The sequence below is a fragment of the Agelaius tricolor genome, unplaced genomic scaffold (genome assembly GCF_023055355.1).
Source record: "Agelaius tricolor isolate 1412-34295 unplaced genomic scaffold, bAgeTri1.0.p SCAF_7, whole genome shotgun sequence".
Classification (NCBI taxonomy): domain Eukaryota; kingdom Metazoa; phylum Chordata; class Aves; order Passeriformes; family Icteridae; genus Agelaius; species Agelaius tricolor.
Window position 1 is genome coordinate 5132914 of NW_027269267.1, and position 124979 is coordinate 5257892.

The following is a 124979-nucleotide window of genomic DNA, read 5'->3' on the forward strand; positions in this document are numbered from 1 at the left end:
CAGTTGAAATTAATTCCAGTTTTGGTGTCAGCTTTGCAATAATCATTCCCTTTCTTTTTAACAACATGCTTGGGAAGTGCTGTTTCCATTGCACTGCAGTTTCTTCAGTCAGGGTGAAAGGGTTTGGAGCAGTGTCCTGTGATATCAAGGTTTGTATCCACAGAACAGAGTGGAGGCTGGCAGTCCATGTGGGTTTGCTGTTTTCTCCTGGATTTGACATTGCAGCAAAAATTCAGTTCTGATTCTGCTGGCGCTTTCTTGCAGCAATGGTGATGCAAATACTGATTGAGAAGCACACAGACTGCATCCAAAACCACATCTCAAGCAGCTCACCAGCACCTGATCAGATGATAAGATTAATTTTGGCTGATATTGGAAAGCTCTGACAATATTATCCATTATTCAGCCCACGCCATCCCCGGCGATCAATTCAAAAATTGACAACTTTCACCCTGGGAGTTTTACAAAGGGCAAGTGTCAAACAATCAGGCATTTTCCAGCCTAAAAATAGCTGAGACTGTTGCATTAAAATGGAAATCAGGAAACCACAGCAGCATTTCAGATATTTTGTCCTTTGTCTGGCTGGCATCAGTCCATCCACACACTGATGTCCCTAAGAGGGACAGAGGGTGTGGGATCTGTATTGCCCCATTAGCAGAGAAAAGGAGGGAAAGCAGGGCATAAAGAAGCTTCTCTTCCATTTAAATTCTGTAATCTCAGAACTTTCCAATCAAGTTACAAACTGTGGCTCATTTCAGAGCTATTTACTGCAGGAAAACACAGAAGTATTTGATTTTTATGAACTTTGTTCACAGCGACATGATAATACATTTGAATTCAGAGATTATTTTTCCTAACAGTTGAACATACTTGTCAAAAGTGCCAACCTTCTGCTTCCTGCTTGCTTTTGGATCCAAAGGAAGCTGCTGCTGCCTGTGCAACAGAGCACAGAACTCTTTGTGGACCTATATGAATGCTTTCAGGAAAAATGGTATTTTTGTAGTCTGGCTCTTGGAAGGTAAGTACTAAAATAACAGCGAGCAACCTGATCTATAGTTATTCAAGTCTTTGTCTGCAAAACTTTATTGTGACAGCATTCAGGGTTATCAATCTTAGCTTTTTTCCTCTGTGTAAAATCTGTAGCTGACAGCAAACACACATGCTGATCATCCATCTGCTTCTTGCACCCAAACCAGGCTGAATGTGCAACAGTTCGCGTCACGTGCAGTCGCCAGTCACAAAAAGAAACTGTGAAAGGTGCTCTGTGAAGGTCCAGAGCTCAGAGCAGGTGACCAGAAGAATGGGCTGGGTCCTTCTGCAGGGCTGGAGTGTGGTGTGGGTTTTCAGGAGCCCAGAGCAGGGCCACTCCCCTCAGGTCTGCAGTTCTTCTCTCTGGGGGAAAGAAAAACACACTTATGCATCTCTTGCAAAGGCTGGTGTTGGCACCCATTGAGCTCTGGAAGGGTTTTCCCACTGCATTCAGGTCTCCAAGGGGACTGAGGGGCTGCTGGAGCTGGTCCTGCCAGCAGGATCATAGAAACATGGAAACATTGAGCTCTGGAAGGGTTTTCCCACTGCACTCAGGTCTCCAAGGGGACTGAGTGACTGCTGGAGCTGGTCCTGCCAGCAGGATCATAGAAACATGGAAACATTGAGCTCTGGAAGGGTTTTCCCACTGCACTCAGGTCTCCAAGGGGACTGAGGGGCTGCTGGAGCTGGTCCTGCCAGCAGGATCATAGAAACATGGAAACATTGAGCTCTGGAAGGGTTTTCCCACTGCACTCAGGTCTCCAAGGGGACTGAAGGGCTGCTGGAGCTGGTCCTGCCAGCAGGATCACAGAAACATGGAATGGCTTGGGTGGGAAGAGACCTTAAAGATCATCTCATTCCAACCCCCCTGCCATGGGCAGGGCCACCTTCCACTATCCCAGGTTGCTCCAAGCTCCAGTGTCCAACCTGGCCTTGGACACTTCCAGGGATCCAGGGGCAGCCAGAGCTTCTCTGGGCACCCTGTGCCAGGCCTGCCCACCCTCACAGGGAAGAATTTATATCCTAACATCTAATTTAAGCCTACTCTCTGTTGGTTTGAAGCCATTGTCCCTTGTCCTGTCACTCCAGGCCCTTGTCAAAGTCTCTCTCCATCTTTCAGGCTCCCTCAGGCACTGGAAGGCTGCAATTAGGTCACCCCAAAGCTGCTCTGCTCCAGTTTGATCTGGGCTGTGCCCCAGTACAGCTCTGCCACGTACAACCCATTTCCTTGGCCCCACTTCTAAAGGCACACTAGTTCTAATTTCTTTAGGTTTGCTTCAAAGTCCATTAAAAAGTGTCCAAATTTCCATGCTGCACCTGAAAATCCTTTCTAAGGGGATAAACTTACATCTGAAGGATGTCCCTCTGAAAAATTCCAGGATTTTAGCACTTGGCTCAACAAAGATTTTGCTGCACTTTTTTTCTCCTTTGATTGCTTTATAACGGAGATCTGTAATTTCATGTGATATGAGCTCTTAATCTGAAGTGTTTGTATATGCAAATAAATCACAATGATATATTCAGGGGGAATAAAATCAAGTAATATTACAGGTCTTGAAGACTCAGAAATATTCTGTTTTCCTCTTTCCTTTGAGTGACAGATAGGCTTGTGATAGCACAAATCATCATGTGCAATACGAGTTGTGAAAACAGCGTGTGGCATCCAGCATTCAGAGGTGGGCTGAGCTGCAATTGCACACATCACCTTATTTGGGGCATTTGCTTGTCTGTGAATGTTTGATATTGGCAGTTTGGTTTGAGGAGGGAGTCTCACATACTTCACAAGCGAGGTGGCCACAGGGGCGGTTTCAGCGGGTGCCTGCATTGCTGGGTTGCTGCTGCTGGGATGGCACCATTGCTATCCCTGCATAATCCCCATGTACTCTCCCCAGGCTGGGTGTGGGAGCAGCAGCTCTGCCTGCCAGGGCAAGGCTGCAGCAGGAAGGGATGCACACTCTGTGGCTTTGCCACAAAGACAGGAAAATCACAATGAAAAGCCTGTGCACAGCTCTCTACCTGTCCAGAACCCTCCCAGGGAGCTGGAGGAGGGTTCTCCTGCCTTGCACTTGCCCTGTCTGTCACTGTCATATTCTCTGGAAAATTCCCCTTGCCCAGGATTTCTCTCCTGGGAAGCTGAGAAGCCTCAGAGAAAAAGGAAAACAATAATTATCTGATTTGCTTCTCCTGTGTTTTCCTGCTTTGGAACGTGGTTGGAGATTGTTTATCCAACATGTGAATTATTTTTACTTATTGACCAATTGTCACAGGCATCTTTTATGAAAAATCTTTTCTTTAGGATTTTTCCTCCTGAGAAGCTGAGGGGCCTCAGGAACAAAATGTAACCAATGGTTATCTGCTGCTGTGGAATGCAACAGGTGCATCTGGGATTGGTCTCATGTGGTTGTTTGTAATTAATGCCCAATCACAGCTCAGCTAGCTCGGACAGAGAGTCTGAGCCACAAGCCTTTGTTATCATTCCTTCCTATTCTATTCTTAGCAAGCCTTCTGATGAAATCCTTTCTTCTATTCTTTTAGTATAGTTTTAATGTAATATATATCATAAAATAATAAATCAGCCTTCTGAAACATGGAGTCAACATTCTTGTCTCTTCCCTCATCCTAAGACCCCTGTGAACACCGTCACAGCCAATCACAGCCAAGCTGTGTCAGACTCTGGAGGAGAGAGACACGAGTTTTTCATTAGTATCTTTTATCCTTCTGTTCGTATCCTTTCTGTATTCTTTGGTATAGTTTAGTATAGTATCCTTTAATATAATATAGTAACATAAAATAATAAATTAGCCTTCTAAGAGCATGGAGTCAGATTCATCATTTCCTCCCTTCATTGGGGGTCTCAGAAAATACCACACCTTGTCTAGTGTAGGGTATCTGAGCCATCCCCATGGGGATGCAACCCAGGGTGAGCTGCAGGTCCTTGCCTTCTTCAGGAGCACCTGTGAGCCTGGCAGGACAGCCTGGGATCTTTGGAATGGCTCTGGATGGCCCTGCCCGGGCAATGGAGCCCCAGCAGGAGCACAGTGCCTGTCTGTGCTCAGCTGCCTGAACCCAGCTCCTCTCTGCAGCGCTGGGGAGGTGCTGACACTGGGCCACCCTTGGGTCAGCTGAAGGTGGCTGCAGTGTCCCCTCACTTCCCTGGCTCTGCTCTCCTTCCAGCCAACACCGTGTTCCCTCTTCGGCCCACTCAGCTTCCACTCCCCGGGCTCCTCTGGAGCAGCCCCAGGGCTTCAAACCAAGTCACAAAATCACAGAATGGTGAGGATTGGAAGGGACCTCCAAGATCAGCTCATCCCAACCTCCCCTACCTCGGGCAGGGACATCTTCTGCTATCTCAGGCTGCTCCAGGCCTTATCCAGCCTGGCCTGGGACACTGCCAGGGATGGGGCATCCATTACCTCAGGGCCTCCCCACCCTCACAGTAAAGAATTTCTTTCTGTCTAACCTCAATTTCCCCTCTTTCTGTTCATACCCATCACTCCTTGTCCTGTCACTGCAGTTCCTGACAAAGAGTCCTTCTCCAGCTTCCCTGCAGCCCCTTCAGACCCTGGAAGGTGCTCTGAGGTCTCCACACAACCTCCTCTTCCTCAGGCTGAACAGCCCCAGCTTTCCCAGTCTGTCTTCTTTGTGGAGGTGCTCCAGTCCTCTTATCAATGTTGTGTCCCTTCTCTGGACTTGCTCCAACATTCCCATGCCCTTCCTATTTTGAGGCCACCAGAACTGTACATGATATATTCCCCAATGGTTTCCTGGTCCCCATCTCCTGACCCAGCCCTTCCACACCTCCCTGCTCCCTGTTCTGCTCCAGCCCCCCTCCCCTATGATTCCCACCCCTTGGATGTGCTGGCCTCTCCTCTCTACCCCTGTGGGGTGCCCCCAGCCCCTCACCAAACCCCAGCACCCTGCTCTGCCCCAGCCCCAGTCCCCAAATACCCCCTCCAATCTCAATGTCCATACAGCACAGCTCAGCTCTGACAAATATGGGCCAAACCCCGTGTGGCACAAAGTGACAAGCAGGGGTGACAAGCAGGGCAAGCCCAGACCTCCATCTGCTCGTGGATCCAGTCCAGGAAGGAGGTGGTTCTACTGTAGACCCCTGGCTTGTTCTTCTCTGCACAGCCCACTCCAAAGCTGGTGGTGCCCACCAGCTTCCAGACACTCATATCTTCACATGCTAAAGGACCCCCACTGTCTCCCTGAGGGAAAAAGAATTAAAACAAATGTCAGTGTCCCAGAAAAGGAGGGAATTGTGTGTTTGGGGAGGCAGGGGGAGAGACATAGTCCAGTAATTCAAAATCTCTTGTTCCTGCTTTGTTCTGGATCCTGGGAAAAGCACCTTACAGGAGGGCTTGGAGACTTTTGAGACATGAATGAGACCATATTTTTCTTTCCCTGGCTCCTGGCTATTGAACTGAGCTTAGCCCAAGGTTGCAACACCAAGCTCCCATTTGACCTCCTCCCCTGCCTGCTCCTGCCTGCTTCTCCAGCCCTTCCCAGGCACTTTGCTAGGCAGATTCAGCTCAATGAACTCACATCTAAGTAGTGAAAACTTCCCATTTCTTCTTTGCTGTCCTACAAGAATCAGAGCCAGCACAACAACTGGAAAAAAGGGAATTTGGAACAAGCATTCCCACTGGTGAGCAGGGCTCCTCCTGTCACGTGGAGCTGTGTGTTGAACACGCTGCCTTTGGGCAGCTCTCCTGGTTCCAAGTGCCTTTTTGGGGGGGTTATGTGCAAAAAAGAGATGAAATGCAGATTTAGGCACACACTGCCTTTGCTTTTTTTTTCTCCCAAGTGTGATTGGTATGGAGCAAATCTGGAAACATGAAGTTCACAGAATCATAGACAGGTTTGGGTTGGAAGGGACATTGAAGTATGTGTAGATCCAAGCCTCCTGCTTGGAACAGGGACATCTTCCACTAGGAATTCCTGCCCAGCCCGATCTGGCTGCTTTTCACCATGGTCTTTCTGCACCTTGCAGGTCTCTGGAGCTGCTCACAGTGCAGGGAAGTGCAATTCAGTGCAGAGCAGAGGTCACAGCCAAGGCAGAGAAAGGATGGCACCGTGCTGCAGCACATGCAGCAAAATATGTCTTAAGCAAATTTGGCTTCAGAAGTATCAGATAAAGCCCAGAGAAGAAGTATAAAAAGGAAATTGTAGCGTGTGAATGCACACGGTCAGTGATTGATAATTGTGGTGAGCAGAATAAATGGCACAAACCCAAATGTTTGCCCAAGAAAAGCCTGGGAGTGCCTTCTGATAACTTATCACTCATGTTTTTCCATTTCCAATGAGCACAGTTGCAGTTTGGAAACTTCCATACCTGGCAGGTGTCCACCCCTCCCTTTAGGAAACCAGCACAAAGCATTGAAGAAGTTATGATCCCACCGTAGACATCCCTGTGATTGCAAATTGCATTGGAAATCAGAGGAACTCCTGCATAATTCATGGTGTCAGATGTGTCACCTGTTAAAAAAAAAACAGAAAAAAAAACCAGTAAAAACCTTCCTGCCTTTGAAAATAATCTCCATTCATAAACAGAGAATGTTTTATATACAAAGAATTGGCAAGGAAGGATGAAAGTAACGTGGTTAAATGGAAAGACAAAAGTAAGGCAACTTGGTGTCTCATCATTTACAGAACACAGCAATTATCCATTCTGCAGAGATGGGGATTATCAGTGTATAAAATAACAATAAAATCTGGACATTGTGTGTTGCCACTTCAAACTAGACAATTAATGACACTAATAAACCAAAAAGCTTGTTGAACATTGTGTTCAATACTAGTGCCAAAACATGTTCCGAATTTATCGCCTGTTCTGTTAGTCAACAAATCATCTGCAAACATCTGATTTACTTTATAAATATTTATTTTATTTCATTCACAGCCTGAACAGATCCTTTCTACAAAGGGGAGTATTTGCACACTGCCTATTGTCAATTTAGGGCTGGTTTTTTTTTATGTGGCAAACCTTGCTTTCATTTTCTCCCCACCTTTGGCTGTTATCTGTGGGTCAGGTAATGTTCTGTTCCTGTTCTCTGAACAACAGGAACACGTTCAGTGACACGAATGAAGAGTGATAAAAAACAATTAATGGGTGACAATTCACCCATTTTCACGTGAAGGTGGTTCAGTTTATATTATTGATTAACATGACCCATGAGTCATGGTAAAAAAAAAAATCCCTTTTCTTTTTGATTTTGTTTTATCCAATTTCTACATCACCCAGCCTGCCTTAAAATACACATATCCTTTCTCAAAAAAAAAAAAAAAAAAAAAAGGATGGTTAATTCTTGCATTCATGCTGTGCTTCCTATACTTGGAGTTCTAAAGGGCACAGCCCTGTTTGACTGAGGCTGGGTACAACACTTGGGACATTTTATGTGTGTCATTTTCAACTGTTTCAGAGCATGCCCATCCATTCCTTGTGATAAGAGTTTGCACAGCACTTTTGCAGTACAGTTTGTGCATAAAACTTAGTAATATGTCTTCTTTCCCCCTCCAGATATTCCAGAAAATTTAGTGTTAAACAGTGCCCCAACCAAATCCTGTATTTACTGCATGTAAGATGTGTGCATGTAGTGAAATCATCAGCAGGCAATTTAAAATACCTCCTTCCACAGTTGCTCCCCATCCTGATACCCAGCACATTTTCCCTGCTGGGAAATGTTCACCAAAATTGGGCAGACAGATTGGTTCAATGTGACCTATTTATAAAAAAAAAAAAAAAAGGAAAAAAAAGAGAGAGAAGATAATCAAAATTTAGCAAAAAAAAAGTTTATATGTCTCAGAAAAACTTGAAGATTTGGCTTGCAATGAACTTGTGATGAACACCACCCACTCCCCACATAAATAGCCTGGCAGTTTTCTGAGGTTTTTTGTCTTGTGGGCAACACTGAGGGTTTGAGACAACACCCACGGTAGCCCCAGTGAGTTTTGGGTATGAAGTAACACAAGGAGGTCTCAGCAGGTCAATAAATTGAAGAATGAGCAAAAAGAAGGGCAGATCAGAGGCCCTGGGGCTGCTGGGGTGAGACAAGGAGCTGGTGTGCACATCCCTGAGAGGGCAGAAAAATTCTTGGATTCTTTGCTTCTCACCCATCAGCTCACAGAGTTTTGGTGCCTCTGTGCTCTGGGACATGGAATTTCATGGGGTAAAATCAGAGCTTGATGCTTGCAGGGACAAATGGGTGCTCAGGAAAGGGAGGGAAAATACAAAATATAACTGGGCAGCTCCCAGGGGTTCTGTTCTGCACAGTGCAGTGATCCCAGCTCAAGGCATCAAGCCCCCAGCATGGGACACAGTGGGATTGTGCTCAGGTGCAGAGACACTACTGTTCCTTACTATTCCTTCCTACTATTCCTTAAATATCCCTTAATATTTCTTATTCCCAAGTAATGAGCAAAAGAAATCAACAGAAATATGAGACAAAACAGAACAAAACCTAGATTAATTTTCATTAAAAGTGAAATTTTAAACCATTACAAGAGAATTGATTTAGAAAACGACTGCCTAGATGTGTCAAAGAGCACCAGCTCCCCTTTACAGCCAGCTCACAGTGATTAGGAGGTATTGGCAGGTATTTCAATTCATACAATATTATTACATATTATTTCAACTCATTGTATCAACTGCAGGTAGCATCCTATCAAGAAAATAAAAGTTTTCATTTAAATAAGTTTTCATTTAAATTTTCATTTAAATAATCATTATATTCAAATTGCCTTCTCTTCTCTTTGAAATTCAAGCTTGATTTTCAGCTTTGGACACTTCTGGATCCCCTGGCACTCATGGAAAGGACATGATAAAAATCTCTGTGACCTCCAAGCAGAATGAGGCAGGGTGTTTATTTTAGATAGGAAGAATATTTAGAAAGAATAAAGTTAATGTTTGCCTATTAATAAATGCCTGCAGTAAATCAATACCAGAGGGCACTGGGAACATTTTGCAGCACGTTGTTGCTGTCCTTGCCTGGATATGGAGCACAGAGGAGATGCTCACACTGAGGCTGAGGGGGTTCTGCTGGTCCTGTGTGGACAGGGATGTTTTAGCTGGGGAGGTGGGAAAGTCAAGTGGAAGCTCACAGAGATAAATTACCATTGAGAGCAAGAGGTGCTGCCAGTTTCATCAGGGCTATGTCATTCCCCATGGTCTTGGGTTTATAGTTCCGATGGTAAATGATTTTTTCCACTGAATGTGGGTGAGCCTTGGTGTCCTGCTGAGTCACAAAACCAACCTGGACACTCCATGAGCTCGGCAGGTACAGGCTGGAACAAAGAGGTAGAAGAGAGGGTCAGACCTCCAGGAAAACCCTCAGGTTTTTCTAATTGTCCCCTGAGCTTACACATACAACAGGCAAATAACTCCAGTCTGCTGTGCTGGCTTACCTCTCTATTAATAACGGCCATGTTTTGCATCTAATTTTTAAAAATGTAAAACTAATTTTAGTAAGACACTGGGTCACTGGCACATTATCAGGCAATTATATGGATCTTACTAGAAATATCTGAGAGTTTTCCATCAGCCCAGCTGTGTGTGCTCCCGTGAGACCCCACAGCTGCTGCCTGGCACACCTGCACTCAGCCAGGCCTCAGCAGCTTGTGGCAAGGTGTTTTCAAGGAGAAGCTTCCCCTCTGGAAGGTGTTTCTGCCCCAGTTCACGAGCTGGCACATCCTTCAGCCTCCAGCACATGAGCAGCTCCTCTCTTTTTGGCCTCACTCCCCTGGGAAAAGGCTCCAGGGATGGGGGTTGTGTTGCCAGCTCCCATCCCCATCACCCTTCAAACACTCCACAACCAACTGGGTTGGGGTGACAAAGTCAAGGACAAAGGTTCTAAAATGCTGAATTCCTAAGTAATTATTGTTATGGCAACACAGGGCTCTAAATAGGAACTAGGAGTGGGGTTTGTCTATCCTATCTCTTCTCTCTCCTGGGTATAAAAGCATCCTACAAGAACTTACTCAGAAGAAGGCATCCATGTTGTAGGTGCTTAAAAGTGGGCAGAAAAATCCCATTTTAGCTGTCTAAATGTCTTTGGTGAAAGTGGCCAAGAGTTTGTAGGAGCAAGAGGTGCCCCTGCACTATTAGCATCAAACAGGACTGCAAAACCAGACAGCTCATTATAAATATGTTTGTAATTACACAGGGTTTAAATAACTATTTAGCATCTATTTCCCACCTGAAGACCTCTTCAACTGCATAAAAAGGAGCAGTGAATAAGTGGCGAAGGGCACAAAACACAGCACAAAAGACTAATAAACACTGATTGATCCTGTCAACTTGAAAAGAATCCTGTAATTTATTTTGGAGCTCCACTGGATCAGAAAAGCCAAATACAAATTCTGTACATGCAATTTACAGAAATTGCAGGTTGGGATACCTAAAATCTAGCACTTAAATCTTGTTTTAAGATGTTTTCCCAGGGAGCTGGGAGTGGCCAGGACATCTGGAAACTGGGGTCCTGAGTTTAGATCACTTCTTGGGGAAGTTTTTTTCAATAAAGACTCAAGTAAAATGAGAGGAACAGCTTAAATGTTATGATGCCTTTTGGGGACTACCTTAAAACAGATAGCAGAAAAAATTAAGGGAATAAAAAATAGTTATATTTATTGAAGGGGCATTAGGTACACTTAGGGCAGACAAAGCCCCTCCAGGGGCTATACCCAAAATGGATGATGGGTCATGGGTTTTCACACTTTTATAAGTTTGGTCCATTTGCATATTGGGAGTGTGATAGATGAGTAATGCAATGGTTGACTCTCACAATTAAAAGGTAAATATCATGTATATATGTTCAGAGAAGTTTTATAGATTTATAGTTATGTTTTATGCCCCCTTGTGTTGTTATTATGGGGTGGCCTGGGTTTGGGACATTAGGGAGGGGCAGTTTGTTACTATGGCAGCACCTGACCTCCAATCAAGATTTAAGGAAGCAAACTCCAGCACTGGACAGCAAAGAAAGAGTTGATGGACAGAACTTTGGGAGGGGCTAAAGGGTTAAAAGGAAAAACCTCCCTTGTGTGGGTGAGCACAGGTGGGAAAGATCCTCTGCTCCCTGCCCCATATTATTTTTCTCTATTCAGTCTTCTGTTGTATTTTTGATAAGGTTTTAATAAACCTTTAAAAATTTTGGAAGCAAGTATCGTTTCTCACAGGGGTTAATCTTCCAATTACAGCTTCAGGTAATGAAGCCATTTACCCCAAGTTTGCTCTCCCCCACCTCACTTTTGTTTACATTTCTTGGTACTCAAGACAGTGAGGAGTCCTTGATTCCCAGGCCTAGAGAGGAATTCTGTTGTCTGACCAAAATGGGAAAGCAGCAGCTAACACATAATACTAAATACTTAATACTCTACTAATGGAGTTTAGAGCTACACACTGAAGAATTACAGGATTACAAACTCATGAAAACCATAAAAGCCAAAACCGCACGGCATCGGCCCCGGATGAGGCCGCGCGTCCTGCAGGTTATTTTGAAAATCAAGCCGAGTGTCCCCCAAGCAGGGGGTTTGGGCAGGGGGGTTTGGGCACTCACTCGTAGACGCAGTGGGCGGCTGTGAGGATCCAGAGGGGGGTGATGACCGAGCCCCCGCACAGGTGGTGGCCCTGGAACTGCAGGCTGACCTGCCACGGCCACTGCCGCGGTGACGACGCGTTGCCCCCAACGATGCGCGGCCCGTAGCTGGCCCGAGTGCCACACGCTGCCAGGGAGCAAGGGTTACAGTGCACAGAGGAAACACAGCCCTGGTTTGGGTCACATTCCCTCTCAGAACCACAGAATCACAGAATAATGAGGTTGGAAGAGACCTCTAAGATGAATTCAACCCATGCCCTAACGCCTCAACCAGACTATAGCACCCAGTGCCATGTGCAGTCTTTTTTTAAACACATCCAGAGATGGTGATTCTACCACCTCCCTGGGAAGAGCATTCCAGTACTTTATTATTCTTTTGGTGAAAAATTTTTTCCTGATATCCAACCTGTACCTTCCCTGACGTTGCTGGAGGCTGTGTCCTCTGGTTCTGTCAGTGCTGCCTGGTGGAAGAGACCAACCCCACCTGTCTGCAGCCTCCCTTCAGGAAGGTGTAGAGAGCAATAAGGTCACCTCTAAGCATTCTCTTCCCCAGGCTAAACAACCCCAGCTCCTTCAAACGTTCCTCACAGGGCTTGTGTTCCAAGCCCCTCACCAGCCTCGTTGCCTCCTCTGGATGTGCTCAAGCATCTCCACATCCTTCCCAAAGTGAGGGGCCCAGAACTGGGCACAGCACTCAAAGTGCAGCCTCACCAGTGCCCAGTGCAGGGGAAGGATGAGCTCCCTGCTCCTGCTGGCCACACAATTCCCAATGCAGGCCAGGATGCCATTGGCCTTCTTGGCCACCAAGGCTCACTGCCAGCTCATATTCAGCTGGCTGTCAACCAGCACCCCCAGGTCCCTTTCAGCCTGAACACTGTCCAGCCACACCGCCCCCAGCTTGTAATGTTGTAGGGGATTTTTGTGGCCAAAATGTAGAACTCGGCACTTAGACTTATTAAACTTCATCCCAGCCTTGCTGAGGGTGGGAGGTCTCTGCAGCTGGAGCATCCCCACTCCATACACTTGGCCACATCCCAAGATTTTTCTCCTCCTCCCTCCCATCCCTGCAGGTCACTCATGGTCTGGGGTTTGTGGGGTCCATGTCTCTCTCTTCCCTGCAGGTGCAGTGCTCAGCTGTGTCACTGTCATATTTTCTGAAAAATCCCTTTGCCAGTATTACTTCTCCTGGGAAGATGAGAAACCTCAGAGAAAAAACAATATTATCTCATTTGCTACTCCTGAATTTTGCTGCTTTGGAGTGTGGTCTGGAGATTGTTTACCACCTGGTCATTGTTTGATTGGTTTCATGTGAATTGTTTTTTACTTAATGACCAATCACCATCAGCTGTGTCAGACTCTGAGGAGTCAGTCATGAGTTTTTCATAATCATTCTTGTTAAGCCTTCTGTCTGTATTCGTTCTCTACTCTTTAGTATAGTTTTAGTATAATAACATAACATAACATTACATAACATAACATAATATAATATAATAGCCTTCTAAGAACATGGAGTCAGATTCTCAATTCCTTCTTTGTCCTGGAAACCCAGCAAACACCACACAGCTGAGCTGTAAAACCCCCCTGTTCTGCCCTTCTTCATCCTCAGGGTCCCACACAGGCATCTCCTCTCCCCTCATGGTGATTTTGCTGTTGTATTTTGATTTTTTGTATCCCAATTTGAGAACTAGGTGGCATGGAGAGGTGTGGGACGGGAATTCCATTAAGGCAGAATTTCCCTTTTCCTGCCAAGATGCTAAAGACTTGGAATTATGGTGTGAGTCCATGGACTCAACACACAGTCCTTAAATATACACTTCCTACTGGATTCTCACTGAAATGCTCCTGCTGTCTGATGCTCTCAATCTGCCCTCCCAGCCTATTTTCACTTTCTGAAATTCTTTCAAATTTTACATAAAAAATACAATTTTTTTTTTGGTGTGATAAGCTGATAGTATAATATGCCCTGAGTACACAGCTGCTCTCAACTCTTGCCATGCAGTGGATAAAGGAGAGTTTCTGCTTTTATTTTCACTTTTTCTCATTCTTACCCAAACACTTTAAGATGATCACATTGCCAGAAGTGCATTCCTCCCTGAGATGAGAAGACAATGCAGCATTAGTCCCAATTCACAAATCCCTTGGGTTTTTTCAATACTATATCATTTTCCCATGCACACAAATATAAGTAACTCATATATTGAAAGAGGTACAAAGGCATGAACTCATCCAATCTAATCAGGGCCTTTCACTGGAATTCTGAAGTTGGGAGCTTGGCCACCATCAGGACCACGTGCTGCCCTGCTGAGGAGGGGTTCACTCTTCCATCAGGGAAGATCTGAAGTCTCCTTGGATTCATTGCTCCCTTCTCACTGGAAGGTAACTAAAAAAACCCAGCATTTGTCAGAAGGAGTAAATGGACCATAAAGGGTTCATAAACCCACTGGGAAATGTATAAGGGTCTGCAAACTGAAACAAACTGCTTCATAATGGAAAAACAGAAGTGCCTGGTGCCTATCCATTTGTGAAAATGGCATCATGGGACCAACAGTCATCTCAAACAGCTAATTTGAAAGCCTTTGTTGATTTTAAATGAGTCCTGGATCAGACTCTTAGTTTATATTCCAGCAAGATGCTGCTGAACCTCAGTCCAGCGTGTGTAACAACACCAAACACTTACAAAGTACCTGAAAAACCAGCAACAATCCCAAAGTATCAGTAATTCCCCTTCTATTGATAAGTGCCTTCCTGAAGCAGCTGAGGCATACCTGAGGTTGGTGGCATTGTGCAGGGACGTCACTTGATCAGCTGAGAACCAGTGGCTGAGGGACACGAAATGTCTTTGGAACTGTTTTTCAACTGCATCCACGGGCAGATCACCTGAACTCACATAACTGCAAATAAACCATAAACACAGCTTCCCCAGACAGCATTGCAGCAACCTGCTTAAATAATTCACCAGTTCTGCTAATGAAAACCACAATAATCAGATCCTGGCATTTGACAAAAGTAATTATTTCCTCCCCCTATGCTCCTTACCACGTGCATGTATTTTTGACATAATCATGTGTGGAAGCCACATGTGCTGAGATGTATTTAACTGGCAGAGAAAACAGATTTTAATTGTAATATTGCAATGAAGCTTTTCATTGTGAGTGGCTGGCACATTTCCTAAGCCACTTATAAGCTCATTGTCTCCTTTTTCTTGAGTTATGTTTCGCAGCAGGGAGGATGAATAATTTTTAATTTTTCTTCTCTTCTTTGTTGAAAAATTGAGATATATTTTATCCTAAAGGCAACAAGAATTTATTCAAAGAAGCTTTATACTGCTAACTATGAAAGAAATCGTAAGAAATAACAGAGCATCATGCCAAATCACAACTTCAAATCTTTCTCAGTTTTGTGAAAGTTTGTGAAAGAAATGGTGCTTTTTCAGGAATGGGATCAAGCCAGCAAGAACTGCCTTGCCATGTTCTTCTCTAATTATGAGGTGGACCTTAAAACCTATCAGATGTCATGACATGAATTGTGTACACAATTTACCTATAGGGGAAGTAAAAGAAGTGGAAAATGCTCATATGTTCTTAGTGAGACAAAGTAGAAATTCTCCAGAGTAGAAATCCATTTTGATTTAGGTGGAAATGTACATCTTTGGGTTAAGTCTGTAGTTTGAAAACATAGCTATTTAGCCTGACTGCAAAAAGCCTAGGCTCAGAGAAACTGCTTCAGTGAAAGACAGAGATAAGGGGGGGGAGACAGAAAGTGATGAAGAGAGACAGAGACAGCTGTGAGAGCAAGTCAACCTGACCTAAGAATTCTTTCTGATAAAGAAGAACTGGCAGCAAATGTCACACGAAATTCGTAAAAATGAATATGTATGAACCTGTTGTGAAATTGTATGCATATGGATTTGAGAAGAGGATAAAAAGAGACCTGAAGTCCCCAGAAGTACACATGTCATTTTAGGGGAATGATTCCCACATGCGTCCAGCGCTGTAATAAACATACCAGCTTTCATAAAGTTGTAGAGCTTTGTTTATCTCCACAAAACATTAGTGCCTCTCTGCCAGGCCACTAGAGTGACAAATAGGATTTGGGCACCTGCATCACACAGGAAAGACTCAGCCAAGCCATTCTATTTAGCCATCATGCAGGATTTATAGCAGTAATAAAAGGTATTTGCCATCTACATCACCTCAAATCTCCTCAGCCGTGTGACTCACAAAGGTGGATTGTTAAGTCATTTTTAAGGCACAAACTAGCACAAGGCTTCATTAGGAAGGCTGAAAGACTCAGAGCTTGTTCAAAATGCCAGATGAAGCTGCTGGCACGTGGTGCCCCTACCTTGAGAAGCCCAGGTGCTTGCAGGTGCTGTTGCCATACTCTGCCCGCCAGTCGTCGGAGCAGACGGTGCGCCAGGAGCCCAGGGTGAACACCTGCAGCACTGCCCTCTTCCCACTCAGCCTGACTTTGGGATTCAGGACAAGAAAAGCCTCAGTGAGCTGTGGAGATGAACATCAGGCACACAACAGGCACACCACACCGCTGTGGTGTCTGTGTTTTCTGGCTCTGAGCCACTACTTATCTTTTCCATCATTTGGATTCTTTGACAGAATTTTTCTGTGCTTTGTTTTCTTTTGGGTTTTTTTGGTGTTTTTTTTTTTTTTTGCTTTTTTTAAATAAGGTACTCTGAGCTAGGACAGCTAGGGGAAGAAAATCTTTGCTGATGGGAATGCCAGCTCTAATCCAGGAGGTGGGGCTGCCTGGCCCTGCAGTGAACTTTTAGCAAGTCTTGGTGATTGCACTGAGCTGGAGCTGCAGGTGCTTTGCCCTGAGGATACCCATGGTCAGGGTAAGGGATGAAGGTGGTGAGCACCTCCTGTGTCAGAGAGGTGACACTTGTGCCCAGCTGTCCTGCACCTGGGAAAGGGCACATTTGTGAGGGAGAAGGGGGGCCATGCACGTGGTCACTGCTGAACAGGGCTTTCTCCCATGTGCCCATGATTCCAGTGGTATGGAATTGCAAAGGAAGACAGGAAAAGCAGAGGCTTTTCCTGGTTCCACTGATACCTCAAGCCTCCCTGGGGAAAACGCTCCAAATGATGAACACTTTGTTCAGGGTGAGCTGGGGCAAAAACCTTGTGGTTCTTGCCATTCCTACAGAGGGAAAGCTGTGCTGCCTCCTTGGCTGTAGGTACAGAAGCCAGGATTACAAGGGCACTGAGCTAAAACCCACTTATTCTGTTTATTAAAATTAGAGTCCTTTCCCTCCAGGGGCGTGAACACCACAGTCACCTTCCATAGCACAGGGAAGTCACTTCCATAGGACAGGGAAGTACCCTTTAAATATCCCTGTGATTCCCAAAACCACCACAGAGAGAAACTCAGAAATAAGTTATACACTTCACAGATGAAGCAACAAATTCTGCAGCACCAAATGCACAAAAGGCTGGTTTCTCCCATTCCCACATCCTTTAAGATAACACCAGGATTTTGCAGCCTTCAAAACTGACACAGCACAACGGTGTGCCAGTGAATTCAGTGTATTCTGTATTTACACACCATAAGGCAGTGGGGTTACACCTTGCAGGCAGAGGAAATGTGAGCAGTCAAAAAGCATCTGGGCTTCTGATGGAGAAAATTATCAAAAATGGCAGTAACAATACTCAGCAATCATCACGTTTATCTAAAAAGCAGTTTGGTTTTTCATAAACTGCAAATCAGTACCTCAGTACCTTCCTCTGAAGTGGTGATTTAGATATTCCATTGGTCTCTGTCTTTCTTGTCTCACCCAAACTCTTTACAACAAGCATTCCTTGATAACTTGCCAGTTCTACAGGAGGAGGTAGGAGGGATTTATAATCAAAATTAAATTACCACATCTGTACTCATCCTCCCCTTCTTTGCAGTTGAAGACACCATTGCACCTGGCTGATTTCTGGATACACTTAAAGGACGAGCGACAGCGAAACTTCCCAATGCAGTTGTACTGGACTAAAAGGAATAAAGAACACAGGGCAATGAAAACACGCTTGGATTTTAATTTAACACTTCTGCATTCCATTATCTGTCCAGATTTCAGTCTTGCTAAGGAAAGGCCAGCTCCTGTATCTCAGGTTCTCTAGCTGGTCAGAGTGACCCCGAGATGTGTTAGAAAGTCTCTTTTCCCAGCCTGGCAGTTGAAGGAGTCAGAGTTCTTCAGTTCTCAGTCTCAAGGTTGTTTATTGTTCCCTAGCTATAAAATTCTTTCTCCTGCCAAGGTCCATTCAGCAAGACATTCCAGGCACTCTGCCTGCCCCCAGGGCAGTGTTATCTTTTTATACTAAAAACTACATGTACAATATTTACAATTACTTCCCAATACCTCACCTATGTTAGACAGTGAGCTTCTACTCTAAACCAATCTGAAATTGCCAACATCACAGGAGAAGATGGAGGCCAAGAAGAAGAAGGAGAAAGGCTGGACATGCCCAGATCCCTCCATCTTGCCCCCTGAACCCCCATTCTAAAAACCTCAAAAAATCTATTTTTCACCGCATGATACATTCACTATCATTCTACTTAAACTCTCTTGACTTGTAATTCTTCATACAAGGTTGGTAATTGTTCTTTCCAAGGGCTAAATCAAAGGCACAGGGGTTTTGGGCTCTGTGCCAAGGTCTCTGAGCCCCCTGGGCAGCAGCTCGAGCCCTCCAGGGCAGCCAGAGGAATTTCCTTGGTTCCTGTGCCTGTACTCCAGGAACTTTTGAAATACAGCCTAGAGGCTGCTACCTGGGGCTGGTGAAACACATTTATTAGTAATGACTTGCAGGAGGAGTCAGCCTTGCTGTGTGTGCTGCCTCCTTCCCAGCTCCCTCTGCACAGTTTAAGTTTCATTTGAGGGTGAGTTCCTGCCTGGTGCCTCAGACCCTGAGCAGGAAATTAGGGAGACCCTTGGAAAACACATCCAGTGCTCACTCTGCCAGGGGGATGCCTCAACCTCCCACAAGCTGCTCCCTGCTCCAGGTGTGGAGACACAACAAGCCCTGCACCTGGGCAGGTCACGCTTCCCAGCCACAACTAAACTCATTCTGCATTTTCTTTTCCTTTGTAGAAGTTGTTTTCAATAGGGGAAAGTTCTTTAATTCTTTGGAAGCAAACTTAGAGAAGTGAATTACAGAACAAAAATATGGTGTGGGCTACCCACAGGAGCCTTTTTACCCCCAGTTTCTAAACTCAGCTCATTGCCTGAGGGGAGCTGGCAAAATTTTACTGGAGAAAGGTTTCCTGAAGCTGCAGGTTCTCCAGTGTTGTAAATATTACACCAATCTTCCCAGGAGTGCCAGACCTATTTTACCCCTACATGTAAATAAAATTTAAAGCCATCACCTCAACAAGATTTTTTACTTCCACAAACAAGCCAGAGTAGCAGTTTAATTCCATTCTCAGTAAAATGCTCATGAAAAATTAAGCATTTGAATGGCTAAGTGAGAACTTAATAAATAACTAATGGTACTCACCACCCAGGCCAATGGCAACTGCTAGGATTACTGCAAGGAATAAACCACAGATATATGGGAAGTATTTTAGGGAGACAAGAGCATGGCACATTGAAGGTGGTTCAATATCTCCTGGAAAAAAAAAAACCCAAAAAACAGTGAGAAAGTTTCTGTGAGGTTAAACCAGCTGAGCTGTCAATCAAAAAGATTTATCCAACATTAAACTAGATGTCATCACTAACTCCTGGATATGCTTCATGAGCTGACCTCACCTGAAGGGATTTAGATTTGCTCTTTCAGGGAATGAGAGGTTTCCAAGTGCTTTGGGGCTGCTGCTGCTCTCAGACATCCCTTGAGCATTTGCCTTGGGAGGGTCTGAGTTGTGCCCCTGCAGAGCACCTGGCCTGTCCTCAATGCAATCAGCAAGGTGAGCTCCAAACTCTCATTTTCATGGGCTACATCACACTGGGAGCTTTTCAAGCATATGAGCACCTCTGCTGAAAACTTGAGTCCTGGGGTAAAAATGAAAATCAGACCTGTTCTGTCCGTGCAATCAAACCTGTGTGCAGCTCATAAATAGAAGTTCAAGACAAGAAGGAGGAAATTCACTGGCCCTTTGGACTTGGAAGCAAGGTTAACTGAAAATTATTGAAAGCTAAATTTGGAAAAAAAAAAAAAAAAGCAGGATCCTCTACCTAGTCTCAAAAACTCTGAATGAAAAAGTGATTTGTTCAAAGTTTTGCTATAAATATTTTTCTCTATCTTTCTCAAGAAGAGAACTGAGTGATGGCTCAAGGCTGAGTCTTGAGTTTTCAAGTACAAAAAGCTGCATCTAAAGTTAAAATATACATTAGTAGTTATTGCAGAATACATTTCATGAGCTGGATGTGTTTACCAACCACTGACCTCCAGAGCTGACCTCTGCTTAGGGACATTGCCAGTCTGGAAGATAACAAGAGATTCTGCTGAAAATAATGAGTGATTCACTTGTCTCAAATGTATTCTGATGTACAAAGGGCAAACTGTGGGGAAATAGCAAACACAGCTGGGTCATGAGTGCATACAGGAACTGACAGAACCTTGTCTTTAATTTTAGTTCATACAGCTCTTCACTTCCCCATTCCTCAGGCTTTATAATTGAGATTGGCAGGTACAATAAGTCAAAGATAAGGAGTGTCTCCAAGGGTTTAGAGACTCTCTAGGTAAATCCCAGCTTCCTCAGACTCTCAGGAGCAGCTGAGTAACTGGTTTTGGCAATGGAGCTGGTGTATGCCAAAAATCTTAGACAGCTGTAGCAGCTAATGGACTAGAAAATTAAATAGCTCTATTTTCATTCTGGAAGCTCAGCCTGTCTCTGTTGGAACCCATGGTTATTTTGAAACCAATGGGAAACAGCAAACAGACATGCTAATCCTCCAGGGCTGCTGCATTCTATATTCAGGTTTTTTAATGGACCAATTTCCAGGCTGGCAAAATTTCAAACAAACCATTCAAAAATGTGTCTGGAAAGAGAGGGGAAACCATTGCTTCTGTGTGAACAATCTGGCTGTGAAAAATGCTTGTGTGTGCAAGTGGACACAAGATGTCATCACATCACTGAGCTGGCAAACCTCACTCACACCTGGGGGAGGGAGGTTGTGTTTCCTCCTCCTCGGTGCTCGCCCTGGGTGGGCAAGCACAGCTTGGCACACAGTGGCACATACTGGGATTGCAAAGGCCTGGATTGTCCCACAGTCCCAGAGGGCTCTGGATTGTCCCTACCAGATCCATCTGCACTCGGGTCCACTCTTGCTTGTGGTATGAAGAAGAATCTTTTGAAGGTAAACTGAATTTGCGGTACTGGCGGTTCATCTTCTGTAACGGAGATGATTTCAAGACTTCCAGTAGTGGGGTTTGTCTCTTGAACCTGGCTCAACAGGAGAGGAGAAAAAAAAAAGAAGGAAAAAAAAAATCATTATAATGTTGTCATAGAGTCACAGAATGGTTTGGGTTGTAAGGAGCTTAAAGTTCATCCATCCTCTGCCATGGGCAGGGACACCTTCCATTATCTCAGGCTGCTCCAAGCCCTGTCCAACCTGACCTTGGACACTTCCAGGGATGGGACACCCAGAAATTCTCTGGGCTCTCTGTTGCCAGGGCCTCACCACAGTCATAGTCATGAATTTCTTCCTAAATCTCATCTAAACCTTCTTGCAGCCCTCTTTGGGTACTGGAAGGGCACAACAAGGTCTGTCTGGAGCCTTCTCTTCTCCAGGATGAACAACACCAACTCTCTCAGCCTTTCCACATAGCAAAGGTGCTCCAGCCCTCTGTGCATCTCTCTGGCCTCCTCTGGATTCACTCCAGCAAGGTCCATGTCCTTCCTGTGTTGGGGACCTCAGAGCTGGGCACAATATGTCATTATTTACTTAATTTTCATGAGAGAAGTACTTACAATTAATTTACCAGCAAACGACTCAGGTTAATTTTTATTCAGATTTGTCTAAGCACCGGAGCTACTTTTAATAACTCACACTGGGGCTGTGAATCCATCCCCTGCTCTATAATTGCAACAGGAAACAAGAGAAAGCCTAAAATGCATAGGACACCAGCACAGCACCTGACAGGATGTTCATTCACAGAAATTTTACTCCAGTAAAATTTTGATGGCTTACTATACAGCGGAAAAAATAAAGTTAGCTACACTAGAATTTGGGGCAAATAGATTTGAAATGCTAATTTCTGACTCTGGTTCTGCACAATGGCAAAAAGAATCAGATTTTTGATCTCAGAGTGATGTGGAATAGGTCCAGTTTTGTTAAAGACAGTGGAGCTGGTAAGCTGTAAAAGCAGCATGCTTGCAGAGTCAGTCCCATAAAATGCTGACAGTAACACATTTTTGGCAAAGAATACATGTTCTATCTGTGACATATCTATAATGGAAAATATCCTGGAGTATTTTTTCACCTTTCAGCAATAAAGGTTTATTTCATTATTTCTTTAATTTCCTTTATATCTTTCATTTGGTAAAATTTCACCTACATTTAATTGAGCATAAATTAAACTTTGTAGAGAATCTGCCAGCATGATTGTTAAATATTAAAAGCAAAAAAGCCTTCTAGCTGGTGCATAATATGCCCATCAGGAAACAAAACAGCACTGTGAACCAAATTACATGCAAGCCAAACACTGACATTTCGCTTATCCAGAGGCTATCACATGCTCCCAAATCTTCACTCACCTCTTCCTGAGAAGTCATAGTTAAAAGCAAAACTGTTTTCCTTCTTCATTATCAAACTCAGTGTTTGCTGAGCCTCTGTGCTCGGGGAGGGTTTCCAGCCGGCCGCTGCGCGCGGCATCAGGGCCGCAGCCGTGTAACCCAACCTGGAGAGGGGTATCGGGTGGCCCTGGATGGCATGGCTACGGAAAGGGGCAGATAAAAATTCAGCACGCTGTTTAATTAGCTGACAAACGCCAGGCAACACTGTGGGATCTGCAAACCTTCCCATAAACCCTTAGCAAAGGAGCCCCATGAGCGCTCGCTCATCCTCTGCCAAAAGCGAGGGCGCTGAACACCAGGAGCTGGGGGTGGCAGGGAGCAGCAGCCCCAGGACTTCATCTCTTCATCTCTTCATCTCTTCATCTCTTCATTGTCAGAACTCAGGACATCCCCTCTGGCTGTCCTGGACTGCCAAGACCCCTGCCAGGGGCTCAGAGACCCCGGCACAGAGCCCAAGACCCCTGCGGGTTTGATTATGACCCATGGAGCAAATTACCAACCTTAGATGAAGATCTGCAAGCCATGACAGTTTAAGTAGAATGATAGTGAATTTATCACAGGGTGAAAAAGTAGATTTTTGGGGTTTTTAGAATGAGAGTTCAGGAGGCAAGATGGAGGGATCTGGGTGTGTCCAGCCTTTCTCCTTCTTCTTCTTGGCCTCCATCTTCTGCTGTGATGTTGGCACTTTTGGATTAGTTTAGAGTAGAAGCTCACTGTCTAACATAAGTGATAGGTATTGGAAAGCAATTGTAAATATTATAAATGTAGTTTTTAGTATAAAAAGATAACACCATCTTGGGGGCAGGCAGAGTGCCTGTGACTGTCCTGCTGAGTGGACCTCGGCTGGGCAGGAGAAAGAATTTTATAGATAAGATATAATAGACAACCTTGAGACCAAGAAATGAAGAGTTCTTCGAGCACCAGGCTGGGAAAAGAGACTTTCTAACAAATCTCGAGGTCACTCTGACCAGCTAAAGCCCTGAGACTTCATCTCTTCATCTCTGATCTCACAGACTCACCTTGCTCCTCCTTCACTGGGTTTAGCATTTGCCATGTGCCTGCAGAAGGTTTGTGAAAAAGCAGCATCTCATGTTGCTGAAGGATCAACTCAGTTGTACTCTGGAATTTAGAAAATGGAAATGTACGTTTGTGGTGCTGTTCACAGGGGTCCCAGGAAGAGGGAAGAGATGAGAATGTTGACTCCATGTTTTAGAAGGCTTGATTTATTATTTTATTATATATATTATATTAAAACTATACTAAAAGAATAGAAGAAAGGATTTCATCAGAAGGCTAGCTAAGATTAGAAAAGGAATGATAATAAAATCTTGTGACTGACCAGAGAGTCTGAGAGAGCTGAACTGTGATTGGCCATTAATTAAAAACAACCACATGAGACCAATTAAAGATGCATGTGTTGCATTCCACAGCAGCAGCTAATTTTTGTTTACATTTTGTTCCTGAGGCCTCTCAGCTTCTCAGGAGAAAAAATCTAAGGAAAGGATATTTCATAAAATATCATGGCTACATACACTCAGCTGCAAGGAATGCTCGAGAGTAGTAATAGTTTGGCTGGGTTGTTTTCACTTAGAAGAGAGATTCTTGATAGAGGGAAGGATGGAGGGAAGAAGGAGAAGGAAGGATGATGCAAAAAGCCACAGCAGTGTAAGTGAAACAATGAGAGGCCAGGGAGGACATGAAAATTTTCCATGATAAAATCCATGTCCCTGGAATCATGGCTGAGATGAGAGAAGCTCTTCAGTCCTATTTCTGTGCACGATGGAGACTGGCACTTCCAAAGGAGAGGACCCCACCTCATGTGTGGTATTTTCAGGGTCCCCTGTGGCAGGAAGGAAATGATGAATCTGACTTCATGTTCTTAGAAGGATGTTATATTATATTATATTATATTATATTATATTATATTATATTATATTATATTATATTATATTATACTATATTATACTATATTATATTATATTATATTATATTATATTATATTATATTATATTATATTATATTATATTATATTATATTATATTATATTATATTATATTATATTATATTATGCTATACTAAAACTATACTAAATAATAGAGACAGGATACTTACAGAAGGCTTAACAAGGTACTAATGAAAACTTGTGACTCTCCAGAACCCTGACACAGCTGGACAGTGATTGGTCATTAAGTAAAAACAATTCACATGTTGGATAAACAATCTGCAACCACATTTTAAAGCAACAAAACACAGGAGATGCAATGAGATAATTATTGTTTTAATTTTTCTCTGAAGCTTCTCAGCTTCCCAGGAGAAGAAATCCTGGGAAGGGTTTTTTCCAGAAAATATGACAGTGACAGGGACTTTTCCAGAAAATATGACAGTGATACTCATGATCCTGTTAACTTAAGCCATGACATCAGGAATCCTTCATCATCTCTTGTGTCACTCTTTCAGCAGCGTTCCCTGGAAATGGGGACACTCTCCCCACCAGGTTTCAGACAGTTCTGATCATTCTCCAAATGGCTGGAGAACCAGCTCGAGCTGGCCAGGTGTCCCAAGGGGAACTTCAGCCAAAGTGGGGAAAACATGAGGGCTCATTTCAGGTGACCAGCAGCTCAGGTGATCTGTTCAGTCCATGGGGTGAGGTGTCCTGTCCTCCAGAGGAACACTGATACCTGCAATGAGGACAGAAAAACTGTCACCCACCAATTCACTCACTCTGTCCATGCTGGAAGGGCTGGGGACCAGCCAGGGCAGCTCTGCAAAGGCTCCCACAGTGGGATTGGCACCACTGGAAAGGACAAATTCTTCTCCCTGCTTCCACCCTGAGCTACTCCAAGCTCAGCCTCAGGGTGTGATGTCTGGATAGGACATTGGGTTTAATCTTCCACGGTTTGGTTGCTCATTCCCTTTGGCTGAGAAGACCAAAGCAGGAACCACATATTATATGGGCAGGAGGACTTGAAAGCTGAGCCCAAAAGGAGAGTTTTGGCCTCCAGACTATCTTCCTACTCACTGCAGGACAGCCCCAGTTGTTCCCCCCATGGTGCAGTTGCAGCTCAGGTGGATTTTGTGGCTTTCAGGAGACAGTTTATAAGTGAAAAGCTTATAGATTCCACCTCAGCTCCTTCAGCAAGCCCACTCTGACTGTGGTGGTTACCTTTGGGCTCCTCATCTTGTTGTGCCAGGGCAGATAGGAAAATAGGATAGGAAAAGCTTTTGCTTTTTCAGCCACCCTACGACAAAAATTCAGAGGTGCAGATTCTATGAAAACAGGATGTCAGCTTGTGTCAGAAAAGATCACAAGGGGTGTAAGGTTGGTTTTTGGTTTTTTTTTCATTTATCTGCCTCCTTCTCTCTCTCTGTTTCATTTTCTGACTCCCTCCCTCTCTCCTTCACACCCTCCTCCCACCTGCCAGCGTGCCAGAGCACACGGAGAGGGAGGACAGGGAGGAGATGGCGGTGGCTGAGGCACAGCTGTACTCAAAGGTGTCCAACAAGCCCCGGGGCAGGGGCACCTCTGCCCTCCTGGAGCCTCTCCTGGCCAAAGGATTCCCGGCTCATCTCGCGTGAGTACTGTGCTCAGCTGCCCTGGCTCTGGCAGGTTTATCCAAGATATGAGGGGTTTGCCATAAAATCCCCATTTAGGCAGCCTGGTTTTCTTGCTCAGGAGATTGGGCTGCTCCTGGGGGTGATGTTCCCATGCAGGGATCTGACCTGTCTTGCTCTGAATTTTATAAGGAAATTCTCATATAGAGTATGATACATGATATATATTCTCATTTATATATTCTCATATATAGCGTGTATTGCCCACCCAGCAAAACCAATCTGCTCAATATCCAATAATTTAAAATACTGTGTAAATCTAAATCTATAGTATGATAAATATTCTCATATATATATATTCTCATATATAGTGTGTATTGCCCACACAGCAAAACCGATCTTCTCAATATCCAATATTTTAAAATATTGTGTAAATCTAAATCTATAGTATGATATATATTCTCTCATATATATATTCTCATATTATATAGTGTGTATTGCCCAAACAGCAAAACCAATCTGCTCAATATCCAATATTTTAAAACACTGTGTAAATCTAAAGTATTGTGTAAATCTAAATCTATAGTAGGAAATCTATTCTCCTGTATTCTCATATATAATGTGTACTGTCCACACAGCAAAACCGATCTGCTCAAAATCTAATATTTTAAAATACTGTGTAAATCTAAAATACTGTGTAAATCTAAATCTATAGTATGATATATATTCTCACATATATATTCTCATATATAATGTGTATTGCCCATGCAGCAAAACCAATCTGCTCAATATCCAATATTTTAAAATACTGTGTAAACCTAAGGCACAAACCTTTCCACATCCTGAGTTTTGAGAGGCTTCTCAATGAGTTGAGAAGTTGACCATAGTTTTTTCTTGGGATACATTCTCTTTCATTTTTTTTTCTGCTTATTACTCTTATTATAAGGGAATTAAACATGGGTGTAATCTCTAGCCAAAGGTTTTTTCAGGCCTGGCAAAAATCCCCTGCTGAACGGCGTCACTGGAAACTGTTTTTTCTCCTTAAGATGCCCCTAAGTCAATTTTTCTTCCTGTCTTGAATCAGGGTCTTGTTCCAAAAATTATGTCCTGCCTAGAAAATGCCATAGTAAAGAATGAGGCTCTATTCTTGGCAAGTCCAATGGATGGGAGAGTGACTGGTGGCAGGTAAACAAGTTAATGCAAAAGAAAAGTGCAGGTCATTCCTCCCCCAAACATCTCCCATGTTGGACAGGCATGTTTTGGGGAGGATTTTCCAATTTCTGGATGGCAAGTAGGGACATTTTTGTTCAAACTGTTCAAAAAATAAATCTTATTATTTAAATATCAAAGAACCAATCATAGAAATATTTTAGACAGAAGAGCAGTACCTCTCTACCTTTTGAATGAAAATTAAGTGAGTGGAAGAGGTTCCATCTGTAAGTGCTGTGTTGTTTTTTGGGAACAGCTGTGGTAGCAAACAGTATCAGACACGATGGGCACAGCTCTCAAGGGGACTGTGAGTCCCTTGTTCCCAGTGATGCACAATGGAATTTTAGCTGAAAATATGGCTCAAAATTTCTTTATTAATACGGTAACTTCGGTCAGGTCAAAGTAATGGCTACTTTTTGAATTTTTTTCTGTTTTATGTGATGCTTTTCCAATCCCCTTCAAAACACTTTCTGCTGTTACTGAGATGACTTTGTGCTTCCCAGTTCAAAATCAAGAAGCAACAGCAGAAATACAGTGCAAATTGGTGTAAGATAACAAAATCTCAAAAAGACATTTTAAAAAATTTTATTTCCTATTATTGATCTTAAGACCTTCAAAATTTTGGTTGTATTTTTAAAAAACCTTTTAACTGTCTCTGTTGTCCCTCAATTAAACCATGAATGAAAGCACTGAAAAGTTTCTTTTGAGATGTCCTGGCCTGAGAAATATGAGGTGGGGTGGAAGGATTACAAAATTTTCCATGTAGAACCAACAAGCCAAAGCAGCATTTCCCCAATAAACAAAACTCAAATATGTGAAGGTCAAGTCTAGCCTAAGATCAAAAAATTTCCACAAGAAACTGTGCCAGCAGTTTCTGTTTTAGGGAAGAGCCAGCTCATTCTCACTGTAGATGTATTTTTAATCTACTTTCATTACAGATTCTCAATGGTTTGTTCTTCTCTCTATCCGAGAGAAATTGGTACGTGCAGAACTTATTCTTTGCATTATTTTTCAGTTTTGACTTCTCATCTTGCAAGTGTAGGATTAGTCACACCCCTGGTGCTAAGGGCTCTATAAACCTTGCTGGAAATCATCCTACTGGAATTTCCTGCTGGAAATCACGTCCTCATATGTGATGAGACAAAAGGTGGGACGGGTACGGAGAGGAGCACGAGAGAACAATGAGATGGGACTGAGCAGGATGGCAGTTCATGGCCTCAGGTCTCACTTGTCTTATTACATTTAATTTTGAAGGCCTCATTGTAAAGAAAATCTGAAGCCAAGCTCGGTTGTAGCTTCAGAGCTGTTTGCACAGAGCTTGTGCCCAGGTGGGAGAGCAGCATGGCATGAAGTGGTGAAACACTCCCTTGGAGGTGCAGGGAGTGGTTCTGAACCCTGCCATCACTGATGCTGCCACCAGGCACAGGCTGGGAAATGGATTGGTAGAGAATTCTGACAGAAGGCTCACTCAGTGTGCATCTGCATGCAAACCTTGAGACAAGAGATGCTGACTTAGAAATGCCATGGAATAAAACAGATAATGTTGAGAGAGAAATGGAGCTAGAAACAAGTTTCAAAGGATGGCCTTGCAAATAAGACGGGATATTTTAGAGAAATAGAGCTATGCATTGGAGTAGGACCCACTGTCACAGACACAATTTATGAAAAATCCTTTTACTAGGATTTTTTCTACTGAGAAGCCTCAGAGGAAAAGAAAAACAATGATTATCTGCTGCTGTGGAATGCAACAGGTGCATCTTTGATTGGTCTCATGTGGTTGTTTTTAATTAATGGCCAATCACAGTCCAGCTGTCTCGGACTCTCTGCTCAGTCACAAGATTTTATTATCATTCCATTCCTTTCCTTGCTAGCCTTCTGATGAAATCCTTTCTTCTATTCTTTAGTATAGTTTTAATATATAATTTTCTTTAAATATAATATAAAATAATAAATCAAGCCTTCTGAAACATGGAGTCAACATTCTCATCTCTTCCCTTGTCCTGAAACCCCTGTGAACACCACCACAACCCACGAGGGGTAATATTAGATGATTGGCTTTGAGGCATTTACAGCATGGTGTGGCAAAAGCTGATAGGCCAAGAAACACTTGTGATGTATTGTAAGTAGGAAATAGTTGGCTTCTGATTGTGATGGTGTGAATTATAACATCTGTATTGTCTCACCCTTCACATGAGACTGAAAATGGAATAGAATTTTTTAAATCACCTCTCAGTTGCCCCATCTCTGGGTGAGAAAAAGGCTTAATCCAACAGCAGAGCAGAAAAGACTGTGTGAGGAGAGGGACAGAAGGAGGGCTCAGAGGAGAGGTAGAAGGTAAAGTTTGAGTGGAAAGGCTCGTGTTTGTCCTCATCCCTGTTGACCCCCACTGAAGAGCCAGCAGTGGCTGCATATAAATGTTATTAATAAGCCCAGGTGTGGTTTTTACACTGAAGAGAGGGCAGAAGACTGGGAGAGAACATAAGCCTGAGTCCTGCAGCTCAGAGCACACACTGCTGATGTGTGATGGTGTCATGGGGATGGATGAAGAACAAAAATGGGAGGAGACAACACAACTCAATGCCCTCAGGAGCCAGTGGCCAGAAAAGATGGCCTCAAAAGAGAAGGAAAGACATCAGCAGATCCCAAGAAATTCAGTTGTTTTCTTTCAGTGTCCTCTGTCTCTACTTCCCCTTCATGCTGCTTCTGAGAAGTTTGTTGGGGCATTTCAGGGGTGGAAATGGGGATCATGAATGCAGCTGCTGCTTGAGCACTGGAATCCTCCACCCGTTACCCAGTATTTAGGCACAAAGATTTGCTCATGTGAAACCTGAGGCTGGCTTTTTGAAAGCTCTAGTTAGAAAAGGAAACCAAATCCTACCCCAGAGAACGGAAGTTGCATTAACAGAGAGAAATGAGAGATTTTGTCCCTCATCTCTCATTTGCTGGCTTAGATCTGGCTCTCTGCTGGCTCTGGGGGGTCCTCAATCCAGATGTCAAACCCCAATGTAATTTTGCTTAGTTTTAATGTATGGGCTTGGGCCTGGCATCTTGAATCAGCCCCTTTTTGCTATGAACCAAGAGAGCCCTGTTCTTACAGTGCTTGGATGGGTGGTTCATCTAACCCCAAGGAAATCCATACAGTCAGTAAGGCTGCTAAGGAAACACCTCCAGAACACAAAGGAAGGCATCTCATGGGGAGCACAGGGTACCAATCTTCAAGGAATTAGAGACCTGCAGGGAGGAAAAAGCTGTTTGGAAGGCTTCAAGAACAATAACATTTGCTAGGAGAAACCTTCTTGCTAAAGGTCCTGCCTGTGCTGGAAAAGAGACTTGATGACCAAAGACACTGAATGCCTTTACTTCATAAAAGTTTTCTTTCAGGAATTCTGAGGAACCAATTTTGTGCTTTTTCTAGGCAAAAAGCTTTGGTTGCTACTGGACAAAAGACAGTAGAAGATGCAGTAAAATGGTAAGTACCTGTGATTTCTAAGGTGTGCCTTCACCTTTAAAGCTGCCTAAAAATCCTTGTTGACGTGCTCATCCTGTTGCTGAATTTGAAGTTAGGTGCCATAAAAAACAAACCTGAATTTGAGATTTTTTTTTTATTTCACTCAGAGAGAGAAATATTTATATTTGTACTTATTCTGGGACACAAGGTAACTTGCAGAAGGTCCAGGTAAATTAAAAACAAGCATCTACTGTTATCAATGGGTCAGTCCATAGGACCAGCTTGTCTGGTCAGAAAATCCTCCTCAGCTTTAAGCCTCCTGAGAGAAAGGAGCAAGGAAAGAGGGAAAATTTTTGTAAACCCCTGACTGCACTTAGAAACACGTGCAGAAACAACAGCTGAAGGGGAAAAGAAAGGCCCATCACAAATTAAGGTGAAAGGCTGATGGTCAGAGGGAGGTATTATTACAACTTAAATAACTTCTCAGTTTTGAATGCCACTAAGTTTTCTCCTCTCTACCAAGACTCTCACAGAGTGAGAGTGTCATTCATGTGCTGATAACTGATTTTTTTTGTTGCTGTTTTAATTCACCTTCACATTAAATACAGTCTTTCCTTGCACTTTCTTTTGTCTTTTTCCCCCCTTTTTTCCTTGGTTCAGTTTTTTTTTCTTTTTTCTTCTATTTTATTTTCTTTTGTAAAAAGCCAGAGGAGGCATTTGAGAATGGCATATTCTTTCCAAATAATTTTTTTCAGGGATGCTGCCACACTTCCCAACAGCCCTTCCCAATCCAACAGCTGCAAAATCAAACATACATCATGTGAAAGACATGGCGAACAACATGATCACATGGCATATAAATTTCTGACCTTTCCTTGTGTGTTTCTGATTTGTCTTGCTAGCTTTTCTTAGGGCTGAATAAAAAAGGTCATTCTGAGTGTTTTTTTTAATCTTCAGCTGGTTTTAATTTTGTCATTCTTCGACATGTTCCACCTATTGCCTTTTTCCTCCTCCAGCTCTCTGTTTCCAGTCATGAAAAAGGGGGGAAAAAACCCCAAACCCTAAAAAAGTTATTTTTAGTTTTCCTTATTTTCCTGAGATTCTCACAGACTTGTACCAAAGCTGTCTGCATCCTAGCATAACACTGTCCCTGCTGCACAGCTGGCTGACACTGACAGGAGTAAAGGCACATGAAAAAATGTAAAGTAGTCAAAAAAAAAGCAGAAAAAAATTTCTCAGTTATTTAGTGCTGCAGAGAGAAAATTGAGCTTTAACTTCAGCTTTTCATTTGAAATAAAATAAAACTGTATTTCCTTTTTGTGATCTCTGTTATAGAGTGTGGTAATGTTCCTCACTTGGGGTCACCAAATGTTGTGGTGTTCACAGGGGTTTCAGGATGAGGGAAGAGATGAGAATCTTGATTCCATGTTTTAGAAGGCTGATTTATTATTTTATGATATATATTATATTAAAAGAAAATTATATATTAAAACTATACTAAAAGAATAAAGAAAGGATTCATCAGAAGGCTAGCTAAGAATAGAAAGGAATGATAATAAAATCTTGTGACTGACCAGAGAATCCGAGACAGCTGGACTGTGATTGGCCATTAATGGAAAACAACCACATGAGACCAATCCCAGATGCACCTGTTGCATTCCACAGCAGCAGATAACCATTGTTTACATTTCATTTCTGAGGCCTCTCAGCTTCTCAGGAGAAAAAGATCCCATCAAAAGGATTTTTCATAAAATATGCCTGTGACAATAGAGGCCTTCAGCCCCAGGAAACCAGAGCAATGCACACACTCACTCTCAGCATTGTACTCTTGATTTCAGGCTGCATTCCCACTGCAATGACCCCTCCCTGGATGACCCAATCCCCCAGGAATATGCCCTGTACCTGTGCCCCCGGGGCCGCCTGCACAGCCGCCTGCAGGACTTCTGGAGGGAGAGCAAGCGCCAGTGCGGCAAGAACAGGGCCCACGAGGTCTTCCCACACATCACCCTCTGCGACTTCTTCACGGTGAGGCAAGGACAGTGCAGGGGTCGGGTTTCAGCTGGGTGATGTTTGGTGTAACTGGGCCACCTGCTGTTGTCTGACACCACAACTTGTTGGTGATCAAATGACGTGAGCCAGGTCCAGGCACGTTGCTTAATGTCTGAGTGGTGCTGAATATTTGAGTGATGCTGAATGTCTGAGTGATGATTAATGTCTTAGTGATGCTGAATGCCTGAGTGATGATTAATGTCTGAGTGATGATTAATGCCTGAGTGATGCTGAATGTTTGGGTCACAGTTAATGCTTGAGTTGGATGTTTCGGGGTAGCTGGCAGCTGGTACTGGAATCAGATTTATTTCATTTCCTGACCCTTTAATTTGCTTGGTGGCAGTCATCTTGCCTTTTCCATCTTTAAGAAAATCTCTGCCTGCTCAGCACAGCGTTTCAAAGAACATGGTTGTTTCCAGTGCCATTTTGGTAGATCCATCTAGAGCAGCCCTGTGCAGTCCAGCAGCTGTCAGGCTTCCATGTGTCCATTGCTGCATGGATTTAGGATGATAAACCTTCCCATCCAGGGCAGCAGGGACTGCCATCAGCCAGCTGTGCAGCAGGGACAGTGTTATCCTAGGATGCAGACAGCTTTGGTACAAGCCTGTGGGAATCTCAGGAAAAGATCTGCCTTCCCTAGAGAGCCCCATCACTGCTATGGTGGTGTGTCCCAAACTTTACTTTTTATTGAAGCTGAAGATTTTGTGAAATCTTTTGTGATGTCCAGCATTGGACTGGTCTGGAAAAACTCTGGAGCCTCCTGGGATCCAGTTTTAGCATGTTGACGGTGCAACACATGAACATCAGCTGTGTCTGGGATGTGCTGAAACAGGCTTGGGCTAGAGCAGCTGGACAAAAATTACTTTGTTCATCATGCTTTTATGTTAAACCATTGAGTGCTTCCTTCCCACCAAGGGTGGGTCATCACAACCATGCCAAAAAGTAGAGACAGTGAAAATAAGACTGTTGCAAAATACTGAGTGGTGCTCTTTGACCATTAAACACAATTCTACAGAACAAAAATCGTTCATAAATAATGAATGCCATGCACTTGGGAGGCATTAAGTTTAAAGGCCTGCCTGGAAGAGATGACTGCATTGCAACCCTCACCTTGCACATCTCAGTAAAGGACTATAGGGTAACAATAACACAAATTCCTACTTGGAATTGAAGAAGGAAATCATGATCCCTGGCTCATTTCAGACTGGTTCCTGCACACCTGACAGATGGTAAAATATTTTGGCCTTTTCCTACCCAAGTGAGATAAACCTTGGGTTGAAGGCTCCATCTCCTGTTATAGAACCAGGACATTGTGCTGATCCAGCTGCCAAATACTGCTGGGTTTAATGCCAGGGATTTCAGGCAAATTCCTAGGTATTTTGTGTTTCTCAGGAAGTTTATAGCCCCACAGTTTTCTGGCAGTGCTGTATGACAGAGGCTACAACACTGGCTGTGAGCTGGTGGGTGAAGCCTGCTCCTCCTCTGTTTTCTTTCAGTGTGAAGACCAGAAAGTGGAATTATTGTATGACGTCTTAAAGAAAGTGGGTGACAGCTTTTCCCAGATCTTTCCACCATCCATTTTCCTAACACTACATGCATCTCCCAGCTACCTTGGCTTCTTCATTGATGACAGCCAGGCAAATGTCCTCAAAGACTTTGCTGTGGCATTCTCAACAGAGGCTTCAGCCCTGGCAGGTAGGACCAACACCAGGGGGAAAATGGGAGGGTTGTAGCACAAATGTGTAGCCACAGTACTGAAAACATTCCCTGTGTCTCCAGGGGAGCTTAGATGATGTTTTCCTGCCAGCTAACAGCTTCTGCTGCTACAGATTTACAAGCAGAGTGGCCAGAGGAGGATGTTTTAATCTTTGAAGACACAGCACTTTTGCCTAGAAGCCGAAATAATTTTGTGTGCAACTTGGCAGGTGATTGATCAGGATATCTGAGATGGGCAGGGACATAACACATCCTAGATCTCCACCCTCATGGTGCTGTGGCCCAGCTTGAACTCAGAAGACGAAAGTTATTGGAGAAGACTTCAGCAAAATATTTAATGTGTTTTAGAATATACAAATGTTGTAAAGTTTGTAAATGGCCTGGCTCCATCCTTAGGAACAGGGCCCAATTCCTTTTCCAAGGGAAACTGCATCACCAGTGGAGACTGAAGGGGCACAGCCCCACCACAGCTTTGTCTGGGAGAAATGAGTTCAGTACACCTCAGGCTGGGAGAGAAATTCAAGCATGATCATTTCTTTTCCTCACAGATGAAGCCAGGAAGCAAATCCAGTCCAGATTTGTGAATGATTTTGGCATGATCAAAACCATGACGCCCTTCAAAACCATTATTCAGTAGATCTGCTCTACCACTAGTTGCTGTGATATTTCCTACATCATGCAGATTGTGTGGGATAAAACAAGAGGAGTTTTAAATGACCTTTCTTCCTATGTTGTGCTGTGATTGTTTCATCCCCAGACTGCCACGTGAAGCCCTCCTTGAAGCAGTTCCACCTCACCTTGGCTCACAGGTTTTATCCTCACCACCTGAAGACTTTGGAACAACTGGCCAAATGCATTAACCCAGGGGAGCCCTGCCAGTGGGTGGCTGCTCTCTATTCACGGGACATGCGTTTTGTGCATTACCAGGTACTGGAATCAGATTTATTGCATCTCCTGAGCTTTTCATTTTCTTATCTACAGTCTTCTTGCCCTTTTCATCCTTAAGAAAATCTCTGCTTGCTCAACACAGGGTTTCAAAGAGCATGGTTGTTTCCAGTGCCATTTTGGGCTGAAGAACTGCACTCCTGAATCAGTAGATAACACCTTTATTTTGGCAGATTGCTTGACCTGTATGTCTCAAAATATAAATCCAAACCCCAGGGAAGAAAACTAATCTTACCATGACATGAGAAAATAAGAGACAAGAAATTGTGATTCTTTAATATTTTCTAGGATTTGTCAGTTTACAGATTTGCAGCAAAATTCCCTTCAGCAAAATTAGTTTTCTTGATTGTTCAAGCCATGATGAAAACTGCAGCTGTGAGCAGGGGTCAGTTCTCATTGATGATTTTCTGCTTAGCAGACTCAGTTGAAACCAGTCAACATTCTTTCAGTTCTCATTTCCAAATTTAAATTACAGAATGTTCAAGAGCTTTTTGTCAGATCAGTAAATCGCTTTGTCACAAGTCTCATGTTGGATTTTAGTCACACTCAGGAGACATGCAAGCAATCACAAAAATAGGTCAGATCTATGTTTGCTTGCAAATGTCTGTACCAGTTAGAGGGGGAAAAAAGTATTTTTGTGAAAACCAAGTGCCTGTATTTAAACAGATTGTAAGTGTGGTAGTTCTTCCTTTTCTGTTGGAATCTGAAATGCAGGGAATTCTCTGAACTTTGGGCTTGGAAGCCAAAGTTTAGAATTAAACATAGGATTTTATCTGAGACCTTGGAAAAGGTTTCCAAACTTAGGTGCTAAGAGCCTGGCTAAGAATGTGGCTTTATGGTTTAAAGCAGAGACATGTTAAGTTAAGTAGAGGAAAGTTTAGCATTTTAGAGTGTAAGATATAGAAAAATAAAAGTAGTTACAGAGGAAAACAAGAGGTTTAGAATGCAGCACTGTAGGTTTTTGTGTCATAACATGGTTGGCTAAGAAAGCTTACACTGTAGCATGGGTCCATAAGATGAAATATTTAAGGATTGGGTCAAAACCATAAATATCCTTGTTGGCAGTGTTTTATTGGTCAAAAAATCCTTAAAAGGTCTTCTAACTAGGGGTCCTGTGACCTTCTGAACCATGCAGTAAAGATGTGAGCCAAACTCACCCTTCCTGCCTATGTAGAAGAAAAATAAATCACATCATCTAAAAATCTCAGAGGTCCCATCTCAGATTCTTTCCAAAACCCCTACACTTTTCCTCTGCCAAAGTGCCACAGCAGAGCAGGCTGCAGAGAGGGAAACAGAGCTGGTTCCAAAGTGCCACAGCAGAGCAGGCTGCAGAGAGGGAAACAGAGCTGGTTCCAAAGTGCCACAGCAGAGCAGGCTGCAGAGAGGGAAACAGAGCTGGTTCCAAAGTGCCACAGCAGAGCAGGCTGCAGAGAGGGAAACAGAGCTGGTTCCAAAGTGCCACAGCAGAGCAGGCTGCAGAGAGGGAAACAGAGCTGGTTCTATGTCCGGGACAGGCGAACAACCATCCCCTGAGCAGCTGCAGCCCGGGGCACACCCCCTGACCCTGCTGTGTGTCCCTGCAGAGGCTCAGGGCCCTCTTCCAGTACAAGCCCCAGAACATTGATGAGCTGATGATCAACGCTGGGGACTTGATCTACGTGGATCCCAGGCAGCAGAGCGAGGCCGGCGAGGGCTGGGTGATCGGCACCTCGCACCGCACCGGCTGCAGGGGCTTCCTGCCCGAGAACTACACCGAGAGAGCCCTCGAGTCAGACACCTGGGTCAAGCACAGGTAATGTGGGCTGGGCTTTGCCTTGGCAGCTCCTCCTTGCTGGGCGTCCTGAGGGTCTGGGTGGGATGCTGGGACATGTTCTGAGAGAAAAGAGACAGGACACAAAGCTGCAGGTTTGAGCACAGAGTTCGTAAGTTCAGCTGCTCCAGGGATGACCCCTGATCACTCTTGAAGAACATGAACACCCTAATGCATTTTGAAAGAGCACATTCTGCCAGGGTAGGCTCAGCCTTCAGCCTGGCTCTCTGATCTCTTCTTTTTTTTTCTCCTCATTTCAAGGGCTTGTAAAGTTAGCTTGAAATGAAACCACACAAAGGTTGCTCCACCACCTTGGCACCACCCTTATCTTGTTGATGTGCCCTGCATCAGAAGGCACCTGTCTGGCTTCCTGCACCTCATTCTGCAGCACAGCTGATGCTGCTTGCAGATTAGAGCTGATTTTTCTAAGCTGGGAAGTTTTGGTGTGCTTCTTGATATCTCAGAGAAAGGGAGGAGGCCACCAGGTAGTTATTTCCTGCTTGAAGGTCCCACTTTGGCAGGGTTACACCCAATATACACCATCAGTTCTTCATATTTTAACCTAATTTTTATGGGGCATATTCTAAATGAACAGCAAAGTGATGAGCTGGATTGCAAGTGTGCAAAAAATGTTGAATGGAACATGAATCCTGGCTTGCTGGTCCTGTAAACAACATCATGACTCAAAAGTCTCTTCTATTTGTGTGTGTGTGTGTTGCTTCTGCTTTTTCTACAGGGAATATGTTTTTGACACAGCTTCAAGATCCTTCACCAAAACAGAAAAGCAACCCAATGTAAAGCCAAATGGGGAAGCCCATAATCTCAGTATGTCAAGGAGTGTAACCAATGTTGTTTCTCTTCAGGTAATTGTTTTTTCCATTTCTCATCTTTGCCACATGCTTAGGCAAATATGCTACTAATTAATGGCATTTAGTAAATTCAGTAGTATCTTCCTTTTCTTCCCTCATATTTTCATGTTTTGTTGTACATTTATACATACTGTTTTATTTATTATATTGTATATTTATATATACATACAAACTCATATGGTATTGTATCATATCTCATAGGTTTTTTTTAATGTATATGATGTATATCACACTTGTCTTTCATAAACTTTCCCTGTTCCTGTCAGAGTAGCACAACACATGAATTCTCTGCTCAGGTTTCTCTGAGCACAGCCTCCTCAGTGGGCATGGAGACAAGTCTGACAGGTGAGACACAGGCACAACCTCCCCTGACTTCCACGTGGCTTCAGGCAGAGTAAATAAATCAGAATTAGGCTCACTGTTCACAGCTGCTCTTACATCTGGATTCTGTGGATGTCAGCTTGGAGGTTTCCATGGCCCCAGATAATATTGAAATGTTCATTTTTCTTCTTTATTTTTAGATATGTAGCTAGTGCAGATAACTGCACAGAACAGATAGCTGGAGTGGTTCACAGCACTGGTAGGATCACATTTTTCACTCAGGTCCAAAATCTACATGATCAATTTTTCCCATGTCCACTGATCTTCTGGGAGGAAGAGCAAAACGAATAAGGACTCTGATTTTTTCCTACAGCACATTTGCACCTGAGTTGCCTTTTTGGCTCTGTCAGAGATGCCAAAATGCATTTTCAGCACAGACATGCCTCAGAAACCCCTTTAGCTTGCTGTGCTGGGCAATAACCCTGGGCTGGTTTGTGCTAACATCAGAGGAACTGGGGGCACCTTGAGGGAGTTTCCATCCTGGGGCCTCTAGGACAACATCTATATGACTGTAAGAACTTTCTGAACAAGTCACACGTCCTTCCTCTGGCTCTTGGCCTCTCTTATCCAGGTCAGATCTGGGGCAGAGCCAAGGCTTGGCCTGAGAAATGTGTTTTGCAGAAGGGCACATCTCCAGTCTAGAGTTTCCATGGCCTCTGGGTTCCTCTCAAGGAGAAGGGGAAGACCACAAAACCTTGGGTTTATACTCTGACCTTGTGGCTGTTGATGGGTGATTCGTGGGAGAATTGCAAGTATTTAACAGAATGCATGAACATCAACCTCAAACAACTGCTTAAGAGTTCCCTTCTCTGTTGCTGAAGATGCAGAGCACTTAATTCAGTCCTGCAGCAGTAACACTGTTTTAAAGTTTTAAAACCTTTGACCTGTTTCTCCTTATCTTCTTCTCATTTGTATTTAATGTGCATTGTATACTAACCTCAAACTACTTCAAGTTTATTTGTAATTCCATGCAGACTGAGTAAAAAAGTGGCCTCGTAGGAGATCTGGGTTCACTGTTGATTTGGCCACACAAATGAAATTGTAGGAACAGTATTTTCACTAGGAAAAGAAGGAGAAGCTTGGTGTTAGTCCTGGTGTAGAAAAGGGCATTGCCAGTCAGATCTTAGCTAATTTTCTGCTTTTTGTTTATATCACCCATATGATATAAATTAAAATTATGATTCCTTCCCACACTGAGGTTGAAAGATCTGTTACCAGCACTGCTTTTCACTTGTGCTAACACAGAATTAAAACCTTCAGCCCATGAGGGTCAAGGATGTGACCTTTGACAGGACAAGAGCAAGAGACCTTAAGCCACACCAGGGGAGGTTCAGGCTGGATATCAGGAAGAATTTTTCCACTGAAAGGGTGGTCAAGCATTGAACAGACTTCCCAGGGAGGTGTCGAGTCACCAAACTTGGAAGTGTACAAGAAACATCTGGATGTGGCACTCAGTGCTGGTCAGTCAAAGGCTGGACTCAAAAATCCCGAAGGTCTTTTCCAGCCTTAATGATTTTATGATTCTCTTTCATTTGCCTTCAGTGAAGAACCAGTCAGGCTTATCACTGTCCTAAGGACAGGCATCTATTCTGCTGTCTCTTCTCCAGGAATCCAGGCTTTTCCTGCAGGTTGTAGATAACATCCTTATGAAATTCCCTCTTCCCAGAACGCTGCCCTGAGGAGAGGGGTGCTGGTGATGAGCCACGGGGAAAGAGTGGATCAGGTCTTTGGCAAGTCTTGGCTTCAGCAGTGCCTGACTGCAGATGGTGAGTAAGGGAACAGGAGGATCTTCAAAAGCCAGGACCAAACCCAATTAACCCCAGGAATGGGTAGAGGAGATTCAATCTTTGTGTAAATGATAACAGTGCAGGTCAGGCACAGTGCTGCTTCAACCTGCGCATAACCAGGTCACGGTGTCCTAAAATCCATCGTGTTTATGCTCCCTACATTCTGCAGATAAACAAAGCTCTTGTGCTGCTGATGGAAGTGTGTCTCTCTGTGCATGAACAAATCACAGGAGCACCCTCATCACCTCTCATTAGGTGGTTCTTGTCAGACCCCTCCACCTTTCTGGGCCTGGGTCAGAACTGTGGGCTCTTGATCAGAGTCACACTACATCACTAGTCTAACCTGGGCAATCTGTGGTGGAAATGAAATGCCAGCACTGACCTAAATAAAAATCTGAATTTCCTCTCTCTCTCAAAAAATAAAAATAAAAAGGTATGTTTTCAGGTGAAGAAAACTGACCCAAAACAGGGAAATGTGTGTCAGGAGGAGGAGGGGAACAAGAAGGTGGGTGTTCACAAGTGAGAGGCTTGTGCTGAAAGTCTGCCTTGCTATGCTGGAGACTTCCCATCTTTAAGGCATGGAATTCACACCAGATAAGGAGAGTGGTGTATATATATACCATATAGCTGTGTAATCAATAATCAATTGTTTTCATTTTGATTCAGTGGAAATGGGGTTTTTTCAGTGATTTTGGCATCTGTAAAAGAATACAGATAGGGAGTCAATTTTTGTTTGTCTTGAGTCCCACAGAGCCAAATTCTCCTGATTTCCTGTTCTTCCTCTCCTCCTCCCCATTTGCTCCTTCTCAGCTTGAGGAAGAGGGGGCCTGTTCTCTTAGGACAGATGATTTCCCAAGCCAGTGTTTTGATCTTAAAATAAGGTAATAGCACTGGCTGTTGTTCATCAGTGAGACACTGACTGTCTGTAAAACAAATACACCACAGCTGCTGCCTCCCTTGTGCCACAGCAAAACGTCCTGCCTTGTTTCAGGGAAATACTACAGAGCAGATCTGAACTTTCCCCCCTCCCTGCCGAGGCAGAAAGACAGCATGAAGCAGTTTGAATGTGATCCTCCTTTATCTTGCTGTGGTATTTTCCAGTCAAAGCTTATAGGTAAGCTGGATATTATCCTCCTGCAAATGTAAGGGTTTGGGAAGCAGGCTGTCATCATCTGCCAAAGCTCATGCTGGCCTTGTAACAGAAAAATTTCCTGCCAGCACTGAATTAAGGCCACAATTCTCTGTGGGCAACCACTGCAATATCTTCTTAAAAAGTAAAACAGAGAACACAGCTGATTACTTGTCTTTGAGATCCCCTCTGCTGGTTCCTGGAAGAAATCAGAACATGCCCTGTGCCCTGCTGCTTGTTTGCAAGGGATGAATGGGAGTGAAGGGGCTGGCCAGAGGGAGCAGCTCCATGGTCAGCAGAGTGTGGTCACCTTGCTGCAGGAGGATGGGTGCTGTGGGTTAGGCTGACTCAATTCACTCACCAGATTGTGCTCCCTGGGCAAGAGGCATGACTGTGACAGTGCTGGTCTCCTGCAATTGCTTGTCTCTGATGGTTCACATTTATGGACACAGCCACATGCCTAACTGCTGTTTGCAGATTTGGGGTGAACCTTCTGTAATTATCTTTCCAGCACTCATTTCAGAATTGATGTTTCCACCAGAATGAGCTTTCTAATGAGCTCAATCAGCAGATAGTGAGAAAAAAGTGAATGGAAAGGGACTGTCAATATATGCCACGTGGATGAAATTTTTAAAGTTCTGAGGGTTTTTTTGCAGAAAGTGTTTTGTAGTAATCTCTCATCTGTCACACTTTGCTGTTGCCATCCAGGGGAAGCTCTGCTGGACCAGGAGGTGACAGTCAGCTACGTGTACTCGTCCCCTGCCCTGCGCTGCGTGCAGACAGCTCAGCATGTACTGCAGGGTAAGGCAGCAAAACCTGCCAGGTGCCTCTGCCACACTGCAAACATCTTCACCAAACCTCTCTGAAGCCTCTGACATCAGCAATTAAGGGAGATGCTCAACTTTGTGGTTGTTTGTGGTTTTCTTTAAGCAGGCAACACGAGGTGGTTTTGACTGCTGGTAAGGCAGGCAGCAACAAACCTGCTGGTGTGTGTGTGTGTGTGCATTCTGTGGGATATATCTCAGTAACTCTGGGCTTTCCTGGTTAGAATGGACCTGCTGGTGTGTGTGTGTGTGTGCATTCTGTGGGATATATCAGAGGAACTCTGGGCTTTCCTGGTTAGAATGGACCTGCTGGTGTGTGTGTGTGTGCATTCTGTGGGATTTATCAGAGTAACTCTGGGCTTTCCTAGTTAGACTGCAATCTAATGTTATATAAAAGAGGTGTTTCATATCTGCTGGAATTCAACATAAGTAGCTGCTCATCCAATCACCACTGCCATGTCTTCCAGAAAATGTTTTGACCCAAATATCAGATGTTTCCAGAGCTCTGAAGGAACTGATTGTGAATCAGGGAAGACTGCTTCCATGCTTCCTTTTGCAAGCCAAACTATTTTAATCCTTCATATTGCAGAACATCTTTCCCTTCCTTTCCTCTCCCTCTCTTCTTTTTTCATCTCCCGTTCCTTTCAGCAAGTTCACACTTCATTGCCATGTTTACATCAGAATGCATTCACTGCCATGGAGTAACCTGTCTTGAGAATACTCAAAATATTTCTTTTGACAAGAGAATTCCATTTCTAATACTGGACAATTTGGACAGTTTACTGCCCCACTGATGGCAAATTTACTGAGGAACATTGGGCAAAATGCCAGATAAAAATGGTAAAAATATTTCCTGTCTGAAGTTTATTCAGATTGCAACATTGCAAAACTGAGTTTTTCCCCTCTAGCAGAGCATCACAAGAGAGCTTCAAAAATTATGATTATGATGATAATAATTTGCAGTCCCTTTATGTTAGTCATACAAGAATATAATGGTGGCTTCCTTTAATCAGCTGGTTACTAATAAGTAATTAATTTTCATTAATGAAAGTATAACAGCAAACAAAGCAGAATATATAGCCTGAATGTAGCACTTCGAGTGTACCTTTCTCCCAAGATCTATTTCTTGTTCTTGCAGGGCTTAAATTAAATCAAAAAGTCAGAATCAGGGTGGAACCAGGACTGTTTGAATGGACCAAGTGGGAAGCAAGCAGAGCAATCCCTAAATTCATGACTGTGGCAGAACTGGTGGAGGCATCTTACGACATAGACACCAGTTACAGGTAATTGTGTCTGGCTGATAAAGCTGTGGGGTTTTCCCTGAGATGTCTTGTCCTTTCATGTGTCACAAATCATTGCAAACACTGCAAAGATGGGGTGATTCTGATCTAATTCAGATCAAAATAGGATATAGAAATAAGATATGCTGTCACCAGCACATGGGTGCACTAGCACAAATGTCTTGTGCATGGGACCAGCCCTCCTCTGGTGTTGCCTTGACATTATGGGCATTAATGTCAGGTCTCAGTAGCTTTGCTTTTGTCTTTGGTTCATGTGAGAAACACTTTGGAAATGTGAAGAATAACCTGATTTTCAGTGACAAAGAAATGTGACATTATATAAGGTCAGTCAGCCCTTGGCTGAGGGTCTGCAGGGCAGCAGCAAGAGGTTTTGGGGACAGGCAAGATACGAGCATTTCACTTTAATTGATGTTTCTGGCATCATTTTAAGTTGCTCAAAGATTAATACTGTGCTCAGCAAGGACTTTTTGGAGCCCTCATAACTTGGCAGGGTGAGGGTCGATGCCGTTTCGGAGCTCTTGCAAACCACAGCCTGGCAGGAAATGATAAACCTCCAGTTCAGTCTAACTCCTCATCTTGTTCACAAACCAGGCTGCTCAGTGCTTGCAGTGCACAGCCAGATCCAGGAAATTACTCAGCTGTCTCTGGGATTTCCCACATATTCAAGAAACAGGGAAAGGAAGCATCTAATTTCTTAATACATTCCTTACAGCCAAGGATGTGTCTTTGTTTCAGACTGCATAAAGTCTCCAAAGTCCTTATTTTTTGGAGCACAGGTCTTTCTGGTGTGTTCTTCACTAACAGGCTGTATTCTCTAGGGTTATTTTTTGGTCCAAAATCACTTGCCTCAAAAGAAACAGTGCAAATGCACAGCAGTGGGAGGTTCAGAGGGGAATCTCTAAGGCAATGTTACCTACAGTGTTGAGGCCCCTCACAGCTCACTCAGGTCCAGGCAAAAACAGGGGGGATGAACTATAAAATTCCACATAGAATGCCAATTTCTTCCCATCACATGCAGGGCTAAAAAATCCTTGGGTGCCAGCTGTTACCAATGAGTGAGATCACTTAAAGGATCATCAGCAAAGGGTATCAGTAAAAAACAGATATAATATTAAGCGTCAGCACAACAAAATTCACTGGCAAGGGTCACCCTACTACTGAGCTCGTGGGACAGCAGGGTCTGGTTTTACCAATTCAAGCCCTGCAAAAGCTGTCCATCACCCAAGCCCCACCAGGCATCTGAGGCTGCCCTGATTCACAGCAGTGTCAAGGTCTGGCTCTTAGTTTTTTTGGGTGCTTGAAAAGCCTTGGTATATAAATGAAAGAATGCCTGGTCTCAGCAAAAGTGCTCAGATATTTTGGAGTGAGGCATTGTGATTTCTGTCCCTGGAAACACCTTTTTTTTAAACTCTAGCAGTGAAAGCCTTTACTATCCATTTGGCCAGCATTGCAGATAAGCCTTGTTCATTGTACATTTTTATTTACTTGGTTTATTGAAGAGATTAATGCTGAGGTACCGAATCTTGCAAGCATTCACATCATTGTTGTCTCTCCTGTTTGAACTCAGTCAGGATTAGAAGACCCAGGCAGCTCTGCAGCTCATGTCTGGGCAGTGCTTCTTGCTGGCAGAATTACTCAAAGTTTTCTTAGGCGCAAATCCTGCTTTAAATAATCTCCACTGTAAACTACAAGTTTTATTGAAGCCTGGTTTTCCCTGCGTCTGGTGCTTTATGAGCTATGAGACTTAGACATGAAATGGAATGGAAATTACTCAGAGAGAAGCTAATGCTTCAGACAAGCAGAGGTAACAGTGTGTAAGCCAAGGCAGTAGATAAATCTTTTCACTAAGTGCCTTTTTCTCTGGTGTAGTCATTCAATGCTGCTAAGAGTGCATTCATCTTGATTAACATATATTTGTGATTTTATTGTCAGGGGTAACTTCCCACTCTCCTCTCTGGTGCCATCAGAAAGTTATGAAGACTATGTCAGCAGGAGCTCTGCGGTTATCAAACACATCATCAGTGCCTGCCCCTGCAAAGGTAGGGGTCCCAGGTCTTTGAATATTCTGTCAGACCCTTGCAGTAAGAGGAACTGGCAGAGATTTGCCATCAGAAACACATTTAATGTGAGCTGTTGGCACTGCACAGAGCTTAAGGTAGACTCAGTGCTTGCCCTGGGCTACACTGAAGTAACATAAATGCAATTTATGGAATAGAAATGAAAAAAGTGAAATAAAATTGAGACAGAGTACTAAATTGTAAAAGTATATGCTTTTCTTTGTCTTTCTACACCAGGAGGTAGCTCAGCAAAAGATAACATGCTTTTCTGGAAAGCTTTTTTCTCTTTCCCTCACAAATGCCTTCTCTCAGTAGCTGGCATGCTCAACACACCCGATATTTTCTGCCCATCACAACACACTCTGCCACATTATCAAAGAGGTCTGCAAAGATGAACAGCCCTAAAGCCACCTCATCCCCTTCTGCTGGTGGAGAACGTGGCAGTGCTGCAGCTCTCTCACCATGGTTCTTTGCTTTTCCTGCTGTGCCAGGTGCCATCCTCATCGTGGGCCATGGCTCCTCCTTGGCATCTCTCACCCGGGCACTCACAGGGCTCCCCAGCAGAGACAGCAGAGACTTTGCCCAGATGGTGCAGAAGGTGAGAGGATTTTATTCCATCAGGAAGCCTTTGGGTTGTTTCATTTTGTTTTCATTGTGTTTTTAATAAGGAGAGTGCTCATGCAGCTAGACATGTGTAACAGCATGCCAGCAGCAGTGACATCAGCTCTCTCCTTCCAAAGGGAGTCACACACAGTTTTAGCAAAGCACTGGAGGTAAAGAGAAGGATTTTATTCTGGGGGCTTTGTATGTGACTGGCAGCTAAGTCTTTGGAGAAGATTTTCATCTGGAAAGTCAATGTCATGTAACACCTACAGACAAGAGGCACATTTGGAAACCTCTCCACTTGGAGCTGGTCTCCTTCCTTTCAAAGTGGGAAAAGGAGGCTTTGGGGTGACCTAATTGCAGCCTTCCAGTACCTGAAGGGAGCCTACAAGAAAGATGGAGAGAAACTTCTCAAGAGCCTGGAGTTACAGGACAAGGGGCAATGGCTTCAAACTGACAGAGAGTAGGTTTAGATGGGATGCTAGGAAGAAATTCTTTACTGTGGGGGGGAGGGTGAGGCACAGGAACAGCTTGCCTAGGTATGAATGTGGAGTGGTGACACAAGTTCAGCTTTCACCCCCGAGGCTTCCAGCCTGGTTTTAGTTCATTTCAGAAGTGACAGAATATCAGGGGCTGCTCTTTTCTGTGGCAAAGCCCCTCCTTCATGTCAAAGCAGTGACCCTGCTGGTAACTTCCTTCTCAGATCCCTGCCCTGGGCATGTGCTTCTGTGAAGAACAGAAAGAGGAGAACAAATGGCAGATGGTCAACCCACCAGTGAAGACATTAACTCATGGAGCAAATGCAGCATTTAACTGGAGAAATACTATCATGGAAGATTAAAAGGCCATCTCTGCCTTTGCAGTTGTCAAAAAGGAGCCAAAGGCAGATTATGGTTCATCACAGTCCAGTGATTCATCCAGAAGACACACAGAGGGTGGGAAATGCCCTCTCTGAGCTGTCAAAGCACAGAAAAACACTTCTGAGTTTGGTGCTCGGATTTTGTTTTTATTTTGGTGACTGAGAAGAATGAACTTGAGAGGTGGGGCTCAACTGAGAAATAAGACTTTTGATGGTGGTGAGAAAAGCACCTTTTAACCTTTCCTGAGCATAAAAATGTTTAATAAATATGGATATATAACTACCTGATTATCAACTCCACTCCACGAGGCACTGAAGTAAACAATGTTCTGTGTTTAAGACTGAACTACATCCAGCAATAATTCCCTTTTTTTTTCCTTCTTTAGTCACTTGGATATTATCAGACAACAGAAAAACTGGGACTGAAAAAAGACAACTCCTACCCAAAGAGGAGACCAGCTCTAGCCAAAGCCACTGTGTTTCCTGTTCACTCCATCAGTTCTGTGAGAGCAAATACCACACTGACTCTGAATTTACCTCTTCTGTGAAGGGAGTCCATTTTCTATCACATCAGCTCCTCATCCAGCAATTGTCAAGTGATGCTTATTGCAAAAGGGTCTAAAATATTTCTTTTTGAAGGGAAATGAACCCATTGCTTTACTGTTTCTGGGACAAGTTTTTGGTGACAAAACTGCGACATGAGCAGCTTTAACTCTGAACCCTTCCCAAGGTGGCACTTGCAGCACAAGAGCTTTGGTTTGTGCTGAATTTATTAATGGTGACCCACCTTCCCAGTGGGTCATCTGGAAGGTTTCTGCAGCTCTTCTCTAGGTGATGTGTTTAATTAACAGAAAGTAGCCCTGAAATTTTATGCACAAACAGGAACATGCCTTTCCACTGTCCATTTTTCTCCTGCTTTTCCTCTCTGCTTATCAGATAACTGCCTCCAGGAAAGTACAATGTTTCTTTCAATGAAAGGAAAAAATGAAAATGTTTCTCTCAGAGCATGGCTAAAAATGTTTTCACTTTCACTCCTCATTACCTGCTCCTATGTGACATCTCCCTGCATGCCATTAGCCATGGGGGCATGCAGAGGAGCCCATCCAACATTGCAGCTTTGGGGCTGAGAAGTGTCTGACAGGAACATTTATCTGTGGGTGCAGAGATTTTGTTATCTCAGCTGTGCAGCTGCAATGATTCATTCTGACTTTCCAGCTCTGGTGGAGTTGCTTGAGCTCTCAGTTTTCTGACAATGCTGCAATTTTACAGTGAAAGTCAAATGTCCCAGGGCCAAGACAGGAGCTCTTTAATGAGCAAGGGCACAGGACTCGAGCTCAGGAGATGGGTGGCTACAGCTGCAGTCCTAGAAAAAGATAAAAACACCAAATGTCACCACAACCTTTTCTTGATCAGGGGAAGCAGGATGCCACTGCAGTGGTGAGAGAACTGTGGCTTGGCTACTTCTCCACATCTCAGCCCAGCACACACTTGCTGTCAGCCAAGAGAGGCAGGTGTGGTGAGGGATGAGTTTGCTCTCAGCTCTGAAGGTGGTGGCCAGGCTCCTCTGTGGCCAGCAGAGAGGGCAGGGACTCACAGGTCTGGCTGAGAAAGGGATGTATTGTACAAGAAAATCAGCAAAGCCACTTAAAAGACTAGTCATTTTAAATGTATTAATGATATTAGATTTCATTACAAATTTCCTTCTACCTTTCTAGAGATAACAAGGGGTTTTTTTCCATAATGATGTTATACATTAATCCTAGATTGGACTGCAAACACCAGCTTGATTTAAGAATCTGTGTCTTCCTTTAAAATACCAAAATAAAATACCATGTGAGATCTCTCCCTTCACCCAATGGAATCACATGTATTGTCAGGGTGGGTCTGTTGTGAAAAATAACCTGTAAGAACATTATCATCCCATTTCTTTAACAGCATCATCTCCTTTCTTTAGGAACTTTTCTACGTTGCTGTCACTGTGTATAACATAACAGTGAAACTTCTTTTTGTTTCAGTCCTTCTGGTCTGCAGAAATAATGTTGCTGAAAGCCAGTTAATGGCACTCTGATCCTGTTATTATCCATCCAGCTCCTGTCCTTAATGAATCCTATCCTTAATGAGTGTGTGCAGCTCCCTAGAGGCAGGTGACAGGAGGGGAGAAGGATGTGGCTGGGGGAACTGTCTGTCTGTCTGTCTCTTACAGGGGATGGATTTCACTGCTCCACCCAATTTTGGCATCTAATCAGATGCCCACAGTGCATGGACAACACTATTGACAAGCTAAATATACTTAACAGGCAGATTCCTAAAGCACTCAAACCAGAATCCCACTGTGCTTTTCTTTTATTCTCTGTACAGATGCACTCCAATGACTTTTACTTCAGTGAAAGCAATGAATTAAACTTCAGAGCATATTTAAAAGAGGGTTTGGGAGCTTAAGTTTTCTTTTGTGATGAGGACAAATGCTTGGTCACAAAATACTGTACTTAAGTTATAGAGACTTCTCCATGCCTGCTGTTTGAGTCAATTGAACAGAGAGAACAGGCAACACCCTCAGGAACCCATTGAAACCATCTCAGTTTTAATCATGGAAGGGCAAGGACAAGCTCTTCTATTCACAAGGACCCTTCTTTTGGCTTTCCTGGGACCCCCTGAACACAGATTCAACCCTAAACACTTTTTAAAATCAGAGATGAAATGATGTCATTAACATACAAGGTTTCTTGGTTGTACAATCTGGTGCTTGGGAGAGAAAGAGAATTCCTAATGTGGTGTGCACACAGGATGAGACTAATCACAAAACACAGGTGAAATGAAGAAAATGTCCTTGGAATCTTCCAAGTTATTTTTGTGGTAAGCAAAATAAATGGGAAATTATTTTCCAGTTTCTTGGGTTTTTTTTTGTGATTTTTTGTTTGTTTGTTTGGGGTTTTTGGTTTTGTTTATTTGTTTGGTTTGGTTTTTTAATGCAATTTCTAAAATTAGTTGTTGCTTTACTCCATTGCAGTTTTCTTTCACTGATCCATTTTATTACAAAGTTATGTGCTTCAATAGATGCTTTTAGTACTGCCTTGAGAATCTGAATGTTTTCTTTGTATCCTAAAATGTGAGAACATAAATTCTTTTGATGAAGACCTGCAGTGAGGCTAATCTTTGGTGACCCCTTGTGGGACAACAGCCTCAGATTTATATGGCTAAATAAAGGCTGGTGTGATTGAGGGAGGAGGAGGAAGAGCAGCAATTTTTATTAACAATAATGCTTCTTCCATACCCTTTGAAAGGATATTAACATCAAAAATTGTATTATTTGGAACTACTTTTAGGCAGAGGAGCTGGGAAAGACACTTGAGACAAATTCTTCAGAAAAGTGAGATAAAACATGCTGTGAATGCTCTGATCCTGATTTTTCCAAAGCTTTTTCCCTTGTGCCAGCATTAATATTGGTGCAAGGAATATTCACAGTTCTGCTGAGTCAGAGGAGCAGATATTTCTATTCTTTGCACAATTTTAAATCCCAGGTCAGGAATAAAACAGTTGAGTGGATTTTTTTTACTTCTTTTTTATTTACTGGGGATCTCCAAAAGAAGCAAGTCCTGTTCTCAGGAGCAACCTGTAACACACTAGAGATTTGCAGATGTTCTCAGCTTTCCCTGATTGTATTCCAAGCAGGAGGCTTTTTATTTTTTTCAGAAATACCACTGGAGGTCACTCATGTACTAACAAACGATGCTGCAGAGGAAAAAAGTAATTTAAATTATCCAAGAATGAACTCAGCTTGACTTGAAGATGACTTTAAAATGGAAGCGAGTTTGGAATTATGTTGGGCAGGTACTCCTCACATTTACAGTAGACTATGAGAAAAGTAGCAAGTAAACTAATTATCCTGATTTTCTTATAAAAAGACTAAACCCCTCCCCACAACATTAGCAGGCCAAGTTAGCTTTGATCTAGCTACATTAATAATGGAAATGCAGCACAACTCTTCATCAAAAAAGCAAAAAATAGGAAAAGATAATTTATCTAAAAATGCTCACTGGGGTGAGGATTGGGGGACATTAATGTGACAAGAAATTGCAAAAAAATGTAAGATATGAGAAGAAAGATTGCATGGGGATTTTATCACTATGGTATTTCTGATAGCAGAAAAAAATGCAAGGAAGAAGTAATAACCTCTATTTCATGTGACTGGTTTCCCTATCTCCACTTTCTCTTAATCCGTTTTTGTCACTATCTTTCAAACTTCCAGATACATTTTTGTTGGAATTCTGAGTTGTAGGGAAATGGAAATTGTTAAAATGTTCTTCCTCTTTCTGCTAAAAATTTAATATTGATTTCTTGCTCTGAAGTGAAGAAGTAGGAAGTCCTGTTTCAGCAATATCAGTAGAATATCTCATCCCAAATGGGCCCAACCTCGTTGTTTCACTTCAGAAGCAGAAAAAAACTGCTACTGGCTGGTTACTCTCTACCTCAGGCTCCAGGCCCATTAATATCCATACCAAAATTGCCACAGTATGAGAAAGCCAATTAAAACCAGACAGGTATACAAAATAATTAAGGTATTGCTTACAAATTATTAAGGAAAAAAGTTTCAGAGCAGCTTTATTCACCTGCACAAAGAGAGAAAATCATCTGTCAGTGGAATTTAGTGCTTGTACAACACTTTGCACACCTCTGCCTTGTTCTGTACTTTTAATTTACTATTTATGTCTTTCCATTTGTTTCTGGAAGCTTCTAGGAGGACTCTGCAGCTGCTGTGTCCCACCAGTTGCTTTCTGATTGACAGGTTTTTGATTTCAAAAAGCTGCATAAAAAAAAAAAAAAACAAACCAAGCTTTTTTGATTTTTGATTTCAAAACGCTGCATTAGCTGCATGTTAAGTAATTACCTGCCTGCTGATAGGGACCACTGGGCTTTGGCTGCTCTGTAAGGATGCCTCTCCCACTGGGAGATGGGAGCAGAGCAAGCAGAGCTGTTGGTAATTTGTGTGGGTGCTGGGGAATGGCAGAAACTCTCCTCCAAGCTGTGGCAACTGTGCAACACCAAGGCTGATGAAGCACTGGGCCCGATCTCCAGTGCCCTGGAGCAATTTCCCTTGGCACCATGCTGGTGACAGCCTAGATGTGGCCACATGTCTCTTCACAGAGAGCAGCAGGCACAATTCCCAAGGACTTATCCTAGGAAACACAGCGAGAAACCTCAGGGAAGAAAACAATTCTTATCTCTACTTGCTGCTCCTGTTGTTTTGCACATGTGGAATGTGTTATGGAAATTGTTTACCTGAAGGGATTTGGTAATTGGATTCTGGTGATGGTTGTTTATATTAATTAACCAATCACTTGAAGCTGTGCCTGACTGTCTGGAGACAGGCACAGGTTTTTCTTTAATATAATATCTTTCAGTATCTCTTTAGTATAGGTATAGTATTAATGGAATATAGTATAATTTTAATAAAGCAATTGTTCAGCATCCTGAAGCAATGCCAATCATTCCCTGCATTGGGGGCTCCCTGCATTTGATACCCAGACAGGATTTGGGCAGGGGGATGTTGTGTCTGAGCCTCTCCCAGGGCTCTGGGCTCCTTCCCTGGGGGAGCTGTGTGGTGGTCCTGGTGCCATGTCCAAGGAATTGCAGGAAGAGGTGTGCAGACCACTCTCTTTGCAGAAGGGAAAATGGGATATCAGCTGGAATTCTACAGAGGTGAGAGCCTGAACCTGGGGTGGAGGGATGGCAGGAGCTGTGCTGGGTGGAGCAGTGGAGGAGGATAGCCTTGAGGGAAGTTGCTGAAGTTCACGATTTCTGACAGCAGCAGCAATGCTCCTTGTCCCTGCTCAGACCTAAGTGCACAGTATGTCAGTGTCAGGGCTGGTGTAAGCCTGCAGGACACTGCTGGGAGCTTTGGATGTACTGGAGGTGTGGGAATGTCCAGAGCTGCTGTTGGTGATGGCACCAGAGAGCCCCTGGGGAAGGACTGAAGGGCAAACAAATGAAGCAGAATCACAGACTTCACAAGCAGAATTTTAATTAAGCCCCCTAGCAGTCAGCAATTCAGTTTGCACATCTGACAGCTTTACAACACTGTCTGGAGAATTGCATCAAATTGCAGATATTTACATGGCAATTGCTCCGGTCAGGAGTTCAGGTTTTTGGGTTGTTTCAAAAAATCAGCGACCTTGTACAGAAAGCAGGAAATGGAAAGGTGCTCCTGCCCTGGAAGGTTCAACTGTTCCATGTAATCATATCCAGTAGATGGATGTTGGGTTCATATCAGCAGTTAACTTAAGAGCATCCTCAACAGAGATAGAAGAGGTTCTAATATTGTCTAAAATCATCTATTCCAGGAGTGGGTGGGAGGATGGCAGGAAGAGAAAGGAGAAAGGGAGGAAGTTGTGGTGTGCTCTGTAGTGCTGCCTCCCAGGATCACAGCAATAAGGGCAGCCACAGGACCATGTGCCCTCTCCATAGCTGAGCTGGGTCCATGTTTGGTTGTGAGAAAGAAAGCCCACATGGTTTCTCAGTTGGGATTTTTATCTGTTGTAAATCTGACATCCTGAGCTTTCAGAGTAATGGATGTTGCAGAGATGATGAAGAGAAAGTAAAGTATATAACATCTCTCATATGCCAATTCAGCATGGAATATTGCATCAAAATCGCTTTATCCAAAAGTGACATTTCTTTACCTGAAGTGACCATACTTCTGTTAAAGAATATTCTGCATAACCATTGTGGGAGGCTGCTCTTGGCCATCCAACCAGGACAATGACCCCGACAAATGATTCTTCAAGGAACCAAGGGACACCTCCAAACCAGCTGCCCTTGTCCCTGTGGGGGAACTCAGCTTTCCAGGTGCTCACTGGGAACACCACACAGCTGGGCCAAGCAGCCCCAGGAGGTTCCCCAGACACCTGGACAGCAACTCCTCGGTGCAGGGACTCGGGAGCAGCTGGCAGAGGTGCCCTCTGGGATTGGGTGCTCGTTCCCAGAGGGGCTCTCGAGGCTGCTGTGGGATTGTCTGGGCCACAGCGACCGCGCAGCCGCCGAGTTTCAGATCTCTGCTGCTCTGCCTGCGCCCGTCTGGCTCCGAGATGGGCCAGGCACAGCTGAGCCTGGCTGGAAAAGCAGCATCTTTTATCCATGTGGCCATGGCAAAGCTGCTGTCCCAAAAGGGATCCTTTCACCCCATGTGCAAGAAGCCAATCCCCACACAGAGCTCAGCTATTTCCTTTATTTACAGTTCTGCACAGAAGGAGGTGCTGGGTGGCAAATCCACAAAGGCAGTACAGTAACTATCAAAACTTTTTAGTATTTATACATTTTAGTGAAAAAAGGCATTAATGTTAATTGGCTACCAGTTATATGGCTCTCTTATTAAGTCGATATATTATTTTTTGTTAAAATTATTTTCATTTTTTTCTAGCATCATATATAAATATTTAGATGTTGCATTTATATTATATGGAACTCTAATGTTCTAGATCACTTATTACATTTTTGACATCTTACAATATTCAAAATATATTATTTCTCAATATTTATTATATATAGACATAACTATTAAATATTATACAATATTTATATTTGTATTTTATAATGGTATTTTGTTTCTGTATGTATTAAATACTGATGTAATCTTTTATCTTATTATTGAATAATACTCATTTACAATAGCTTAATAATTAATATTAGTACCTTGGCATTAATATCTCAGTATTGATACTTTTCTTCTACTGGTTTAAAGATTCCCTTGCTTTTTATGCTAACTAGTCTTTCTCTGTGCTCAGTCTGTCTCTTCTTTTTTCTTGCTGGGTTTCTCGGGTCACTGGGCCAGGAGTTGGTGGTCGCTGTGCCCCTGTGCCGGAAGTACCTTTTCCCCAGCTGGAGCTGATTTCAGCACAGTTGCTGAGTTGGGTTTATGAGTTTTGTCCTTATCTGGGAGGTAGTGCCAAATGTCCTTGTGGCTGTCACTCTGCATCCTTGGTGTCCCCTCTGAGCAGGAGCTCCTTCTCCCCGGGCTTTGTGCACCTGCCCTTGGCTCTGACATGGCTGGTGCCTCTCAAGCCCTAAGCCTCAGCCAGGCCATTCTCCGGACAAGGAGCTGATGTCCCTGAGCCCTGGACATCACAGGCAGCCCGTGTGACACCGGGCAGGCTCTGGGCCTGCGGGGCCGGGCCTGGCGCTGGCAGCGGGCACTGATTGTCCGGCTGTGCCCTCAGGCAGGGCCAGCGGAGCAGCGCCCGCAGCGCCCGCCTGAAGCGGGACGGGCGTTTCTTGGGGGGAGCCGGCTGCTCCCTGAGGGCCTGGGCTCCCGCCTGGGGAGCTGAGGGGTCTGGGGGGCTGCTGGGGCTGTGCAGGGCAGGGCCCTGGCTCTGTGCCCCTGCTGCCTTCACCTGCTCAGCCAAGGCAGGAGAAGCTGCTGCCTTGGCCGAGTCCTGGGGAGCAGCGTCGGGGTCCTGTAGGAACTGTGCATACTTGGGGTTGATCCAAATAGTGTGGATGGTGATCTCTTCTGCATCCTTCTGCAACTCCTCCATGTTTCTCCTATGTCCCCTTTGGGACAGCTCTGGGTCTTGTCTGACTTCCTCTTTGTACAGCTCTTGGTAAGTGGAGCCTTCCCATTGGGAAGACTCATGGTATTTCTCATATTCCCACTGGTAAAGATTTTGGGCACGTTCATTTTGCCATTGAGAAGGCTTCTTGTGTCCCTCATACTCCCATGGGAACAGTTTGTGGACTCTCACATCTCCCCACTGGGAATGCTTCTCGTATCTATCATATTCCCATCCATGGAGCTTTTGGACATTCTCATTTCTCCATTGGGAAGGCTCCTGGTATCTTTCATATTCTAACTGGTCCAGCACTTGGACATTCTCATTTCCCCATCGAGAAGGCTCCTGGTATCTCTCATATTCCAACTGGTCCAGCTCTTGGACACTCTCATTTCCCCATTGAGAAGGCTCCTTGTGTCCCTCATATTCCCAAGGGAACCGTTTGTGGACTCTCATGTCTTCCCAGTGGGAAGGTTCCTGGTATCTCTGATATTCCACCTGGTCCAGCTCTTGGAAACTCTCCTTTCCCCATCGGGAAGGCTCCTTGTGTCCCTCATATTCCCAAGGGAACAGTCCTTGGACCCTCACATCATCCCACTGGGGCAGGCCCTGGTATCTCTCATATTCCCACCTCTCTAGCTCCTGGCCCCTCTCCTTTCCCCACTGGGCCAGTTCCCAGCCCACATAGGGTTTCCTTTCTCTCTCCTTCCTGGCCAAATCCCACTCCACAGTCTGTGGCCCTGGCAGCTCTGAACCCCCTACTGCCCCCTGCCCCTGCTCCCTGAGGGCTTCCAGCCACCCATGGTGGCGGCTGGAGGGCCACCAGGTCCTCTGTGAGGCACGGCCCTGCCTCTCTGCCCAGGCTGTGGGGGAAGGAGGCGAGCGCCTTGCCACAGCCACTGGCCCGGCCCTGGCCCCCAGGCCTCTGCCTGCGGCCCCATGCCAGATCTCTCTGTCCCCTCTCCCCCCATGGCTGGCCTTCACCTGGGGTTTCATGCGCCGGCCCCGCTGTTCTGTGGCAGGAGGGGAGTTGGGGTTCACCTCCTTTGTGAGTGGCTCCATCGTGCTCTGCCACAGAGGCTCTCAGGGGAGCTGCTTCCTCCTGGCAGAGCGGCTCTGCTGGGACTGGGCACCCCAGGGCTCTGCACCCCTCACACACCCTCAGACACCCTCAGACTCCCCTCTGGCAGGGCGGGGTCTGCCGTGTCACAAGGGCCTCTGGGTGCCACCGTGTCCTGCATCGCCACAGGCCCTGGCACCACACACCTGTGTCACAAAGGGCCACACCCCACATCCCTTCCACAGCCGATGCCTCTGGAAGCAGCACGGAGAAGCCCCAGACTTAGCACTTGTAGCCCCTGATGTGCCCAGGCCCCTTTGAGGGGGACTTTCCTTAGGGACACTGGGCCAGGAGAGGCGTTCAGCGGCCTGCCAAAGACACCAGTGTCAAACTCAGAGTTTTGGTCAGTTTTCATACAACAAAAGGTTTCCTCTTTCTTTTTTTTTCTCCCTAAAAAAAGAAAGATCACAATCTTTGTGTCCAGGAGGCCGAGGCCTACTCACCTGGCTTGTGGCAGAATTGCAAAGCCCAGTGAATAAAATTGCAGTGCTGCCCCTCAATACTCAACAACTGCAGGAAGGCACCCCTTAAAGTGACCTTTGGGGTTCTGGTTCTTCAAATCCCTGTGGGAACAGCTACAGAGATCACCAGACCTTTCCTCCCCCTGCCCCGTGTCTTATCGAAGGGTGAATGAATGCAAGCGGCCCTTTTCTTCCTGCTGCCTCCTCTCCTGAGAATGTCAAAGTAACTGGAAGGAGGAGAAAGCCCATTCCATGTTTCATTGTGTCCACAGCCTGCAACATCAATTCAGAACTAAGGACTTTCTGAAAACGGTGCTACATGATTGTTGTTATCAGGAGGAGGTTTGTGATAAAGGGAGAAATTGCACAGTTATCCAAAGTTTCAGATTTCTTTATTTCTGTGTCATTCTTTTTCAGGAAGTTCCACTTTGGATTTCAGAGTGCCACCATCTCAGCTTAGTGCTATTTGTGTCTTTTCTCTCCTTTCTTTCTTTGCCAGCTATGCTTCTTTCATAGTGTCTGTCTTTACCTGTGGCAATCCACATGCTAAAACAACCCTTGATTAAGTTATAAAACCTTGTCACATGCAATGTCATTGTAAGATCTTGCTCCTCTTGGCTTTCAGCCCCTTCAGAGCTTTGCCTTAAAGGGCAGGAACATCTTTTCCTTGCTGGAAACTGGAATTCCAGGCCATTGCCGTGTGTGCCATGGACCACAGAGGGGAATTCCCGAGGCCCTCGGGGTGCTGGTTCTGCCCTGCTGCTCGAGGGAGCTGTGCAGGTGCAGGTGACAAGGTCCCAAAGCCACATGGGCTCCCAGAGCAGACAGCAAAGGCTTCTTGGCTGGACATTCTCAAGCACATTCCCAGCTCAAAGCAGAGGCAAGAAGAAGAGGGAAGCGAGGAGCTGACAGAATCCTGGAATGCTGGCAGCTGGAAGGGACCCTGAGCAGGTGTTATGAGCCCATGAGGGAGAGAGGCCTCTGCCCAAATGCAGGTGCAAAGGAGGCCATATGTGGGCAATATTGAACATGGAGTTTATTTACCAAGAAAGGGGAGGTAGACAGGTAGAAAGAAATAGCAAAAGGGTCTCACAGAGAAAGAGACAGTGAGAGACAGAGAGAAGACTATCAGCTGGAACCAAATGATCTTTAAGGCCCTCCCCTTCATTCTATGATTCTAGAAGATGTGGATTTTGATAATATTATTTGCTACTACAATTTCAACTTATTCACTATTACTAGTATTTCTTTTTCTTCATCTTAGTAATTCTTGTTCTTCTCATTGTTTTTCTTATTCTAATTGTTATTAATTAGTACTACGATTATTTTTTATTATTCTTAATCCTGTTCTTCTTATAACACTTATTCAACTTATCCTTATTCTTTTTGTTGTTCTTCTTCTTATTTTTTAATATTTCTTCCTCTTTATCATCGTCTTTACTACTACAATGATTTCTTCTTCTTTATTGTTTTATTCTTATTCTTCTTATTCAACTTTTCTTCTTATTCTTTTTCTTCTTATAATTATTATAATTTGCTACTAATATTTCTTAATCATCTTATTCCTCTTAATCTTATGCATACTCCTATTCTTATTTTCTTTGGGTTTTTTGTGGAGGGAGAGGAGTTTTGTGTGGTTTTGTTTTGTTTATGGGGGGATTTTTAGTGGGTTTTGGGTGGTTTTCTTGTTTTGTTTTGGTGGGTTTTTTTGTTTTTGTTTTTGGGGTTTTTTTGTTTTTGTTTTTGGGGTTTTTTTGTGGGTTTTCTTTTCTTACTACTACTATTTCTCAAATGAAACTTTCATTGTTTTTGCTCTCTGTCCCTGCCTCTGGCACCTGCTACTCAAAGGAGGGAGAAGCCCTGTGCTCAACCCAGGCCTCCGAGGGACAGGCACTGGGAGCCCGTCTGCTGCAAAAACTCCCAGCCTTTGCTCCCCATCTTCTTCTTCACTCAGCTCAAAGAAGCTCAGTTTGTGCCATGTCCTTCTCCCGCAGCAAGGGCTTGACCCCATTGCTGTGGATGCTCACACGTTCCCAGTTGTCCTGAGCAAGCTCTTTGTCACCATCATTGTCCCAGCTGGACTGCACAGAGGGTCTGCTACCATTGCCTTGGGAGAACTCCTGGCCAGTGGAGTCTTCCTCTTTGGAAAGCTCTTGGCCAACAGAGTTCTCCCAGTCAGACAGTTCTGAGGAGCTTCCAATTGCTCCTTGGGACAGCCCCTGCTCCTTGCATTCTTCCCCATGGAAAATTCTTGGTAGCTAAGGGCTTCTCCCTGCTCTGCTCCTGCTCTCCTCATCCCAGCTGGAGAGCTCTCCACAGCTACTGACATCTCCTTGGGAGAGCTCTCGCTCAAGAGACTCTTCCCAGTCAGAGATCTCTTGGCAGCTCCTAACATCTCCCCATTGGGAAAGCTCATGATCCATGTCAGATTCCCGCTCTTCCTCCACTCTGACAAAGGCTCCCTCCTCCTCAGTCCCTGACAGGGGCAGGGCTGAGCCACCCACTGCCCTCACCAAGTGCCCGCTCAGGGCCTGGTGTTCGGCCAGCTGGGCAAGGGGCTGGGGGGCTGGGAGCTGGGGTTTGCTTTGTCCTCTTCCATCTCTGTCCTGCTCTAGCACAGAGGCATCCCAGGAGCTGCTTCCTCCTGGGACAGGCCCTGGGGTTATTGCATGGTTTCTCCAATGACACAAACAGTAGATCCAGCCCTCTCTCAGCACGTTTGCAGGGATGGGAAGCTGAGCAGGGCAGGTGAATTGCTGCCTTGCCACCTCTTGTACCTCAGCAGTGATAGGAGCATGGTGCTCCTGCTTTGGCTTTAATCACCATGGCTTCCTCTTTGAGCAACAAAGTAAGAGTGTGTTTTCCAATAAGTTTGAGAATCTGATGAGGAGAAACTTGGTATCTTGGAGGATGGCAAGAACTGCTTACACTAAGGAATTAAGTTGAGGGTTGCTACGTAAATGGAGCAGGGTGATGGTAGCAAGATACCTATAATGAAGATAAAACAACTCAAAAGGGAGCCTGCTCAGTGTTTATGTGTAAAACTGGGAAAAGAAGGAACTAGGAACTGCATTAGATGCAGAACAGTGACATCCTTGGGAACACTGAAACACAGTGGGACAGCTCACATAACCAGAGGTCTCCAATGAATGAAGGGCTCATTAATAAAGACAGAAAGGTAAAATTTGGAGGAGAGTTTTTCTCCATGTGAAGAAGCTGCTTGAATGCATGAAACTATTCTGTATATGAACAACATTTTTACTAAGAGCTTGTGGATCACCGATGATCATTAGGATGATGTGGCACAGTGCCAGGAATGTGTTACAGAGCCACCCCCTCACCCTGATCAGTTCAGTATCTTTGAAACAGCTTAAGGAAGGCACATGGTAAAGAAGGATATTAGGACTGAGCTGCAACACACCAAAATCAAACCAAACCAAAACAAACAAATAGTATACAGAAAGCAGAAGGAAAACCAGCATAAAGAGGAAGAATTTAAAAACATTGCACCAGTGTGTTAGGATAAAAAATTCAATTGGAGCTCCAACTAGCAAGGGAAGATTTAAGGCAACAAGAAGAGTTTCTACAGATGCAAGGACAAGAGCAAAATCAACAAGGAAAACATAGGCCTGGAATTGTTCCATAGTGACAGGGAAAATGGAGAGAACTGGGAAGTCCAGTGCTGCCTTTGTCTTCATCAGCAAGACCCCCAAGTCTCTGCCCAGAGACAGGGTTCAAGAAAGACAGCAACCACCAGGAGGAGAAGAGTAAGTTGTGAGGACACAGCTTCATGGCTTCATGAATCCAGAATAATTCCACACTGGATTTGACACCTCATTACTGGCTACATAGAATAAAGGAAGTTGCTGTGAGAATCTGAGAGTATAAAAGGTCCAAAGATACACATTCCAGACAGAACACTGACAGAAATGTTTATTCAAAACACCTAGAAATGTTTATTCAAAACAACACAACCTTTTACAAATAAAAATACTGCAGGCTTACCAAATAAAATCATCTACTTTAAAATTTCATTTTTTTGGGTCTTTTCCTTTAGTTATACCCAATTCCTCTGATTCCTCTGGTTCATCCTCCAAAATCAGTAATTTCTGTGGAGTAGAAGGAAAGACAGGGCATAGAGATGCATTTTATTATAAAACACTGGAAAATAATCCCAGTAATCTAAAACATAACTAGAACTCTGCTGTCCACCTCAGTCCTCCTCACCCACTGCCTTTCAATGCCAGTAATTGAATTGAAATTGTTTACATTGTTTGTCAGCTGGCAGACAGACTCAGTACACCCACACTGACTGCCAGCCAGCCCATATGTAACTCTGAGCAGCCAAAAATGCCTCCTGGTTAGATGATATCATAAGGAATGCAAAACTAAAAAGAGGGAATTTCTGTGTGGAAATTTCTATCTGGAAAAAAGAAAAAATGGTAAAGAGGCAGGGAATACCAGACTGCAAAGTAAACAGATTTTGTTATATCTGCTCTTCATAGGATGCATATTTTCTTCAAATCATTCCCTCTTCCTATAACTTAATCTTGCTAAATCTAAAGACAAGGGGAACAACATGTTGCCTCATTAATTATGGATGGAGATCAATGCTGAAAAATGTTTAAAATCATCCAACTCCTTGATTCTGGAAATAAAGAGTTGGAGGGAACTTTGAATCTATTACTTTGCTGTGTTTTCAGGCATTGGCATCTGCCTCTGTGCCATATCTGCAGACACCTGGGCTCATTTGTTCTCAAAAACACCCTAGAAAAGCCACTGGGAAAACCAGAACTGCTTTGTTGTGGTGGGCCAGAAAATTTATTAGAATCAAGTTCAGTCCAAATGGTTATTTGAGTCCAGGGGTCTTTGAGACAAACCAGGCTCAATGCACTTTTGCCAAATCCAGAGCTATAATCTGCTGAGATTTTTGATGGATTTGACCCAAGCCCAGGGACCCTGTAAAATGTCAGTCCTACACACCAGGTCAGCCAGATGCCTGTTCTGCCCTGAAGCTGGAGAGCACCTTCAGAGCTGGTGCTCAGAAAATTAAAAGCAAATAAACTGAAAACTACAAAAACTGACCTAAATGTTTAGTGTATACCTCCAGGCATTTTCATATGGTTTAAGGTATTTTCTAATCCATAAAGACAGTGGTTGGCTTGGATTTATTGTAAAATGGACTGATTACAAATAGATACATTTAGCTGATATTTTTATATCAGATAGGCAAGCTTGTAAATTTTAGGAATAAATACAAAGGACACAATTGGTTGGAGGCATATAAGCTAAATATGAGTAAACATGGATGCATCCCTGTTGCTGCTTGTAACCGTGTATTTAAAACAGGCTTCTAAACTGCCTGGAAGAAAACCTGAGCACCTGGATTTCAGATCTCCTTGGTTTGTAGAAGAAACAAACCAACCAAAGACTATTCAAACCAGAATACATAACAACACCAAAAATTTGTTTCTTCATATTTGTTTTACCTGCTTTTGAACTACACTTGGGAGAATTAAGAATACACAGTTGTATTCATGAGAGAAAAGTGAAGTGCTCAAAACTCCTGAACTTCTCAGGATCTGACATAGTTTGTCTCATTTTTGTTAAAAAAACCCCCACAGTTTGGAAATTCAATCTCTTACAAATTCAACTCTGCAGGTGCTGTCAAGTGTATATGCACAGAAGTGTCACTTTTAATTTGTTCTGTTGCAGTATATGAATTTACTTCTCACAGTTTCTCATAGAGGACTGCCCTCCTTATTAAAGGCAGAGATTCCCATGGTCTCCCAATAGCAGCATGGCTTCAGCTGATTGACATCCACAATTTCAAACCCTGACTGTTAATTAAAGAATGTGCACATGTGCCCCATTTCTCACCTTGATCCTCCTGATCTTGATTAACTTCTTCCTCTCTCTTTTCCTCACCTTCCCCTCCTGCATCGCCTTCTGGGTGATCCTCACCCTCCTCAGCATCTGAAATATAAGAAATTAGAAATACCAAAGAAAACCAATTTTACAAATTTGCATTCAGCCTTTGTTTCCAAGAAATAGCTCCTAAGTCCTACTGAAGGCTGCAGTTGTTGTTCACATGAGAAATCCCACAAAATCTTCTCTGTTTATAATCAGGTTTGTATAATAAGCCATGATATAGTCAAGTAACTCACAGGCTTTCCAAGACAGTTGTATCTCATGCTATGTGAAATAAAACACATACATACATATTGTGCAGTTTGTGAATGGACTTGGAAGTTCCAAATATTCAATACATGGAAAATCACAGGAAAAACAAAACAAAACACAAAAATTCTCTCACATCACTTGATATTAAACCCCTAAAACAATGGTCACCATAGTCAAAACATGGAGTTTCCAGGTGTTTCCAGAACAAACCTAGAGCTGATGGAATTTCCTCCTCTTCAGCTTCTCCACCTTCAGCTTCCTTGGGGACTAGCAGCTCCTCATCATGGGGAGACCAGGGTGTTAATTTAGTAATTTCTGATACTTTCCATATTGGTTCAAGAGGTAATGGTGGTTCGTCCTCATCTTCCTCCTCTTTTTCCTAGAAGAGAATTCATGAAATCCAGGATTTCATCCTACAGACAGTAACTAAAATGATGGGTTAGTCTACTAAAACCTCCTTATGTGGCATCAAAATGGCAATAAAAGTATTTTACAGGTGGAGCAACTTCAGCAGCTGAAAATCTTGGACAAGAACTACCAAGTTCTTGAACCCTGATGAAAACAGTTGGCTGTTACTGATGATTGCTACCTGATGCTCTGTCTGGTAGATGCTGCACTGTCTCACACAGAAACAGAATGAAAAAACAGCTGTTTCTGCCTCAATCTTTGCCTAGGGAGAACATTTGAAAGGATCTAGGAAGGAGTAAGGTTGTGCACAGAGCTTATGGTTTTGAAATGTGAAAATATTTTTTAAATTTAAAAAAAATCATGTTTTTTCTACAAATATGAAGGAGTCAATAATTGAACCATTGTCTGCATTATTATTTCTTCTCCTTTTTTAATGGGCTTTGTTCTATAATTACTTCAACTAAAGCAAATGGGCAAAATTTAATGTTACTCTAGTGACAGCACTGTGACTTGCTTTAAAAACTCATCTAAGAATTCCCAACTGAACTAAGGAAACACACATTACTCTGGATACTCCCATGAATCTGACACTTAATTTGAGGATCTCTTGCTTTTAGCCAGAAAAAAGCAAAACAGCCTCCAAACTTTGCAAATATCTATCACAATTGATAGGATTTTGATGATTCTTATTTTATCCTTCAGAATGATTGCTGCATCACAGAGTTTTCAGAGTGTGCAACAGGAACTAATGTGTCAGACAACAGAGGTAGCAAACTCTAAGCTAAACTGTGGCAATTTTTTAAAAAATCAAACAGTTATATTAAAATCTATCTCCTACTTCTCTAGCTATTTTTGCACCATATCAAACAGATATGTTTCAAAGCATTCATGCATAAAGAAGGGAAAACAGACTTTGATCCCAACCACTTACTACAATTATTAGAAGCTGTGGATATTAAGCTCCTAACATGACCAGAACAGCAATAGTACATATTTCCCAAACATGACCCTGCTGGAAATTACCATTTGTCTGCATAGCACCAAGCAGTTCAGAAACACAAAAGATATTGCTCATGGTTTTCTGGTGTTGAGAAGAAAATGCAATAGAGGCTAAATGTGTATACAAAAATATCTATATTCCTCTGTGATTTGAAGCTTCAAATGTTTTGGAAATGTCCTGATTCTTTTTAAGCAGAAAGGATTCATGTCTGCAAGCAGTGCAAAATCACACCTTGTACTTTTCTAAGGTTACACAGTAGAAAACATTAAAAAAAAAGAAACCTCATTTAGCTCTTAAAATGCATGAGTTTCCACCCTTTTTGACTCAAAAGATCACATCACTATCTGTAAGGCATTTTATATATTCCTCAACAACAGATTTGATTTACTGAGTGCTCTTGCACTGTTTCTTTTACCTGCACTGGTTGTATGTATTCACCATGCTGCTCACATCCAATATCAAAGATGAATTTGCCACGACCTAAAGGCTGCATAAAAACACAAAAACATCAGGAGAACCGAACAGCTGATCCATTCTAAGCACAGAAATGTAAAATATCCTTTACTGCAAATTCCATGCAATAGTCAGTAACACTACAGTTGGAAAGCAATGTTGCAAAGAAACTTGGCATTGTGTTTATAGAATAATTCAGTTTCATGTGTTACACTAATGGTACAGGAAATACTACAAAAAATCAGAAGCCTAGCTTATTATTTTAGGTGGAAATAGGTCATATTAAGGCAATTCCATGCTAACTGTTCAGAATAGAAAGCACACTTACCTTTCCATTGAGAAACCTGCCCTTAAATCTGTGGTTTAGGTGGATAAGTTCAGCTGGTCCATTCTGGATTCCATTAACCCAACAACCAACATACTTAGATCCTGTCTCTTTATAGACATATGTGCCTTGCCCATGCCTAGGGAGAAAATAATAATTTTGTTTTATGCCAGTGAATATTGAGAATTTAGGCTGTTGTTATAATTAAGACACAAAAACTGTATTAATTAAGCAGCTGAAACTACTCAAGCTGGTCTAAATTGCCAAGGTCACCCCTGGACCTAATTTGCTGCAGTCAGACATGCTCTGAAAATAATGTTTGCATTTTAATGCCATTGGGTGACCTGAAGCATCCCTGTGAGAAGGAAACAAACCTCTTGTTGTTAGCCCATTCTCCAGTATAGGTGTCTCCATTTGCATACAGATATTCTCCATAGCCCTGTCTCTGGTCATGCACCCAGTCCCCTTCAAGGACAAAAGGATAAAAGCAGTGTGAGAGCTGGTTTATTTCACAGTAGCCAGTCTGTAACATTATCATACAAGTATTAGAGAAAGAAAAGAAAGCTAGGGCAGTGCTGGGATTCCTCACTATTCCTTACACCACTCCTTACTCTAAAGTAGAATCCCTTGCTCTTTTTTCATCAGTCTGTTCCTCTCCACAAGTATTTATGCTGCTGCCTGACATCCCTTTCCATTTTTCCATAATTACCTGCCTTCATTATCACTCTCTATTACCATTATGAACATATAAAAACACAGTCCTGTCTTTGAATTGGGAAATGTATTACAGTTGCATTAGATAATGTGACATTTCCACATGAATTTAAAGAGGAGCTACTTTAATTTGCCTCATTTTCTGAAGTTGTCCTGTCAGTACTGGAGCACATCTATTCAGAAGGATGCTGGATGGTTTCTATCTTAATTATTCTTCTAATCAAACCTAAAATAAATTAAAAAAAAAAAAACAAAACCAAAAACAACTCAGAGTATATGTTCCTGCAAGGCAAGATTGGACTGCTCTTTTTGCTCTCAGCTTTTCACCCTCACAATGTGAATGTCTTTTCTTTCCTAGCTTAGAAATTAGGAGGAAAATATTGTTCTTTGAAACTTAACTGATAGATTCTGATTGTTTCAGGTACTCTCCAGCAAGCAGGGGAACTCTAACTTTCATTACTTCTTCAAACTTCAGGTGTCCCAATTCCTAAATAAGGGCTTTATTAAGAAGCCTATTTTTTTTTTAATGTTAGACCTAACAAATGTCCTAACACAAATTCCCATAAATAAACCCCAAGCTTCTCAGAACTGTTAATAAAAAGGTAATGAGAGGAAAATATTTTGTAGAAATATATGTTGGAAAATATCCTGTATCTTCTTAAAACAAGACATTCTCCAGTTCACTCTCTCTTTTCATTTGTTGGGGGAGGAGGAGTGGGGGGGGGATGTGTCCTTTTGGCAACAGAAATCCTTCCAACTGCGTTCATTGCTTTACCTGCATATTTCGATCCATCTGGATAAAAAAAGACACCTTTGCCATGCTTTTTGTTCTGAAGGTAGTCCCCGGTGTAGAGAGCACCGTTTTTAAACCTGTAGGTCCCCTGAAACACATTTGGTACAGATGAAACAGCCATCAGTTCTCACCCTTGTTTCAATACAGAGCCCAAACAGCCCAACTGCAGAAGCAGAACCACAACCAGGCTCGGTGTCTTACATGTCCACTCCTCAAACCATGCTCGTATTGCCCTTCGTAGGTGTCACCATTGGGCAGCCGCGCCTTCCCGAACCCGTGCCGCTGCCCTTCGCCATCGCGATCGCCCTCGTACTCCTGCCAAACGGGAGGGAAAGGGTTCAAACCAAGGCTGGCCGGGCACAAACCAACTCATCAGAGGGACACAGGTGTTTGAGGAAAGCCGCTCCGGCTCGGCTCCAGACCCCGGCACCCCCAGGCTTCTTGGCAGGGAGCTGCAAAGGGCGGACGCGTTGTGCCAGACCCGTGTTAGAAGCCGGGAGGTGGCACAGCCGTGCCCGGGGCTGCCCTCGACAACGCTGCCCGGCCTGGCGGGCACTGAGCACGGCTGTTCCTTCCCTTTCCCTTCCCCCTTCCCTTCCCCGCTGCCCCCGGCCCCGCAGACCCCGATGTCTTTCCCGGCCTCGCCGGACTCGGCGTCCTCGGAGCCCAGGTCCGACATGGCCGCGGCGTCGCCGTCGCTGTGACAACCGAGCGAGCGCGGCCCTCAGCGGGGCCTGCCCGGACACCCCAGCCCCAGCCCCGGGAAATAAAAACGAACTCTGCAAGCTGCTTGTTGGAAAGGCAGCGTTCGTTGTGAAAATGCATGTATTTTACGACTGGCTTTTCGCAAATATTCAAATGAATATGATATGTGTTGTGTTAGAAAGTAATGCTGTATTAATTCTCTTAATTAGTGCGTTAAATATAGTTTTAGGTTATGAAAAATGTTAAAATAGAAACTATGCTATGTAGGATACTTTTCTTTAAAGAAAGGACTCTCAGCGAGATAGCAGCCACAGGACACCTAAATCTTACAGAGAAAAAGAATTTATTGCCCTCTTATCAGAAGAAACAAACTTCTTCCTGCCTCGAAGGCGCTGTTAGGATTCAGAGGAAGAAGCTGACACTCACCAGACAGAATCCTGTGTTTGAATGGAATTTATGCATCATGTTTGAGGTGTATGAATATGCAACAGGCTATTGCTTTTAAGGGTTAATCCTCTGTTAACGTGGGTCCTTTTTCGGGCTCGTGCTGCCCAGAAAAGGTACCCGGACATCTGTAACTCTTTGTCTTTATTGTCTCATATTGTCCTAATTCAATTTGTCCAAATTATTATTACTCGAATTGTATTACTATTTTTATAACCATTTTATTACTATTAAACTCTTAAAATGTTAAAAACAAGTGATTGGCATTTTTCACATTTGTGATTCGGTGTTGAAGGAACACGGGGATGGCTCCCCACAACATGAATGTCAGCCATCAAAATGCTTATCTATTTATACATTTCAGTGAAGAGATTAATTTAATTAGCTTACAATTCACATAGTTCTCTTCATTAATTAGTATTCTGTCTTCTATTTGTTATTGATTTCTCACTTCTCATGCTAATTAGTCTGCGTTTTTCAGTCTTTTTATTATCTTTTTCCCAGATAGGGCATTTCTGCTTTATGTAATGTGGTTTATAAACTCTGTTCGGTTGTCAACAATAAATTTCCCTCCCAGGCTCTGCTGACTTCCTTCTCCAGGTCTGAGAGCACAAATTATGTCAAGTCCTAAACTCTTAATTGGTTTTTCTAATACGTGGACATCACCCAGAGTTTGTCCATCAACTGTTAATTGTTTCACAGATTAAAGACCTTCTCAACATTTCCCCCCACCACTGCCCAGGCTCCTTTTAAAACAGTGCCAGACACTGTTCAGTTCCCAGCATCAGGATGAGGAGCAACAGCCATGAAATAAAACACAAGAAGTTCCACTTTGACATGAGGAAGAGTTTGTTTATGTTGAGGGTGGCAGAGCTCTGGAACGGCTGCCCAGGGAGGACACAGAGTTCCCTCTCTGGAGACATTGCAGAGGCACCTGGATGTGCTCCATGTCACTGCTCTGGGTGACCCTGCCTTGGCAGCAGTTGGACTGGGTGATCTCCAGAGGTCACTCCAACCCTCTGCCTCTTCCCCTCAGCTTTTCCCAGCCAGTGCCTTCTGTTTTTTGAAACTGGTGACATCTGGGATGTGACCCGAGACTCCCTCAGCCCCTCTGAGAGCTCCCAATAGTTCAGCTGGTCTGGCCTGAAAACAACATTTTAGATTTTAAACCAATTCCTCCACCTAGATTCTTTCATTTTAGGTCGTTTATTGATGTTCAGAAATACCAGTCCACTTTTTGTTTTCTCTCCTACAGGAGTCAGGCAAATCACCTCACCATCACTTTGCACAGTATTTTAATGGCCAAGCATTCACAAGAGGAGCCAGACAAGGACATGCTTGGTGAAAAGCAGTGAGCTATTCAGGCACTGGGCAGAGCAGGTGATGCTTCTGAGGTAGACAGGATTGGCAAGTGGCTGGAAAATGAGTGGAGGTCACCTTATGCCTTATCAAAGCTCCATCACCCAAACCAGAAGAAAAACAGGGTCATCACTATACAAAGATACACCATATTCAGGTGGGTTTCTTCCTTCCATAGGCAGGAATCTAAATAGAAGTATTTAAATAATGTATGAATAGTAATAAGGTGTCCCTTCTGTGGCAAGTCTCTTTTTGACTTCAGTTGGGTAAAGATGAAAAAGGAAGAGACTATTGCTAAATACCTCTGTGTTCACAGGAACCCTTCCAGCTTCTGAGTTAACATCAGTGACTCATTTGAGAGCACTTTGCCTTTGAAGCAGTTAAGAATGCTGAAATGAAATTTTGTTAGCTGGCAGAGCATGATACATTTATTGACTCCAAACTGTATGCTTATTTCTCTTTCCTGCACACTCCCAGCATTTGACTAGGGAAGCCCAATTTGCATAATGTACTGTTAATAAGCAATTGCAGAATATGCAAACTACTGCTCTGCTCATCTCCTGCAGAGCTGACATGAGTGCACATCTTGGTGATGCCTCTGTTTCTCCCTTGCACCTAAGACTGGCTTAAATTCTTTTAGCTATGATAAGGTAATGTCTCTAATTTTAAAAGTGCTCACTTGGTCTGTCATGGAAAATTAATTCTAAGCAGATACTGAGGCTCAGAGTGACAAGGGAATTAATGTTTGGAATGCATAGGGAGGTGCTGCCTGTTAAACTCGAGGACAAAAATAACCAGACGTGTCTTTTGCCCTGGAAGGTGATGTGGCTCAGGGAACAGCTGTGACACAAACAGGAAGCAGTGACAAGACATCAGTGACAAGACATCAGAGCCACTCCCCTGGATGACCACTAATAATGATCATTAACTGCTCTTGCTTATTGTTTCAGAACTCTGAAGAAGGAAGAGGGTCTGAAGCAGCTCAGTTTTCTTGAGAAGCAGCTAAGAACTCTTTCTTTATAGAAGTTAAACGACTCAGTACCTAGAAGTTGCAGATAGAATAAATGTCTTTGCAACAGGATCATTTTACTTAAATGAGGGAGGCATCATTTAAAGTTTTCTATACCTAGAAACTGCCTTGTGAGGACAGCTACAGCTTATACATAATTAATGACAAGAATTTATTTTGTAGTTTCTTGTCTTCCAGTTGCATTTGGATACACTTCAATGTCAGATTAAATTTAAGCTTCGGGTATGTCACTGTTGAAAGGAGGTCTGCTATCATCCTTATTTTCCTGTTCTTTTCCCTTTTCTGTCAAAGGACCAGTATTCCTAAGGTCCTGCTGATCTTCTATACAAATGTCATTTGTCCAAAGTCCCGAGAGGGTAATTTTTGCTGATCACCTGCTCTGCCCTTGCTGCTGGCTGAGCTGGCAGCTGCCAGCACTGCCAGTCATCCTGGCAGGGACAGCAGAAGCTGCCACAGCTGTGAGTGACCCTGAGGAAACTCCTGGTTTGACAGGAGCCCCACAGGGAGCCAGAGCTGCACTAAAACCAAAACCCATTGCTGCCAGAGGTGCTTAAAAACAGAGAAAGACATCAACAGAGGGAAGGAAAAGGCTGCTGGAATGAAGGTGTCAGAAGGTGCCTCCTGTGGGAGAGGACAGCCCTGGATGTCCTTTTATCCTGCCTTGCATGTCCTCACTTTGATTTTAAGCTCCTCTTTTGATTTTTCAGCTCTTCTGCAGAGAGAAATGGCCAAAAAGCACTTTTAAGGCCAGTTATGCTCCTGTTTCTCCTTGGAGTTTACTCTCTCTTAGGAGGGGGACACTTTTGCAGTTCAGGGATTTTGCAGGGAAAATGCTGCTGTTCCAGGCCTGTGAAACAACCTGAACACTTCCTTCCAGCACTGACCAAGCTATGGAAACACACAATGAACATCCAAAACCACAGGACTATTTGTTGACCTCTGTGATTCAATCAGTGTCCTGCCTCAAAGGGGTGATAAAAATCCAGCAGGGTGCACACAGAGCCTCTGATGTGGCAAAGGCAGGATGCTGCTTCATTCCTACTCAGTGCACTTGGGAATTCCTGCCCTCAGGAGCTCACTGGTCTCTGCCCCTGTCCCACCATGCATCCTCCCTGCAGGGGCAGTGCCTCCTGAGCCAGCTTTTCTCCACCCTGCCAGCAGTGGGGTCCAGGGAGCTGTCTTTCCACCTTCTGCCATCAAAATTACCAGGATGAGTGGAGATCATTTGCCTGACTCACAGGTTGGTTTCCTCACTCCTCACATTACTCAGCCATTCCTGACAGAGTTGGTGACTCTGGGAGGGCCAGTCCTTTGCACTGAAGTCAGTTTGAGTTTTGCTCTGGGCTCAATTAGAGATGCAGGTGATCCTTCATTGCTTTTGGTAGGGCAGACCTGAGCAGGATTATATCTTCTGACAAGACTTTAAAGAACAGAAATCTGCAAGGAAATATTTTTTTCCCCTCTTAGAAAACAGTAATTTCCATCTTTCTCTTTATAAAAGTGTTTATGGCGGGTAACAGATATTAGCAAAGCGTCAACAGGAGCTGTCAGGAAAATCTTAATGAAATGAGATCTGTTCCTCCTGACACTTAAATGTATAAATAAGATTGTATAAATGTATATATAAAAACTATATATACATAAATATATATAATATAATATAATATAATATGATATAATATAATATAATATAATATAAATATATAATAAATATATATAATATATTACAATATATATTATAATATATAATATTATATATAATAAATACATATTATATATTTTATATATTATATATATTTTATATATAATATATATTATATATTAATTTATAGATATATATTTATATATATTTATATATATAATATATAATAAATATATATAAATATATATTATATATATAAAAATGTGTATATAAATATATATAAATATAATATAATATACATAAATATATATATATATAAGTATATATATAAATAAATGTATAAATAAGATAAATAATATAAACAAGATTGTTTTCAACAGCCTTTTTGGAAGAGAAATGTGGGATTAGGGAACTGAAATAATATCCTAAGGGGAGTTCTTATTTGGGAATATACATTTCAGATCTTTTTAATATTCTGCAATATCATCAGGCACACTTTCAATATTTTCTGAGATAATGGGAACTAACAGTGGACAAAGTGGAACTGTCACCAAGTTCCATATACTGGGTTTTTTCATCCGATTGAGAATTAAGCAAGATTCTGAAATGTCAAAATCCTTTGCAAAATGGGAAGTTCTCTCCACACAACCCTTTTTAAGCTCTTTACAAGCAAAATGAAATTTGCTTACTCTGTGTGTATGCCAAATAAAGATAGCCTCTGTTTGTGCTCATAACTAAGTCAGAAGAACAAGCAAATGACCTTTCTAGCCACTCAGTTTACAAATGCCTCCTCCAAGTACAATTAACATTGCATATCCTGAAGGCAGGACGATTCAAAAACCTAAGTTTGTGTGAAAGCCATTCTTGAAATACAGATAATGCTTTTTTTGTCTCTTGGCTAAATATGACCTTTTATTTCCCTCCTGCAGATTATCCAAGGGAAAGTTCTGTTGTATTTATATCTTGCCTCCCATTTCTCTGACCTCACTGCTCAATTTGAAACACAGTCTGCATTCCATTCTTCAGACATCTGGGAAAATTGTCAGGTTTTTCCTTTTACCTAAAGGGTCTCCCTTTTCACTAAAGTGCAATGGGGACACACAGAGGTCCCTGTGGTTCCATTTAGGAAATTGTTGCTGATGTCTTTCCTCAAGACTTTGACAACAGTCAACATTACTAGTGATACCAAGAAAGCAGTTGGCATTCATGAGATAAAAAAAAATCTTATGGTCAGTATAAGAATAAAGCAGCACCAATATTACAATATTACAATTTTCTCTATTTTTCTGTGGAAGTGTTTTTAGTTGTTGGGTTTTTTTCATTAAATAAAACCCCAAGCCTAAGCTTCTTTATTCAGGCAGACCTTGTAATGCCATAAAGCTCAAGCAGCCCAATCTTTTTGTCTACACCCCCTGAAGTCCTAATCTGATAATTCAGAATTAATTCAATAGACAATAATGAAATGATTGAGGTAGATGGGACTAATTTGCTGTCTCCTCATTCCTGTCAGCTCAAATACCTTCAAACATCCTCTTCTTATTCATGACTTGCAAGACAATTGCTTTAGTGCAAGCTCTGCTCTGCTTTTTATTTTACTATGGTTCTGGTATTTGATTTCTGCCACAATATGTGCTCCCTCCTCATCTAACAACCCTTCAGTGACCAAGCCTGCAAGCAAGGAGAAAGGAAATCTGCAGAAACCTACCTGCTTAATTCACTCTGTTTACTCCTCAGCAATTGTTTCTGTAGCCATATCTTGCACTTCCACCCAGTTCTCCAGGAAATCTAAGAGTAGAAATAAGGGCAAAATAACAAGAAAAACGATCCCATTTCCTGCAGGAAGCAGAATTAAATTCTTCAAGATAAGTTCCTCAAAATAGATTTGTGCATTTTCGTGGACCATGGTCTACATGATGTTTCACAGATTCCATCTATAATAATACAGCTTGGTTGTGGTTTTGTTTTAAATTCTGCATTCTCAGAATATTCTTGCTCATTTTTCTGTGAGCAGGTGGCTGAAGGTGTGAGAGCTGCTCCAGGGAACCTCCATCCCTGCTCCAGGAGCCACTGATCCCAGGCCACATGCAGCAGCCCTGCCCCTTCAGCATATCCCAAAAAACCCTACAAAACCATTACAAAACTGCTGCTACAGCCACTTTTTAAACAGATCCTTCCTTAGACAGCATGAGATGGTGTAACCATCCCACTCTCCAGCCCTCTGGAAAGCCTTGGGCAGAGTCAGAGCAGGCAGAGTCCAAAAGACAACTCACAGGTTTCAAATCAATGCTGTTATTTCTAATTGTCTCCCCCAGGCTGACCAGTATCTATCTTTATGCAGGCATTTTTACACAGTTTTACTGCCCCTCCCTGCCTGTGTTCCACATGTTACAGGGGGTTTTCTTCATAAATCATCTTTAGAACTCAGGTACTGCCCTGTTCTGCTGGGGAAAAGCCTGTGCTGGCCCAGTGGTTGTGCCTGCTGATATCTTTTCCTACCAGTGATTCCCCCTGGATTTCTGGCAAGATACAAGCAATGAAAGTACCAGTGTGGAAATTCTGTGGTCATGTTAGTGTGGCACTGAGCCAGCACTAGAATTTCTCAGGCAGGACATAATGTGCTAATTCAGCTTGACAGCTTCCAGCCCCTCCAAGTGCCCATCTACTCCCAAACACACAGACACAGCCTTCAAAGCCTCTCTTTTTTTTGGCTCCTTTGGATATTTTTTTTTTGGTCTGCCAAAGCTCGATGGCAGGTTATATCTGGATTGCACCCAGTGCTGATGTCAATTGATTATACAATATTCCAGCTGCTCTGTTGGGAAAACAAAGCATGTAAAACTAATAAAGGCAACAAAAACCATGATTATATCAGTCCTCAGAATCCTGCTACTTGTCAGGAATAAAGTCTAAGTAAATATCAATTTTTACATAGTCAAATACCATTTAACAACCCATTATTATGTAAATTAGTTTTGAATTTTTTTATTCCCCTAAGACAAAGCGATCACTCTGTAGGCAAACAGATTAGTTTTTTCCAATTGTGCAATTATGAATCATAAAAGATATTTTTTATGCAATATACTGGAAAGAAAATAAGTATTTTAATCAGTTGAGGGATGCAATTGTTGGCATCCTGACCTCTGCTCAGCCAATATCACCTATTCAGTGAAGGAAAGATGGCACTGACACCCACTGACTTCAAAGTGTTTTGCTTTGTCTGGACTTGAGGAGCTAAGAGCACCACTTGTGAAAGTAAAACTTAACTGTCAGCTGGGAAATTGGATTGTCTCTTCTGAGAGAAGCACCATCTCAAGCACATGAAAGCATCTGCCAACTCACACACCTTCCCTTCTCTTTGCTTTTGCAGACAAGAACTCATCCTTTTCTATTTCCTCTGGCACAAACACTGCCAGGGCTTAAAAAGCCAAACCACTGCCACACTTTCCACCCAACACAACAATTTCCTGGCCCAAACCCTTCATTTGTGTTTCCTTCTGGAAAGCAACTTGCAAAGCGTGATTTCTGTTTGTTTTTTCTGCGAGGCTCTAGATTACACATGTTATTTTAAACCATGTGGGTGTGTTTGTTCTGTTTTTTTAACCATGTAGATTTCCTTTTATCTCTGCCCGACCTCTGGCACCTCTGTGAGGTTGTTGTGCAACCAGCAGCACCAGCTCCTGCTGCTGCCTCTCCCTGTATTCCCACTTATTTCATGGCTCCTGGCAATTGTAGCTGCTGGTGACCCAGGCTGGCATAGCAGAGAGAGCAGCTGTGCCAAGTGTGGCAGCCAGCAGGTTTCAGTGATGCCAGGGGAATGGATTACAGGAAACATTTATTTGTTTCCTGTAGATGCAGTTTCTACTTTAAGTCTGAAAAATATCAAGGTTTTCTGGGGCTGTTTGGCTCGTGCTTTTTGCAAGCTGCTTATAACAATAGTAAGATACTCAAACAAGGTTAAATTCTTTAAGGAATTAAAAAAGGGCCAAGGCAACAGCAATTTTTAAAAAATGAGGATTTCACATGATGATTAATAGTTTTTGTGATAATTTGGCATGGCTAACCATGTATACAGATGCACTGTGATGGGTCTGACCTTTTCTGCTGTAGGAAGACAAATCTTTTTTCTTGTGTCTTCTTTTCTTTTTCTTTTTCTTTTTTTTTTTTTTTTTTTGTGTCTGTGCACCAGTCTGAATAGACAGTGCCTGGGTTCCTTCTGGTGCAGAAATGCAGCAACATGATTCATGAAAATCATCTCCTCACAAGGTAAGATTGGTGATTATCAAGAGCAGTGCATTAACTTTCCAAGTAGGATATTTGTAGAATTTGGAGAAACTGTTTTTGTTTTTTTTAAAATCTCTGATTCACATGTTAAAAATCTCAGCAAGAAAGATGCAATCAATATTTGCCACCAACAAGCTTTAAAGCAGCAGATTTTACAGCACCCATGGGTGTTTGCAATGGTTCAGGTAACACTCTGAGACCCTGATTCTGCAAATGTGAAAATAAGGGTGAAGGGTTCCTTTCCTGCCTGGGAGAAGGGGAAGGAAAGGTGCCCTGGGATCATGGAGCAAAGCTGAGCACATGTCTAAGTGTTTGACATGTGGGGCCTAAGGAGCATCACACTGGGAGTCAGCTTCTTTTCTTGGTATTCCCAGCACAGGCAGTGCAAGATCAGAGGGAAAAGAGCACAACATCAGACACTTCAGTGAGGGCCTTAAGGGGGTCATTTGTCAGGGATGTGGTGCTGTACAAGGGTCAGACTTACACAGATAAATCTAAACCTGCATGAGGTAACTTTAGCAGCTATTCAGTCTTGGATGAAGGAAATAGCACAGGGTTTTTTGCTCTGGTGAGGTGGTCATGATGAAGAAATACACCTGCAGCAGGAAGTGTGTGTTTATATAAATAAATTGACCTTTGATATAGGGTTTCTGAAACACTGCAGGATCAGGAAGCCAGGAGACAACTAAAGTAAATGTATTCTTTCTTCTTTAATGAAGTCCTGCTGAATGTTTCCTTCAGCTTTCAGATGATCTGTGACTGTTTGGCACCAGGAATACCTTCATGTGTGTCTGACAGTGCTGCAGGGAAGCACCTGTGTAAGAACCCAGGACATCCCTCTGGCTGTCCTGAGCAGCCAAGACTCCTGCCAGGGGTCTCAGAGACCCTGGCACAGAGCCCAAGACCCCTGTGGTTTTGATTATGACCCGTGGAGCAAATGACCAACCTTAGATGAAGATCTGCAAGCCATGACAAATTATTTATCACAAGGTGAAAAAGTAGATTTTGGGCTTTTTTAGAATGGGGGTTCAGGGGGCAAGATGGAGGGATCTGGGCATGTCCAGCCTTTCTCCTTCTTCTTCTTGGCCTCCATCTTCTGCTGTGATGTTGGCCCTTTTAGATTGGTTTAGAGTAGAAGCTCACTGTCTAACATAGGTGATAGGTATTGGAAAGTAATTGTAAATAATGTACACATAGTTTTTAGTATAAAAAGATAACACTGCCCTGGGGGCAGGCAGAGTGCCTGGACTGTCTTGCTGAGTGGACCTTGGCAGGGCAGGAGAAAGAATTTTATAGCTAGGGAACAATAAACAACCTTGAGACTGAGAACTGAAGAGCCCTGACTCCTTCTTCAAGTGCTGGGCTGGGAAAAGAGACTTTCTAACATATCTCAGGGTCACTCTGAGCAGCGAGAGACCCCAAGACATCTGTGCACACTGCCCAGGCTGGGGGCTGCCTGCCTGGGGATCTCACTGGCAATGCTGGGCAGTGCAGAGGGCTCCAGCCACCACTCTGGAGCACCTGGAATGGAAAAGACTGCTGGGGTGACAGATGGGGACAGCAGGTACAAGGGAGCCTCTTTTCTCTCTCTGGCAGGACAGGGGTGAGCTGGGGCCCTGCCAGAGGCCAGAGGCAGCAGTTCACAATCACAGAATGGTCAGGCTGGAAGGGACCATAGTGAGCCACAGGTCCAACCTGCCTGGTGGACATGGCACAGGATTGTGTCCAGATGGTTCTGGAGTATCTCCAGGAAGGAGATAGATATTCAGATAACCTGCTATTCATCCACACCCTCTCTGGACAATCTGTCCCAGTGCTCAGTCACTGTTCAGGTGGAACTTCCTGGGCATCAGTTCCTGCCCATTCCTCTTGTCCTGTTGCTCAGCATCAAAAGAGCCAAGATCCATCCTCTTGACACACTTCTTTAGATATTTGTACACATTAATGAGGTCCCTTAGAGTTATCTCCTTAGAGGCTGAACAGCCCCAGCTCCCACAGCCTTTTCTCACCAAAGAGATGCTCCAGTCCCTTCATCTTCTTGGTTGAACATCCCCAGCTCCCACAACCTTTTTTCGTCACAGAGATGCTCCAGTCCCTTCATCTTCTTGGTTGAACATCCCCAGCTCCCACAACCTTTTTTCGTCACAGAGATGCTCCAGTCCTTTCATCTTCTTGGCTGAACATCCCCAGCTCCCACAGCCTTTCCTCAACACAGAGATGCTCCAGTCCCTTCATCTTCGAGGTCGAACATCCCCAGTTTCCACAGCCTTTCCTCACCACAGAGATGCTCCCGTCCCTTCATCTTCATAGCCTCCGCTAGAGCCGCTGCAGGAGCTCCACGCCTCTCTTGTCTTTCAGAGCCCAGACCTGGACACAGCACCCCAGAGGAGCCCCACCTGGTCTAAAGAGAGGGGCAGGATCACCTCCCTGACCTGCGGGCACGGCTCTTCCCACAGCCAAGGCTTCGCTCCGCAGGCTCCTCCTCCGCGGCGGGAGGGGCCGAGGCCGCCGGGTCCCGCCGCGCAGCTCCGGCGGCGGGCGGCGATCCGCAGCCGCGCCCGGCCCGCTCGGCTCGGCAGGCTGGCAGCCGGAGGAGAAGGCAGAAGGGAGGCGGAGGCAGCGGCGGTGCCGGGAGCAGCAGCCCGGGGTAGGCTGTGCGGGCGGCCGCGCACCTGCCGAGCCCGCGGCGGGGGCGGAGCGGGGGCGGCTCCTGGGCCGCGGGGCCGCTCGGGAGCGGCGGCCGGGCCGGGCCGGGCCGGGCTGAGCTGAGGAGCGGCGGCCGCGGGCTCGGGCGTTCTGTCACTCTGCCGGCGCTCCGCCGCCTTTTGTCTCTTTTTCTCCCCTTTTCTCCCCTGTTTATTTTTCCCCGGAGCCCCCATCCTGCTGGACAGGGAGGCGCTGCTCGGTTTCGGGGGTGGTACCGCAGGTCGGTGCCGCGGGGCTGCGGTGGGACCGGGACAGAGCCCGGCCCTGCCCTGCCCGTGGGTCCCGGGGGAAGGCGGTGCCTGTCCCTTCGCCTGCCCGGCTCCGCTGCCCTTGACCTTTGGGATAGCCGGAGCCGCCCTGATCGCTCTGCGGGTCCCTAAGCATCGCGAACCTTTTCCCCCCTGTATTAAATAGAAGGAACTTAGCTATTTAAGGCGCCGGAGTGATGGATTTGGCAGGTCCTGGCTCAGGTGCAGAGCTGCCGGGTATTAAGCGCAATTTGCATTTGATCCGCGTGTGTGCGAGGGCGTTGTGAGCCCTTAAGGTCACCCCGGGGAGGGTTTGGTAACCCGGGGTCTGCACAGACATTGACAGAATTCATCTCAGGACCTTCCCCCTGCCTGCCCAGCACAGCTGAGCCCGCCTGTGCCGTGTTTGCAGGGCTTGGAAAAAGCCGCTCCCCGCTGGCTGCTTTCCTGAAATAGGGAGGGAGGAATGCTTCAGCCACTGCAGCGAAGGAGCAATAGCAAGTTTGGAAGGTAAATATGGTTTCAAAGTAAATACGGGAATATGGCTTTGTGCGTTGTGGTACAGCAAGGAGGAAGTGGAGGGTTGGTTTCGCTGTCGGCAGAAATAGTTGGTGAAAATGAAAGAATGTAAAACAAGTTTGAGTTGATTTTCCCATTTGAATGGGACGTTGTCCTTGGCTGCATCAGTAAAACTGAAATGTATAAAATTGTATTCACGAACTACTGGTTGTGTGTTGTAGCTTATTAGTGTGATTTCTGAAACATAGCTTGGTTTTTAAAATCTGCTTAATCTCCAATAAAAGGTGAAATTTACAGCCTGCTATCACAAGTTTTATTGCCACAAATTTCTTTGCTTATGTGTGATGCCTTGAGAGCAGAGGCTAGACACTGTTAAAGGAATAAAGTAGGGATTTATTAAAAAGGCCTTCAAAGGATACACCTTGGGCAGTACAAGAACCTGGCTGGGGCTACACCCAAGATGCTCACAGCTTTTCACACTTCTGTAAGTTTTGGTCCATTTCCATATTGGGGTTAATTGTCAATTACAGCTTCAGGTTATGAAGTCCCATCCTCCCAGATTGTTCTCCTTAATTAACTGTTTATACTTTTTGGACCTGAAGCTGTAATGGTTCTTGGGCTGGAAAAGGATTTTTTTGTCTCAAAACACTTGCTAATACTTTATATGAAGTTCAGAGTTCTATACTAATGCGGTACAGAATCTGGAAAATATGAAAGTTAAAACTTAAGGCATCATCTGGAGGATATTTTTTATGTTTATTAAAATGCACATGAATGTCAGAGGAACTTAGAAATATGTGGAGACAGAAACAAGTTATTGAGATGTAAATAAGAACTCAGGTGTTCCAGCCTGCAGTACATAAAATGAAATCAACTCCTGTCAAATAGAATTAGGCTGCAGTTCTCACTGTGCTGCTGATAGTCCAGTCATCTTTGCTGGGAGTTACTGGGATCCTTGTGAGGGGATTTATCCTGAGGATACACTGCTGGGAGGTGGTGTGAGTACAGTCTGTGCAGCAGGTGCACAGATGTGCAGCCTGGCGTGACCACTGAGCACTGAAACCTTCTGTAAGATGTGTGAAGTCTTTTCCTGCTTGCACTAGAGCTGTTAAATAGTAACTTGCTGAACAATTGCTTTGCTATAATGATGATTGCCCTGTCCTATTATATTTTCAGAGAACTGTTTTAAGGAAGTGTTTGACCTCAGGTGTTTGTTCTTTGCTGGCTTCTCGAGTTTTTTTCCCCACTAGGTATTTCTGTCAGCTCAGTTGGTGTGGTTGGTGAAATAACTTTGGTGTTTGGAGAGGACTGTGAGAGAGGAGAAATGGGGTTTGGGATCACCCTGAAGTGAATCTGTTACTGCTGGAGGAAAACTTCACTCCTGCTGTGATCTACTTGTGCCAACTCTTTCTCTCCTTACCTTTTTTCTCCCACTTGGAGCTATCTGTGTTTCATTTCAACCAAACACAGACTACTGATGAGAAATAGTTGTTCTGAAATTGGAATTTTGAAATCTGACCTAACTAGCCAGCTGTGGCTGTAAGGGGCAATCCCACTTTTTAATCCTTGTATTTATGCCCCTGCTGCCTTGGATTTATTCTGTGTGACAGTTTTATGGCTATGGAATGAGTTAATATTCTCTATTGGCTCAGCTGCATTTCAGGGCAGGATTTCTGGGTGGATCAGGCACCTGAGCCATGGCTGTAGGACTACAAGGTCTGACACAGGGAGGGAGGCAGGGATCTTTAGCTGGAGTTGGGAGAGGGGAGGAAGGGGTAGGGTTGCACTTTAACCTCAGCAGCCTCAGAGAGGAGATAGGAAACTCGTGTTGGGCAGGAATGATTATGGGTTTGATTAATTGCACAATCTGATTCAGGGCCAGGGAGGGGGTGGAACATGCCAAACAAGATTAGCAAGTCAATTCACTTTTAGGATAGGAAGGTGGCAAGCTGAACCAGGACACTGTAGAAAAAATAGAGGTATGACAAGAATGTGTTAGCATCAAGGAGCAGAGCCTCGATCTTTTGGTGGGATACTCAGTTATGTAAAGAGGGGGTAGTGTTCCTCTCTTCCTGGGGAGAAAGCCTGGGTAGGTGCTGAAGCTTTCAGGTTGCCCGCTTGGACATGGCAGATCCTGTTGGTTGTCACTTAACCTGGCTGAGGACAAGCAGCTTTGATTTCTGTAGTGAGATGGGGCAGTGAAGATGAGAGGAGAGAGCCTCACACCTTCACCTGCCCTGTGGCAGCCCCTAAAATTCCCAGGTGAGCACCAGCTGTGGGTTTGGCAGTAGTGCTTTCATGCTTTCACTCACCTCCTGTTGTTTACCAGGAGAGCTCTCCCTGAATCCTACCAGCTTCCCATCAGGAGGATGGCAGTGGCTTGGGCTGGCATTAAAGAGGGCTTGTGGGGTCCTGGGGGGCTGCCAGGGGGGCTGTGGGGTCCTGGGGAGCTGTCAAAGGGGTTTTGGGGTCCTGGGGGGCTGCCAGGGGCGTTGTGGGGTCCTGGAGTGTCCCTGGATCCTGCTGGATTTGCGCGCGTGAGTTGCGGTCACACCTTTTGCCCACAGCTCCTTTGTCCACCTGACTCTGCAGCTGAACTGCAGCCAGTTCCTGTTGCAGCACCTGGAATAAAATCTGGGGGTTTTTATTGTCAAGGGGCTTCAGCCCATGTTGGAACAAACAGCAGGAACTTTGTGGGAGCTCAAACCAAACCACTGCAGTCTCACTGTTCTCTGTGTACTGGGGACACACATGGCCTGCCTTTTGCTGCTGTAGGGAGCTCAAGTGGTGAAAAATCTCGGTTTTTCCTTTTCCAAGGCTTTCTGATGACGTGGAACTTTGTGCAGTGCTGATACTGGGTCAGGGAAATGAAAGAGGGAGTGCTGCTCAAGCCTTGCTGGTAGCATTGTTTAGCAACACCCACTCTCAAGCTGGAGGAGTCTCTCATTCCAGGCTGGAAACACTACAGCCATTCTTGAGCAAATTGCAAGCTCATAAATGTTCCTGATGTGCTCAAACAGATCTTTGTGAGCTGAGGAGTTGCCTGTTCATAGCCATTCTGGGACAAAAGCTGAGTGTTCTGATATAAGCTGGCTTTGGATCAAGTTCTCAGTGCATCTTTCCTTTGTGTGTCCCCTGCTTTGTACCATGCCAAGCTCTCAAAATAAATTATAAATTAAAAAATCAGAGAAGGCTGAAATTTATATAGGCTTAAAATTCTCCACTGCGTTTTTAATGTGGAGTTTAGTGAACGTGAATTACTTACCTCTGAAATGGATAATTGCTGATTCAATATTATGATTAGAAAATATCCCAATAACTCAACCAGACTGTTTACTTACCAGCTTCTCTTATTTGAAGATCAGCAGTAGACAAAGGCAGAGTGAAGAATTTGCCACGTCGTGACTGAAGGTAGAAGGAAAAAAGAAAAACAAACCTGCAAGGAGATCAGCCCAGCAGCAGACATTCCACATTTGTGGATTCCACAGGCTTTGGGGGATCTTTGTCACACTTCCAGAAGAACAAAAGAACATACATCCATAATTGTGTCACCTGAAATCTGGTAGCAGCTGTGGTGTAGATGGCTCAGCTTCCTCCTGGGATCCGTTTCATCACTTCATTCTCACGAGATCAGTGGTAAGTCTGGAAGTGCTGGTGGTGATCCTTGCTGTGCACAGTGTGAGCTTGTGTCTGCTGCCTTGCTCAGAATTTTTGCTTTCTCATTGTTTAATACATCTAGGAAGAACAATACAGGCAGTTGTTTAATAAATAAATATTGCTGACCTATAAAAAGTGAGATACTTTGCTGGGAAACCCAGACAAACCCTTACTGGTCAAGTGTGCTAAAGAATAAAGCCTTTTGTCCTTTTCTGTGCAAGGTATGTGTTTGAAAGAATAAATTGCATTTTCAAGATCCTAGGTGGGAGGAGTGCTCAAGATGAGCATTCTTTTCTTAGCCAGAAGTGTCTTTTCTCCCCAATAATTTGAGGTGTGATACAGACTTGTGCAATTACAGTTTTAGTTCTTGCTACTGCAATATTAAAAAAAGTAGAAACTACCAAGGCCCCCCCAGCAATACCAAACAAAAATCAAATCCTCCTTGCATTAGGCAAACTAATCCTGGAAGTTTTATGGCATCAGTTCATGTGGTTCCTGAGATAGAATACTGAGTCAATTGTGTGTGAATAACAAAAAAAAACCCAACAAGTGAAAGAAAAAGCTCTTTCCATCTGAGCCATTTTATGACATTTTCACCAGTTGAGCAGCAGGAACAAAGTAATTTCAGTTTTATCCCTTGTGAGGATGTTTTCAGTCATGAGGGTTAATAACTCTGCTTGTGGGATGACTCTTTTTCCTGTGAATATACCAGAATTATAAAACAAGACCCTGGTTATGTAAAAGTTCATAAGGCAAAAAATTATTGAAAAGGGTTAATTAAAAATCAGGGACTGTGGTAGGCAGTGTGATAATCAGATGTTTGTGTGTATATATGTACTTACATTTACAGATGTTAATTTTAAGATCAAGGCTAGAAGGAGACAGGAGACACATTTTGGGTATTTTTAAAAGCACAAATCCACAAAATGCTCTCCTTAAACAACTGAAACTATAGATAGGGAATAGAATAGATCAGATTATTATCTTTGTTTAATGCTTGCAGTGACAGTGAAATTAAGATGCCCTTTTAATTCAGCTGAACTGTAGAGAAAGACCCAAGGATGCCAGTGAGGCACAAAGGAGAACTCCTTCCCAGTCCCAAAGCTGCTCAGTTCTGTTCATGTGCTCCAGTGTCAGTCCCATTGTCCATCTCTGCAAATGACTGATTTCTATTAGAGGAAGGCAAAATTAAATCCTAGAAGCAGTAAGAACAGAAGGAATTTCCAAACTGACAATTAAGAGAGCCATCACTTATGTCTTAGCAATGCCACCAAACTCAGGGGACAGGGAGGTGTGGAATCTGACTCTCAGTGTGTTGAGCTGATGTTTGATAATTTTGAGCTGATATTTAACAGCTCCCAAAGGAGGGTTGCACACCAGGCAGGTCAGCTCTGTGGGCTCAGGGCACTGCCACATTGTCCTGCCTGTCCCCATGTTCCTCCCAAGGCCACATCAGAGCAGATGGGAAGCAGCATAACTGGGAGGGTGCTTCTTCAGGCTGCTGGAGAGCTCAAAAGAGTTTTCTTCCACTATTCCAATATTATCAGTGACTTTTGTAATGGTTCTGTGGGACTTGGTGCTAAAAGAAAATCTAAATAAAATAATTTTCAATTTTTCTTTATTTTTTATCATAGGTATAGAGCTTTCATTTTCTCTCTCACCTTCCTGCTGTATGCCAGCTTCCATCTCTCAAGGAAACCTATCAGTATAGTGAAGGTAAGAGGTGTTGTCCTTGTTCAAACATCCTCTTGCTCCTGTCAGACAAGGATGTTGTCTTTTTCAGTATTTCCTGTTGTGAAGGGCAGGGTTAACCTTTAACTTGAAATGCCTTCAAGATGAGAGACTGATAAAGCTGGCCCACAGTGATATTTGCTTGATAAACTTTAGTGAGACCCCACCTAGAATATTGCATGTAAGTCTGGGTTTTGGGCTGGAAGCAGCTGTGCCTGCACTCAATTCATGTGAATGAATCCAATTAGAGATATTTGAGAGGTTTGCATTCTTATGGTGGAGAAAAGTTGCTCATAACTGATGAGTTGAACATTCCACTGGCATTTAGAAGTGCTCCCAGTACTGTTGAGCATCATGGTCATCATTTTCTGTACTCTTGTGGCTGTTCCCAGTGAAGCTGATGACACGAATTCTCTAATTCTGGGTTTGTTATTTTAATCTTCAGTGTTTATAACTTGCCAGACACAAACCAAATTCCCCAGTACTGCATTGCATAACACTGAGGAGTAACAGTGGGCAAAATACTTGATGTTACTGCAGAATTTCAGAGATTTTCACTGTCAGAAACACCAGTTTACTGGAGATTTTTTTTTCTAACCTTGTATTGGTGGCCTCCCCCAGCAATATACCAAGCAATTAATAAGGGCCAACAATTTTTCTGATTTTGGTAGATTTGACACAGGTACATATAAATCTAGAATTGTTAAATTTCTTGCTGTAGGAAAGTTATCAGTCCCCAATTTGCAAGTGAATTTTCCATTTTCAAAGGTCCTTTCTGTTTCAGGGAGAGCTGCATAAGCATTGTGCAAGTCAAGTTGAACTTGACTCCTACAAAGAATATGCAGCCCAGATCCAGCCTGTCAAAAAGCCATTTAATGCCTCTCAGTGTGGATGGGAACCATTTGGTAAGGCTTGGCTTTTTTAGTTTTGTGTCTTTCTTTCCTACTAATGAGCTGATATTCATAATTAGAATATTAATTATTATATATTCATATTTAGCTATTTCTTCACATGTGAGGGATTTGTATGGAAGGGGTGTTTTGTTTTCCATGTCCTCACTGATTCTCCACAGAAAGTGAACTTTCCTTGGGATTTTTTGCTACCTAAAGCCACTTTAAGTGATGTTATTTTACTTGTTATATCTAAGAGATGGTTTCAGTAGATCAATTTTCAGTCAGAAAATGGGTTTTGTCTTTAGCATGTCTGCTTAGGAAAAAAGGGTGAAGAATTAAATCAATCATAATTATTTTCTGCTTGTTTAATTCAAGCAATCTTTTAAGTGAAATTACTTGGTTCTTATCTAAATTGGAACTTTGCAGAGTCCTTATCTGCCTGAAGGAATACATTTCTCTCCATTTTAATGAAGAAAAAGGGGAGACTTCATTGCAGGAGAGACTTGACAACTTACTGGATCGTTTATGAACCTGGCCTTTCACTTGAATGGAAAAAAAATATTTGTCTACTGGATGATTAAATTTTTAATTTAATCGTATTTGGCTTTAAATGAGACTTTGAATCATTCCTTGACACTTTTATTGCTCTCAGAACCCTCAGTGAAACAGATGAGTCCATTCTGTCAATGTGCCAGTTCACCCCAGTCTGTGTAGCCATACATTCTAATTAGTCTTTAATTAGCAATTTAAAAAAAAGTCCTGCTCTCTTCAAAGTTAATTAAAGATCTGAGCTCTGGGGTTTCTGGGGGCAAAATCCAGTGTATTAACCCCTGCTGCAGAGTCTACTGGAAAAATTCAATCCCCCAGGTGGGATGCACTTAAAGCTGGGCAGTGTTTCTTGTCCCTTGACCAAGGGGGAATTGAGTTTGTTTGTCTGAAATATTGATTGACTTTTTTAAATGGAGACTTCTCAGCCCAAATGTCCTCTTTTTTTCCATGGACATTATTGCCAAGCTGCCCCTTTGGACTGGCACTCTAGACTTGTTCTTTCAGGTGTTTTTCTGGCAAAGCTGGGAGTTTTGTCAGAAAAACACTGGAGGAAGGAATTTGCTTTAATATCTGTGACTTTGTGCTCAAAGCCAATAGAAATGGTGGCAATTTATTGCAAATAAATGCACAAACTGCCTGGGTATGAGCTCAGCTCCCTTGAGAGTTGACTTGGTGTTTCCATCAGGATGGAGCCCCTTTGCTCCCTCTGTGCTGTCTGCAGTTCCCGTTTAGGTGTGATTATGGTTGTTTGCTCTACAGGGCAGAACTCTGGGGTTCTTTTAAGCAGAACTTCTCTGTGCTTTGTGAATAGCTGGAAAATGAAATACAAAAGGCTTGATCCATTTTTAAAAAGTAACTTAATACTTTCAATATTTAAATAACTTAATATTTTGAAAAATATTAAGCTGATTGTTTAAAAGCCTCTATGATGATGGATTTTTTTATTTTAGACATTTTGACTGTTAGGACCTCATGCTTTTGCAACTCATCTTACCACTTTTAATCAAGTCTGTTAAATTGGATTTTGGATTTTCTTTTGCCTAAGGCCTTTAAAGAAAAGGGCACCTTGCTAATAACTGATGTTTCTCCTATTCCAAAATGATGTTTTAAATAAGGTAGAGTTTAGCATGGGCTTGCCAATGTTTTCCTGATATATTAGAGGTAGAAGTGTATTTTTTTGTTAAATACAACATTGGTAAAATGTTTGCTGAAGTCTAAATGTGCCTGTTGGAAATTGAATGTCAGTGCACATTCACTGACATTTTTCTTGTTATATGTAAAAATGGTTAGGAAATAATTAGTACCTTTAAAGTGACAATTTGTTTTGAAAATTATTCTTAGATAAGAGCAACTACAAACAGCTACTGGGAGCTCTGGATTACTCATTTTTGTGTGCATATGCAGTTGGGATGTATTTGAGGTAAAACCCCACTCTCTTTACTGTTTATTTATTAGGTTATTTGACTTCTGTGATATTGTGCTTTCCTACTGCAGAGATTCTGATGGAGAGTGAGATATTGATTGCTGAAGGGAAAAAAGCCAGCATGATTCTGAGCCCCAGTGGTATCAATCTCTGATACACTGGAAGCTTTTCAGCTGCACCAATCTTGACTGAATATTTTCCAGGTTGAAGTCTAGCCTGTCTTTTTCTCATCTAGAATGTAAATCAATCAGTCAGTCAACCTCCAGCCATTCTCCAAATTGCACTGATTGGGTTTAAATTATTGTCCTGGCTTTCTTTGGTCAAAGAATGGGAGCAGACACCTCCTAAAATAATACCAAACCCATCCTAAAGTGTGCAGTCTTAGCTGCTGTTTGGAGATGCTTCTTTTTATTGACTAAAGCCAGAACTTCATGACTTGAATTGTTAGCAAGGGAGACAAGTCTCACTTTCAATGGCTGGAGACACATAATTGGGAAATGACTCTGTAAGTAAATGACTCTGAATATGCTCCAGATGAGTGTCTCCCTGAAAGATGCTTGTGCAGATGTCAGAATTTAGCAATTAATGAACTTTTGTTGGGGCTTTTTTCCCCCCGTCAAGTGCTAAAAATTGCTTTTTTGCTGCTATGAAGGCAAGCAGCAGTTACCAGTAGAGCTTCTCCTCAACCAGAATTTTAAACACCACAAAATATCCTTCATTTGTGAAGGCTTTTGGAGTGTGATCTCGTTCTTAATGATGGCTTTTCTCTCTATTTCCTCCCCAATTCCAAGTGGACTCATCGGAGAGCGGCTGCCCATCCGCTACTACCTGACAGGGGGGATGCTGGCCAGTGGACTCTTCACTGCAATGTTTGGATTGGGTTATTTCTATAATGTGCATAATCTCTGGTTTTACATCATGGCCCAGGTAGGCACAGTGTGAATTTAGACACTCAGAGTTCCTCCCATGGTGCTGTTCAGGGTAATACTGAGGTTTTTCACTTGCACACAGTGATGGTTGGGTGGGAGGATGTAAATGCTGGAATGTCTTGTTGATGACAGGCAGAAGTGATAGAGTGGGTACCCCCAGGCTTTATTTTTGAAAAATGGTGGGGTTTTTTATTTAGTTGAAAGCAATTTAATGTGTTTCACTCTGTGTCAAATCAGCAATCAGATCTTTGCAAGCTTAAATGCGGGTGAGTTTTGAAACAAGCGTGTTTACTTCTGTCAGTCTGCCAAGACCTGAGTGACACATCCTGGCTTTCTCTGCAGGAAAATTCCATTTACACTGCTAATGATGAGCAGTCTCCCACACTGGTGTGGCTGGGAACAGGCAGCTTATGTAACCAGGTTCACTGGGGGAGATTCTTCAGAGCTCTGATCAGGTGTCAAGAATTTTTACTATTGACCAAGATGGAATTTAGGTCAGGACCAGGCTAGGGCTGGTACTGGGGCCATTTTGGACAGGTCTGCACCTTGCACTGCTGCTTTCTGTGTTGTTGCAGTAACACTCTCACCTCTGGCACATCTGCATGGCAGTGAGCAAGGTGGCATGGGGAGATACTAACCTGGCACAGCACTTCTGTAACCTTGCCACAAATTAATCTGTGATTAACTAATAACCCCAGCCTGCTGGCATCAGGGGTTTTCCAGGACAGGAAATGCCACCTTTAGGGTTGAGCTGACTGTCTCTGCCCTGTGGGATGTGCTCAGTGAGCCCTGTAACTCCAGGGGGGTCTCACACCACCAGCCCCATTGGCTTTTGTTGGGTAGAGTGAGCTTGGTTTTGGTTGGGTAGACTGAGCTTGGTTTTGGTTGCATGTTCAAATGCTCATTGTACATGTGAGGTTTTGTATTGTGATGTTTGTGTTATGGTGCAATTGGAGACAGGGAGCTTTTTGTGATGCTTTTAATGTTCTGTGCAATGTGGAGACTAAAATAATTCTTACTTCACCCTGAATATATTTAATTAAATTCCTCCTCTCAGTTTATTTACAGATGTCTGTTAAGCATTTTAAAGTTATCCAGTCTCCCCTAAAGTTGTCTTTTTTTCTGCTTTATTTGATTGCAAACATGCTTTGCCATATGCTCAAGTTGAGATAAGTGATATGCTGCTGCTTGACTGTGGGGAATTCACTTCTCTTTTCAGCTCAGAGCAGTGTGATTTTTGGTAAATATGTGACTGAATTACAGTATTCTGTGATTTAAATCATAAACTAATTATAGGTATGGAGGTAGAAGGAAGAATCTCTGCAAAACTTTGTAACTTGTTTCTTCTTGGGGGGGAAGAAATGCTTTCAAAACCACCCACTAAATTTCTAAATGCAATGCATTTGTGTAGACTTCCTTTTCCCAATGCAGAACTTGGCAGGAATTGTGTAGGAACCTGGTTTATGGCAGGAAATGTTTATTTATTATTTTTTATGTACTTTCAGATAGCCAACGGGTTGGTGCAAACCACTGGCTGGCCAAGCGTCGTTACATGTATTGGCAACTGGTTTGGAAAAGGAAGGTAAATGATACAAAATCCACAGCTTTGCAAGTACAGATCAATGCATTCTGCCTGTGCTATTATAATATCTATTTAAATATCTTTCTTAGTCTTCTGTGGCCTTTTTTTTGGTGTTTTTTTTTTGTTGTTGTTTTTTTTAAAGAAACAAAGCGGTGAGAATTTTGAGAGGAGCCTCCTTTGTTATGCTATTTAATTTATATATGGGTTTGAAACTGTCTCCCTCATGTCAAAACAGTGTTCTGTGGTAGCTCTTCTTCAGATGAATTATTTCAGAATTGTATTAGAATAATTCTTGTAAATATAAACAGTCTAAAACTACTCTTAGTAAAGGCTGTTATTATGCCATTTTAATGTGAAATTTCCTGTGTTTTCCTCTGTGTTGCAAAACAGTTGTCAGGGCATAACTGTAAAAAATACCTTTGTGTAATGTATTTTTTTTTCTAACACACTTACATAAACTTGAAAATTTAATTTAGAAGACAAAATACATATGGCAACTGATTTAATCTTTCTTTTATCACCTTCTTTAAATCATCTGCTTGGTTTGTTTTTGTTTTTTTTTATATTAATCCTGCACAGTGATCACTCATGATGTTTATTTTGTCACACCATAGAGTAATTTTCCATAAATTTTGCAAGAGTTGCCTGCCAAACCCACTGGCTTTGATAATGGTTGATGCATGTAGCATATAATAATGCTACTGTGGTACCATCCTTTGTCTGTGTAGAGCATTGTTGTTAATCAGTTCCAGAGAAGGATGTACTGAAATTCAGTATTTCATTTTTATATAAACCACAGGATAGTTAAAAAGATAGTTAAAAAGATGGAGCCTCAAACTAATTTTCCATTAGGAAATGCAGAGAATGGTAACTGTCATATAATATTGAACAAGACTGGGGAGTCTGTGCAAAATAAATACATTTATTCAGGCTTTGCTTTGTGCAAAAGCAGCATCCTTTACTTTTAGGATGCCACACAGTGGGCTGGTGAGTAGGGCTCTGGTTTAAATGTCAGTGACCTGGTCCTTGTTTTCATTCTGCTCTAATTCCATGAAGCATGAGCAGAACTCTTAAATTTTGTCTTCAGGCCATGGAAAAGATTCTGTTTAATTTAGGCTGCTCCAGGTAAAATCCTGCTGAGGGCAAGGCAGTTTTCCCATGATATAAAAGGGAAAAAAAAAATCCTGTTTTCTTGATTTCAGTGGGATTTTGGTGCTTTGCCTTAGCTCAGATGGAGCTGATGTGCAGCAGCTCTAATCTGGGATTTCCAGCAGACAGGAACCTGATGTGTGCTTATCCAAGCTGGTGCAGGTGTCACCTTCTGCCAGAGCCCAGCAAGTCCAGAATGGGATCAGAAAATACTGAATTTGCTCCCCATATCCTCTACAGTTTGTTTTCTTCTGCATGATGTGTGTTTTTGTTTGTTTTGTTTGGTTTTTTTTTCTTTAGTGCAGGAGAGGTTTGATCATGGGAGTAGCATGTAGCATGAATAAATGATCAGTTAAAGAATCATAATCTATATTTCACTGACACCTCAGCTGCACAGCCATTTTGTTACACTTTTCTCTCTTGTAATGAATGTTTGTGTGTTTTGTTTGCTTTTTTCTAATGCAGGAGAGGTCTGATCATGGGAGTCTGGAATTCCCACACTTCAGTGGGGAATATCCTGGGATCCTTGATTGCTGCTTACTGGGTGTCCACGTGCTGGGGTCTCTCCTTTGTGGTGCCTGGGCTCATCGTGGCTCTCATGGGGGTTCTTTGTTTCCTGTTCCTCATTGAACGTGAGTGCTCCACTGGGACACAGCGTGGAGGGCTCAGCTGTGCCCCTGCTTAGACAGCTCCTTCCCAGGACCCTTGGTGGGGAAGAAGGCACCTGGTGGTCCTTCAAAGAGCTTATCCAGTCACAATCACTGAGGTTGGAAAAGCTCTCCAAGGTCATCCAGTCCAACTTTGACTGATGCCCACCCTGACCCCAGCCCAGAGCACCTCCAGGGATGGGGACTCCAAACCTGCCTGGGCAGCCCCTGCCAGTATTTAACAACCCTTTCAGTGAATATATTCCTGCTGCTGTCCAAGCTGAGCCTGCCCTGGCCCAGCCTGAGGCCGTTCCCTCTGCTCCTGTCCCTGTGCCCTGGGAACACAGCCTGACCCCCCTGGCTGTGCCCTGCTGGCAGGGAATTACAGACAATAATAAATACAGCAATAAAACACCCCCTGAGCCCCCTTTTCTCCAGGTGAGTCCCCTCAGCTGTTCCTCATCTGGTTTGTGCCCCAGACCCCTCCCCAGCTCCTCTGACAGAGTGACACTTGAGAGTTCAGCCCCCTGTCCTGTCACCAGCCCCCTGTGTTGGTAAATGCCTTCAGTGTCCCTTGGCTGAAGGTCCCACCTGGCTGCAGTGAATGTTCTGGCTGCCATTCAGCCCCCACCATCATCATCATCCTCTGTGCCATGAGTTACTGGAGGCAGCTGAGGGAGCAGCTTCTGACACTTCAAATTAGAAATGAGAGAGGAATGCCCCATCCTGTTCCTATGCAGGCATGTGAATGTTTGTTTTACTGTAACTGTCCTGTCTCAGGAGGTGAATTTTGGCAGATAAAACAAGAATTCTGTAACTAGCTGGACTGCCAGAGTAGCACTTTTTACCTCTACTGTCAGTTTATTGTCAGTAAATTAGACTATCTAAAAGTGTTTCAGGAGATTTCTTAGGCTTGTTTTCACTATTAGCTCTGTGTGGTATTTTATTTCAGATCCTAAAGATGTCAGTTGCTCCTGCACACCATCCAGTGTAAGTAAATGCATTTTCTTTTTTGCTTTCTGCCTCCTAATAGACACATTTATTAAGGTGGTTCTGTGAATCAGATTGTGTGTGTGGCCCTTTGTGCCAGGCTGCTGTAACTGATGCTGTGCTTGAGGCAATGATTGGTTTTCTGTGCTTCACTGATAAACCAGGAGTTTCTCTCAAAGTAAATGAATTTAAGAGGTGAATTAATTTGCTTTGGAACACTTGATCTTACAGTAAACCAAGTGAAAACTGTCCATCTCTTTTTTTGTCTTTTTCTTGAGTTTTCTTAATTTACTTCAATCTTCCTGAGCATTTTTGTAGGGTGTTTTGTTCAAGTATTTAGTATTAAAATAAATAAGTAATAAATATTATTTCTTTATTAAGGATTTTAGAATGTTGTATCAGAGGTGGAAAGATTTCCCTAGGAAGTCCCAAGCTACTGTGTGAGATGATTCCTTTTCTGCCTCATGAACCCAAGAAGAGGAAGGCAATCCAAATGGAATTGGAGAAAAGTAAAAAGCAAAGAAAGGCAACAAAAAGGGCATTAAGAAAACCAGCTGTGTGCAACTTCTCATGACAGAAATGTCATTCCTGGCCCAGTTTTGTTCAGGACTGTGCTCACAGGTCGATTTTGTTTCATGTTCCCTGAGACTCTGCTCTGTGTTTGTCTCTAGTGCAGCCAAAATCTGGAGCAGTTCTTGCTTCAGGCTCCGAGGAGCCCTTGGGCAATCAGTTCTGCCACATTTCCAGGTATTTTTCTGGAATAGTAGAGGGCATTGGCAGAGCAGGCCATGAGCTTTCCCATGTCTGAGGGCAATCAGGGCTGTTGGTGAAAGTCCCAAGGGAATCCCACATGGAAATTATCTGTACATGTGGAGTCATCTATGCCTTTTCTTTGCCAGTCTCACAGGGAAATTGTACAGGGTTGATTGCTCTTTTTTTACCCCCTAATGTTTTCAGATCAATGGAGTTTCACATTTTAAATGCTTTGAATAGGAACTGAAGGCAACTTTTCTAGTCTGTGTTCTTTCCTCTTTTCCAGTTATTTTTTTTATCTTCATATGAAGCACTTCTGATAAAGCTTCTGATTGCTTTTGATAGTCTGTGGAACTCCTTATTTTATTCCTGTGGGACAAGGTGGGCTCACACTATGCTCTGTATTTTTCCTTTTTTTCCTCTTTCATGTCTTAGAAGTAATTTCTGTAAATTGTGAGAGTATTTGAAGTGACTCTCATTGCCTGCTGTTAAAGAGTCCCATTTTCCTTAGATTTTATATAGTTCAGAGCATTGTTTTTATAGAATATCCTGTTAAGCTTTATGGAAATAAGTATTAATTTGTTTCAAATACACTTTAACTGGAGAGAGCATAACTAAAGAGCTCCTCACAGTATATTGCTCATATGTCTCAGTGAGCTGGTGTGGAAAATTCTGACATGCAGTATCTACTTATCATGATACTTTTAACAAGTAATTTAGTATTTTAGGAGCAATTTCCCCCATTTGCAGAAAAGGAGGAGCATTTGACTCAGTCTTCACTAGAGCAGCAGCAAGGTCACTGCCCCAGGCTCATTCTCACTGTGTGGGATGAATTTGACCTCCTGTTTCCCTGGAAACCTCACTCTGCAGAGCAAAAGGCATCACTTCTTCCTTCCCTATTTCCGTTTCACATCTGGAAATCTGGGAGGAGTTTACCACAGGGCTTCCCCACTTGCCTTGGACCCTTCTCAGATTGAGATTTGCCTTGTCCTGGGGAGCTTTATGTCATTGGAACTGCCCAAAGACTTCACTCCTGAGTGGTCTGCAAGGATTCTAAACCCTCGTGGAAGGGGCTCACAGCTTCTGTTCACCACAGACAGGTGGCCTTAGAAATTAAGGAATTTAATTAGGTAGGAGTTCAAGATGTCCAGATGTAGATGTGGTGATGACAGTTTCTGACTGTAAAGAGAAGTGAGTGCTAATGGAAGGGAGGTTGATGTAGTAAAATAGGGAAAAATATTTGATCTGTGTTGTACAAGAGATGGAATTTAGCAGGTGTAAAATACTTGCTGTCCTTTTTTTTTTTCTCAGTCATTCTGTTCAACCTGAACAACCTTATGTGCTTTTGCAAATAGTTAGGAATCTTTTTTTTTTTTTTTTTTTTTTTTTTTTTTTTTTTTTTTTTTTTGAGGTATTAAACACACACACTTGCTTTTCTCCTAAGGCTGTGGCAGGTAATTTTGGCCAGATGTCCTGGGTAGGTGCAGGCAGCTCTGCACTAAAAACTAAATCTCCTTGTGGAAGAATGAGGCCAGTTAAATTTAAGCAGCACTAAAATAAATGCTCAGCACGAGGGAAGGGTTTATATTAAGATTGAGAGATCACAGTCCTCTCTGTGTGATGCCAGTCTTGGATGAATTTGATCTAATGTTTATTTGCAGCATGGTCCTGAGCCCAATATTTCCACAGAGTTTGTAGTGGTGAGTAATCAGATTTCATTGAGCTGTCCAAAACCACAGATGGAGAGTCAGGCACAGAGCCTTGAGCGTGTGGTTCTTTCTCTTTATTCTCTGGTTTCCTGGGCTGTGCTTCATTTGCCTGAATTCATCTTGGCTCTGATTTACCCATCTGACATTTGTTTCCAGATAAATACTTGAGGTCAATAAAGTGCTTCTAAATGCTGGCATTGGAGGCTTAATCTTGACTTTCTGGAGGGCTGTACCTATGACAAATGCAAGTGAGAAGTCAGTGGGTGTTATTCAGAATTGCTGCACTTCCTTTATGAAAGTTTAAGAGGAGATTTGACTTTTTTTTTCCCCCTTTGGGAAATGTGATTTAGAAATGGTTTTATTGCTTCTCATATTTTCTCCCTGTGCCTTTTTCCCCCCATAGTTACATCATTTTCATACAAACTTGTCTTTGTACTCTAAGAACTTCCTTTGTCTCAACTTTGCATTCCCAGAAAACTTCCCTCCCTTAAACTCCTGCTGCAAAGTGCTTGTGCATTTAAAAATTACCAGGCTGCAATTTTTATCTCCTGGAAAGGAGGAAGAAGTTTAAGTATTAAATGTGCAGCCTCTCAGTCTAGTCCTTTTCCCCAGACATTTTCTCCTTAGTCTAGTAAATCTTATTTTTTGACAGTCAAATGAAAAAGTCATTCATTTTTCCTCTGCTGAGCTGCTGATTAAAAATGTAGATGACTTGTCTCTAGGTAATGGATTTTCTTCCTCGTGGATTCTTGTAAATCACATTTTTGACAAGAGCCAGATTTTCTGTAAGATAAAACTTAAAAATCTGTTTCATCAGACCCTGGGGGCTCGAGTGTTGTTGGTTGATTTTAAAGAATGCATGTCCAAAACTGCTTGTGCCTCAGCTCTGTACTGAGCTGCAGAATTGCCACAGTTTATCCTCAAAAGTATTTTTTCTTCTTAGAAGGATTTGATTGATGAAGGGAAATTTGTGTAAAAAATACTGAAATACACACTCTTGATTTTTTTTTGGCGGGGGGGGGGAGAATTACCCAGGAGATGGAAAGTTCTAAATATACACAATTATTTACAAAAATCAGTGATTGATTTTGAGCTGGAATGTTCAGTCAGGATTTGCATTCCTTTTTTATTTGTGAGCTTGAGGAGGGGGTTATTAGGGGCAGAGTTTGTAGGGCTTTTTATTGTTCTATCTTGATTTTTTTATTTTTCACTGTGGCATCCAGTGTTGGTTAGACCCTTCAGCATCTCATCCCTGAGCAATTCACAGTGCTTCTTTTGGACTTAGCAATAGGTTGTCCATACCTGACTGCAAGACTACTTTAGAGCTGTATATTTAATTCAGCAGACAAATCTGAGTGTCCCTGGTAAATCTTTTTAGACTAAAGATCTCCGAATGGTGTTTTCCAGTGAATTCCAGTGGTGTTTTCCAATGAATTTTGGTGTGAACTAACACAGGAATGTACTTGTTAATAAGTGAGGATAGAAAGTAAGTCCATCAGGTGCCTAAAATGTAGATTTTTGTGTCATTTTTTTCTTCTGGAACTTGCTGGAGTGATCAGACTCCTCATCAATACTCCTGCCCACAAGAACACAAGAATTTATGGGCTAAAAGAATTTAGTCTTACAGAATATAAGCTAAATGGATGGACTTTTCTTTTAAAGGGATTAAGAGAGTGAAAAATCAAGGTTTTTATGAAACAAATCAACTTCTGTAGTTGCTGCTGGAATCATCTGCTTAAAGCAAAAACTGAGTTTGTAATGTCAGTAAGTTCAGTAGAGGAAAAAGCAGCTAAAGATGTTGAGAGGGGCATGACTGTGCTCTGAATTCAGCTCCTTCTGTATAAAACCAGTGTGAAATAAGCCTTCAGATCAATTTGTGAGTGCATTTTATGTCCATTGCCATAGGTCTGTGTAAGCACTTGAAAATCTCAAACCACACAGTCATCAAATGAAAGATGCTCCAGTTGGGGTTATGTTTCTGTTACAATGCACAACAACTTGTTCCAGAGAGATGATTTACAATAATGTAATCCTAAAAAATAATAATTAAAAAAAAGGATAAAAAAAGCAGAAAAAATGAAAAAAATAGGTTTTTTTGTTTTCTTTTTTCAGAGTTCTAAAACCTTCCTGAACGGTGCCTCTCGGTGCAGAATCCAGATGCCAACCTTAAATGCTAAGGAAAATGGCAAACCTCAGGTAAAATAGGAAATATTGCTGTAAAATAGCACAGAAGACTTCTTAAGGTTCACATGAAACATTTACTGTTTGTAAAGATTATTCCTCTTTTTATGATGCTGAAATCTGCTTCCATCTTCAGACACAAATGTAGCTTCAGAGGAGGGAACTGAGCATTAGCTGCCATAAATAATGCAAACTGAGCTGTTTGAGATGGCACTGCTTGCTCAATTGGTCTTTTTTATTTTGTGATCTTGACACAATTCCATCAAAAATAATGCACTGCAAAGTGCTTTAAAGGCAGCCCACTTGAAATATTTAAATTATGTATATTTGTCCCGTCCTTGCAGTCTCACTTCTCTCTCTTTTCCTTTCAAAAGCTGTCTGTACCTAACAAGATTATATGTAGAAATGGAGAGTTCTAAATATACACAATTATTCACAAAAATCTTGCTTAAAACTCATAACCATAAGGGCTGCTATTTCTCACTAGAAAATGAATTCTGGACTTGCCCATTTTGTGGACAAAATAGCATTTTATCTTGTGATGGACTTGAACTGAAAATTTCCATTTGAAATTTTGTGTCTGTATTCAGTACACTTGGCACATTGTATCCTGAGAGGATAACTTTTTTTAAACTTCTTTCACACTTTTCCAGGAAAATAGAAACTTCCTGTTCTCTTTATCCTTTGCCCATAGAATAATAATGAGCATTCACAGGGTGGAATAATCAGTGTTGAGGAAAAAGTTTTGAAATTTTTGCTGAGGAAACACTTCAATACAGCTTAAACCCCCTCTGTACTGAGTTTATTATTTTAGTGTGAGCTGCCCAACAACAGTCTCCAGCACAAAACCCATTTGTGTTATTTCACAACCAGCTGGAAGGTAAGGGGAGATGTAAAAATACCAGCAGGTGTCTTTAGACAGGATGGAATTTACAGGAGAAATTCTTTTAAATGTATGGAAGAAAGGGTGGTGGAGCACTGGAATAAGTGAGAAGCTGTGACTGTTCCATCCCTGGAACTGTCCAGAGCCAGGCTGGATGGGGCTTGGAGCAACCTGGGATAGTGGAAAGAGGTGGGAATTGGATGATCTTCCATTCCTTTCCAGCCCCATCCAATCTGTGATTCTAAATCATGATGACAGAGCTAAAAACCCACAGAAATCAGCAAATCAGCAGACAGATTTCCTTTTTAACTCTGCTACTGCCACCCTGTGAAGGGTCTGGCCAGCCAAGGGTGAGGAACCTGCACCCCTGTCCCACTGACTGGTGTCCCTTGGGAGCAGGACAGAGGGACAGCACAGACAATGAACTGGGGGAACTGCTGGCAATCCTGGGAATATCCCCCCTTCTCCCTCTTCCCTGCCAGCTGGGGAATGCTTGTAAGACAGAGTCTCAACAAGGTTTAAAAATAATAAAATCACTAAATCCCCTTCTTTGTTGCTCTTTGGGGCTTCCTGATTTTCTGCCAGTGACAGAAGAACGAGTTGTTCTTGTCAGAGCCAAGCTGAACATCTTCCCCTTTTCATAGGGGTTATTTGGAGCTGATTTTCACAGGCAGCTTTTGAGCCTCTACAAACAGCAGATGTTCTGCATTTATGCCTTGGTCTCCAAGCACATTGGAATGGCAGCTTTTACTGGGTTTTCATTGACCTCTGCAATTACTGTAAAAAGGAAGCAAATACTCAGGATCTGCAGTGACTGAAAGCAGAATGTGGTTTTGGCTGCGTGACCTGAATAACTCTGTGCCTTCTTTGCTGCTTGTGTTAGCTTGGCCTCTTAAAAATGACACAAAACTGGGGGATAATGAATCCTTCCCCAGAGATCAAGAGTGTGCCATATGCCTAATCATGCTCTAGACAAGTGGGCAAAGCTGTACAAGTCATCTCTGCCAAGCACAAACTGCTGGGTTTATTTATCCTTTAGCTCTGTGCAGCATAAAAACCCCCAAATCATTGACAAAAGTTTCCAGCATGAGTTTAAATAAGTTATTTAGACTTTGGTCACCTCTGCTTCAATATTTACCCATTCCTCTAAAACAGATTGAGAGCTGCTTGTCTGAGAAATGAGCAGCATTGCTTCAGACAGTCCTGGCTGGGTTTGTTGTGCTGATTGTGCAGGAGATACTCAGACACCATCTAGAATCCACTGGGGAGCTTCACTGCTTAGACCCTTCTTTTTTCCCTTCTTTTTCTCCACTCTCTCTCATATTTTAAAAAATTTTAATAGCTTATGGTTTGAATTGGTGCTGTTAAAATAGTTCAAGTTTTGAAGTTGCTCCAGTAATTCAGAAGAGAAATATTTTTATGATCATGGAGTGACTCCTGGGCCATGACATAGGTCTGCAGGGCTATGTCAAAGGTCTCTAGATGTTTTTTTGTGTCTTTTGGTTAATGCTTTATCACCTGAGCCCAGACACTGGACTCCTGTATTTCCTGCATCCCATCTAACAATCAAATCTAAAATTTGGATGCTGCATGGCATCTAAAACTATGCTGAGTGTCTGGGCTCAGGTGTCCAGATGGTTCCCTGGTGCCCTCTCCTAAATGATGTTATTTAAAAAACTGAATTTATTTAGAAACACTGAATGTAAAATAGCAGAATTGAATTTTTCCTGCACTTAGGGGTTTTTTCTCTCCCCATCAGCTTAGCAAATATTAATCCAAGTTTTCATCTTTGCAATAAGCACTGGAAATGGAACAGCCTGCTGTTATATCCTTTCTAGCCTACAGGCAAATATATATTTGAGGCTTAATTCTTCACTGAGGCTTTGTTCAGATGCTGAAGAATTAGGAGAAGGAAGACAGTGTGTGGAATACATAAATAGGAGAAATGCACAGCTTGGTAAAGCCTCTCAGCAAGCAGGTGACAGTGAGGATATCTGCATCCCATCCTTTTTCCAAGTTGGAAAACAAGTACTGAGGTCTATTTATACCTGATTTTTGGGGTTTTTTTTCTGTGTACAGCTGTAAGATGTAAATTTCCAGTTCTATTCTCAGAGTTCACTTCAGTCTGGTAGAGGATTAAAAATAACATAAACTCTCCTGGCTACACTGGGATGGCTTGTTCTTGTGCAGTGGTAACTTGCTCCACAAGTATTCTTAGCAGCCAGTGGAGTTCTTGAAATAAAATCCCTCCTAGTACTAGAAAAGAACTCAGAATTCACAACTTGGGCAGTGCTGGTGAACTCCAGGCTTTTATATTTTGCAATGCTCAATTGCAATGCTCAAATGGAACAGATTACAGATTTGAAAAAAAAAATAAGTGATTGCTTAACAGAAAGCACTCACTGTCCATAACTCATGGAAAGATGGCCTGTACTTAGATCAGTCAGTAAGATGATGTTACAGAGCCTGAAAAACTGGCTTAGTATTTGTACAGAAAGAAGATAATACATGATTTTATACAGAAATGTATCCTTGTAGAAATTCCTTTTACACAGTGTTGTAGGACTCAGTAGCTTGTCAGCTTTTTAGACCACATTTATGTGGTGAGGTGAGGGAAGATTGAAACTGTTTTATTCCATGGAATGTATTCTTAATATGTGGGGGTTTTGCAACTTGAAATTGTTTTTCAATAGAACAGAAACTTGATTCTATTCTGGAGTGTTTGCACACAGACACCACCTGATATTCTGAATATAGTCTCTACTCTCTCTGTATACTCTGGCTATCCACACCAAGACATTTTTAAAAGCTGTCACTTTTTAAAAACTGTCATTTTTAAAAGCTATGACAAATTAGGTACTTGTTTCTAAAAATTATTTTGGAGCTGTGTGATTTCTTGATACATACTTTGTTTTTGTTCTCTTCTCTCTCTCACCTGTTGCTGGGGGATGTTGCAGGATGCAGAGATGCAGCATTTGCTCAGTGACAGTGAGAACAGCAGCGTGGCCACTGGGGAAGGAAGGCATGGGACATCAGCCATCAGCTTCCTTGGGGCCCTCAGGATACCTGTGAGTGCCTGTGCTGCTCCTCTTCACAATGAAGTTTTGCCTCAGAATCCATGTTTCCATGAAGTCCTGGGTGGGACACTGTGGTGGTGTGTGAGAGTCCCCAGGATGAGGGAAGAGATGAGAATCTTGACTCCATGTTTCAGAAGGCTGATTTATTATCTTATGATATATATTATATTAAAAGAAAATGATATATTAAAGGTATACTAAAGAAAGAGAAAGGAGACATCAGAAAGCTAGAAAGAAATGAATAATAAAAACCTGTGACTGCTCACAGCCTCGACACAGCTGGCTGTGATTGGCCATTAATTAAAAACAATTCACATGCTGGGTAAACAATTCTCCAAATCACATTCCAAAGTAGCAAAACATGGAGAAGCAGAAGCTTCCCAGGAGAGGAAATCCTGGTGAAGGGATTTTTCAGAAAATATGTCAGTGACAGGACAGTAGTGGGTATTAACTTGATATCACACTCTTGAAATGCAGGGGCTTTGGGCTTGATTAATTAGGAGGAAAGGAGGCTGGGAGGCTGAGAAGGGACCTCACTGTCCCTGCAGCTTCCTGAGGAGGGGAGGTGGAGGGAGAGCTGCTGATCTCTCTGTGAGAATGGTCAGGGGGCATTTGGATAATGACTTTATCAGTGTGCTTCACCTTGTGTCAGCCCTGAAGGGGTCCAGCAGTGGGACAGGGTGCTTGCTGTAGGTCCCTTCTGACTGAAATTGTTTATTCTGTCCTAAAGTCTGTTCTGAAAGTTGACTGAACCTAATGGCATGTACTTGTTAAAGGTGGAATAGCAAACTGAGTCCATAAGCACTTCTGTGTGTCAGAACTTCCTTTTATGGCTTCCCTTTTTACATTCCTCAGCATTGTTTTAAAAAACTTAAATCTTAAAATCTCTTGTCTGAGAAGTTTCAGGCAGCCCAAACATTTGGACTGCTGGTAAAGGAAAGGAAGTTTCCTCAAGGTCAGAACCTGTCATTTTTGATTTTCCTCTTGAACTGAAGCCTGAATGCAGAATTAGGATTATTTGCAGATTGATTTGGACCATGTGTAGAGTAAAAAAAAATCCTGCACCCAACCACTGTATTCCTGCATCTTCTCCTCATGTTCAGTCTGGTCCTCTACTGTTTTTCCTGTAGCAGAGTGGAAGTAGTGGGTGACAAATTGCTGCTGCTGCCACCTGGGATCTCTGAAACCCTGTGGGATTTGTCCTGCCTGGTGTTGGGAAGGGTCACAGCTGCATGTGGAGTGTGTGTGCTGTTCCTCAGGGTAACTGCAGCCCTCCATACCAGGGATTAAGGAAATCTGCTTTCAAACAAGAAGTTATCAGATGGTGAAGGGAATGAAGATGGGGTAGTTTAGCTGCAGCTCTGTGCAGTAAATGCACTTTTATGTGCTCAGCAGGAATGAGGATGGAGCAAGTTAGAGCTTTAACAGGTCATTGCTCAGTCTGTGATGTGCTCTTACCACATTCTGGTCTGAACTGTGTCACACTGGCTTTTTACAGAGCTGAACAATAAGGGAAAAATCTTGAACCCATCTGAAGGAAGGAGATAGAGAGCACAAAAATGTGCCAGTTTCTCTGGAACACACTCCAAACCTGCTATAATGCTGTAGAACAACTTTACTTAAGGGAAATAAGTGATGCAGGTGTTCCCAAACAGTGTAAAATCCTTCCCCTTCATTTCTGTGTTCTCTGCTCAGGTTATTCAGTGCCATTTTAGTGTTCTCTCTTCAGGCAGTTCAGTACAATTGAAAGGAAACATGTAAGTAAAATAACCACGGTCTGCTCAGAGTACAAGCTTTGTGCTCTCAGGGAAAAAATGCCTCTTGGGAATTCATGAGAGAAAAAGAAAAGCCTAAATGCTTCCTAGAAACCATTTTCATAATGGTCTGTGAAAGCAAATAGCTCTTAGATACTAACTCCCTGTTTTCATTGTTCTCTCAGGGAGTTGTGGAGTTCTCCCTTTGTCTCCTGTTTGCAAAGCTGGTGAGCTACACTTTCCTCTTCTGGCTTCCCCTGTACATCACAAATGTGGGTGAGTATTACAGGAAAGGGGTGCTGGATTATGGCTGCACAGTCTCTGCAAATAGGAGCTTGGAATAAATAAGAAAATAAACATTGCTGCTTCTGAAAGAGGCTTTTTTCTGCTGCAGTAGCAGGGGAGTTGTAAGTCACCAAGCAGGTTAATGAATTCAGTGCTATGAGAGGGCATTTTCAAAACAGGCAGAAGTCTCTGTAATTCAGTAATTCCAGGAATAAATACTGTCTCTTTGGCTCTTGCAAACAAATCAAAAAGTTTTACTTTCTAACAATATTTAAGACTGAAGTGTCCTGTTAAAACATACACAATATAATGTAAATGAGTTTCTTTATCTGTCCAGTACTGCAGTTTTGATCTTTTTATACTTTTAGAGTGCAAGATGGACCAACTTCTTAGCAAGGTCTGTTGTGATAGAAGAAGGGTAATGATTTTAGACTAAAAGGGGAGAGATTTAGACTAGATATAAAGAAGAAATCTTTTGCAGTGAGGGTGCTGAAATGCTACAACAGGCTACCATAGAACCTGTGGATGCCCATCCCTGGGAACATTCCAGCTCAGGCTGGATGGAGCTCTGATCTCATTGAAGATGTCCCTGCTCATGGCAGAGGGGTTGGACTGGATGACCTTTGAATATCCCTTCCAACCCAATTCTGTAATTCTGTGATTATAAAAGTGGTAAAATGTCTCTTCCAGTGAGAGCAATTGCATTCAAAAGTCTGTATTGCTGAATACCTACTTTTGTTCTTGCTTCTTTTACACAACATCACCTTATTGTGGATTATCTGAATGAAGAGTTCTGGTGTAAGATGCCTTTGCCCTGGCATTACAAGACTGCTGAGATTTCCATGTTTTATAGTCCAGAAATGAGACAAATGTTTTGCTTCTCTCACCAGAGCATCTTGATGCCAAAAGAGCTGGGGACCTTTCTACGCTGTTTGATGTGGGTGGGATCTTCGGTAAGTTTTAATGTTATTTCACTCCTGATCACACCAGTTCAGGAAGGGCTCTGGTGTACACAGCTTACATATTTTATAGCTCATATTCATTATTTGTACTGTAGGAGAGTAGCAGTAAAGGTACTGAGCTGAGAGTTGAAAAGTGAAAATCTAGTAAAATACCTTCACAGCCAGTGCTGCTGTCCAGTACAGATCAGAATAGACAAAATATGGAATCTTTTATCTCCATCAGCTCTGGCCCATAAGTCCTGGTCACCACCTAGCAAAATACTTCTTTTTCTCAATCTAACTTAAGATTAGTGGTTAATTTCCACAGATGTTTTGGTTTGTTTTTTCCTTGATGCTTTATATAGATGTATGTCATAAAATTGGGAGATCATAATAATAATAATAATAATAATGACTAGGCTATTCCTGTATCATTTTCAGGGTGACCACTGAATAAATTTAAATGCCAATGCAGACAATTTAGTTTGTTTGCCTGGCTGCAGAGAACCAAGTTTTCTCTTGCATGTGAGACCAGTGAGTGAATACCAGAACTCCAGCAGCAGGGCCATGTGGCACCTGGTAAAGGGCTTTTTGCCTTGGATATTTGAAATAAATAATAAGGAGAAACAATTTCTGGTTCTGTTGTCTTCAGGTCAAAAGTGGTTGGGTTCATGAGGATGTTGCTGTATGAATTGTGTAACTATGCAGCAAAAACCAATGGGTTCTGTTTAACTAAATTAAAGTTATGTCTTTTGTGCAAAACACACCCTGAATGTATTCCTCACACCTGTGTGTTCTTTCAGGTGGGATCTTGGCAGGTCTGATTTCAGACAGGCTGGAGAAGAGAGCATCAACCTGTGGAATGATGTTGCTGCTTGCAGCACCCACAGTAAGAGCCTGCCCCTGTCCCACAGCTGTGACACCATTCCCTGGACAGTTCTGCAGGCAGCATCTCCCAGCCTGGATCTAAACAGTCCAGGCCAGATTAAAAACTGGCATGAAAAGTTGAGCAAGTACAGATATTGGGGCTTAACAAGCTTGTTTACTAAACAAGTCTTATGTATGAAAAGTTTCACTCTCTCGTAAAATCTGATGTTTAGTTGTTAGCCAGAATTTTAGGCTAAAATTTCTGAGCTGTAATTGTTGGAAAACTAGCAGATTGACATGAGAGAGACATTTTTTATTTGATGTTTTTAATGAGTTGTATTCTGTGCTGTGTTAAAGCTGCAATAGGAGATTTAAAATTGAGTGGTCTCATAACACTCTTCTTTCTTAAAAGACATAGAGGAATGGGATTCTACCCCTTATCTCCCTTCTGTGTCCAATCAAACAGTCCTTCTACTGTGGCCTGAAAGGGTTTAGTAAAATCTGGAACTTTCATGTAATGCCAATTAAAATATCTTGTAGTTAACATGGGGCAAATGGAGAACCCAGGATTAGTCCATATGTTGGTATTCTGAGTGCTTGGTTATTCTCTTCCCAGCTCTACATGTTCTCTGCAGTCAGTAAAATGGGCCTTGAGGCTACTGTAGGTGAGTATTCTTAAATTATTCTGCCTGGCTTTCTATGAACTTTGATGCTTTTTCTATTTTATCTTTTGTTTTCTATTTTATCTTTTCCTTAGAGGAGCAAGTATGGAATAAAATTCTTAAATTTGGTCTTGTAGGCTTTTTACAGGTTGAAGTAGGAAGATAGAAAATCAGTAAGAGATGACAAGAGAACAGATCTAATTAATATCATTAGTCTTCCTGGAGCTTGTTGTGTCAGCACAGGCTTTTTTATATCCCTTGTGCCAAATGTCAGAGATGTTTAAATATTGCCTGTAGTGCTTTTGACAGCAGCATTAACTTCACTTGAGTAGGCAGAATTCACCTGTGGCTTTGTGTGTGTGCCCTCAAACCAGAAATGGAAGCAGGAGGGAGGCAGTGCTGTCTCACCTGCCTGAAGGGCTCCTTCACTTTCAGGGTCCTCTGCTGCTCTACAAGGAGAGAAGGGACTTGTGGGTGTTATCTTGTGAGCACCCCCTGCCCTCATGGCCAGTTTGGGCAAATATTCCCCTTTCTGTGGCCTCCCAGGATCACTAAAGACCCTGGGAAGTGCCTTTTGTCTCAGCCCCATCTGCTGGTACGTTTGAGAATTCACATCATGGAGTGAGCGCTGAAAAGAGAGAGGAAGGGATGCTGGTTTTCTTTCTTTCTTTCCCAATTTTGGGTCAGGGGAGCCAGGGAAGGATTAAACCATTTGGGAGCCATGGGCTGTGCTGTCCCCTGTTGTTATGGTGAACAGTTTCTTATGCAACTCTGTGGCATTCACATTCTCTGAAAAATCCCTTTGCTCAGGATTTTTCTCCTGGGAAGCTGAGAACCCTCAGAGAAAAGGAAAACAATTCTTATCTTATTTCCTTCTCTTCTGTTTTGCTCATGTGGAATGTGTTTGGAAATTGTTTACCCACAGGTGATTGTTTCATTGGATTCTGCTGTGAGTTGTTTTCACTCTTTGGCCAATCAGGGCCAAGCTGTGTTGAGACTCTGGAGAGAGTCACCAATTTTCATTATTATCTTTTTAGCATTCTTCTGTATCTTTTCTGTATTCTTCAGTATAGTTAGTTTAGTATTTTTTAATATAATATAGTATCATAAAATAATAAATTAGCCTTCTGAGAACATGGAGTCAGATTCATCATTCCTGCCCTGGGGCACCCTGCAAATACAATACAACTCACATTTTCTTCTTCTTCTTCTTTTTTTTTTTTTTTTTTTAACTTGGAACAGTGATGCTGCTTATCAGTGGTGCCCTGGTGAATGGCCCTTATGCCCTGATCACCACTGCTGTCTCTGCTGACTTGGTGAGTTTGGCTTTCCCTGTGACATTTGGCCTCCAGGAGAGCCCTTTGACTTCTGCAGGGTCACCAGGGAAGGGGCTGCATTGGCCCAAAGCAGAGGAGTAAGTAGATGGAAAAAGGAAATGCTAAACTCAGCCACTGAGATTTGCTTTAGAATTTGTGTTTTAGTGTGAGTGCCATGCTTTTGAGAGGCTTCTAAATTATTCTTGACCACTCACAAGACTGTGGGTAACAGCCCAGAGTGAGTCTGAAGGCTGCATGCAAAGCCTGGCCTCTGTGCAGGTGCCTTGGCCCCGTTTATATTTTGCATTTTTAAATGATTAGGGGAGCTGTAGCTGTGTGAGACATGAGCTGGTGATTTAATTCCCACCAGAAAGTTCTATCTGGCACAGACCTTAACACAAGTAAAGGTGTGTGAAAATAAAAAGTCCAGGTACTTAAGCTGCCAGCACTTCCAGCAAGATCAGGTCAGCCAAGTCACAAATGCCATGTGAAAACACCAACATTGCTCAGCAGGGAGACTTTGGAAGTTTGTTTTGTAATGTGTTGGTTCCTTAGGGCACCAAGCAAGAGGCAAAAGTCCTCTTATTGTCTTAAATGTGGGAATGTTTTAAGTACAGGACAAGGAGCAGGGCAGAAATCTCCAGGCATCCTCTGGAGCCCTGCCCTTGGCCTGGAGGTGTTGGCAAGGTGACCCCAGGCAATGCCCACTTCATCCTTGGCCTTGAGGCATCTCCCCAGCACAGAGCCCATGGGAGGGGTGGGAGATGGGTGCTGTTATCAGGGCTCAGCTCAGCGTGGGGCTGAGCCATCTCTGTCCCCCCAGGGTACCCACAAGAGCCTGAAGGGGAACGCAAGGGCCTTGTCCACGGTGACGGCCATCATCGACGGGACAGGATCTGTGGGTAAGCCAGGGCCGCCTGCCCCAGCTCTGACAGCTTACAACAAAGCATTTCCAAAAAACTGGGCTCTTCAGGTCACATTTGGCCAGGGCTCAGAACAGTTTTGGAAATGGGGAATAGCACAAACTTCACATGAAACCTCCAGTGGTCCCACAGCTGAGGGTGGGAGGAAGGGGCATGTCACTGACATATTTTCTGAAAAATACCTTTGCCAGGAACTTTCTCCTGAGAGACTGAGAGGCCTCAGAAACGAAATGTAAACAATGATTATCTGATTGCTTAGAATGTGGTTTGGAGGGTGCTTCCCAACAGGTGCACTTTGATTGGTTCCATGTGAATTGCTTTTCCTTGATGACCAATCATGGTCCAGCTGTGTCAGACTCTCTGGTCAATCACAAGATTTTATTCTCACTCCTTGCTAGCCTTCTGATGTCTCCTTTCTCCTTCTTTAGTGTAGTTTTGGTATATCATTTTCTTTTAATATAATAGAATATCATAAAATAATAAATCAGCCTTCTGAAACATGGAGTCAAGGTTCTCATCTCTTCTCTCATCCTGGGGACCCTCAAACACCACCACAGGGGGGGATCACTGTGATGCCTTAAGTTTTAGCTTTCATATTTTCCAGGTTATGTACTGCATTAGTACAGAACTCTGAACTTCATAGAAAGTGTTAGCAAGTTCTCTTTGCAGTTTAATTAGATAAAACAATCCTTTTCCAGCCCCAGAACCAAGGACACTGTTGCAGGTTCAGGCCCAAAAAGTGCAAACGACTGCAAACTGATGAGAGCAATCTGGGAGAATGGGACTGCATAACCTGGAGCTGTAATTGGACAATTAACCCCAACATGGAAATGGACCAAAACATAAAAGTGTGAAAACTCATGGCCATCTTAGGTGTAGCCCCAGCCAGGCTCTTGTACTGCCCAAGGTGTATCCTTTGAAGGCCTTTTTAATAAATCCCTACTTTATTCCTTTGATACTGTCTAGCCTCTGTCCAGGCAGCCTCTCAAAGCATCGACGGGGCACAGACAGCAAAAGGAGATGGCACTGGCCTGTCCTGGGATCAGGGATATTTTATTTATGCCCTCCATGTGGAAGGGAAGACTGAGTAAAATTCAGCTTAATACAGGATGAGCATGTTGTTGAGCCAAAGGCAGGTGTTTGTCACACATCTAACTCCTCCAGCTCCCCATCTGTACCAGTAATGTTTTTGCACTTACTGGGACTTTTTAATACATCAGATTTAATACTGAGTTAACTAGGTGGAAAAATGGATACTCTAATTCAGAATAACTGCATTTCAGTTCAGTGAATCTTACATTGCACAGTTCTGGCAGTATGTAATATAAAATACCAAAATAAAATGCCAATATTGTATTTCAGGTGCAGCTTTGGGGCCTCTCCTGGCTGGCCTTATTTCTCCTTCTGGTTGGAACAATGTGTTTTACATGCTCATGGTGGCAGATGCATGTGCCTTGCTAGTAAGTCTAAAAATTTAGATGATGTGTATTTCCTCTGTGCTAAACTGTCCCAAAATGCAAATTGTCCTTTTGCCATTTCAATATCCTGTATTGTATTAGACTTCCAGTGGTGTAGGAGATTTTCAGTCTAACAGCAAATTTGCTTGTTTTGAAATTCTTATCTAATTTTAATCAAAAGTGCAGATCAGTTCTGATGAACTTCAATTTCTGAGCAAATATCCAGCTGTTAATTGCTGGGTGAGCAGCTTAGAGCAGGCACAATTCAAGTAAATCCTCACATTTAGACCTAGAAATTGCCTTAGATTCCACTCATGGAACAATCACTTCTGTTGCCTTTAAAGCCAGTTTCTCAAAGCCATAAAAACTATTTCCTACATTGCTGTATCACCAAAATCACCCTGATAATGAAGCTGTTGAAAGTTAATGCATCACATTTTCCAGATGGGCCCTGAGACAGCTGTACTAAATTAGATGAAGAACTGGCAGTCCTGACTTTTGACAGTAGCCAGGAGCAGATGTTTGGGGCAAGAAGAGAAGAGCACACAGGTGCTGGCTTGGTCCAAAGCACTGAGCTCTGGGCTCCTGCAGAGGAGCTGAGAGTGTCAGACCATTGCCTTCCTGACACTAGAAAATCAGGAAGCCTTTGAGCTACAACTGAGGCTTTTTTTTTTTTCCTAAATATAATTTAAACCCCAATTTTAAAACTAATTTTTTCATGGTTAGGGGTATATATTAAATATATATATTATATATAATAAATATATATTTTTTCATGTGTAGGAGTATAAATTAAATAAATAAATTAGGTAAGTTGATAGCTGAAGTGTGTTGCCACTGGTAGTCAGCAGCTTGTTTCAGTATTTGCTATTTCATGCTGCAGAGTGAGGCTTAGGAGGTGGTCATATTTTTCCTAGATAAAGTTAACGTTGTTTTTCTCTTACAGTTATTGATTAAAGTGAAAAAAATGTCACATTTCTTTGAGGACTCAATTAAAACACCTTTGCAAAGCTCTGGTTTTAAGAGGTTTGGCTCTGCAGTTGCAATAAATCCTTTTTTGCATAAGTGTTCTGCTTTTCCTGGTTTTTGCAGTGCAGCACATGGATACCTGTGTTCAAATGTTATTTCTCCAAGGGTACCTGGAGAGGGCTTTATCCTCTTATGTGCCATTCAGTTCTGTCATTCTTGGCCACTTCTGTGCCTCTGAAAATATTTAACTTCTTAATACATTCATACTTACAACAGTGAGCAAACTTAATTTACAACAGTGAGATTCTGAGGATGATGCAACCTGAAATAGTGAGGAGCCCTGAAAGCTCCAATTCTGTCTTTAATGTACATGAGAACCATCCAATTGTATTTGTGAAATCACTTTCCTGCTATTATCTGAATAATCCTTTTAAAGTGCATTGAAATCCCTGATGCTGCACAGACACCTAAATGTGAACTGCCTGCACCCACCTTGACTAATTGTGGGAATAAAGCTTTTCACACACACTTGTTTTTGCAAATAGCAGCTAAAATTTCTTTCTGACACGTTTTCTTGAAGCCTCGGGGTCCCTCTGCTGGTTTCTTTACACATTTGCTGGTAAAGTAAAACCAGAAAACCATTGTGGTTTGTATAAAGAAATTGATCTCTCAGATGCAAAAAGGAAATTATTTTCCTCTTGCCTGCTTGTTGTGAAAGCTCCTCTACCAAACATTACTGAGCATCTCTAAATCTTTATTTTTTTTAAACCCAGTTCAGCATTGCAGGGTGATGTTTCATATGAGAAACTCTCCAAATAACAATGAGTAGTTCTGCTTCTTGTTTATCTGGATGATACTAAAGGAGATTTTGTGGTTGTTTTTGCAGCTCTTACTCCGTCTTATCCAGAAGGAACTTCAGTGTCATGCAGATCACACCCTGTAAGTGTTTTTTATGGCTGCTGCTCTTGAGTAACACCTTGAAAACACATTTCTGAGCCTTCCATGTATAGCCATAAATGATCATTAAGGGTGGAAAAAACCTCCAAGATCAATTCCAACCTTTGTCCCATAATACCTAAATGTAGACTGGACATGTTAAGGTTTGTGCAGATCCATTTCTGTCTGGTTTAATTCTGCTTCAAAAGAGTAACCTCAGTTTGATGTTTTCAAACCATGGACATTTTCCTTTAGAACATCTATCAAAAAATATCTTAAAATGCCTCTGTCACAGTCTCTTGTTTGTGGGGGCTTTTTTTCCCAAAATATTTAATCCTCCATGGGTTTCATTGTGCAGGTGGGGAATTGCCTGCCCTGTGTTTAATAATTGTTTAAAATGTAACTCTTTCCAAAAGCTCTCCTTAAAGAAAAGGGTGACTCTGAATTTCAAACTGAGAAAAAAAGAATTCACTGAATCCAGACACAAAAACTAAATCGAGCCCCTTGATTGTAGAATATTGGAGAAGTAAAATGGAGAGAATAGAAAAATGCACAGCAGGGGCTGGATTCTGCCTTTTGGTGTCAGTTCTGCCTCACACCTCAGCTTTTCCTGCCTGGTTGCTTTTCTCCCCCAGGTTCAAAGAGCACTGAGCTAGCAGAGCTGGGATGAGGAGTGTGCCAGTGGATGGAGCTGCTCCCTGAAATCCCAACCCCATGGGACACCTGACTGTGTGTTTGAAGGCTCTCTGGGTGGTGAAGAGCCTTGCAGGTTTGCTGGGGGCAGTGTGAGACATGGTGAATCCCTGGAGCTCTGATTTTTGCACATGAATAATACCTCAGGATGGCCACTGCTCATCACAGAAGAGATGGGGACTTGGGGAAGGTTTCAGCAGCATGCCTCAACTGAGCCAAAGAGAAATACCAAGTGCCTTTTTTCTTTCTTTTGATAGGATGTTTTTAATTGAAACTATGAACTGTGTAATTGCCAACAATCAAGGCAAAGCTAGAGCAGGAGGAAGTTGAAATTTCAACAGTGTGTGAGTGGCTGTGCCAGGGTCAGTGAGCAATGTGTCCCTTATGTCATCTGTGTACACTGAGAGCATCACTTTATAGAGGACAATATCAGCTGGCTATGAGGATGTGCTGCCATTAGGGTTTGAAGCTGCTCACACAATAATCACCTGGCTGTGTTATGAGTGCTTAGCTACAGTTCTACTTCCCAAGGACAGCATCCAGCCTTTTGGTAGGTTAGAAAATAGAATTTACTCTTGCTGTGTACTGCAGTTAGCAGTTTTCACAGATCCTCTGGATGGATGTTAGTCCTCCATCAGGATGATGCAAAAAAAATTTAAAAAAAAAAGAGTCCTGAGTAACAAAAAGCAGTTTATGAGTCAGAATTTCCAGTGGGGGCTCTAATGATTTTTCAGGGCATTATAAAATGGTTGTGCATTTTAACTTCCCTGCCAGGCTGGGCTGACATGAGAGGGGTTTCTTTGGGGTGGCAGAGAGCTGTGAGCTGAGCTGTGTGAGCAGCACAGGACTGAGCAGGGGGAGCTGCTCTGGTGCCCACTGGCACAGGGGTCCCTGTTGGGTTCCAGGGCTGGTGTATGCACGTGGAAATCATCATCAGATCTGGGCCTTAATATCCAGAAATCTCTCTCAAGTGGCTCTGGGTTTCAGATTTGGAGCCAAAATATCAGAAGAAAAATTACCTGTGTGGGTGGTAGTTTGTAAGAGAACATTTGAGTACCTAGTGCTACCCAGAAAATAGATGGTGTAATGTGTTCAGAACATATAATTTCTTTGTATAGCTGTCTGCTTTGCAAACAGAATGTTTCTGTGATTTTATTTTGCCTTTTTTAAGATGTACAAAGTGAAATCTTTTTTTTTGTATGGGGTGTTTATACTTAAATCACAAAGATTAGGTAATTTAAACTGTGTGTTATCCTTAACTGTATTTATTAAAACTCTAGGCCTTTGTCTTGCTCTATGCTCTTTAAGTTTTGTGAGACAGTGCAAGAGTCTTTACACTTGATTAGCAAAACACTTCAAAAGCCCTGCAAAATATTCAGGAATGTCCCATCAGCTGCTGCTAACACTTAATTTCCAGGGCTGTTTTGTACCTGCTCAGTCTTTGAGTTGCTTCTGCTGGTTTGTGCTTCATGCTTGACCTGGGCAGTGTCAGGCTGGGCTCATTTTTAGCTGTTGAGCTGGGCAGAGGTGCAGGGATGACCCCACAGGGCCTTGGGGAAGGTGCCAGGTCCTTGCAGGGAGCTCTGGGAGGGTCCTGTCCCTGCACTTAATGGATGGAAGGTTGACTTCACATATTTGGAGTGAACCAGGGGGGATTCTCAACAACTGAGCTCAAAAATCTGTGCTGTGCTTGGGCTGTGGTTAAATGTGTCACAATTGAGCAGCAGTGTTACTTGGAAGGGTTTCCATCCTCCTGGAATGGGAAACTGCTCCTGGAATGTCCAACTGCTCCTCACTCAACCAGGCTGAACCGGGGGCACTGCTGGAACAGCCTCTGATGGGGCAAAAATAACATTGCAAGCCCAAAACAGCTGTCCTGGCACAACTGCAGTGCCTGTGTGGGGAGGGAGAGATGGAGGGAGGATCACTTTAGCTGGGGATTCCAGTCCCCTTCCCCAAAAATATGTGTAGAGCTTTATACAAGTTTATTGAAACAGTTCAAGCTCTGCTGTGCTCAGATTTTGAGAAGCTGTTCCCTGTGGGCTGAAGTGTGATGTTAAAAAGCTTTTGGTTGTATTTCTGAAGATATTTAAGTGTGTTTTGGGTTTTACTTGTTGGGGCTGCTGCTGTTATTTATTTATTTATTTGAATAGCTTTTGCACTGCAGTGACTTGGGTATGGGGTAATGACAGATTACATTTCAGTTCCTCCAAGACACAAATTTGCTGGACAAAAAGATTTGTTTTTCTATTTTAAAAAACCCTGAAGGTCCCCCAAATAGTGAATAAACTGTGTGTTTTGTTAGTATCAGGTGTTTATATCTGGAAATGGGCAAGACTGACAAAATTTTGTATGTCAAAATGTGAGTGACCAGTAGGTACAGCCAAAATTAAATGTGTCTGCAGGGTTGGTTTGTTGTTTATTTTTTTTTAATGCTGATTATTGTGATTTTTATCCATTCACCATCCTGTGTTGAATAAAAATAGATTCTATTCTAAACAGAGAAGTGTTGAGTACTTTATCTTTTACCATCTCCATGAAGAAATGCTCCATTTATTGGTTGGAAGGACAGACATCCTTGCTGGGACATTTGCCTGTGTCAAATTTGGGCTGAGTGTGGCTCCTGTGGTGAATTTTAAAGTGACTTTTTTGTTGTCTGCTTTGCTCTTCAGTGTATATAGAATTGACATGGAAACGCTTCATCCTTTCTCTCTAGCACTGCTCATCTCCAACATTTATTGTCTTGATTCTGTAATAATGTTTGAGGGTTTTTTGTGCCTCTGCCTGACATACAATGTCCAAACCACAGATGCACTGGGGGAAAAATGATTGGAAAGGAAACCAACTTCTGGTTACAGAATTTCTGATCAAAATGTGCCTGAGGTCCCTCCTAGGAATAGGCAAATAATAGCTGGGGTGCTTTATAAAAGAAGGGAGACTCAAATCCCAGTTTCTGTTCTGCCTGATGGGGAGCAGGAGCCTCCCTTGTGAAAATCTTTGTGAAAGCCTGGCTGTTGCTGGACAGGCTGAGGGGGGTTTGTCTCTGTGTGTGGAAGGGTTTGTAGGGTGGGAAGAAGGTAAATGAGTAGCAGGGACAGCAGTGCTGTGCTCATAAATTGCTTTGTGACTCCTTTTGCCTGTAAGTTCTACAAACCCACTCCGTGCACCAAGACTTAATCCCGTGTGTTTTGCTAGTAAAGGAAATTCCAGAGGGGATTCTGCCATTCCTTTAAGGAGATTATTGCATGTGCTTCTGGCATAGCATCCTTAGAATGGGATGGGAATCCTCCACGAGTGCTGTGCCAGGGCTGTGCTGCCTCAGACTCTGGCTGAACTCGTGTTTGGGCTCAGTTCTTTGGTTGCTGCTGGAAGGTTTCTGCAGCAGCTGATGCCTGGGGTGGTTTGTGCTGCTCAGGATGAGGCAGGTGTAAGAGGGTGTAAATTAAACCAGAGGGTGTTTAGAGCTGTTGGAGGCTGATGGATTTCATACAGAATTAATTTGGGGAAGATTTACCAGAATTCTATCAAATGACGAGGCCCAGGATGGGTGATGGTGGCAATCTCTGCTCTGAACTAAATGTATGGCCTGTGTATGATGTAAATGTTAGATTAGATTATGTCATGGTTTGTCCCAGGCTCTGACAGGATCTTCTGATTGCTGACCTGTGCCCTTTTCACCTTGGAGCAAGGCTAGTTTGGTTTTGTTTTGAGCCAGCCAGGGGATGCTGGGGACACTCCTGCCCTGCTGTCACACCTGGCAGGGGATGCTGGGGACATGGGACACATCCTGCCCTGCTGTCACAGCCTGCAGGGATGCTGGGGACATGGGACATGTCCTGCCCTGCTGTCACACCTGGCAGGGGATGCTGGGGACATGGGACACTCCTGCCCTGCTGTCACAGCCTGCAGGGATGGTGGGGACATGGGACATGTCCTGCCCTGCTGTCACAGCCTGCAGGGATGCTGGGGACATGGGACACTCCTGCCCTGCTGTCACAGCCTGCAGGGGATGCTGGGGACATGGGACATGTCCTGCCCTGCTGTCACAGCCTGCAGGGATGCTGGGGACATGGGACACTCCTGCCCTGCTGTCACAGCCTGCAGGGATGCTGGGGACACTCCTGCCCTGCTGTCACAGCCTTCAGGGACTGCAGACCCTCCTGGGGGTTGTGTCTGCTGCTCTGGGGACCTTGAACTACATTTGCTGCCATGCTGAGTTAAAAATGTGACTGTGTGACTGTCACCCTTATGGCAGGGAGAGGGAAGGGAGGGTTTAACTCTGGTAGAATTCAGCCTCATGTCCAGTGACCTGAGGTGCTGGGTTATGTCTCACTGCCCAAGAGTTTCATAAACTGGGTTGTTATAAAGTGTTAGTTGTTTCCTCCTTTGTCTCCCTTCTTTTGGTTAATTTCCAGTTTGGAATAAGGAGATAATTAGTTGATGCTTGGGATGGTTTTTGGGGGTTTCTCTTTTCCTCTGTAATTCCTTTGTCTACCAGTTCCCCTTTGGCTGCTCTGTAAACTGGGAATACAAGAGCCAAAGTTGCTTTAGCTTATTTCAGGATCCTGCTCCACTCCTGCATCAGGAGATCAGCCATGAAAATGTGTGCTAAGTCTCTTGATGCTGAACTTAGGGATGGTTTCTTCACCTCATGCTGATACTGGGGTAGGATTTCTCTCCCTCCTTCTCTTAGAAAGCAGCTGACAAATACCCACATTTCCACCATATTCCCTTTGGTCCAGTTGTTTGTTTCAGCAGAAGAGGACACTAAACCTATTTCACATGTGCTGCCATGTAGGAATGAACTTTGGAATGCTGTTACAAGGCTGGAGTTATTCTCAGTTTATCTGGTACCTAAACCCTGAACAGGTGGTCAGAATTTCATGGGTTATTCAGAAACCAGCAGCTGCCTCCAGCCTTGTGGCCAGAACTGGAAGCAGCAGCCTGAGCTGGGATGTTGAAACAAAGTGATCAATAATAATGTCTGAGTTCTCAGCTTCTCCTCCCTGTGATGTGAAGGGTGGTTGGTGTGGGCAGGAGAAACCTTTGGAAGGGGTGAGTTCCCTCTGAATCCTCCACCAAACACGCTGCTGTTATTTCTGCTGCAAGGACAGAGTGTCATACTCCAGTCTGAGTCACCCAATTTCACCACAGGCCACATGAGGCTTCAGCTTAGTAAGTACAGCAGGTTCTGAATTGTATTCTTAAATTGCTCAGATCATCTGGTTGGAAGCAGCTGAATGTTGTGTCCTTCTGTGGCAGAATCTGCAGGTTTAGTTTTGTACTGAGAGGTAACAATGGGATTCAATTTAGCCATTGCTGTTAAAAGTCTTTATAAAATCTTCCTCCCCCTCTCCCTCTGCCTGCAGCTTTTCAGTGACATGAAAGGAAGACAATATGGTAAAAAAGGAACAAAAGAGGTAAAAAAATACCTTCAAAGCATACTCTTTCTTCCAAATTTTGGTCACTTGCTTGGCACCAAGGGAGATCCACTATCACAGCTGGTTTGTGTGTCTGCCTGTAAATCTGTGCAGTTGCTGAAAGCAGAGAAAAATAGAAACCTTTGGGTTTCCTTGCTCTGATTTTCACAGTGGCAGCTCTCAAAATAGATGTCCCCAGCCCAAAAAGGCAGAGCCAGGGTGACTGACAAATCTAGGGTGCAGGCAGAGAAGCCCAAGGATGTTTGGTTTGGGACAGATACCTGTGTTACAGCTAAATTAGATAGATTAAATTCCCATACAAATCATTGCCAGGCATATCATGAAGCTCTAAACTTACCCCAGGTGTCAGCAAATAATCTTCTGAGGAGGCTGAAATCCAGCAAAGCACCTAGAAATGGAGCTGGAATGGATAAAATCCCCTGAACGTCTGAAGCAGAGCTAACACAGGCATTTCTCAGAACAATATTCACTGTCATTTGAAATGAGACCTCCTGGAAGAAAGGTTGCAGATGATGTAATCCTTACAGTAACAGGGAAAACAAACCTCCCCTGTTTGCCTGCTTGAATTCCTCTGATGAAATAATGCATCTGTCAGAGCAGCATCTAAATGTCATCCCTCTGTGTCATCAAAGGGGAAATGTTATTCCAAAATGCAGACTGGTTCCCATGCACAGGGTTTTTTCAGGCTTCCCAGACCCATAAAAGCAGTCAGAAGCTATGATTAGCAGCCCTGGTACATTCACCTTATGCATCTCTGTAAACATCAGGAGCTGCCTTCTGCATTGTTTTTGCTGTCTCTGTTTTTCAGGCACAATTGGAATTGTCTACTTAAATGGGTTCTGCTTGGAACAGCAGCCAAAAAAAAAACCCCATGATAAACTGCCTTGCTGGTCTTATTTTTGAGGGAAAAAAAAAAAAAGAAAAAAAAAAAAGGAAAAAAAGAAGATGTAGTGCTGTGTGCCTTCCATGCAAGTTTAGTATTCTGTGGCATGAGTCTGTTTTCAAGCAAGTTTGCCCAAGCAATTACTTTGTGAATTACAGTTTGGTTCACCCAGAGTCAAATCCTGGGTTGTTTTGGAGCAGCCTTTGCTGGGCTCTGCCTGTGCAGGTCTCTGAGCTGCCTTGCAGCAGCTCCTGCTTGTGCTGGAGGCTGGGCTGGGCTGCCATGGGCAGGATGCTTTCAGAGAGTGATCCTGAGTGATGGGTTCAGGAGGATTTGATCGAGTTTAAAGCTCCTCAGCTTTGGAGTGAGAGGCAGAGCTGGTTTCTGAGGCCAGCAGGCTCCCAAGGGATCACAGAGTGGGTGCCTGAGCAGAGGCAGCACTGGGAGAAACTGGATCCCAAGGACACGAGGAGAGTGTGGGGCCCCTCTTGGGTAGGGCTGGGATATCTTAATCTTGTTGGAGGTTTGTGTATCCTTGCAGAGGACTCAGTGGGAATTCCTAAAATTAACATTCAGCAATGCTAATGGTGATGTTTGTTGCAATGTGATGCTGTAACATGCTGGCAATATTTAATTCATGGAGCCACCAGCAGTCTCAGTGTGTGTGTGTGTGTTTGGGAGGGAAGGAAGCCTGTTCATGGTGCAGGTCATGCCTTCAAGCTTTGCAGAGGCTCTCCCAGACGTGGCTGTGCTCACAGATTATTGTATTTGCAGGGTCCCCCCACAAGGGAAGGAATGATGGATCTGACTCCATGTTCTCAGAAGGCTAATTTATTGCTTTATGATACTATATTATATTAAAGAATACTGTACTAACTATACTAAAGAATACAGACAGGATACTTACAGAAAGCTAAAAATATAATGACGAAAACTCTTGACTCTGGAAAGAGTCCTGACACAGCTTGGCCAAAGAATGAAAACAACTCACACCAGAACCCAATGGAACAATCACCTGTGGGTAAACAATCTCCAAACACATTCCACATGAGCACAACACAGGAGAAGCAAATGAGATAAGAATTGTTTTCCTTTTTCTCTGAGGCCTCTCAGTTTCCCAGGAGAAAAATCCTGGGTGAAGGGATTTTTCCAGAAAATGTGAATGCAACAAGAGACCCGTACACAACCCAGGTGCTCCACTGAGCAGCAGCTCCTGTTCTCCAAACACAGCCCCAGCCTCAGCCACTCACCCTGGGAATGTGATGTGCTCAGGTGGGAGGAGGGGAGAGCAGTGTGGAGAAATAAAACAGACCAAAAGCACCATTTTAGCAAGAGAAACAAGGGGGGTGTTGCCTTTGGCTTTCTCCCAGTGTGGAAGGCTCCAAGGGAAGCAGGGCTTGGGTTCCTCTGCAGGAATCCTGCTTGGCTACTGAGTGATTCTGGGCATTGCTGCTGCCCCTGGGCACCATTCCTGGGGCAGAGGGAGGCAGGGAGCTGGTGGCTCTGCTGGCAGAAGGGCTGGATGGCAAACTGAAGGGAGATTGCACCTCTGGGATGTTGGGAAGGATGAAAGTTTGACAAGAAAGTCTCACAGATATGTGTGCTTAGCAGAAAGATTTTTAGATGTAGAGTCTGATGAAGGAATAGAGATGGAAGCAGGTTTTGATATAAAAGAAAAGAATTGCTGAGCCAATCTGACTGGATAACCAAGGAGGCACAGGGTGTGTTAGTTAGAAGGGGTTTTTATGACTTAGAGCAAAGGATAAACCCACCTCAAACAAGAAGATGTTTTTACCAAGCAGAAAGACAGCACAGGCAAACAAGTCAGCAAAGTTGCAAGTAGAAAAAAGGTCTCAGAATTTTCCACTGCAAGAAAACTGAAAAACAACTTCTAGCTTAAACTGCAATGTACTGACTTTTAGTGATTGGAGAACAGTAACATGAATATGGTAATTACAGTAGTTATGACAGGCTATAGATAAAAGTTCAGGTATAGATTGGTTGTACTGCATGAAGATGCTCAGCAAAGAACAGTCTATAATGCATTGTAACCTAAACCAAAGGGTCTCCAGGCCTGCCTGCAGCTGGAGCTGACAGCTGTGGGCACAGGCTCTGTCACCCACCACCCTGGGCTGCTGCAACCTCTTGGATGGAATAAACTGCATTTTGGAGAGCCCCTGGAGTCCCACATCTCTCATTATGGCTCCTACACTGGGATGAAGAGAGGCAGGGGAAGAGTGTGGAGCCCCCCTTGAGCCAGGCAGGGAGTGGGGAGCAGAGCACTGGCCAGAGGAGATGATGAAACAGCAGCAGGGGAAAACAAATGAGTAAAAGTGCAGGAAAAAAGGTGTGGGGTTGGAGAAAGGAGCAGACATAACGTTGTGCCCTGTTTAGTGCAGGGCTCCTGGGTTTTCAATTTATTTCTGTGTGTTTATTTCTGTACGTCCTTGATCTCAGTTCCCTGATCTGTTTCTTGTTCCTGATCTCAGTTTCTTGTCTGAAAACCTCCTTCCTGTCTATTAGAATCTTTTAGGCAGGGGCTAAGGTCCAAGCAGAGGAAAGTCTTCACATCCAGGGTCCAGCTTGTGTGGGAGCAGCTGAAGGTGAGAGGATAAGATTTAGGGGGAAAAAAAGGAATTTGTGCGAATTCAGTGAAATCCATTCCAAGATGAAGGAAAAGGAGAAAGAGGAGGATGAAGGACCAGGAAGGAGTCATGGCTTCAGCTGTGTTGTGACTGGAGAGGGTCCAGCCTCTAACAAAGCCCCTCTGGAAGAAGCTTCTCACTAAAAGGTTTGCCTGGGGCCACCTCTAAGAAAAGGAGGTGCAGGAGGGAAGGGGAGGCATGGGCTGAAACCCAGCACTGGGGTGAAAACCTGGGCTGTGTCCAATGAAATGGAGGCTGCAGAAAGCAGAGTGGAAAGTAATCCAAAAATAAAATAAAATTCAAGTTCTGTATGAGGCACTCCCTTCCCCCAAAAGCTACTTCCCTTTCATTTTCTGCATTCCTTCAGCACTGCCCTCTCTCCTGACCATACCATTAATCCATGATGTTTACTGTTTCCTCAGGAAATTGGATTGTCTTATTGCATGAAAATCTCAGTTCAATTTTCCTCAGTGAGAGTTTCTGGCTCTCAGAGTTCCAGAGGGAATCTGATGTACCTGACATGGATGAACAGTCAGGTTCAGTGAAGAGGAGCCAACCAAAAAGAAGAGCCACAAATGTGTTATTTGAAGGCAGAGAGTCATGATTTGTCATCCAATCTTTTGAGTTCCTTTGGTGGTGGACCTGTGACTTTTGGAGGTGGTAGGAAAGTTCTGGAGAGTTGTGTGACTCCCAGGAAAAGTCACTCTCAAGTATTCTTAATTTTGGGAATTAGTTAAAAATGTCCCCATTTCATGTTGGCTTCAAATGTTCTGGCAGAGCAGACCAGACAGTTTCAGTGCTGCTGGAGGCTTTTGTCATCTTTTTCACATGGATTCTGTGACAGTTTTTTGGCCTCCCTCCCTAAAAGCTGAGAGACTCTTTCATCTCTTCTATTGAGAAAATGTTCTGCCCCTTAATGGAGACAGCCCTGCACAAAGGAACAAAAATGAGAAAACACCTACATCACAGAAAAAAAAAATCTCATATATCTAAGAGATTATCTTAGCTATTTATGAAGACTGGCACTTTGAAAATGTTAACATGGGAAGTCTAATTTTCAATGTACTGCAAAGAATTGTGCAAAGTCTGCTTGACCCTCCAGGAATTCCACGTGGCTGGCTCTGAAGTGATGCAGCTGAGGGACAATCTCCCACCCCAAAAAAGCAGCCCTGTCTTGGTTTGGAAAGACAGGAGTCTGCTAAGGAAGGCAGGAGCCTCCCCTGAAATGGAGAATGTAAACCCTCCCCACCCCTCCCAATTGCTATAAATTTTAAATTAAGGGGCTCTCAGGCAACAAATATGGGAGCAGGAAATAATAGTTCTTTAATAGGGAAAAGAAAAAAAAAAGTATAAAATAAACAATGCAGTACAGTAGAACAACACTGCCAGAGTCAGAACCCAGCCTGACACCCTGTGGGTCAGGGTGCTGGCAGCAGAACCATTGGAATTGTGGCTCAGCCCTCCTGCAGTGTCAGGGGTGGCTCTGCTGGAGCAGGGATCCTGGAGAAAGGTGCAGTCTCTGCCTCTGAAGATGCAGTGGGAGAAGAGGCAGCTGCTGTTCCTCTGGGAATGCAGTGCAGAAGCTGTGCTGGTGTTCCAGAATCTCCAGATTATATCCAGGCAAGAATGCTTGGCTCCTCCCTCTGGCCTCACATCTCCCAGTGGGATGCTGTAGTTCTTATCAGCCATGCAGGGACATTCAATGGCTGCTATCAGCAGATGTCCCCCCAGAGGGAGGAGTGATTGTGGTCACTCAGAGAGAGAGATAAGGCAAACTGCCCACTTGACAGAGGTAATCTGCCATACAGATGGGAGTTGAAAACATCTTGCATTGCAATCTTCAACACAGCCCCAAGCAGTGAAACCCCTTGCAGACATTGCTGCTGCTGTGCTGATGTTGTTGCAGGGGTGATCAGCAGAGCAGGAGGCTCCAGGGATGAGTCAGAAATTGTCACCTCATGCTCTGCCCATGCCAGGTCTGTGGCACTGTGGCTACTGTCACCCTGTGCCCAGCTCTGTGAACTGAGGGACAGATTGCACCAGGCTGGCAGCAGGATCAGCAGCCCTCAGCCTCTGGGTTAATCTTTGGCTCGCCCAGATTTGGGGATGTCTGAGCTCTGCTTGTCAGGGAGATGGAGGAGCTGATTTGCAGTGAGTCACTGCACAGCTCCGAGCTGCTCACATGGCAGCCTCCCAAAGCAGGCATCTGAGGGAACTTCACTTTCCTGCACCACAGAAAATGCCAGGCAGCTTCCTTCAAGTGGAGCCATCTACCCCTTCTGTCACAGGCATCTTTTATGGAAAATCCTTTCCTTAGGATTTTTCCTCCTGAGAAGCTGAGAGGCCTCAGGAACAAAATGTAACCAATGGTTATCTGCTGTTGTGGAATGCAACAGGTGCATCTGGGATTGGTCTCATGTGGTTGTTTCTAGTTAATGGCCAATCACAGTCAGCTGGCTCAGACAGAGAGTCCTAGCCACAAACTTTTGTTATCATTCTTTGCTATTCTATCCTTAGCCAGCCTTCTGAGAAAATCCTTTCTTCTATTCTTGTAGTATAGTTTTAATATAATATATATCATAAAATAATAAATCAGCCTTCTGAACCATGGAGTCAGATCCTCATCTCTTCCCTCAATCTGACACCCCTGTGAACACTGTCACACCCTTCCCTCCAGTCTGGGACCATGGGCTGCAGCCCCTGCTCAGACCTTGCTGCAAGGAGCATGAGCCAGCCTTGCCCAGTGGAGGGAATTGATTTTTCCACTTCTTGGCCACCATCCCTCTAAATGATCTACTGGGTGACTCCAGGCACACTTAATTTCATTTATTTTTTTTTTCTCATCAGCTCTTGAAAGTTCCAGTTGGGTCTCTTTAATTTCTTCCATAACCTTGTGAAAACACAGCTCTGGGAGCTGGGCTTTCCCAGCAGCTCTGCTCCAGGGATCAGCAGGGTCGTTCCTGCCAGCTGTGTGTGTTTGTGTGCTTTGCCTTGCAAGCTCCACATCCTGCAGAGGTGCCTGGGACAGGATTCTTGGCTCTCCCCTACCTGAAATGAAAGCCCAGGAACAGACAGCTGGATTGAGGAGATGGCAGTGGGAAACAGAGGTAGGAAATGGAAAGCAGAGAGGGAAGGGAGGCTGGAAACCAAGCAGAGAGGCTGCAATGGAAAGCAGGGCAGTCAAGGCTCTCTGCAGGCACAGCAGGGCACGGGGATGGAGATTGCT

The 124979-nt window shown here is 43.3% G+C and overlaps 4 protein-coding genes across 10 annotated transcripts; 2 read left to right on the forward strand and 2 right to left on the reverse strand.

Moving 5' to 3' along the window:
* Window positions 1–1371: 1371 nt before the first annotated feature.
* On the reverse strand, window positions 1372–22334 carry TMPRSS3 (transmembrane serine protease 3). Its single transcript, XM_071431133.1, has 13 exons — window positions 22317–22334; window positions 20858–21002; window positions 19118–19228; window positions 17496–17612; window positions 15963–16086; window positions 14387–14512; window positions 13670–13713; window positions 11583–11748; window positions 9146–9315; window positions 7659–7754; window positions 6368–6510; window positions 5088–5240; window positions 1372–1392 (listed from the first exon to the last, which is right to left on the reverse strand). The coding sequence occupies exons 1-13, from the start codon at window positions 22332–22334 to the stop codon at window positions 1372–1374; spliced, it is 1434 nt and encodes a 477-aa protein (XP_071287234.1).
* A 3247-nt stretch (window positions 22335–25581) lies between these two features.
* On the forward strand, window positions 25582–47177 carry UBASH3A (ubiquitin associated and SH3 domain containing A). The gene is made up of 14 exons (XM_071430196.1): window positions 25582–25927; window positions 30532–30585; window positions 32403–32589; window positions 34110–34308; window positions 35087–35256; window positions 36858–37066; window positions 37821–37947; window positions 40001–40100; window positions 41113–41235; window positions 41959–42051; window positions 43213–43357; window positions 45308–45414; window positions 45924–46030; window positions 46739–47177. Exons 1-14 carry the CDS (start codon window positions 25815–25817, stop codon window positions 46874–46876), a joined length of 1872 nt encoding a protein of 623 aa, XP_071286297.1. The 5' UTR covers window positions 25582–25814; the 3' UTR covers window positions 46877–47177.
* Window positions 47178–60936: 13759 nt separating this feature from the next.
* RSPH1 (radial spoke head component 1) lies at window positions 60937–67627 on the reverse strand. The gene is made up of 9 exons (XM_071430197.1): window positions 67517–67627; window positions 67096–67209; window positions 66877–66982; window positions 65762–65852; window positions 65391–65526; window positions 65025–65096; window positions 63412–63580; window positions 62899–62994; window positions 60937–61127 (listed from the first exon to the last, which is right to left on the reverse strand). The coding sequence occupies exons 1-9, from the start codon at window positions 67571–67573 to the stop codon at window positions 61105–61107; spliced, it is 864 nt and encodes a 287-aa protein (XP_071286298.1). The 5' UTR covers window positions 67574–67627; the 3' UTR covers window positions 60937–61104.
* Window positions 67628–78831: 11204 nt separating this feature from the next.
* On the forward strand, window positions 78832–115283 carry SLC37A1 (solute carrier family 37 member 1). Of its 7 annotated transcripts, none has more exons than XM_071430204.1 (21): window positions 78832–79002; window positions 79695–79819; window positions 83189–83464; window positions 85120–85201; window positions 86001–86121; window positions 88000–88078; window positions 88873–89008; window positions 90516–90592; window positions 92207–92373; window positions 93341–93378; window positions 97953–98036; window positions 101862–101972; window positions 103921–104011; window positions 104911–104973; window positions 105765–105850; window positions 106445–106493; window positions 107733–107806; window positions 108630–108708; window positions 110092–110189; window positions 112042–112094; window positions 112727–115283. In XM_071430204.1, the coding sequence occupies exons 3-21, from the start codon at window positions 83409–83411 to the stop codon at window positions 112740–112742; spliced, it is 1560 nt and encodes a 519-aa protein (XP_071286305.1). In that variant the 5' UTR covers window positions 78832–79002; window positions 79695–79819; window positions 83189–83408; the 3' UTR covers window positions 112743–115283. The 7 variants fall into 7 exon arrangements, with proteins under 7 accessions (XP_071286305.1, XP_071286302.1, XP_071286299.1 ...); XM_071430201.1 differs by having other exon boundaries at window positions 79722–79819; window positions 83173–83464; XM_071430198.1 differs by having other exon boundaries at window positions 79722–79819.
* Window positions 115284–124979: the final 9696 nt, after the last annotated feature.

What these genes read in the sequence shown, in the direction of transcription:
- TMPRSS3 (XM_071431133.1), bottom strand. An exon ending in GGAGGATGAGTACAGATGTG is followed by an intron (nt 16,087 to 17,495) that starts GTAATTTAATTT and finishes TGAATCCCAAAG; the next exon opens with TCAGGCTGAGTGGGAAGAGG. An exon ending in AAGCACCTGGGCTTCTCAAG is followed by an intron (nt 14,513 to 15,962) that starts GTAGGGGCACCA and finishes GTTTATTTGCAG; the next exon opens with TTATGTGAGTTCAGGTGATC.
- UBASH3A (XM_071430196.1), top strand. Translation starts at nt 25,815, where the DNA reads ATGGCGGTGGCTGAGGCACAGCTGTACTCAAAGGTGTCCAACAAGCCC. An exon ending in GTAGAAGATGCAGTAAAATG is followed by an intron (nt 30,586 to 32,402) that starts GTAAGTACCTGT and finishes TCTTGATTTCAG; the next exon opens with GCTGCATTCCCACTGCAATG. An exon ending in CCAATGTTGTTTCTCTTCAG is followed by an intron (nt 37,948 to 40,000) that starts GTAATTGTTTTT and finishes CCCTCTTCCCAG; the next exon opens with AACGCTGCCCTGAGGAGAGG.
- RSPH1 (XM_071430197.1), bottom strand. Translation starts at nt 67,573, where the DNA reads ATGTCGGACCTGGGCTCCGAGGACGCCGAGTCCGGCGAGGCCGGGAAA. An exon ending in GAATGGGCTAACAACAAGAG is followed by an intron (nt 65,527 to 65,761) that starts GTTTGTTTCCTT and finishes TTTTCTCCCTAG; the next exon opens with GCATGGGCAAGGCACATATG. An exon ending in AATACATACAACCAGTGCAG is followed by an intron (nt 63,581 to 65,024) that starts GTAAAAGAAACA and finishes ATTCTCTTCTAG; the next exon opens with GAAAAAGAGGAGGAAGATGA.
- SLC37A1 (XM_071430204.1), top strand. Translation starts at nt 83,409, where the DNA reads ATGGCTCAGCTTCCTCCTGGGATCCGTTTCATCACTTCATTCTCACGA. An exon ending in GCAGTTGGGATGTATTTGAG is followed by an intron (nt 88,079 to 88,872) that starts GTAAAACCCCAC and finishes CCCAATTCCAAG; the next exon opens with TGGACTCATCGGAGAGCGGC. An exon ending in GCTCCTGCACACCATCCAGT is followed by an intron (nt 93,379 to 97,952) that starts GTAAGTAAATGC and finishes TTCTTTTTTCAG; the next exon opens with AGTTCTAAAACCTTCCTGAA.